Source organism: Mobula birostris, chromosome 8, assembly GCF_030028105.1.
Source record: "Mobula birostris isolate sMobBir1 chromosome 8, sMobBir1.hap1, whole genome shotgun sequence".
Lineage (NCBI taxonomy): Eukaryota > Metazoa > Chordata > Chondrichthyes > Myliobatiformes > Myliobatidae > Mobula > Mobula birostris.
In genome coordinates, this window is record NC_092377.1 from 141,519,704 (window position 1) to 141,663,882 (window position 144,179).

General features: G+C 41.7%; 1 protein-coding gene across 1 annotated transcript; it reads left to right on the forward strand.

The window, feature by feature from the left end:
* The first annotated feature begins 580 nt into the window (after window positions 1-580).
* On the forward strand, window positions 581-80,814 carry LOC140202073 (scavenger receptor cysteine-rich type 1 protein M130-like). Its single transcript, XM_072266933.1, has 16 exons — window positions 581-842; window positions 36,330-36,362; window positions 36,992-37,306; window positions 51,275-51,580; window positions 57,299-57,613; window positions 59,425-59,739; window positions 66,345-66,659; window positions 68,288-68,605; window positions 68,693-68,767; window positions 68,856-69,167; window positions 69,295-69,330; window positions 72,239-72,331; window positions 72,755-72,862; window positions 79,095-79,202; window positions 79,638-79,768; window positions 80,343-80,814. The coding sequence occupies exons 1-15, from the start codon at window positions 581-583 to the stop codon at window positions 79,730-79,732; spliced, it is 3,006 nt and encodes a 1,001-aa protein (XP_072123034.1). The 3' UTR covers window positions 79,733-79,768; window positions 80,343-80,814.
* Window positions 80,815-144,179: the final 63,365 nt, after the last annotated feature.

The following is a 144,179-nucleotide window of genomic DNA, read 5'->3' on the forward strand; positions in this document are numbered from 1 at the left end:
GAGTGAGGGGTTGTTTTTATGACATCGCTCAGAGTAATTTTTAATCTCTCTCCTGTACGCTGATTCATCACCACTCTTGATTGGGTCCACAACAGAGGGTCATCAGCAAACTTGAATATGGTATTGGGGCTGTACTTAGCCACACAATCACGGATATAAAGATAGTAGAGCGGAGGGCTCAGCACACAGCTCTTTGGTGCACCTGGGCTGATGAAGATCATGGAGGAGATGTTGTTACCAGTCAGAACTGACTGGGGTCGACAAGAGAGGAAATCCAGGACACAAATGCACAAGATGGGGTTGAGGCAGGTCTTGGAGCTTATTGATTAGTTTTGAGGGGATGATGGTACTAAATGCTGAGCTGTAATCGATAAAGAGCATCCTGATGTATGTATCCTTGCAGCTGTCAAGATGTTCCAGCTCTGAGTGAAGAACCAATGAGATGACATCAGTTGTGAACCTGTTGCTCCGGTAGGCAAAGTGGAGCAGAACCAAGTCACCTCTCAGGCAGAAGTTGATATGTTTTTTTCACCAGCCTCACAAAACACTTCATCACTTTGGATGTAATTGCTACAGGGCGATGGTCATTGAGGCAGGTCACCATGCCCTTCATGGTTATTATTGCAGCCATTTGAAGCAGGTGGGTCACACACTGCTGAAGGAAGATGTTAATGATCTCAGTGAACACAACAGCCAGTGGGTCAGCATGGGTACTGAGTACATGGCCAGTTCCCTGGTCGGTATGGATGGTTTCCATGGATTCACCAACCTGAAAGCAGCCCACACGTCAGCTTCAGATACTGAGATCAAGGGATCATTGAGAGATGTGGAGTTATGTTATGGTTCGTCCATGTTCTTATGCTCAAAGCATTGAGCTTATCAGGAAGTGAAGCCCTTCTCTCTCCCATGTTGTTTAATTTAACTACATAGGAGGTGATATCATTCAAGTCCTGCCACAGCTGCCGAACATCCCTCATTGACTCAAGTCTGTCTGGAATCTCGACTTCACCCGTGAGATGGCATTCTGGAGATCATACCTGCACTCTTGTCACTTCCTTGGTCTCCAGAATTGAATGCTTTTGATCTGCCCCTTAGCAAATTGTGGATCTCATGTTTCATCCAGGGCATCTGATTGGGGGCAACTCTGAGTGAGTTTGTGTGGACTCCGTTGGTAAGGGAGTCTAGGACAACAGGGCACGACTTCAGGATTGAAGGACATCCTATTTAGAACAGAGATGTGCAGAAATTTATTTATTCAGAATTTGGTAAATCTCTGGAATTCATTGCAATGAGCACCTAGGCCAAGTCATTGGATGCATTTCAGGCGGAAATAGATAGGCCAGGGCATCAAAGCATATGGGAAGAAGGCAGAGCAGTGGGGATGACTGGAAGAATTGTATCAGGCATGCTTGAATGGCAGAACAGACTCGATGGTCCAAATGGCCTACTTCTCCTATGTCTTATGGACCCACTCATTTACAGCTGTTTTTATAAAGTCAAATGCAACAATGCTATATTCATTCATATCTTTAGAAGAGTGCTTCAACGTGACCCAGTCCACTGACTCAAAACCTCCAACGACAATCTGTTCCTTATCCTGATCTCTGGAGCTTTGCATTTAGGCTCTGCCTCTATGCAGGTAAGAGGAGGACAGCCAGGTAAATTGATTTACCAAAATGCAATCTGTGCAAGGCATGGTAGGCATTCCTCATCTTATGTAGCAGTTGTCCAGTATTGGGACCTCTGGTGCTACAGGTGATATGCTCTTAATAATTAGGTGGGGTTTGCTTCAAACAAGTCTGGTTGAAGTCTCCAACTATAATTTGAAATGCGTCAGGAGTTTTCTTGTCGGGAGTCAGCATTATGCAGCGTCATGCGTACTTGCTTATAGTCGGCTGCTGGTGAACTCCTCAGGAAAACTGAATGGATGGCTTTTGACCATCTAGATTCTATCATCTTATCTTATATTTGGAATAATAAAAATCCTAGACTGAGTAAACATATATTACAGGAATTAAAAAAAAAGATGGTGGTATGGCTTTGCCAAATATGGAATGTATTATTGGGCAATTACTATTCAATATATTACTTTTTGGATTCGTTACCCAGAGAGACATGACTGTCCTTCATGGTTGGATGTGGAGGAAAACTCAGTGAAGGGGTTCTCTTTGGCCTCTTTACTGGGAGCTCCTCTTCCCTTTTTGTTTTCTAAGATTATTAGACTTTAATCCTATTATTAAACATACTTTAAGAATTTGGTTTCAGTTTTGCAGATTGTTTGAGTTAAATAATTTTGTTCTTTCTGGTAATATCCATTTTAATTATTTTTTAAACCATCAATTTTAGATATGACCTTTGTAATTTGGAAAACCAGGGGAATAACAACTTTTTCAGATTTGTTTTTACGGGACTGTTTAATGTGTTTTTCTCGGTTCGTGGATAAATATGGTTTACCTAATTCACATTTCTTTAGATATTTACAAATTAGGAATTTTTACATGGTTTGCTACCAAATTACCCTTCTGCTTATCCACCTAATATGACAGATGCGCTTTTTTAGCTTAAACCACTTCAAAAATGGTTGAGAGCTATAATTTATAAACAAATATTGAATTTAGGAATGATACCAAAGGATAAATTTAAACGTGCCTGGGAATTAGAAGTTCAAGAGTCATTTTCAGATAATCAGTGGAGTAAAATTCTTCATTTGGTTAATAACTCATTTATTTGAGCCCGTCATTCCTTGACACGGTTCAAGGTAGTGCATCGGGTCCATATGTCAAAGGATAAACTAGCACATATTTTTTCCAACGTCAATCCCTATTTGTGACAAATGTAATAGTGAGGTGGCACTTTAACTCATATGTTTTGGTCTTGTATAAAGCTAGACAATTTTTGGAGAGATGTCTTTAAAACATTATCAGAAGTATTGGATCTGGACCTACATCTGAATTTACTTAATGGCAATATTTGGGATTACCCCATTGAAACCAGAAAATATTCCTGTTTCTGCTCGATGTATGGTGTCCTTTTGAACTTCTTTAGCTAGAAGAGCCACTTTACTGAAGTGGAAGGATTCTAATCCACCTACTGTCTTTTATTGGCTTTCCTCCATTATGTCCTGTTTAAGTTTAGGGAAAATAAGAAGTTGGACATTTGATACATCCTTTGAATTTGAGTAAATCTGGCGACCTTTTATTCAATAATTTCGTTTGACTTGTTTTACTACTCCTCCAATTTTTTGTAAGTTTTAGGTTTGATCAGAAATTCTTTCTTTCTTTTTATTTTGGTCGTATCCTCAGAATGGTCTGCCCAGTCCTTCTTTATTTTTACTTTTTTTTTGGAAAGTGTAGTGTTTTTTTTTTCTTCATTTAAAATTCGGAGTTTTTTCTTTCCCCCTCATGAGCTGATCAGAGGAGAATTGCTGTTTTCTTTTTTATTATATATTACATACTAGCTTAACACTATGTATGAATTTGATAATGTATATTTCAATCTTTGTATTGTTATTGATATATATATTTGAGATCATCTCTTGTTTATATTTATGTTCATTTTAAATCAATAAAAAGATTAATAAAGAAAGAAAAACTTGCTGAAGGAAAGTAAGAAGGTCATTCGGAAGGAAATGATGAATTATGAGAGGAAGCTGCCGACTAATATGGAAGAAGATATGAAAAGATTTTTGAGGTATATAACGGGTAAAAGAGAGTCGAGGGTAAATATAGGACGAATACAAAATGATGCTGGAGATATTGTAATGAGAGATGCAGCGATGGCAGTGGAACTGGATGCGTATTTTGCATCATTCTTCACAGAGGAAGACGTCTGCAATATACCGGATATTCAAGTGTGTCAGAGAAGTGAATGTTTGTGCAGTGAAAATTACGACCGAGAAGGTGCTCAGGAAGCTTAATGGTCTGAGGGTGGATAAATCTCCTGGACCTGATGGAATGCACCCTCGGGTTCTGAAGGAAGAAGCTGGAGAGATTGCGGAGGCATTCATGATGATCTTTCAAGAATCATAGATTCTGGCATTGTACCAGATGATTGGAAAATTACACATGTTAGTCCGCTATTTATGAAGGGTGGGAGGCAGCAGAAAGGAAACTATAGACCTGTTAGGCTGACATCAGTGGTTGGGAAGTTGTTGGAATAAATTGTTCGGGATGAGATGACAGAGTACCTGGGGGCGTTTGAGAAAATAGGCCAAAGCCAGCATGGTTTCCTGAAAGGAAAATCCTGCCTGACTAACCTAATGAATTTTTTGAGGAAATTGCAAGTAGTGTAGGGAAACGAGATGCACTAGGTGTGGAGTACTTGGATTTTCAGAAGGCCTCTGTACTGGCAACAAACTGCCGCTGTAAGAATAGATGGAGAAGTGAGTCAGTTTACGAAAATCAAGAGAGGCATTAGACAAGGGTGTGTTTTCTCCCCTGATTTATTTAGTGTGTACAGTGAAAAAATATTACAAAAAATGAGAGACATCTTGGGAATCAAAGTTGCCGGTGAACACATCAATAATTTCAGATATGCAGATGACACTGTGTTAATTGCAAGGACGCAGCAAGAACTACAAAACTTAATTGATATAATTGTTGAAACAAATGCAAAAATTAGTCTCTCCATCAATTGCAAAAAGTCAGAATGTATGGTGATATCCCAAAAGAAGGAGAATCCTATCTGCAGCCTAAGAATAAATGGGGAAGACATAAAACAAGTACAGAACTTATGCTACTTAGGAAGCTGGGTGACATCAGGTGGCAGGTGTGACATGGACATCAAAAGAAGAATAGGGATTGCAAAAGACAACTTTACGAGAATGAAGAGCTTTCTGACCAATACTAAAGGACAGTAATAAGTAACATGAGGAAACGAATTGCAGCAGCAGAGATGTAGTTTTTGAGGATGAAGCAAAGAATATAATGGACAAAACAAATATCTAACGAGGATTTCATGAATAGAGCAAACACAAAAAGAAAAATAATGTATGGGATCAGGAAAAGGAAACATAACTTCATTAGACATGTGATTTGGAAAGAGGAGTGAGAATGCACGGTAATTATGGGAAAGATTGAAGGGAAAAAAAGCAAGAGGAAGACAGACAAATGATGATGGAGACAGCAGCCAGAGAACTGGAAATGAATACTAATGAATTGATCCACTTGACCCAAAACAGGAATGTGTGGGCCATGGCAGTCAAAGCTCAAACCGGGCATTGCACCTGATGATGATGATAATGATTTGACAAGGTGCCACACATGAGGCTGCTTAGCAAGATAAGAGCCCATGGAATTACAGGAAAGTTACTTGCTTGGTGGAGCATTGGCTGGTCGGCAGAAAGCAGAGAGTGGGAATAATGGGATCCTATTCTGGCTGGCTAATGGTTACCAGTGTATTTCCATATGGGTTGGAGTTGGGACTGCTGCTTTTCACGATGCATGTCAATGATATGGACTACCGTATTAACAATTTTATGGCTAAAATTGCCGATGATATAAAGACAGGTGGAGGAGTGGGTCGTGTTGAGGAAACACAGAGCCTGCAGAGAGGGTACGATAGTTTAGGGGAATGAGCAAAGAATTGGCAAATGAAATACAATGTGGGAAAATGTGTGGTCATGCACTTAGGTGGAAGAAGTAAACAGACAGACTATTATTTAGGTGGGGACAGAATTCAAAATGCAGAGATGCAAAGGCGCTTGGAGTCCTTGTGCAAGACACCCGAAATGTTTACCTCCAGCTTGAGTTGGTTGTGAAAAAGATGAATGCAATGTTGGCATTCATTTCAAGAGGTATAGAATATAAAAGCAGGGATGTTGTGTTGAGGCTCTATAAGGCACTCGTGAGACCACACTTGGAGTATTTTGTGCAGTGTTGGGCTCCTTGTGTTAGGAAGGATATACTGACACTGGAGAGGTTTCAGAGAAGATTCGTGAGAATGAATCCAGGAATAAACAGGTTACCATATGAGGAACGTCTGGCAGCTCTTGGGCTGTATTCCCTGGATTTCAGGAGAATGGGGTCGTGGGGGATATCATAGAAACATTCGGAATATTAAAGGCCTGAACAAATGTGATATGGCAAAGTTATTTCCCGTGTTAGAAGACCCTAAGACTAAAGGGCACGACTTCAGACTTGAAGGACATCCTTTGCGAACTGGATGTGGAGAAATTACTTTAGTCAGCGGGTAGTAAATCTGTGGAATTTATTGCTATGAGCAGCTGTAGAGGCCAAGTCATTGGGTGTATTTAAGGCAGAGTTAGATAGGTTCTTGATTAGCCAGGGCATCATAGGGCATGGGGTGAAAGCACGGACTGGATGAATTGGATCAGCCGATGATTGAATGGCGGGGCAGACTCGATAGGTAGAGTGGCCTACTTCTGCTCCTATATCTTACGGTCTTATGGTGTGATGTATGGCAGCCTTTCTCCTAGTTGGCTCAATCGCAAGCTGATCCGAAAAGCCCTCTTGGTGGCTTTTCCAGATCCCCTTGCAATCTCAACCCCATAACTTGGCCAATATATGTTTCCAGAATGTTTTTTTAATGCTTGCAATTTTGTATCTCCACCTACAATGATTCAACATTCTCTGACCCTTTGTCACCTCTTTATGAAAAATGTAATTCCATCTCTTACTGACAGAGCCACACCACTGCCTACGCCTTTGTGCCTTTCCTTTTGAAACAAAGTATATTCTTTGAAGTTAAAGCTCCAAACTATGTCCTTCTTTCAGCCCGCAACATCATACTGACCAATCCCTAATTGCACCACCAGTTTCTCGACCTTATTCTGAATGCTGTGTGTATTTAAATACAGCACCTTCAATCCTGCATTCTTCATCCTTTTGAACATTGTCTGTGTGGTACAATTTACCTGTTTGTTCTGTCTACATTTGTACCGAATCACTGGCTTGTCAACAATCATTTTGGTGTCATCTGCACACTTACGAACGATACCTTGCACATTCTCATCCAAATCTTTGACATTGATAACAAATAGCAATGAACTCAGCACCAAGCCCCAGTGAATAACAGTTTACATGGAGCTCCAGTCCAAAGTGCAAACTTCCACAGCAACCTTTGCTAATCCTTTAACCGATTAGTTAGCTCTTCCTGATTCCATGCAATCTAGCTTCCAATAGCAGTCTGCCATGTGGAATCATATCTACTGTCCTGCCTTCTGCCATTTTGTTCACTGCTACTTCAGAAAAAAACTCTGTCAAAATCATGAGACATGATCCTCCACAAAAACAAAGCCTTACTGCCTATCTGTAATCAACATCTCTCTTGTGAAATGCTTGCATATCTTTTACCTAAGAGTCGTTCTGGTAACCTATCTGCCAAGCATAATAGGCATTTTGGTGTATAATTCTCAGGTTTTTCTTTTCTACATGTGTGGTAGAAATTGTTAAAACTACTGTATGATGGGATGGTTGACCATTCTGGAACAGCTGGACTAAAGATTGCTGATGTGTGTCAAGAATAATCTTGGATGATAAGCGCAGTACCAGGAACTCCAATAAATAAGATACTTGACCGCAGGAGCCAGGAGGGTGGATGCGTCTGGGGGTAAATTATGGGTCCGGATAACAGGAAGCAGGAAGAACTGTTGGACTCGCGCTGAGAGATAATTGTTCTGTTTTTTAAACAATTGATCATCTACTGACCATGGGATGCCAAACAAAGTTATGTGAAGTTGTATAAATATGAGCTCGGTATAACCTAAAAATCAAATTCCGGTGGCGGTGGAGACTGCTGCATTCTCTCCATGATATCATGTTAATAAACGCTTGAAACAAGACTCAAAGTCACTCTCGGTGTTCTTAGTTAGTGTTTCCACAGCAACATGTTTTAAGTGAAGGCACAGCATTAGCCAACTTCAGTCTTCCAGAACTTCAGCCATTATAATAATGAGTTGTATACATGAGCCTGAACTCCTTCAATTTTTCTCCAGCTTCCCAAAATGTTTTTGAATTCAGCTGAGTTATCTATCTTTGTATATTTTAAGACATTTAATACCTCCCCTCCCTTAATGTGAACAATCTGCAAACCTTCCTGGTAACTTTCTCTGGATTGGATGTGTTCTTATCTTTCTTTTTGGTAAAATGAAAGGAGGAAGATGCACTGAGGATATTGCCCATCTCTGTGAGTCTGCACGAGTATATACACTTTGGTCTCTGCGTGGCATTACACTCTCCCTTATTGCTATTCTTAACATTGAAAGAGTTATAAGATCTCTCCTAATTATGCAAAATCTCCTCTGCCAAACCTATCTCATGCATTCTTTTTGCCCATTCAATTTTCTTCCTGAGTATACTCCTGCAAGCCCATTGTTCAGAGATTGATAGATTCTTGATTAGAAGGGGAGTCAAAGGTTATGGGGGAAGGCAGGAGAATGGGGATGACAGGGATAATAAATTAACCATGAAGGAATGGTGGAACAGAACTGAATTGCCAAATGACCGAATTCTGTTCTGATGTCTTATGGTCCGATATACTTCCCTGTTGTCCCTGAAAAGAGTCTCAATCCCTCTCATCATTTAATGTTTCGTACATTTACCATCCATCATTTCACTCTTTCAGGAAACCTTGATGCGGAACCCTTGATATATTATTTTTAAAATCTTCCAATTTGCCAGATGTCCTCCTGCCTGCAACCAGCATATCCCAACCAAGCTTTGTACTTTTCACTCTCATACTGTCTAAATTTGCTTTGCCACAGCTTAGAACTTCCGAATGTGGATCAGTTCTTTCAATATCCAGAACTAATTTAAAATTAAGAGAACAATGGTCACTGGTCCCAAATGGTTCCTCCATGGAAACTGTAGTCACTTGTCTTGTTATAAGTAACTGTGTAGTTGGCAATCTGGGAAAATGGGAAGTTGTATTTTAAATCATTGAGCATTCTGTTGATGCGCTTTGAAGATGACATGAGGGAGTTTGTATTACTTTGTGAATCTGTCATTTTAGGAGATACAATATATATAGAAAATATCTGTGACATTTGTGATGTAGATGTATTCAAGGGATAAGTAACGTGTACAAGGTAGTGTCATTAAATTTTGAAAAAAAAAAAATTATCAATTTGTGAAATACAACAGCTGTCATTTTATGTATATGTTATTATGGGTAGGCCTTTGACAGAATGCAGAGCAGATTCAACAGAATGCTACAGGAATAATTGAGAGACAAGACATGTTGTTCTGGTAAGAGTGCAGTAAGCAAGCAGGAGATTACATGTTATATTTCATGGGACAACTAAAAGCAATGATCACTGCAACAGAGTGAGTAACGAGAAGACAGTGACGAAAGATTAGTATCTGCAAATCTATAACAGACTGAAAAATATATTAGCCATGAGATTTCAGGCCAGTGGGCATGTTTTTTATGAACTATTAACCAATCAAATTATAAAGTAGTTTCAGCTCCACAATTCAAAACTACTGTAGTTCCTGAAAATGTTCTGATTCCTACTCAATGTAATCCTCATGAAGAAAATCAGGGGAAATGATTTACTCACATTCTACAACTCACAAAAATTTCTTGGCATGACAAATTAAGACATCTCAATGGATGTAAACAGTACTACTCATTACAATTTTTTTCACTTGTACAGGTATTTAGAAGTTCATTCAAATCACTATCCCAATTTGCTCACTTGGAAATTTGATAGTAATTTCTCGAAAATCATACCTTGCTGTTCCAATGCTGACAACTGGAGGGCAGATGTGAGCCGTGAGTACAGTGCTGATAACATGGTCTGAAGCAAAGATTGATTCTTCCAGAAGATGTTATGTTAAACTACAATATGTGCTGTGATGGCACAGCCTCCCCAGCCCCACATTGTACTAGTTCAATCTATGTGTTCCAGATGATACAGCTGTTCCTCAGGACTTATCGCATTAATCGCACGTTCCATGGTTGCAGGCTGTTAACAGAATTTGCGGAAGCTCCGGTTGCCATGGATAGAAGATCTCATCAATAAGACTCATATTAATGACAATTCCGTCATGTTCCCTCTGACACTGCTGTGCTGCAAGGAAGATAAGTACCACCTGTATACCCTCTGTTACAACAGAAATACTCCAACCCATGTAACATCATGGCGAGGCTCATCTTCATCCCCTCCAGTGCATTTATATGCTTCACACCGTGTGGTACCAGACTGTAAACAAACTTCCAGCTCTACTGCAAAATTCAGGACATTGGAAATTGAAAACAAGGTCCCTTTGTTCCTCCATACTTCCTGTTGCCTGACAATTAATGTGTTTCAATGTCATTGAACCTCACAAAATGTATCAGTCAGTCCGAACAATTCTTATGCCAATATTACCAGGTGACTCATACCTTTCTGTAAGCAAAGATTAGACTTTCAATTTCATCAGCACTAAGAATTTCAGAATATTCTCGAAACATTAACAATGTATCTTTCCGCTTAGACAAGCTGCATGTACATAATTCACTGTAGGGTGAGAGGAAATGGAGACAAGTGGGATTAACTTTCTGCTGTGTATCTATTAAATACTGCCATGGAATTTGTGACAGGGCTTGAATGCTGTCACTTCCACCACAGTGAAACCAAGTGACATACTGTAGGTGACAGAAAGGCTGCGCTCCTAGATGAACTTAATACCTTCTATGCTTGCTTTGTCCATCAGAAAATGGAGGAGGCACTTTCAAGAACTCACAGAGCCCTGAAGGACTCAGTGGATTGAGTCTCTGAGGCTGACATTAGAGCATCCCTCAGGAGGCTGAATCCACAGAAATCATCTGGCCTGGATGTTGTACTTGGCAGCCTGCTGAAGACCTGCGCTGATAAACTGGCGGGTGTTTTCATCGATATCTTTAACCTCTTGCTTTGGCCTGCTTTAAGCAGGCTTCAATTATACGGGTGCCTAAGAAGAATGAAGTAATCTGCCTCAATGAATATCGTCCAGTCTGTCTATTATCCACTGTGATGAAGAGGTTTCTGAGGCTGGAGATGAATCACACAGTATCACATCCTTCCTGAGAACTGACTTGAATCTACTCCAATTTGCCTGTCAACACCACAGATCAGCAGCAGATGCCATTTAATTGGCTTTTCACACAATCCTTGAACATCTGGGCAGCGAAGGTACATACATCATGATGCTCTTCATTTTCCGCAGCCACAACGTACTATGATCCTCTCAAACTGATCAATAATCTTCAAGTCCTCAGCATCTATGTCTGCTTCTGCAAATGGACTCTTGATTTCTTCATTTGCAGGCACCAGACAGTCAGAATGGCAACAATGTTTCCTCCACAATCTCCCTCAACACAGGTGAACCACAAGGCTATGTGCTTAGATCCTGTCCTGGTTGCTGTATGCTTTTGACAATGAAGCTAACTACAGCTCCGATGCCGTAGTTAAGTTTGCCTATGACTCTACTCTTATTGGCCGAATCAAAAGTGGAGACAAGTCGCTATATAGGAGGGAGATTGTAAATGTGACTGCGAGGCACCACGGCAACAACTTATTGTGAGCAAGATTGAGGTGGAGAGGGTCAGTAACTTTAAATTCCTCGGTGTTATCATTTCAGAGATCTGTTGTGGGTCTAGCACATAAGTGCAATTGCCAGGGAAGCAAGGCAGTGCCTCTACTTTCTTCGTAGATTATGAAAGTTTGGCATGTCAACTAAAACTTTGATGAACTTCCACAGATGTGTGCTGGAGAGTACACTGACTGGTAACATCATGGTTTGGTATGGAAACATCAATGCACGTATTAAAAAACCTATGAAATGTAGTCGGTATGGCCCTTTCCATCAAGCGTAAAGCCCTCATCACCATTCAACATATCTGTATGTATCACCATCGCAGGAAAGCAGCATCCATCATCAAGGACTGCCACCATCTAGGCCTTGCAGCCTTCACACTGATGCCAGCAGGAACAAGGTACAAGAGCCTCAGAACCTGAAAGACCAGGTTCAGGAATAGTTATTACCCCTCAACCATAAGGCTCTTGAGCCCGAGGGGATAACTTCATTCAAGTTCACTCACCAAATCACTGAATAGTTTTCAAAACCTGTGGAGTTACATTTGGTGTCTCTTCATCTCTTCAACTCATGTTCTCAATATGTATTGCTAAATTATTTATTTTAATATTTATTTTTATTTATTTTTCGTTTTCTTTACTTTCTGCTCAAGCTGGTAAAACCTGAGGTACGGGCAGAGTGAAAAGCACTAATTTCCTAATTGTGAGGAGCTTCTGGTCTATTGTAGTGGTGTTTAGTTTTGTGGCTTTCTAAAGGTTTATATAAATATTGCTGTATAGCCTTAATTGTTTAATGCTATTGTGCAGTGCCTTTGCAATGATGCCAGTTCTATATAATACTATCGGGACAATGTTTACCCTGTTCGTCTTCCAAAGTCCTTCAATTTTCTCTTATAATTCAGCCTATTTCTGGTGTTTTTCACCTGTTGGTTTTTATACGTTGTAAATTTCGAATGGCTATATCTATTAAGTAAGTTGCTTTTACTTGTTTATCTTGTGACAGTTTATCTGGATGGTTATTATTTAATCTGTAATAATGGATTGTTCGTAATATAGTTTGTAGGACTCTGCCTCTAAAACTGGGTCAGGTTTGTATTTATAGTAAGGTAGGTTGTCATTTCCTGAGTTTGTGTTTATAGTAAGGTAGGGTGCCTTTTCTGAGTTAGTATTTTAAAGCAAGATTCTGGTAAATGATTTTTACCTCTCGATTGTCCCCATGTAGCTGTTGCAGCATCCTGTAATGTCTTGGATTGTTCCTGTTTTCTCTTGGTATTTTCTGCATTTATCATCTTGAATTTGTTGTTCTTTTAGTATGTATTTTTGATATTTTTTGTGTTAACTACCTAGTCCTGTATTGCCACACTGAACTACTCTTGTTTCTGGGAGGAAGTATCCAACAGGTGTTGCGTGCTTCCCTGTTGATATCTGATATTACTAACAACTATTATTGTTGTATATTTTTCTCAGCTTAATCTGAGAAAAACCTGAATTGCAGAGATAACCAAGCACACTCATTTTTTAATTGCAGGTACATTTTGCAGTATTCTATCGATGTTTAGGATTGTAGTTTCTGAAGATTTACAGAGAATTCCCGTGTCACCCTAATTGCTTAATACTGTTGTATAGTGCTTTTGGGATGATAGCAGTTGTAGTATTACATTTTTGACAATGCATACCCTGCTCATGTTCCAAAGGCTTTTGAATTCATCTTTTACTTCAGCATATTTCTCGTGTTTTTCACTCACTGATTTCTACAAGTAATGTATGCTTGTAGTGGCTATATTAAATAAGTTGTTTTTGCTAGTTTATCCTGATTTATTATTTCCAGATGGTTTTCTTGATTTGTCCAATCTGTAATAATCAATCGGGCATAAGGCAATTTTCTACATTGGCCATCTTGAATTTGTTGGTCTTTATTCTGCATTTTTGAATTTTTTGTGCTAACTGGTCCTGTAGTACAACAAGGAACCTTCTGTCCCTGGGAAGAGGTCTCCAACTCTGAGCCAGGCATTCTATGCTTCCTTGTCAACATCTAGTCTGCTCAATTTGTGGGGATGTCTTCGTGGAGGGTCATGCTCTTCCATTGCTGAATGTTTCCTTCAATAGTGATAGTTTCTTAATTTTTCTGGGTAGTGTTCTCATTTAACTTTAGAACTGTACACTTATCAGAATTGCATTTGCTCACAGGGAGCGCTGAATCCAATTTCCGTTGATTAAAATAGCCTTAGAAGTTTAATATGACTGTTGTGTAGATTTTTAATTTCTACTATTCTTCTTCCTCTCCTAGGTAGTGTTAATCTATGAGCATTCGAGTGTACATAATGTTTCCTGAAATTCATCATTTCAGTTCTTATTTTTCTTTGCAAATGTTCCAAATCAGTTTCAGACCAAGATATTTTTCCCAAAGAATATGTTAATATAGAGTAGGTATAGGGAAAGTATTTATTGTCTTTGTATTATCGTTACTGTTGAGCTCTACTTATATTTAATTAAATCTTGAAATAAATTCTGTCAAAGTCTTTTCCTTTATCTCACTCTGATTTATTTTCACTGCTTCTTGATATCCTAGATATCATATGTTTCAAATTCATCTCTCGGTTGTACTGTATTCTGCTGCTCTGCATTGTGTTCTATTACCTCTATTGCTCCTAAATAAATGTTAATATTCTGCATTTATTCAGACCAAAGATCATGTTTAAGTCTTTTGAAAATAGTTCCACTATTTGAATTTATTACTTTAGCTTTACTGATGAAGTGGCTTCAATTGACTGTGGTGCTCTGAAATATTTAAGCATTTATATCTCCCATGACAAAAACAATATCTTGAGATTTGCATCCTTTCTTTGCTTGTTCAAGCTCTTCATAGAATTTATCTATATCCTTATTTGTTCCATCTGTTGTTGGTGCATATACCTGTATAATTGCTAAATCAAATAGTTGTCCTCTGAATCTAACAAGGAGCACTCTTTCTGATATTGCCCAATGTCCTAAAACACTTTTTGCCATGTTTCTATCCATAAGAATTCCTGCTCCATTAGTATAGGATGTTCCACAAGAATAAATTAGTGTTTTATTTCTATTCTGACATGTTCAAGCACCTAGCCAACGAATTTTGCTAATTCCCATGATGTTAATCTTTAGTCTTTCTACTTCATTTATCACATTGTCCAGTCTTCCTGCTTGATATAAGGTTCTTGCATTCCACGTGGCAATAATGTTCTTTTCTGTTAGTTGAATTTTATGAGCAGTAGCTTGATGATGGTCGGGGATCCCCTGCTGACCAGAATCAACCCGACTGAGCGAAGCATCTTCAGAATTGTCTTGAAGCATTTGATAAAGTGAAGCACAATAAGTTATTTGAAATATTACAGAAAACTCTAGATCTAGATTAGAAGGACCTCCGCCTAATCAGAAATCTGTACTGGGAACAAACTGCCGTTGTAAGAATAGATGGAGAAGTGAGTCAGTTTATGAACATCAGGCGAGGTGTTAGGTGTTAGACAAGGATGTGTTTTCTCCCCTGATTTATTTAATGTGTACAGTGAAACAATATTACAAAAAAATAAGAGACATCTTGGGAATTAAAGGTGGCTGTGAAAACATCAATAATTTCAGATATGCGGCTGACACTGTTAATTGCAAGTACGGAGGAAGAACTACAAAACTTAACTGATATAGTTGTTGAAGAAATTGCAAAAATGGGTCTATCTATCAATTGCAAAAAGACAGAATGCATGGTGATATCTGAAAGGAAGGAGAATCCTATCTGCAGGCTGAGAATAAACAGGGAATACAGAAAATAAGTACAGAAGTTTTGCTACTTAGGAAGCTAGGTAACATCAGATGGCAGGTGCAACATGGACATCAAAAGAAGAATAGGGATGGCAAAAAACACCTTTATGGGAATGAAGAGTATACTGACCAATTCTAAACTAGGCATGACAACTCGCCTCAGAGTACTGAAATGTTATGTTTATCCTGTTATGTCATATGGCTCAGAATGTTGGACAATATCTAGTATCAGGAGGAAATAAATTGAGGCAGCAGAGATGAGGAGGATGCAAAGAATATCATGGATGAAACGAATATCTAACGAGGAAGTCCTGAACAGGGCAAACACAAAAAGAGAAATATGTATGAGATCATGAAAAGGCAAGGTAACTTCATTGGACGTGTGATTAGGAAAGAGGAGTTAGAATGCACAGTAATTATGGGAAAGATTGAAGGGATGAAAGCAAGTGGAAGACAAAGACCAATGATGATGGAGACAGCAGCCAGAAAACTGGAAATGAATACCAATAATTTTGATCCAGTTGACCCAAAACAGGAGTGTGTGGGCCATGGCAGTCATAGCTCAAACTGGGCACGCCACCTAATGAAGATGATGATGATGATCTTAAATACAACACACAATCAACCATTAGATTAAAAAAAAACACATGGAAGACACCAAGATTTTCCTGGCTGTTATCCGTACAGCTAAACTGTTCTAGTGTTACCCAGAGAATGAATGCTGTGCTCTCTCATATCCTTGAGTTACAGGGCTCCGAACAGGCCACAAATCTCTGCATCTGTGACATAGCTAGCAGTGTACATCAACATAAATGGAGCAAATATCATCTTGCACTCCACTGAAATGTCACCAGGTGCAGACATGGCCCAAATGTGAGTGAGAGACTGAAGTGCATCAATATTTCACAGACTTGAATGCAAACAGTGTTAAAGGAAAAAGAAAACAATAAATTTTAAGACAAACAGGACCGCTACCTAAAACTCTCAAATGGTGAACGAAGCCTAAATTGTGCTGAAAAGAACAACTAAGAATAAAACCAATACTACTCGCCTTCAGAGTCAGTTGACCTGACTATCCAGTCTCTCAGGCAATGCGGAATGCAGGCATCAAAGTGTTCCTGTGTCCGTGTCCAAGTCTCAACAGAATACGACGAAATGAACCGAGTTAAGTGCTATCAGAATGAAATAATAATTCGTTGACACGTGCATATTCACGAGTGCAATAGCCGTATCTGCTGTGCTGCCAAATCCGTTGTTATGACAACAACCCCCTCCCAGCCCCTGAGAGGCCACAGATCTGTGTCCTCTGGAAGTCCCGAATGAGGGACTTGTCCAAGATGGCCTTCAGTGGTACATTGCCAATATTGGAGCCAAAGACTTCCATATACAGACAAGAGCATAGACAGAGGTAGCTCGACCAAGTGACACCATGAGACAGATCATTCTGAAAATGAGGATCCTCCGATTGGAGCTAATCCGGCATCTCCTTTGATAAGAAAACTGACACAGAATCTGAGTTTATCAAGGTAACCTTAAACTTACACAGAAAGCACCAGGAAACCACTTTACAAAGAGCGAGTCGCTCAAGAAAACTACAAGAAACTCTAAAACCATTAAAAACTATTAATCAAAAATTAACCATTTCAGGTGGTCTAAAAACCTCGGAGCCCAAAAGCTCGCTGATGCCCTGCACAGCCCTGAAGAAGTCACTGCTGGAGCATCCCTCTCTGACACTAGATGGCCCTGGAAGACCTGAAATCTCGAGATCCAGGGAAGACTTGAGACACATAGGGAACTTGAGAGGGAGGGAAGGGGAACTCGAGAGGGAGGGAGACCTGGGATCCAGAGAGGCTGAGACCTGTGAACCCCAACACTGATATCAAGGAACCTCAGACAGGGCCAAGAGGGAGGCTTGGGAGTCCGAGATGGGGAGGAATTGAAGAACCCTAAACAAATTGAATAAGCTTTGGAAACAGTCAGAAAAATAAATACTCTCGGACATATAGAAAAGTCCTTGGGAAACATTGAAACTTGAAACCTAGAGAAGGAACCATTTCAAATCTTATTCAGTGTTTTATCTTTCAGAATTTTTCCAGAGACAGTGGGGATATACTCTGTATTCCACAGATCAGGACAGCGTAGCCAGTTTTCTTTCATCACTAAGCTAGGTGGTTCTCTGCAGATCTGTTTAATTTGCAACATGAAAGTTCTATTTTTCCATTCTGTACCATGACTTTCATCAAGGGGTTAAAATACTCTTGATGTGTTACTTCACTTACGTATTTGGACTTGTCTACCCCAGCATGTGAAGACAGACTCTGGCGGATTGAGTGGACGAGACCAATGGAAGGTCCAATGGTCAAGAAGGCGGTCTCTGCAAGCGTCGTGGAACGTGTAGAGCAGGACAAGACACAGAAGACGTCCTGGTCATCCACTGCGCCTAGTCCCATCTCCAGCCGTCTAGACACTGTCTTGCCACTGGATCCAGATGGGAATTGGGAAGAGAGAGTGAGGCTGACGCTGCGCAACTCTCCCTCACTTAAATCCAAATCACGCGCTAGTCTCGACACCATCATAATGGCGAAACTCGGTATGCAGACTCGGGACTCCCGAAATGTAAGTCAGGACATGCACTGAGAATAGAAGGCACCCTCTCCTCAGGCCACCAATGTCAAAACGTCATTGTTCAAACCTTGCTGAGTCCATTCCATGGCAAGTTCCTTCAAGCTGGAGACAGAAAAAGAGTTCATACATAGAAATTCCAACGGAACTTTGTTGCCTCGATGAATCGCTCTGGCCAGTGAATCTCATTGCCAAGGTTAGCTACACTCTTTGTGCGTGGTCGAGGTTTTCTGTCACTAGGTTTGGATATGACCCAAGTGCTGAGTGGGAGACTGAAATGGGTGGATATTTCACAGACTTTAATGTGAACAGTTTTAAAGGGAAAAGAAAACAAGAAACTCTAGACCAAACAGGACCGTTAGCTAAAGCTTCTAAATGGTGAAGGAAGCTTACACTGCGGCTGAGAAGAACAGCTAAGAATAAAACGAATACCACTATTCTTCAGAGTCGGTTGACCTGACTGTCCAACTTCTCAGGCAAGGCGGAATGCAGGCTGCGAAGCATTGCTGTTCTGTGTCCAAGTCTCGACACAATACGACGGAATGAATATCACAGTGCTATCACAATGAGAGAATAATTAGCTGACACGTGCATATTCACGAGCACAATTGCCGTATCTGCTGCGTTGCCGAATCCATGGTTGTGACAGAACCAATTAATATATATTTGCATCTCAGTTTAGTTAATGCTGCCAGGCCTGCTGAGTTCATCCAGCATTTTGTGTGCATTGCCTAATGATTGATGTGGTTCTTTCCATTGCAGTTAAATTAATGTTAATTATGATCCTCTGTTGGGAAAAGTGTGATGATTAAACAATTTCCACTACTTTTCTGATGTGGCTGATCTACTAGGAATGATCAAATGCTGAGGTCAGCACTTATTGGACATTGTGAATGAATGTACTCCATATGTTTTTGCAATATGCATCATAACCTATTGGATGCAAACACAAAAATTTCTCCTTTTTCAAAGTAAGGTGTTTCCCTTCCTCCACCAACAAACTGTTCTCAACCAAATCTCTTCCATTTCACGCATGTTTGCTCCTACCCCATCCTCCCAACTTACCAGGTATAGGGATTTTCTTGGGCTCACTTACCAGCCCACCAGCCTCCGCACCCAGCAGATAATTCTCTGAAACTTCTGCCACCGTCAATGGGATCCCACCATCAAGCATGTCTTTTTAGCACCCCCATTTTCTGCTTTTTGCAGTGATCGCTCCCTACACGACAACGTTGTCCATCATCACTCCCACTGACCTACCTCCTGGCACTTATCATTGCAAGTGGAAGAAGTGCTACACCTGCCCCTACACATCCTCCTTCATCACCATCCAGAGCCCTAAAGAGCCGTCCAGGTGAGGTAACCCTTCATCTGTGATTCAGTTGGGGTCACTTACTGTGTTCGGTGCTCCCGGTGTGGTCTCCTCTTCATTGGTGAGGCGTGATGTAGATTTGGAGCCGGCTTTGCCAAGCATCGCACAACAAGTGAGATCTCCAGTGGCCACCCATTTTAATTTCACTTCCCATTCCTGTTCCGATATGTCCATTCATCTCCTTGTCTATTGTTGTGATGAGGTCACAGTTAGGTTGGAGGAACAATATGTTACATTTCGTTTGGGCGGCCTCCAACGTGATGGCATGAAAAATATTTCTCAAACTTCTGGTAATGCCCCCCACTACACCCCCACCCCAATACACCATTTTCTATCCCCTTTTCCCTCTCTCATCTCATCCCGTTGCCTGCCTTTTGTCTCCCTCTGGAGCTCCTTCTCTCTTTTTCTTTCTTCCATGGCCTTCTGTCTCTTTCACCAATCTGCTTTCCAGGTCTTTACTCCATCCTTCCTATCCAGGTTTCATCTATCACCTGGTGCTACTCCTACCCCTCTCCCACCTCTTAAATCCACTCTTCAGCTATTCTTCTCCGGTCCTGCTGAAGGGTTTCGGCCCCAAATGTTGACTGTACTTTTTTCACTGATGCTGACAGGTTTGCTGAATTCCTCCAGTATATTGCGCGTGTTGCTTGGATTTCCAATATCTGCAGATTTTCACTTTTTGGTGTTTCTAACTTGTTCGGAATTGTTTTCAAGTTAAGTAGCTGTATTGGTGTTTGTTGTCAGATATGTAAAGTTCTAAAATTCACAGAGAAAACAGTAGTTAGACCTCAAACAAAAGTAACTGTGCTGTCTTTCCTTCAAGTACATGAATGGCATTTTATGCTGACGAGTGGTAATATGTTTTAGAACATTCTATTCCTTGCTTCTCTGAGGGAGTTAGCCATCAAATTGCTGGCATTAAAAGCAATTCAACTTTGCATTTCTTTCCAGCAGCAGTAGTTACATTGATTGTAATAGTTATGCTCAATGGTTTATCTCTTGGACTTAAAAGTGGCAATACAAGTGGATTTTGTGACAATGTGTGAGTAAGTTGGTGAACAAGGAAAACGACATGCCTTCCTACAACAGACGGAACAATGAGTATAACAATTGGGAATTCATATTGTGGCTGTATATGTCAGTATGCCACCTGTGGAGTACTCTGTGTGTTTATGCTTGATGGATTACAAGATGTATATGGAGACACTGAACGGGGTGTCAGAAGAGGTACACCAGGATATTGCCTGTACTGTGCAGTATATCTTCTGGTGAAAAGTAGGGGAAAAATAAATTGTTTTCATTGCAGCCTGTGAGGATGAGGGGTGACCTGGTGGAACATCATGAGGGACTTGAACAGAGTAGATGGTCACAGGTTGAAACACTGGAAAGTTCAAAGTTCATAGTTCAAAGTAAAAATTATTATCAGTATGCATACATACCACCACATATAAACTTTCTTTTGCACAAGATGCTTGAAAACACCCAATATGATTTTATTATGTTGATGAAGTTTCAACTTTAGTCTGGACAGCTGAGTAACTATTCTTTTCTAATATGACATCATATGGGGGTGGGGAGAGGGGTTACATCATTATTAAAGAATGCAGAGCTGGGATGGGGAGATCTCTCAGTTTAGCATTTGAAGCTTCTCACAATTTACACTCCACCATTTTTTTCATACCAAACCTAACATTCCAACATTGGCTTTTTTGGATTTTGTGTCTGGATTAGAAATTAGACCCATAAATTTCTTAGTCAGAACACAGCCAGCTGCGAAGTATAGAGTTAGCATATCAATACAGCAGAGGAAATGATAAAATGGATGATATTTTTCAGCATACGCCATGATAGCAGGTGTTTCCTGCCAGCTCAACAGATAAACAATTTTTGCAGAGACCTTCTTGTATCAATGCAGAATGTGGCAAGAGATTTTCATATACAAGGAATAAAATATTAAAAGCATTTAATGGTCACTGTCTCAAAATCTCCTTTCTAATTGTTTGTAAGATAAACAAGATGCAGCTCACTTACGTTGAGTGTGAGTTTATGTTCTCTGAATTCTGTGGCAAGTCGCCATGAATACTCAAAAAGAACATGATTAGTTTGTTGCTCTGTAACCGTTCAAGGTGTTGACAACTGGGCAAAATCAATTGCAATGGCAAATTGTATAATTCATACAATGTTGGCAAACAGCCAGAGCAGACTGCACTCAAAGGTTTAAAGGTCCCAAGGTCAAATTTAATGTTAGAGAAATGTAAACTATATACATCCTGAAATGCTGTTTTTTTTTTTTTCGCAAACACTCACGAAAACAGAGAAGTGCCCCAAAGAATGAGTGACAGTTAAACGTGAGGACCCCAAATTACCCCCTGCTCCACCTCCCGTGCATAGTCGGGTATAAAATCAGACCATAAACAAAGAGCTCCCTCCAAATGAATAATTGCAGCTCAACTGTCTAAATTGTTATATTTTATTAACAGAAAAAAACTTGTTTCATCTTGAAGTATCATTAATACCATGAAAGCTTGTAGCATTATTTGAATTTTGAGCAACACACACAAAATGTTCGAGGTAATAAGTGGACAGTTGATGTTTTGTGCTGATACTCTTGTCATCTGTTGCTGTATGAAATATATCCAGAGGTTTCATTTATGTACAAATTAACAAGTGTATCATGTAGAAAAGAAAAGCAATGATATCCAGAAATTGTAAATATAATTAATACCAGGTGTTTCAGAAATGGAATGGTGTGGTAATTTTCATTGTGAACAGTGGTGATGTGGAAAGTGTGTATTAGAGGCATGCTGAAATCTGGGACAGGAGATGGGGAAGTCTCCAAAAAAAAGAAACGTTTCTTTTGTGAAATGGGTAGAAGTTGTCTAGACCTTTGACAGATACTGTGTGCGTATAATTCTCTATTGATTTTTATAATATGGTCCGATCAAAGACACTTGCATGTCAGTAGGCTTAATTTGCATCGATATGATTCTGTTGATGAATGCAGAATTATGGCAGAATCATTTTGAAGAACCCTGGTGTAGAAAAATCTTAGGATGTTGCAATAAATTCGCCTTCCATTCTGGCCACATTACCCCCTCATTTTCTCGATTTACAGCATTTTATTTTTCCCAAAAGGATAATACTGCACTTCAGAGCATATAATTTCCAAACACTTTTCCATCACCTATCCATGCTCCTTTCATTGAAAATATCTCTGGAAACCTCAGGATCAGCGCCTGATCTATTCGTTCAGCTCATTTTAGTTTAATATGTAAATCAGAATCAAATTTACAAATGTCAGTTTGCAAATGCAGCTCAACTTTTCAGATAAAAGATGGTTATTAATTCTATAGGTTCTGATCTGTCTCTGTTTGCACATTCCTGAACTTATATTTACTCTTCATTTTCCATTTTCTCTGAGTTGGCACTTATTTAGAACCTTTTCATATTGATCACTTTTTTATGGTGTAAACAGAAAGTCATCGGACAAATGCAACATTAGTTCTGAGACAACAACTGCTATATGGCCTATTGAGTGTTTCTTGTACTTGTCACATGATGTGGTTTCCTTTTACATTGGAATGACTTTCAGTTAGATTCCACACATTTCTCTTTTCAATTTTTGGACTTGACTATGCTGCTAGCAATGTGACTCTATATTACCCAATTCTAATTTCCAGATAAATGGTAATGTCTATAATATTGTTTTATACCCCATCCCTGCAGAGGAATTAACAAGATGAAGAGTCCTTCAAGTGAGATATTTGGTTGTGAGAACACCAGAAACAGAATGTTTTGTTCAAGAACATGGTGGAGCGAGTCCTGAGACACGTATACCTGCTACCTGATGGCAGCAGTGAGAAAAGAGCCTGGCCTGGTTGGTAAGAATCTTTGATGATCCCAGTTCCTGAGAAGAATAATGTGGGCAACCTTAATGATTGTTGCCTGGTGGCACTCACATCGACAGTGATGAAATGCTTTGAGACGTTGGTCATGACGAGACTGAACTCCTGCGTCAGTAAGGACCTGGACCCATTGCAACTTGCCTATCGCCACAATAGGTCAATGGCAGATACAATCTCAATGACTCTCCACGTGGCTTTACACCACCTGGACAACACAAACACTTACGTCAGGATGCTGTTCATCGATTATAGCTCAGCATTTAATACCATCATTCGCACAATCTTGATTGAGAAGTTGCAGAACATGGCCCTCTGTACCTCCCTCTGCTATTGGATTCTCAACTTCCTAACAGGAAGACGACAATCTGTGCAGATTGGTGATAGTATGTTCTCCTCGCTGACGATCAACACTGTCGCACCTCAGGGGTGTATGCTTAGCCCACTGCTCTACTCTCTTTATACACATGACTGTGTGGCTAGGCATAGCTCAAATACCATCTGTAAATTTGCTACAATACAACCATTGTTGGGAGAATCTCAGGTGGTGACTCTAGGGTTTACAGGAGTGAGATATGCCAACTATTGAAGGGAAAGACGAAAGAACACATCCCAATCCTCACAGAGAGATCAGAAGTGGAGAGAGTGAGCAGTTTCAAGTTCCTTGGTGTCTAGATCTCTGAGGATCTAACCTCTCCCAGCATATCGATGTAGTTATAAAGAAGGCAAGACAGCGGTTCTACTTTATTAGGTGTTTGAAGGGATTTGTCATGTCAACAAATACACTCAAAAACTTCTACAGTTGTACCGTGGCGAGCATTCTGATCGGTTGCATCACTGTTTGATATGGAGGGGCTACTGCACAGGACCGAAAGAAGCTGCAGAAGGTTGTAAATCTAGTCAGCTCCATTTTGGATACTTGCATAAATAGTACCCAGGACATCTTCAGGGAGTGGTGTCTCAGAAAAGCAGCATCTATTATCAAGGATCTCCAGCACCCAAGGCATGACATTTTCTCACTTTTCTCATTTCCTCATCAGATAGCAGGTACAGAAGCCTGAAGGCACACATCAGCGATTCAGGAACAGCTTCATCCCCTCTGCCATCCGAATTCCTAAATGGATATTGAATCTGTGGACTCTGCCTCACTTTTTAACATATACAGTATTTCTGTTTTCGCACATTTTTTAAAAATCTATTCAATATACGTATACTGTAATTGATATACTTATTAATTTTTTTATTTTATTTCTCTCTCTGCTGGTTTATGTATTGCATTGACCTGCTGCTGCTAAGTTAACAAATTCCACGTCACATGCTGGTGATAATAAACCTGATTCTGATTTTCATGTCAATGTGCTCAATGGTTGGAAGGTATTTGCCCGTGATGTACTTGCTGAATCTATTACCTTTTTGTAGGATTTTTTACGCAAACGCATTGGTATTCTCATACAGGCCATATTGAAGCCAGTTAGTACACTGCCCACCACAATCTACATAAGTTTTCCAGAGATTTGATGACATGTCGAATCTCCGCAGGCTCCTGAGAAGGAGTTACTGCCATGCTTTCTTACAATTATATTTACATGATTTGTCCAGGAGAGGTCCTCTGAAGTAGTGGTCTTATTGACATTGAGCAAGAACTTGTTGCTATTAAACCACTCAGCCAAATTTTCACGCTCCACCCTGTATGCCGATTCATCACCATTTTTATACAGCCCACTACAGTGGTGTCTTCAGCAAACTTGTATATAGTGTTAGAGCTGTACATAGTCACAGAGTCATAGGTTTAAAGTGAATAGAGCAGGGGCCTAAACACACGTCCCTGTGAAGCTTCTGTGTTGATGGAGATTGGGCAGTACGTGTTTTTGCCAATCTGAAGTGAGTGGGACCTGCAAGTGGGGAAGTCTAAGATCCAATTGCATCAGTGGGCATTGAGGCCCAGGTATTGGAATTTACTGATTAATTTTCAGTGGATGATGGTATTACATGCTGAGCTTTAATTGATGAAGATATGTGTGCATCTTTGCTGTCCAGATGTTTCTAGGCTGTGCAAACAGCCACATGGCAGCTGTGGTTGCTTTGGTCCGCAAATTGGAGTGGATCCAAGTCGCCACTCAGACAGGAACTGAGATGCTTCAACAGCAGCATCTCAAACAACTTCATCGCTGTGGATGTCTGTGTAGAATGTGTGACCAATGTGTCATACAGCATATAGTGTTGCACCTCATTTAAAAAAAAATATCTCTACAAATAAAGGTAGATAATGCTTATCTTTATGGCTAAATGAGTAAACACATCACCCGAGAGGACTGAGATATTTTCACAGGAAGCGTCTCATCTTGGCTTGGAACCAGCGAGACGGTTATGAGCCCATGTGTTCATAACACCACAGGACGATAAGATACAGGAGCAGAATTAGGCCATTGGGCCCATCGAGTGTGCTCCGCCATTTCCTGGCATAAGCACTGCTACTATCTCTGTCAGCGCATCCCAGGCACCTAACACTCTATGTGTCAACAACCTGCCCAGTAAATTGCCTTTATACATTCCCTCACCTCATCTTCAACTACAATTTCTAGTATTTGACATTTATAACATAGAATAAATATTCTGGGTGCTGACCTCATCTATGCCTCGTACACTTGTATATATTCTGATCAGGTCTCCCTACAGCCTCTGACACACCAACCAAAATAATTCTCATGTATCTAACCTCCCTTTTGGGCTAATGCGATCTAACACAGACAGTAAACTGGTAAAACTATTCTGCACCCTGTTTAAAATACCCACACGTTCATAATGGAACCTAGTGCTCCAGATACCAAGCAAATGTTTTGTACAACTGCCTCATTAATTCCTGAATCATGAAAGGCATGGGTGTGAAGCGCTATCCTTTGATGTCCTTCTCCACTCTTCATGCTTCCTCAGTATCTGTGACATGAACAAACTGACAAGAAAACCCATTTGTGATATCACATATAACTAAGCTCTCAGCACCAATCACTGTGGAACACCACAAAATACTATCTTCCTGCGGGACTATTATCGTTCAATCACAACCCTCTGTCATTTAAGGGCAAGTCAATTCTGAATCCAATCCCGACCAACCCACCAGAGGGACACTTGTAAACAGATTCCTGAAGTCCGTGTGGACAACATCCACTGTTCTACTGTCATCAACAGCTTTGGTCACATTCTGAAAAGCTATGTGTCGTTGGTGAAAGATAACTTGTCCTGCAGAAAACCATGTAGTCTGTTCCCCTAACCATATTATTTGGATTTTTAATTCCATCATATTAATCCTATCCCTTCAAAAGTGAAAAAAAAAATCTCTACCACAACAGCCTCAGGTTTCTTGGATTAACCTATTTGCTTGTTTGTTGGTAGACAGGATCTTCATCAAAGTCCCAACAATCTTCACCTTTGCATCTCTCCCTAAAGTGGGATAAATCACATCAATCTCTGGAGATGCATTCATACGAATGATCTTCAAAATACTCAACATTATCTACTTCTTGAACTAAAAATGTCCTTGTGTATTGGAGTTGCTCATACTTATCCTATGTTCCTCTATGAATTCCTCATTTGTGACTAGAGATGCAAAATACCAGTTCTGTCCTCAGTCACCCTCTGGATCTGATTTGATGATTCTGACCCAGATGAGGATCCTCCCTTACTGATTGCCTGTAAATATTGGTACATTAAAGGCATCCACTATAGCAATATTGGATCATATAGATCTTCCCATCTTCTGCCTTCATATTTGTTCAGAGGTCCCGCTGATTATTGGGATGCCAATTATACAATCCTCCAGAGTGACTGCAGATTTTGTCATTCTTCAATCTACCCATATTACCTCAGTGGATAAGCCCTCCAGTATGGCCCCTTGTGATGTCAGCTATGGCATTCTCCTTCATTAGTAATGCAAGTCCTCCACCTTTTTTACTCCTTTTTCTATCACTTTTGCAATATTGAAATCCCAGAAAGTTGAGCTGTTAGTCCAGTCCCTCTCACAGCCATATTTCTATCATGGAGACAACATCATAGATAATGAATTGATCCAGGCTCTAACTTCACCAGCTTTACATCTAATATGCCTTTTTTTGGAATGGACATACTTCAGTCTGTCTGTAACAGAATATTCCTTAACCTCTCTCTTTGTGTCATTTCTTTCAGATGTAAATTTTATATATTCTACTTTCCCTTCAATCTCTACAACTTCTGATATCAAATTTGGATCCATACGATCACTATGATCTCTAGAGATTCTCTGTGCCTATCCTAATGTTACGTGACCACCCAGAGACTTTGTTGACCTTGACATCATGGAACAAGCTTATCATCCCAGACTTAATTTTGAGCCACAGAATTACCTCTCTGTATCTCTGATTTTAGAATCCCATATCATTTTCACTCAACTGAAATATATATACTCTGCCAGCAGTTGTTACAGTGTTCTGGCAAGCTCTGCCATTTATCCCCTGGAGAGGAACCCACATCTCAACAACACAAAGTTATATTTTTGACAGGTGCATAGGCACTGGAGTTTGGTGCGACCTGACACTACTATTTAAAGCCATCTCAGCCTTCTGTCTGCACGTCAGCGTGTGCAACTGCTGCTTCAACTGAATCACGATGTCTGAGACAAGATGAAACAGGAAAAACCTCACCAAACATAGTCTGCAGGGACTCCTGACCCCTGATCTCCTACATCTGATGGCAGGTGCATATCACTCCATTACTGCCATTACTACCCGTTCAATGAAACAAATGGAGTAGAGCTAAGGAAAAGCAACCTTAGCTTGTGCTTACATTGCTGTTGGTTGCTTTTTACTGAAGCCTTATAAACAAAAAGGAACCAGCAGTACACGGCAACTTTCACCATAATATCAATACCTTTTGTTCTCTCTAAACAAGTTCTTACCTGCAAACTTTCAAATGTCTCCGGCTCCTCCTCTCAGCTGCAAATTGTTCTGTCACTCATTGTTCTGCATCGCTTTGGTGTAGCTGACTCCTTGCAGCTGGATTTCTATCCATGAACATTAAGATATTTTCAAAGAAAACTTGAATGTAGTAGAAATTTGTCACTCAGGTAAAAACAATAAGAAGGAAGGTCTTCGAGAAGTGGGGCATATCAGAATCTTTAACGCAAGGTGTGCGAGAGTGTGAGGGAGAAATGGTATTGGTGAAAGAAATACATTACGCAGTATAGGAGATGATGATCCTAGCAAAATATATGGACGGATGCTGAAAGCTCGAAATAATAGACTTAAAGTACATTTGAAGGCACATTAAAATGATCATGGGTGCGGGAGAATATTATTCCCTTCTAGGGAATTGAGAAATTTCTGTAAACTGACTTTTATGCCCGGGAAAATGGCATCATTTTTTCTTTAGTCATTTCGTGTGGAAACAACATAGAATATTTGGTGTGACATTGAGAGACGGAGGTGAATAAAGCTGTGTGATAAGTTATAATATTTTTGTTCTTTGGTTCCATGAATGTTGGTCACACAGGAAAAGTAATTAAAGGGCATTCAGCACGGAGAGGCGTTTTCAAGCGCTTGCTGATAGCGTGCATCGGGACGGGATCTCGGAATCAGTTGTTAAAGTGGTAAACTGTGCCGTGGGTAGGTGACAAATGAGAAACATGATCACAGACAATGACCACTTTTCTAAAACACAGTCTTTGTAATGGGCTCAATAATCCTCTCGGCGCCGGTAAATCTATATGACCAAATGCATTTAGAGTGGAAATATCGGGTCAATGACTTTACTCAGTTCATTGTTTCTTAGGAGGAAGTGAAAATGAATCCGAGAAATCCATGAAAGGACATGTCCTTTCTCATTGGCGCATTTCAGTAAACTGTCGTGCATGCCTACATGTTGTGAAAATCTATGGCTTGATTTTTTTTTACCATAAAAAGTGGGTGTCAAAGAGTGAGCTTTCAGATCAATCGGAATGTTAGAACGTTTTAGAAGGTTTAAACTCAAGAACCACCGCTATCACTGACTACTACGGAATGCTGTGGTCGTTGTCGGCACTGCTTATGTTGCAGATCTGGAAATGTGAGTTTATTGAGATTATTCTGTTACTGGTGTGTTGTTTTCTATTAATGTCTACAGTACTTCCGTGTAATGTTATCGCTCTGTTACCAGTAGATGTGGAGTGTGGAATACAAAAACAAATGTGATTCTCTCTCAAGTTTGACATTGTGATGAAGAAAATGTGGATATGTTTAAACAGTGGAAAATGCCTTTCTCCTGTCAATTGCTCAACTATCGAAATCAAATCTTAATGTGATTTAATTTTCAGAGACAAATGGCAAAAGAGACCAGAAAATGGTCTGATTTATTTCTGATTTGACATGATAGAAATGGAGCCCTGAAATGTTGTATTAACGTTGTAGTTAAATTGAATACGTATTTTGGAAGTTTTTTGCCCTCTCTTTCTCTTTTGTTAGTATGGTTTTTGGCCTGTTGTAAGTGTTTCCATGAAATCATGAACTTCAGATTTTGAGCTTATCATTGAGATTTCTGTCAGACAGTAAACAGTGACATAGCACCTAAACAATGTCTTTGTGTATCTTAATGTTACAAACACTTACTAAAACCCATCAGACTTACTGAGGCATAGGCCGCCGACATGCTCGAGTAGCTTGCTAGACCACTGAGCCAGAAATGAGGTTTTTAGAGCTTCTGTTATTTTTTCTGTCGCACTAGATTTCTTTGGGATTGGGTTGCTAGCCCCGTGGCCAACTCTCCTCTTTTCGCTGCCTGGCTTGGGACCGTCCATGGGGATGTTTCTCATAAACACCACATCCGCAGCATCTGTGAATTATCATGCTAAATTGGTTATTAATTTGAGTTTATCAGACATGGTGAGCAAGAACTGTTGGGACACAGTGCACCAGAATTTGGTGTATATAACTCATTGAGCTTGAACAGACGCTGAAACTGTAGCCGTTAGAGCCTCAACGCTCGCACACATTCTTATCACTGGAAATTATGAATTACACCGCTATCTGGTAACATGTGAACCCGTGAAGTGAGCATTTTTTTTAAAATGCAGTTATTTCAGATTTTGAAATGGCTTTTCACATTTATCCTGGTATACAGTGAACACTGTTAAAGTTAACACTGCTGGTATTATTCTTAAATACAACACTTGAAAGCTGGGAGCAGTGGAACTTCCAAAGAGTGCTGCAGATTAATTATTCTTCAAATTTCCTATCTTCAAATATACAATATTATTTAATTCTGCATTTTAATTCAGCACTTTTGTACGCCCCAGAGAAAACAAACACATGCTTTTCTTAGTGTATTTTCCCGAGTTCTAATCTAGAGATGTGAAGTATCGCAGATGTTATGATTTTGAACTTTCTTCCACTTTCGTGGTCCCTCTGTCCGGGTTAAAGTTACCGTGCAAAACTTTGTGAAAATGGCGACTGTATTCTTTATCTCCTTTCAGTATAGTATTTGTTCGTCTCATAAAATCCCCATCCATAAACTAACGAGTAATCTGAATCGATATTACAACCGGAATACTCATCGGAGTTTTTCAGAACTGAAGAGTAGTCACTGTTGCGAAACAACACACCGGAGTGTAGTGTGCTTAATTCAGTGAATTTGAGCAGCAGCCACCGCTGGAGCTGTTCCTAGTTGAACGCTCGCATCCATTCCTATCACTGGTAATTATCAGTTATCGCTCTTTCTACCACCACACGGCACTGTGAAGCAAAGGAGCTTGAGCAATGTATTTTAGGTCAAATTTTGGTCACGTTTTTCATTAATAAAATCATTCTATTATGTTGAGAACACTTAATATTGAAAACAAGAGAAAACCTGGAATTGCTGGAAATTAAAGCAGTATACAGAAAAATGACCCGATGAAGGGACTCGGCCCGAAACGTCGACTGTTTACGTTTTTCCACAGATGCTGCCAGTTCTGCATGTTCCTGCAGCATTTTGTGAGGACGCAGAATATTATTTTTATTTTTCTTAAATTCTTCGAAGGATGCTAACACTGAAACTTTTATACAGATGATAATGTGTTGGAAATCAATGAGTTATCAAATATCTTGATTTATGTGTGATTATATATCAAACTGGTTTTAAAAGATAAATGTTGACGTTTATGCGTCCTGAGAAAAGCAACCAATCTTTTTGACAATGCACTTTCCCATGTTCCATTATATGCACGCGTGGAATCGCATTTCCTGAGCAGTTGAACTTTATTCCACATTCCGTTTTCCTCTGTCCAAGTTAAACAATGGGAAGATTTTAGTAAAATAAACACGCGACTATATTCTTTATTTCCTTCTGAATATTTTATTCAATATGTTTATTGCTTGACTGTCAAATAGTGGGAACCTTGTAGAAGACAGCACCATCAAATAAATGAGAAATTGAGTTAACATCAAGTTGTTGCTTAACATTTATGGTAAGAAAAAGGAATAAAATAATTCCCTTTTATTCGACTGATACAAACTAATTTGTCGAGTGCTACTATCTATATTGTTTACTTTTAGCTTGTTTGTTGCATTTTTCTGTGGTTGGCTGCTCTTGTTAAAATAGAATGTGGCATCTGTAAACTTTTAATCACAGATGTGTTTCGGAAACGTTTCACTCCAAGGAATAGGGGTACACAAATTATAAAGTTTTTTGACTATGAATGCTTCTTCCTCGGGATTGTGATATCCGAGGGGATACTAGTTCTCTGTATTTAAGGATAGCTTAAGCTGGTCTGAATACAAAAAGATGGCTATTTCATCCATAAGACATTCGTAGGAATTGGACCGTGACAGGCACTATTTCACGCTGCAATTATTCTTCAGAACTTCTCATTAAGGGAACATCTAAGCAACCTCAAAGTTAATTTGTAATATACGTCAGCATACGTACGCCTGCGGAACTTTAAATAGCAGAATTTTGTTTCGTTATATTTCCCGTTGCAAATAAAGATAACTTAAATTCACCGTCCGAAAACAGAGTTATATCGTCATGCAAACAAGCAGCATGCAAAGATCCGCGTCCACTCACCGAGTCTGCGCTGATCAGCAACAACCCCTTTATAAGTTACTCCTTTTTCAATTTCTTTCTCAATCTACTGGCGTGATTGTACCATTCACCCACATAAAAGAGATAATTTACAGTGGTGATTCAACTTATCGTGAAGCCCGTCCGTGCGTATATTTAAGGCGGAAGGTGATCGTTTATTTATTGGTCAGGGTATCAAAAGATATGGCGAGAAGACAGGTGTATGGAGTTCAGTGTGAAACAGGAGAAAATCTGCAGATGGTGTAAACCAAGCAAATTGCAGAGAATGCTGGAGGAAGACAGCAGGCAAGGCAGCATCTATGGACAAGTGTACTGCAGACGTCCTGCCGAAGGGTAGCTGCCCGAAACCTCGAGTGTTCCCTTTCCATAGATGCTGACCGGCCTGCTGAGATCCTCCAGCATTTCGTGTGTGTTTATGGGGTTGAGTAGGATCCGTGAACAGTAACGATGCAAAGGCGGAGCAGACTTCTTGGGCTGAATGGCCTTATCCTGCTCCTATGTCTTATGGTCCAAAACTGCACACAATTTTCCAATTTGAGCCTCAGTAATGTTTTATGGAATTTCAAGATAACAGCCCAGCTCCTGTACTCGATATATTGTTATGTGAAGATTTTCTTTACGACCCTATCTACCTGTGACGCCACTTGAAACCCCCTTACACACGGAACGATGGATCTTTATTACTAGAGTCCTCTTGTCTGCAGCACTACTTTGTGCGCTATCGCTCACCTAACCAATCGCTACGGCATGCCAGAAGTCACAGGTCTCCAGTGTGAGAGGCAATCATATAGATCCTTACTCTGGATCCTTCTGTAAAACCAATGTCTAATCCAATTTACTACTACTTCTTGAATGCCAAGCGACTGAACGATCTTGACCAATTTTTCATGCGGGACCTTGTCAAAGATCTTGCAACCTCAGTGTGGACAACATCCACTGCTTTGCCTTCATCGCCTTTCCACGGAACATAATCGAAAAGTTGTGTAAGATTGGTTAGATACGACGTTCCACGGGCAAGCTCATGTTGACTATCCCTAATCGATCGCTTTCTAGCCAAATGCCTATGTACGCGGTCTCCTAGTATATTTTGCAATAGCCTTCCACTTCTGATGTCAGCCTCACAAGTCTACGATTTTCTGGCGTGTCCCTACAGCTTCTATTGAACAACAGAACAACAACACCTATCCTCATATCCTGCGGTATCTCATGCGTGGATAAAAATCTTTTGAACAGCTCTACCAAGGCCCCTGCAGTCTCTGCATTAGCCTTGTTCAGGTTTCGAGAGAATCCGGACCCGGGAGTTTATCCAATCTAATTTGCCCCAAGAGAACAAACGCTGCCTGCTCTGTACATTGTATGGGGTCCAAGAACTCGCTGCTGCATTGGTTCAAATCTATAAAATCTTTAACTGCCCCGAGTAAATACAGATGCAAAAAAAATCATTTAAGATCACTGCCAATCTCTAATTGCTCCTCGCATAGATTAGTACAATGATTTACCGAGGACAAATTTTGTCCATTGCTATCCATTTGCTCTTAACGTATCTTTAGAAGCTCTTAAGATTCTCCCTCACCTTTTCTGCAACAAAATAAAACTCAAGTCTTGTTCTACCGTTCCTGATTTCCTTGTCCTGCATTCCTTGTACTGCTCAAGTACCTCATTTGTTGCAGTCTGCCTATACCTGCTGTATAGGCAGACTGGAACAAATGCTCCTTGTTTTCCTTAACCAGGGGCTCAATACCTCTCAAAAACTAAAGTATATTGAACCTGTTAATCTTGCCTTTTACTCAGGCAGAAACGTACAATTTGTATTTTCAAATTTTCACTTTTGTGGTCGTCATGGACACAGGAGGTCTCTCCGCATTTCCACATCCGGCAAGGGGAATATTTCAGTATCAAATCCGGTACCGCACTGCTCCAGATATGCAATAAGAGAAATAATACATTAAAACACAATATTTCCTCGTGGAAGCCTCAATGAGCCAAGCCTCAACTCTTCACTCCAACACTGGCCCAGTCACAGAAGCGCGACTTAAACTTAACTTATATTTGTTGGTCCTTGCTAAGTGCAATCATTGTCTTCTCTGAAACTGTCCAGAGCAAAATGTGCCGACTTTTACTTCTACTTCTTTTAAACTCTTCCACCGCCCATCACCTTAACCCAATCCGATAGCTCCTCAGGACTGTCCACAGACCACAGTAAGAGGAATTGTTTACCATTGGATGAAACTCAATACTGTTGATAGTCTTCCGAGAAGTGTTACCCTGCAAAGGTCACACCAAGAGCACAACGTGTAATACTGATGGAGGTGAAAAACAACCTAAAGGTAACAGCAAAATACCTGCAACAATTTCTGTGCATATATCCACCACAGAGGAAACCGCTGCTTTCCGAAAAAAAAAACTTTGCTGCAATTCTCAACTTTGCAAAAGACCACCTCGATGTTATGCAATACTCCTGGGACAGCGTTCTGTGCACAGATGAGAAAAAAGTTAAACGTTTTTGGCAGAAATGCACATTGCTATGTCTGGAGGAAAAGGGGCACTGCAGACCAACACCAAAACCTCATCTAAACTGTGAAGCATGATGGAAGGAACGTCATGGTTTGGGGCTGATCTGCTGCCTCAGGGCCTGGGCAGTTTGCAATCATGGAGGGAATATGAATTAGAAATTGTATCAAGACATTTTACAGGAGAATGTCAGGGTGACAGTCCGAAACCTGAAGCTTGAGAGAAGTTGAATAATGCAACAAGGCAACAAGCCGAAAGACAAGAGTAAATCAACACCAAAATGGTTCAAAAAGATGTTATTTCGAGTTTGGAATGGACGAGTCAAAGTCCCGCACTTAATCCTATAGAAATATTGTGGAAGCACATGAAGCCAGCAGTTCATTCGGGGAAGCTCACCAACATCCCAGTTATTGCTGTACAACGTGGTCATACCAGTTACTGAAAACAAAGGTTCACATATTTGTTTTTCCAACAAATACATATAATAATTAGATTTTTTTCTTTATAAAGAAATGAACAAGTATCGTGTTTTTGTGTTACTTTTTTAATTGGGTTCTCTTTATCTAGTTTTAGCACATGCAAAGGTCTGATCACATTTTCTACAGGGTTCACAAACTTTATCGCACCACTGCTAAGGATGTTGCCAGGACTGGCAGATTTGAGTTACAGAGGAAGTTTGAACAGATTTGCAGTTTATTCCATGGATCGTATTTGGGGAACAGCTTACAGAGACATACACAATTATGTCACGTACAGATAGAGTGAATATATGCAAGACTTTTCCCTCAACTTTAGTGATGGGTTCGGGTAAAAGATGAAATATTTACTGGGAATCAGAGGGAGACTTCTACACTCAGACGTTGGCGCGAACGTAAAGAATCGTGAATTCTATTGGTGGATGTGGTGTCAATTGCAGCACTTAAAGACGTTTGAATAGTTACATAGGTCAGAGGGCTACGAAGGGCTATGCTTTGGGTGCTGGTAGATGGGACTGGGAAAAATACTCGGTACGCACGGAATAATGGGCTGAATGGTCTGTTTCTGTGCTGTAGTGCTCTATGGCTGTTTTATTTCGCTAAAGCCAGTTAATTTGGGCAAACTTGAGATGTCACGAGTCGGGTAGGGTAATTACCGCGGTCCTAAAAAACTACTTTCCTGTGTCTCACTTGCCTTACACTCGTAGAGGCGGACCAGTCGTCGGCCATCCACAGGTGTTGTAGAGGAGAACTAAACAGATGTGATCTCTAACCTCACAATGTGAGGATGTGTCCAGATGTCAGCACACCGAAAGTAATTTCCAATGCAAAAACACGATGTGAAGTAACAGCTGTCGACTTGTGATAATGGTATCATTAAAACAAATATATGAGAAAGTGAAACCACTCTTCTATAACCGTTCGGTATACACCGCCTCACATCATTAAGACATTTCTGGCTGATGGATTTATAAGTTTGATAACCCGCCTCCCATGAACACCTCCGCTTCTACGTCCCAACGCGACAGCTCCACCACTAAATCTAATTATGTTTTTTTTTCCCCTTGTTTTAGGGCGTCCGGGGGATTGTCAGCCTGACCGATCAGGTAATGTTTCTTAATTATCATTTCGCGTAGGGCTGGGTCTGCTTGTCACTGAAAATCAAGCTGAGAGGTGACTGCTGAAATCCCGTGCAGTGATTCGGCAGAGAAATGACTCCGCTGGCATTGTCCAAAAGCTTAAAGGAGTTCACACAGTTTATTTTTGAGATTTGAGGCTGAAATCACGTTAAGGCTCATTTTAACCCTTTCTCCTTTGGGCCCCAGTTAGAGGAATGTCTCCTTCCGTCCAAACAAGTTTCGGTTCTATCACTGAATTGATGAGGGCTGAGTGCAGCGGGACAATGACCCGAGCAGTCTAACAGCTGTTCTCCGAAAAGAGAAAACGATCCCTCAGCTCAGCCTTTTTTTTTCCGCTGGGAAACGCTTTGCTCTCCGGAACAACCGGATGACTCCCGGTTCACCCAATGATCACGAGTTTACTCTCTGTTTTTGTCACGTTTAGCAGTTCGTGCGTTGTCTGCCACAGCCTGACAGTTCGTTTGATCATAACATGGCACCTGCGGAGTTTAAATGCTTGGGATGGGTGGGCAGAAGGAGCGGTTTACTGAGCATTGAGTAGACGCAATCTTAAACTAACGTTAAAGATTGATCTCCCATTAACTGATATTTTTCAGAAAGCATGAAGTTGAGGTTGATGAACGGAGGCAGTCGATGCGCCGGGAGACTGGAGGTTCACTACCGGGGAATCTGGGGGACTGTGCATGATTATAATTGGGACCTACAAGACGCGACTGTGGTGTGCCGGGAGCTGGGTTGCGGCAAAGCGGTGGATGCCCCGGGCGAGGCTCACTTTGGAGCAGGTTCCGGACCCGTTGTGGTCCAAAATATTCAGTGCAACGGAAACGAAGCAACCCTGCGGGAGTGTAAATCTTACACATGGGGTCATTATGGGTGGTCTCACTCCAATGATGCTGGTGTCATCTGCTCAGGTAAAAATCAGAATTTTGTCCCTTCTATCCCGCTGGATTGATGACCCCATGATGTCCCAGCTGTAAAATAGCGCGGGCTAATAGCCCGCCGCCAGTGAAGTGAAACTCAATTGGGTTATGTCGAAATTATTCCCGTCATGTGATCGCAATTTGTGTTACCGAACGTTTGCACCGATATTAATTAGGCAGGTACATTTAGTACGCAGTACTGGACTCGACACAGCGTTTGAAAGAGCTCAGCAGTCGAGCGAGATAAAATGCTGTCACGGCTGACACTGATCGCAAGCTGAAGCAGCGAGAAAATTTATACCAAATATAATGCATATTTCGCTGCGTTCCTCCATAGTATGTTTTTAGTTGTTCCATTTTCCAGCATTTGCATCGATAGAGTCATGGAGTTGTCAGCTTTTGGGGGGAAGCTTTGTGTATTCCCCTCATGATATACACATCTCAATGAAGATTGAAGTCCTCGTCTCTCCACAATTACAGTGCAGCCAGACAGATAGCATCTGTGAATATAGAATAACAACTTCCCAAAAGTCAGGTGCTGGAAATGTGAAATAACCTCAATGATGTTGCAATCAATGCAATCTCGTATAACAACTGTGGTGCCGAAATTAGAGTTAACACACTTTGTATCACCGTCTTTGCAAAATATTTTCCTTCCGTGTGTCCATGTAGTTCCTGCTGCAAAATAAGGTCTCGGTTAAAAGAAACAACATAGTAACTGCTACTCCCTCCATACAAATGCTGCCTGACCTGATATATAAGACAAACAAAGGAGCAGAAGTCGGCCATTCGGCCCATCGAGTCTGCTCTGCCATTTTATCATGAGCTGATCCATTCTCCCATTTAGTCCCACTCCCCCACCTTCTCACCATAACCTTTGATGCCCTGGCCACTCAGATACCTATCAATCTCTGCCTTAAGTACACCCAATGACTTGGCCTCCACTGCTGCCCGTGGCAACAGCTTCCATAGATTCACCACCCTCTGACTGAAAAAATTTCTTCGCATTTCCGTTCCGAATGGGCGCCCTTCAATCCTTAAGTCATGCCCCTCTCGTGCTAGACTCCCCCATCATGGGAAACAACTTTGCCACATCCACTCTGTCCATGCCTTTCAACATTCAAAATGTTTCTATGAGGTCTTCCCTCATTCTTCTAAACTCGAAGGAATACAGTCCAAGAGCGGACAAACGTTCCTCATATGTTAACCCTCTCATTCCCGGAATCATTTAGTGAATCTTCTCTGTACCCTCTCCAACGTCAGCACATCCTTTTTTAAATGAGGAGACCAAAACTGCCCACAGTACTCCAAGTGAGGTCTCACCAGTGCCTGATGTTGCCTCAACATCACATCCCTGCTTCTATACTCTATTCCTCTAGAAGTGAATGCCAACATTATCTGAATGGTGGCCGATTAGGACAAGGGGAGGTGCAATGAGACCTGGGTGTCGTTATACGCCAGTCATTGAAAGTGGGCATGCAGGTACAGCAGGCGGTGAAAAAGGCGAATGGTATGCTGGCATTTATAGCAAGAGGATTCGAGTACAGAAGCAGGGAGGTACTACTGCAGTTGTACAAGGCCTTGGTGAGACCACACCTGGAGTATTGTGTGCAGTTTTGGTCCCCAAATCTGAGGAAAGACATCCTTGCCATAGAGGGAGTACAAAGAAGGTTCACCAGATTGATTCCTGGGATGGCAGGACTTTCATATGATGGAAGGCTGGATGAACTAGGCTTATACTCGTTGGAATTTAGAAGATTGAGGGGGGATCTGATTGAAACGTATAAGATCCTAAAGGGATTGGACAGGCTAGATGCAGGAAGATTGTTCCCGATGCTGGGGAAGTCCAGAACGAGGGGTCACAGTTTGAGGATAAAGGGGAAGCCTTTTAGGGCCGAGATTAGAAAAAAAACTTCTTTACACAGAGTGGTGAATCTGTGGAATTCTCTGCCACAGGAAACAGTTGAGGCCAGTTCATTGGCTATATTTAAAAGGGAGTTAAATATGGCCCTTGTGGCTAAAGGGATCGGGGGTATAGAGGGAAGGCTGGTGCAGCGTTCTGAGTTGGATGATCAGCCATGATCATACTGAATGGCGGTGCAGGCTCAAAGGGCCGAATGGCCTACTCCTGCACCTATTTTCTATGTTTCTATGTTAGCATTGCATTCGCCTTCTTCACTACCGACTCAACCTGGAGGTTAACTTTAAGGGTATCCTGTACGAGGACTCCCAAGTGCCGTTGCATCTCAGAACTTTGAATTCTTTCTCCATTTAAATAATAGTCTGCCCGTTTATTTCTTCTTACAAAGTGCATAACCAAACACTTTCCAACATTGTATTTGATTTGCCACTTCTTTGCCCATTCTTCCAATCTATCCAAGTCTCTCTGCCAACTCTCCGTTTCCTCAGCACTGCCGGCCCCTCCACCTATCTTCGTATCGTCAGCAACCTTAATCACAGTGCCATCTATTCCATAATCCAAATCGTAGATGTACAACATAAAAAGAAGCGGCCCCAACACGGACCCCTGTGGAACACCACTGGTAACCGGCAGCCAACCAGAATAGGATCCCTTTATTCCCACTCTCTGTTTCCTGCCAATCAGCCAACATTCTATCCAGATTTGTCACTTTCCCGTAATTCCATGGGCTCTGATCTTGTTAAGTAGCTTCATGTGTGGCACCTTGTCAAAGGCCTTCTGAAAATCCAAATATTCAACATCCACTGCATCTCCCTTGTCTAGCCTACTGGTAATTTCCTCAAAAAAATTGTAATAGGTTTGTCAGGCAGGATTTTACTTTGAGGAATCCATGCTGAGTTCTGCCTATCTTGTCATACGCCTCTAGGTATTCTGTAACCTCATCCTTGACAATCGAAGCCAGCAACTTCCCAACCACCGATGTCAAGTTAACAGGTCTATCATTTCCTTTTTGCTTCCTTGCCCCCTTCTTAAATAGCGGAGTGACATTTGCAATCTTCCAGTCCTCAGGACCGATGCCAGAATCTATCGACTTTTGAAGGATCATCGCTAATGCCTCCGCAATCTCCACAGCTACTTCCTTCAGAACACGAGGGTGCATTCCATCTGGTCCGAGAGATTTATCTACCTTTAGACTATTCAGCTTCCTGAGTACTTTCTCTGTCGTAATTGTGACTGTACACACTTCTCTTCCCTGCCACCCTTGAGTGTCCGGTATACCGCTGTTGTCTTCCTCAGTGAAGACTGATGGAAAATACTCGTTCAGTTCCTCCGCCATCTCCTTATCTCCAATTACAATTTCTCCAGCATCATTTTCTATTGGTCCTATACCCACTCTCACCTGTCTTTTACTCTTTATATACTTGAAAAAGCTTTTAATATCCTCTTTGATATTCTTTGCTAGCTTCCTTTCATAGTTAATCTTTTCCCTCTTAGTTTCCTTTTGTAAGGTTTTAAAAACTTCCCAATCCTCTGTCTTCCCACTAATTTTTGCTTCCTTGTATGCCCTCTCCTGTGCTTTAACTATGGTTTTGACTTCTCTTGTCAACCACGGTTTCATCCTTTTTCCATTCGAAAATTTCTTCTTTTTTGAAATGTACCTGTCTTGCACCTTCCTCACTTCTCACAAAAACTCCAGCCACTGCTGCTCTGCCGTCTTTCCCGCCAATGTCCCTTTCTAGTCAACTTTCGCCAGTTCCTCTCTCATGCCACGGCAATTTCCTTTACTCCACTGAAATACCGACACATCAGATTTCGGCTTCTCTTTTTCAAATTTCACAGTGAACTCAGTGATGTTATGATCACTGCCTCCTAAGGGTTCCTTCACCTCAATCTCTGTAATCACCTCTGGTTCATTACACAATACCCAATCCAGTACAGCTGACCCCTAGTGGGCTCAACAACAAGCTGTTCTAAAAAGCCATCTCACAGACATTGTACAAATTCTCTCTCTGGAGAACCAGTGCCGACCTGATTTTCCCAGTCCACTCGCATGTTAAAATCCCCCACAATTATCATAACACTGCCCTTCTGACAAGCCTTTTCTATTTCCTGTTGTAATTTGTAGTCCACATCACTACAGCTGTTTAAGGCCTATAAATAACTGCCATCAGGGTCCTTTTACCCCTGTGATTTCTTAGCTCAACCCATAAAGATTCTGCACCTTTCCATCATATATCACCTCTTTCTAATGACTTAATATCATTTCTTACCAATAAAGCCACGCCTCTCCCTCCGCCTACCCTCCTATCCTTCCGATACACCGTGTCTCCTTGGACGTTCAGCTCCCAGAGACCTGCATCCTTTAGCCACGTCTCAGTGATGGCCGCAATATCATACCTGCCAATCTGTAGCTGCACGACAAGGTCAGCCACCTTATTCCAGAGTTTTTGGTTTAAGATCAGATTTATTACATTTGCGTTTATTTTATGTTGACACGACACCGGTCATGACATTGAATACTAACATGACATTGCGTGAGTGGCAGGGTAGTATGAGACTCAATGGCAGATCTGCGCGTCCTGTGAGCCAGTTCCTTCGTGGTACTTTTATTTGTGATGTTACCTTCAGTAACATGGAAATTAAGTGCAATGCACTTGGTTGAGACTGAATACCGTTGTGTGCCAGTAATGGAGAAAATGAGTGCCCATCGTGGTAGAAAGGAGGGTTAAGACGTTGAAAATGGACTCAGATGAGTTACTTTGTTCTGAATGATCTCAAATATCTTGAGCATTATGGGAGTCGATCCATGTTAGCATTGCCAGACATTCCTGAATTTTGACTCATCAATAATAACATGATATTGGGGACAATCAAAAGAGACATTTGCAGCCTGATATTTAAAGATTGCATAAGTGTTGTCGCTGTAGCCTTAGTGCGTCCCACCTCGTTTAGGTTCTGTTAATGTTTGACTGATAAGTTACAGATGATGTGATGTACAATCTCAGAATGTCGAGGAGAGTTGTTGTGAGCTTCACTTGTATTCCTGACGCTTGGTCTGTATGAACGCAGTACATCACGTATAAGCTATTATTTGATTAATATTTAGGCTTTGCGCTACCTGATCTGGAAATGAGGGCAAATGTTAAAAAGCATCAGAGAAATTCATCTGCTTGCAAGATATACAGAAAATGCTACATAGGCTGGTGCCCACAATGAAGCTGACTCAGTCCAAAACTTTCTGCAGCTTCTTTAAATCTTGCACGGTAGCCCTCCCACTCCCATCCCCACACACCCCATACCAGAATGCGATGCTGCCAGTTATAATGCTCTGCACGGTACAACTGTAAAACATTGCAAGTGTTTTTGCTGTCATACTAAACCTCTTCAAGCTCCAATAAAATACATTCGCCATCTTGCCTTATTTGTAACTTCATCAATATATTGGACCCAAGATATTGTCCAGGAAATGTTGTCACCCAGGAATTTGAAAGTGCTAACTCATTCCACTTCTGATTCCCCTATGTGGACAGGTATCTGTACCTTCTTCTTAACCTTTCTGAAGTTCACAATCAATTATTTGGTTCAGTGAAGGTTGTTGCTGCAATACCACACAATTGCTTTATATATCCCGTTCTGTACGACTCTCATTACTATCTAAAATTCTGCCAACAATTATTGTGTCACCAGCGAATTTGCAGATGGGATTTGAACTGTGCCTAAACACACAGTCATAGGTGTAGAGAGCGTGAAGCAGTAGGCGAAGCACACATCCTTGAGGTGTTCCAGTGTTGATAATCAGCGAGGTGGAGATGCTTTTTCCGATCATCGCAGACATTGCTTTTCCGCTTGGGAAATTAAGGATCCAGTTGCACAGGATGGTACAAAAGACCCAGGTCTGGAACATTCGATCAGAATGGTTGGAATGTTTGTTTTAAGCACTGAACTCTGGTCAATAAACAGCATCAATAAATTATGGTAGTTTCCAAGTGCTCCAAGGTAGCATGAAGAGCCAATAAGTGTGATAGCCATCCGTAAATCCAACCTGGTATTTTTTTCTTTTAAATGCTACTAATCTAGCTATCAGTTGTCTACAAACCTTCTGGCTTTTGATTCGGGTATGTACAGTATGTTCTCATTGGCCCATAGTCGTCCACAAGAAGTAGAAGATATGAAACATCGGGTAGGCAGAACAATATTATCTAGAGCTGCGGCCGCATAGAGATCAAATTGAACAATGCTTGGAATATTGGTACATTTATCTCGATAAATATGAGGGAATGCGGCTTAGCTAGCAAACGAGGACTTAAGATACAGTAAGGAGGAGCGGAAGACGGAATGTTGAAGAAGTTTGATAAATAGATCCTGCGGTTCATAGCTTCATAGATCGAATAAAGTGGCAACAGAGGACGGAGGGCATCGGAGATCTTATAACATCTTTTCTCTCAGAGGTCAAAATAAAGCATAAAAGAGTTGAGTCATCGTAATAAAACCTTGTAAAACACTATTTAAGTTTCACTTGGAAAACTAACTGCAGCTCAGCAGCCATTTTATAAGAAACTTTGGGAATGATTTTACTTGATGAATTGTAGAAGAGATGAACAAGGATTTTTCTTGAAAGAGGATTTTATTTATGGAGAAAAGACTGGGAAGACTGAATTCATTTTCTACAAAAGAACAAGGCCGACATGTAACCTGATAGATTCGTGTAGAAATGTGAGGAAAAGATGGTTAGATTTTCAGAAATCAATCAAGAACATAAAAACAAGCAATTAGGTTAAAATGGATATAGGTTTAAAGTTGTAATTGTGACCTACAAGACGCGACTGTGTTGTGCCTGGAGCTGGGTTGCAGCAAAGTGGTGGATGCCCCGGGGTGGGCTCACATTGGAGCAGGTTCTGGACCCGTTGTGGTCCAAAATATTCAGTGCAACGGAAACGAAACAACTCTGCGGCAATGTACATCTTACTCTTGGGATCATTATGCGCCGTCTCACTCCAGTGATGCTGGGGTTATCTGCTCAGGTAAAAATCAGAATTTATTCTATTCCATCCCGCCGGATTGATGACTCTATGATGTCCCGTCTGCAAAATAATGTGGGCTAACAACCCGCCGCCAGTGATGTGAAACTAAATCTGGGCTGTGTCGAAATTATTCCCATCATGTTGTGATCGCAATTTGTGTTACTGAAAATTTACACCGATATTATTTAAATACGTACATTTAGTACACAGTACTGGACACGATACAGCATTTGAAAGGGCTCAGCAGTCAAGTAGCATCTATGGAGCAAGATAAAATACTGTCAGGGCTGACACTGATCTGGAAATAAATAACAGAGAAATGTTATACCAGCAATAATGCGCATTTCGCTGAGTTCCTCCATATTATGTTTTTAGTTGTTCCATTTTCCAGCACTGCATGGACAGAGTCATGGCGTTGTCTGCCCTTGGGGGAAAGTTTTGTGTATTCCCCTCAAAATTTACACACCTCAATGAAGATTTAATCCTCGTTTCTCTACAATTATAGTGCACCCAGACAGATAGCATCTGTGAATATAGAATAACAATTTCCCAAAAGCCAGGCGCTGGAAATGTGAAATAACGTCAGGAGATGTTGCAATTACTACAATCTCGTATAACAACTGTGCAGCAGAAAGCAGAGTTAACACCTTCTTTGTATCACCATCTTTGCAAAGTATTTTCCTTCCGTATGTCCATGTAGATCCTGCTGCAAAATAAAGTTATAAATAAACAACATAATAACTCCTACTCCCTCTATACAAATGCTGCCTGACCTGAGATATATTTCCAGAGTTTTTCATTTAAGATCAGATTTTTTGCATTTGCGTTTATTTTATGTTGACAGGACACTGAATACTAACATGACGCTGCGTGAGTGTTAGGGTACTATGAGACTCAATGGCAGATCTACGTGTCCCGTGAACCAAATCCCTTGTGGTACTTTCATTTGGAATGTTACCTTCAATAACATGGAAATTAAGTGCAATGCACTTGGTCGAGTCTGAATACGGTTGTGTGCCGGTAATGGAGGAAATGAGTGCCCATCATGGTAGAAAGGATGGTTAAGATGTTGGAAATGGACTCAGGTGAGTTACTTTGTTCTGAATGAGCATTATGGGAGCTGATCCATGTTAGCATTCCCTGACATTCTCGAATTTTGACTCATCAACAATAATATCATATTGGGGAAAATCAGAAGAGACACTTGCTCCCTGACAATTAAAGATTGCATATGTATTGTCACTGTAGCATTTGTGCATTCCGTCTAGTTCAAGTTCTGTTCACGTTTGACTGCTAAGTGACAGATGATGTGATGTACAATCTCAGAATGTCGAGGAGAGATGATGTGAACTTCACTTGTATTCCTGACACTTGGTCAGTATGAACGCATTACATCACGTATGAGCTCATACTTGATTAATATTTAGGCTTTGCACGTCCTGCTCTGCAAATGAGGGCAAATGGTAAAAAAGCATCAGAGAAATCCATCTGCTTGCAAGATATAGAGAAAATGCTATGTAGGCTGGTGCTCAAGATGAAGCAGACTCAATCCACAATGTTCTGTAGCTTCTTTAAATCCTGCGCGGTAGCCCTCCCACTGCCATCCCCACACACCCCATACCAGAATGCGATGCTGCCAGTTATAATGCTCTCCACAGTACAAATGTAAAAAAATTGCGATTGTCTTTGGTGTCATATGAAATCTTTTCAAACTCGAATAAAATACATTCGCCGTCGTGCCTTATTTGTAACTTCATCAATATATTTGAGCCAAGATATAGTTTAGGAAATGTCGTCACCCAGGAATTTGAAATTGCTAACTCATTCCACTTCTGATCCCCATATGTGGACTGGTGCATGTGCCCTCTTCTGAACCTTTCTCCAGTTCACAATCGGTTCTTTGGTTCAGAGAAGGTTGTTGCTGCGATACCACACAAATGCTTTATATATGTACATGTATATGGATTTCAGCAAGGCATTTGATAAAAGTTATAGTCATACTTTATTGATCCCGGGTGTGTATGACTAATTAATATTAATCAAGCATGAGCTCATAGGTGATGTAATGCGTTCATACAGACCAAGTGTCAGGAATACGTGAAGTTCACATCATCTCTCCTCGACATAAAGTACCCCATGCGAGGCTTATTGAGGAAGTAAGGAGGCATGGGATCCAGGGGTCATTGCCTTGTGGATCCAGAACTGGCTTGTCCACAGAAGGCAAAGGGTGGTTGTAGACAGGTTATATTCTGCATGAAGGTCGGTCACCAGTGGAGTGCATCAGGGATCTGTTCTGGGACCCTTACTCTTCGTCATTTTCATAAATGACCTGAATGAGGAGTGGAGGGATGGGTTAGTAAGTTTGCTGATGACACAAAGGTTGGAGCTGTTGTGGATAATGCGTTGGGCTGTCAGAGGTTACAGCGGGACATTAATAGGATACAAAACTGGGCTGAGAAGTGGCAGATAAGTGTGAAGTGGTTCATTTTGGTAGGTCAAATATGATGGCAGTATTAGTGGTAAAACTCTTGGCAGTGTGGAGGATCAGAGGGATCTTGGGGTGCAAGTTAAGAAGGCGTACGCTGCATTGGCCGCCATCAGTCGTGGAACTGAATTTAGGAGCCGAGAGGTAATATTGCAGCTATAAAGGCATCTGGTTAGACCCTACTTGGAGTACTGTGCTCAATTCTGGTCGCCTTACTACAGGAATGATGTGGAAGCCATAGAAAGGGTGCAGAGGAGATTTACAAGGATGTTGCTTGGATTGGGGAGCATGCCATATGAGAAATAGGTTCAGTGAACTCGGCCTTTACTCCTTGGAGTGACAGAGGATGAGAGGTTACCTGATAGAGGTGTATGAGATGATGAGAAGTATTGATCGTGTGGATAGTCAGAGGCTTTTTCCCAGGGCTGAAATGGTTGCCACAAGAGGACACAGGTTTAAGGTGCTGGGAGTAGGTACAGAGGAGATGTCATGGGTAAGTTGTGTTTTTTTACTCAGAGAGTGCTGAGTGCGTGGAATGAGCTACCAGCAACGGTGGTGTAGGCGGATACGATATGGTCTTTTAAGAGACTTTTGGATAGGTACATGGTGCTTAGAAAAAAATAGAGGGCTATAGGTAAGCCTAGCAATTTCTAAGGTAGGGACATGTTCAGCACAACTTTGTGGGCTGAAGGGCCTGTCTTGTGCTGTAGGTTTTGTATGTTTCCTTGTCTCTATGCTTCTATATCTCGTTCTGTGCGCCTTTTCATTCCCATCTAAAATTTTGCCAACAATAATTATGTCGTCAGCGAATTTACAGATGGGATTTGAACTGTGCCTAAACGCACAGGCATGGGTTTAGAAAGGGTAAAGCAGTGGGCGAAGCACACATCCTTGAGGTGAACCAGTGTTGATAATCAGCGCGGTGGAGATGCCTTTTTCAGATCAGCGCAGGCTGTGCTTTTCCGGTGAGGAAATCAAGGATCCAGTTGCAGAGGATGGTACAAAAAGCCCAGGTATGGAACGTTCGATCAGAACAGTTGGAACGTTTGTTTTAAGCACTGAACCATGGTCAATTAACAGCATTCTGATATAACTGTTGGTATTTTCCAAGTGCACCGAGGTAACGTGAAGAGCCAATAAGTGAGATAGCCCATTGTAAATCAAACCTGGTCTTTTTTTGTCTTTTAAATGCCATTAATCTAGCTATCAGTTGCCTACAAACCTCCTAGCATTTGATTCGGGTATGTACTGTACGTTCTCGTTGGCACACGGTTGTCCACACAGGTTTTAAAGAAGTAGAAGATACGAAACATAGGGATAGACACAAGGATATTATCTTAAGCTGCGGCCATACATAGATCAAATTGAATAATGCGTGGAATATTGGCAGATTTATCTCGATGAGTTTGAGGGAATGCAGCTTACTATAGCAAGCGAGGACATGGGATACAGTAAGGAGGAAGGGAAGAAAGAATGTTGAAGAGTTTTGATAAATAGAAAGATCTTATGGTTCATAGCTTCATTGATCAAAAAAAAATGTGGCTACAGAGGATATCGGAGATCATATACTTTATAAGCATCCATTAGTCTCGTGATACCATGGATTTGTGCCTTGGAAGGTTTCCAGGGCGCAGGCCTGGGCAAGGTTTTATGGAAGACCAGCAGATTCCCATCCTGCAACTCTCCACTCTCCATATCTCCGACGTTGTCCAAGGGAAGAGCAATAGGACCCAAACAACTTGGTATCGGTATTGTCGCGGAACAATCTGTGGTTAAGTGCCTTGCTCAAGGACACAATAGGCTGCGTCAGCCAAGGCTCGAACTAGCGACATTCGGATCACTAGACGAATGCCTTATCCACTTGGCCAAGCGCCAACAGAGATCATATAACATCTTTGCTATCAGAGGTCAAAATAAAGCATAAAGGAGTTGGGTCATCGTGAAAAACTTTGTAAAACACTACTTAAGATTCACTTGGAACACTAACTGCAGCTCTGCAGCCATTTTATAAGAAACATTGGAAATGATTTTGCGTGAGGAGTCGCCAAAGAGATGAACAGGGAGTTTTCTTGAAACAGAGGATTTTATTTATGGAGAAAAGACTGGATAGACTGAATTCGTTTTTGACAAAATGAACAAGGTTGACATGCGACCTGATAGATTTGTGCAGAATTGTGAGGAAAAGATGGTTAGATTTTCCAAAATCAGTCAAGAACTTTAAAAACAAGTAATTTAGTGAAAATGGATATGGGGATAAAGTTGCCCTGACAGGGAGTGAAGGACATCTGCAATGTTTCAATGTTCATATCTCCTTCAGGTGAGCTCTCTTCTTAAAGGTTGGAATCCAACGGCATTTCTGCTTTAATGCATTAATAGCCCGCATCGCTGCCAAGGAAGATGATTTTCCACCACCCCGATCTAGCGCATTGTTAAAAAAAAAACATGTTTTCTAAGTTTTTGAATGCTATCCTTGCCCATTGTGGGTAACGTGAAGAAACTACAAATATTTGTGTAAATTTGTCGGTCGTATGTGAGGCAGCAGAAGATTGCAGGCTGGCGAATAATGTCTGGTTATTACGAAGGATGCAGGAATAAGCCAAGGGTATAGTGCTGATGATTCTTTCTCCAGTAAAATGTACGTTTCCAATAAAGTATTCTGAGACGATAACGCTCTGCATTTGGAATAACCAGACTGGCTTTGTCTAGGGGGAAACTGTGTACCATGAATTTGCTCGAGCTTTTTTTTTCTTCTTGGAAAGCTAATCAAGCCGATTGACGAGTGCAAGGCAGAAAATACTTTCCCCATAGATATAACTTAAGTCTTTGACGAGGACCCGCATGGCAGGTTGGACCAAGAGGTTAAAGAGTGAAATAGTATTTGTATATAAACTCTTATTGGTGAGAGGACAGAGAGGGTGGTGATGGAGGGTTGTTCATTCAGTTTTGAGAACGGAGAACAGTATTTTATTATTACAATATATTAAATACTTGTATAACAATCCAGCTGGAACGACATAGAAGTTTGTGGATGGCATCAAAATTGCTGACACGGTGCATTGTTAAGAAATTTGTCCTTCGGTACATCACGATCTGGATCAGATGGAAAGATGTGCACGGGACTGGTAGTTCAAGCTTAACTCAGATAGGCACAAAGTGATATATTTTTTAGAATCTAAACCTGCGTAAGACATGCATAGTGAATTAGTAGATCTTGAGAGGTGTTAATGAATAGAGAGAACAAGCAATTGATTCTGTGAAAGTGACAACACAAATGGGGTTGTGAGGAAGCCATCTGGCATACTTTCTCTTACCGGCCGGGGATGTGAGCACTTTGTGGGTTGTCAGATCACTGATGTGTGCGATGTCCGTCCGAATGCACGTTTATTGCTGTGTGCGGTTCTGATCTCTACGCTACTGAAAAGACGGTCTTATGCTGCAGAGGGTGCAGAGAAAAATCAGAGGGATTTTGATAGGACTAGACAGTTCGAGCTATAAGAAATATGGACAAGATGGGACTACTTTTAGCGAAGATTATGGAGATGTTATGTTATAGTGGTTAAAAAAAATAGCTGCAGAAATAAAATATTAACAAGTTCAGCAAGACGGAACATTTTCCTCATATTACAGAGCAGGGTTAATCGTGGGAAATGGCTTCATTGAACGTTAATGAAGTACATTCATATTCATTCTTGCAGGGACTCCAGTCATGGGATAGCAGAGGAACCGATGTAAAGCAGGGGAACTGGTTTATTTAAGGATCATTATCTGTCCCCAATTAATTTGGAAAAAAAAAGAATTGAGGCTGCTGACGGTATGCTGATATCCTGATGTAAAAGTCGGTAAAGTTGACAAGTGGGCAAACCGGCTGAATGCACTTTTGACAGAAAGATTGTTCAACTCAGAAACTAGAATAATTCCTCTCATGACTGTGGCGATTGATTTGTGAGACACAGCATCAGCTTGTGAAATATCAGTAAAATCCGATCGGTGTGGTGCCGAAATTAATCTACCAGTACCAAGTAATTGCGGTGCAGAAGGGAGGAAGGAAAGCATGTCATCTGTATGAGATGAAACTTGAATCCCTATGAATTCGGAATCTGAAATAATCTGAACTCAATTGGAATTGACTACACGGTGATATAATTGTCATTATTATGACTGTCCTATGATGCTTTCCGAGAAGTACTGATATCCTGATGTGAAAATCAGTGAAGTTGTTGATAGGACAAACCGACAGCATGCACTTGTGATACAGAGATCGTTTAAATCGTATTGCAGAATGTTCTCGATCCGGACTGCAGAGAGTGCGTTGAGCACATGCAGCATTAACTTGCAATGTGTGAGGGAAAACTGTTTGGTCTGGTGCCACAATGAATCCACCAGCACTCAGTAAGTAGGGTGCACGAGGGAGGAGGGAAAACATGCTAACTGTCTGTGACCAAATTTGAATCCCGACGATTTTGGAACGTAAAATTATCTGATATCAAATAGTCATTATGACAACTGCGCTTTACATCTTATTTTTTTTCCAGATCACAGAGCTCCAAGATTGGTGTCCGGATCTGACAAATGTTCGGGAAGACTGGAAGTGCAGTTTGTTAAGACCTGGGAAAGGGCTTGTGTCCCGCACTGGGATATGGAAGATGCCAATGTTGTGTGCAGTCAGCTTCAATGCGGAGTTGCTGTTTCTGTGTTGAGTGGAACCCGTATTGAAGAGGGAAATGAACATTCACAGAGCGTTGAATGTCAGGGCAATGAATCGACCCTTTCGGACTGTCCAGTATCTTCAACTAGGCATAATTGCAACCACATGAATGATCTCATTCTGATCTGTTCCGGTGAGTACCAGGATTCAGAGTAAATCAATGGTAAACTTTGGTGGCATTTGGAAATGAATAGTCAGTTCTCAACAGTTCTTCCTGTTGAGGGCTTAAAAGTGCAGCAATATTAACCGACATTTTGGGGGTGCGGAGCCTTAAGAATTTTGTATTGGTCAGCATTAATGATTGATTTTAATGTGGGGGACTAAAGGAGGAATTGAAAAATGCCTCTATTTGGAAACTTCGATGGGCTAAAACAAGAATCATTCATCGAAACCTGACGAATATGCTCTTAAATTTGACAGACAGTAAATATATAGATAGATACTTTACTGATCCCAAAGGAAATTACTGTATCACTGTAGCATAACAGGTGCACAGATGTACAAGTATTATAAGAGAAGTAAGAAAGAAATAACATTAAGCTCCTCAAACAGTTGAACAGGAGGGTCAATAAGAGTTGGTACATTAACAAATTTGTTCGGCCTTGAAAGACAGATTTTCCTGAATCATATAACCATATAACCATATCACAATTACAACACGGAAACAGGCGATCTCGGCCCTTCTAGTCCGTGCCGAACTCTTACTGTCACCTAGTCCCACCGACCTGCACTCAGCCCATATCCCTCCATTTCTTTCCTGTCCATGTATCTATCCAATTTAAATTTGAATGACAACATCGAACTTGCCTCAACCACTTCTGCTGGAAGCTTGTTCCACACAGCTACCACTCTCTGAGTAAATAAGTTCCCCCTAATGTTACCCCCAGACTTTTGCCCTTTAACTCACAACTCATGTCCTCTTGTTTGAACCTCCCCCACTGACAATGGAAAAAACCTATCCACGTCAACTCTATCTATCCCACTCATAATTTTAAACACCGCTATCAAGTTCCCCCTCAACCTTCTACGCTCCAAAGAATAAAGGCCCAACTTGTTCAACCTTTCTCTACAACTTAGGAGATGAAACCCAGGCAACATTCTCGTAAATCTCCTCTGTACTCTCTCAACTTTATTGACATCTTTCCTATAATTCGGTGACCAGAACCGTACACAATACTCCAAATTTGGCCTTACCAATGCCTTGTACAATTTCAACATTACATCCCAACTCCTGTACTCAATGCTATGATTTATAAAGGCCAGCATACCAAAAGTTTTGGTCACCGCCCTATCCACATGCGATTCCACCTTCAGGGAACTATGCACCATTATTCCTAGATCCTTCTGTTCTACAGCATTCTTCAATGCCCTACCATTTACCATGAATCATAGGAGATTGGGCTGCTAAAAAAGGAAGCATGGTTGGACGACTGAAGAGATAAGGCCAACCAATTCAAATCAGCTACTATTATCTTCAGGCTAGATGGTGTACGATATTACTGTACGGAAATGTACAGAAATGGATACAAGTAAAATACATGATGTTAAATGCGCAAAAGTCTGCTGTGATTCGATTGATTTGTGGGAAAAGAATGTTAATCCTGCCGCACTAATATAAATGACAGAAAGAAAACCACAACTGGAACACAAAATCAGAAAATTAGAAATATGTTGAAACATTGCTTTGCTTTGGAAATTGTAGCAGGAAACGGAAACCAAATATCTTCAAAGAACATTATAGAAATGAAGTCAAGTAATAATGACAAAATGAAATAACAAAATAATAGTTGGAAGAAAACTGCTGACCCAAAAGTCTGATAAATCGCCATCAACAGACAGAAACCAGAAGACTTTGTGACAATTTTGAGTGAAAGCGATTTAATAGGAAAACCCGTTGCCTTTTATCAGTGCTGCTGCAGGGAATGCAGTTAAATTTATTTCAGATTCTAATTCGTTCTAAGATTGATAATCATTGTCATGCGGAGTACTGCAGTAGTCAATTCCTGAGAACCACCTTCACTGTCACCGATCACAATCATGGTTACAGAGATGGAAGTTAAGAGGACTATTAAAGGCTTGGAGATTACATGAACCTGAACGTTCAGAGTTCAAAGCTCTCATTCATTTTATTACCAAAGTACATATATGACACCATTACAACCCAGTGATACAGACAGTACGATACGACACATTCCAATTAACACTACTCAGGATAGAAGGAGGAAGACGAACATTAGACATAAAAATACACAACAGTCAGATAAAGTTTCTAAAGATGTATTTTCATCAATGTAAACAAGATTCAGCACTCTATGCGAGCATATGCAATTGCGATAAGAAGCACTCGTAACTAAACTGAAATGCAAGTACATCCCAGAAAAATGAAATAAAATTGTCACTGTAGAAGCTACAGTTATCGAATAGAAGAACATTACCCTCCATGGAATACACCCCCGGGATACTGTCAGCATGGTAGCGTAAAGGGTAGCATAATCATTTACAGTACAGGTGACTATTGTTCAATTCCCGCCGCAACCGGAAAGGAGTATGTAAGGGCTCTCCCTGACCGCATGGGTTTCCTCCGGGTGTTCTCGTTTCCTCCCACAGCCCAAACATACACCAGTTTGTCGGTTCATTGATCATCGTGAATTGGTCAAGATTAGGCCAGGAACAGATTGTGAATAAGAGAAAATCTACAGAGGCCAGAAATCCATGGTAACAAACACATTGGTCGGTGCACATCGAGGGGCAGAAAAGGCCCAGTCCGCGCAGTATCACAATATCTCTGAGGAGGCTAACATCGACAAAGAAATGTTGAACCCTGATTCCAGTTGAGACGAGCTCTCCGAGTTGGAGACCTCTTCCTAGAAACAGATGGTTTCACTGTGGCAACAGAGAACCAGGTGGTTAACACACACACACATACACACACAGACACACACACACACACACACACACACACACACACACACACACACACACACACACACATCAGAAATGCATAATAAAAGACCAACAAATTCAAGGCGGTCAATGCAGAATGTGGCAAGAGAAAATAGAAACAATCCAACCCATAACAGGATCCTGCTGCAGCTTAACAATCTGATTATTTACTCAGGCATAATCAAGTGGCAAACATCATTCACCAAAGTCATCAAATCATAACTTAATATGCAAACTCATAAATAGACCGTAACTTACTATAATTACAAACCTGATCCTGTGTTACAGCAAATTATATTACAACAGGACCATCATTATAGAGAGGATAATCAATAATGACCATCCGACTATAAAAATTCAGGATCAGAAAGCAAGACAATACTCAGTTAATCGATGTTGTCATTGCAACCACACACAGCATATAAAACTCAGTGAAGGAAAATCACCAGAAATATGCTGAATTAGAAGAGGAAATGGAAAGACTATGGAACATGACCAAGGTATACATTGTCCCAGTAATAATATCTACGACTGTTATTATCCCAATGTCACTACACAATAACATTAAACAATTCGACCTACACAACAATATCTAAGCAAACCTTCAGAAGGTTAAATTGTGAAACAACACCAGAATAATCCAAAAGATCCCAGCCATGCCCACAACTCAAGTTTTACCATGTTAGCTGAGAAAAAGAAAGTGATAATATACATACTTCTACATGGACGATTTGAAATTATATGCTAAATAGGCTATACGCTCTTTCATGAGTAAAGCTAAAACAATTCATTCAAAAGTAGGTCTATTTTCTGAAGAGATTAACATGAACTTTGGGTGATATAGGTACAGAACATTGAACGCAAAGTAAGGTGTGATAGAGCTAGTAAAACAGATCACAGTTCCATAAAGGTGAGAACGATCAATATAATTTAGTTCAAAGCTTAAGAAAATCTTCAAAACAGAGCTCAACAGTAAATATATATCAAAGGCAATAAACACTTTTGCTACACCTATATATTTGTGTTCTTTTAGCATAGTATCTTGGTACGAAACTGTTCTGGAAAATTTACAGTGAAAAATAAGGACGAAGATGTTGAATATTGGAAAAACAAACCTATGCACACTCGAGAGCATGGAGATTAACACAACCTGGAATAAAAGGTGGAAGAGGAATAACAGACATTAAAAAATACACAGTATTCAGATAAGACTTCTGCGGATACATTTTCATCAACGAAAACAGGATTTAAGTGTCCACTCGAGCACATGAAATTCTGAGACGCTGCATACAGCACTAAACTTAAGTAAAAACACAACCGGAAATATGAATAAATTATCACTATTGAAGAGAAAGCTAACCACTGGAAGAATATAACCCTCCATTGGATATATCCACACGATTTGAGCAGACTATATGTTTACAAGGAAGTGTCGAAATCCTCACTTGGAGTTGGAGATCTCTTTCCGCAAAAAGGGCCGTTCCTTGTGGAGATACAAGACAGAAAACACAACAACAAATCAAAATACTTAATAAAAGAACAATAAATTCAAGATGATAAATGCAGAACATTTCCAGAGAAACCAGAAATAATCCAGATATTGCAGGATGCAGCAGCAGTTTAAATCAGCCCGATTACTTACACAGGCACAATCAAATGGCAAATATCATTTACAGAAAATCTTGCTGTAAACTACATACTTTATCATAAATAAAAGTTTTATCCAGTTTTAGAGGCACAGATTGAAAATATTATATTGCGAACTATACTGTATTGCAGATATTACATTCCATAATCGCCCGGATATATTACACGGGAAACATGCAAGAACAAATTACTGAATAGATACAGCCATTCCAAACACATCACATCCAGAAGCCATTAAGCGGAACACAGCAGAAATATGCTTAATTAAAAGAGGAAATCGAAATACGATGGAACATGGACAAGATATACATTGTCCCAACAGTAATAACAAAAATTGTTATCATCCCAAGTTCATTACACAATAGCATTAAGCAAATAGACCTACAAAGCAATATTTATGTAAATCTCCAGAAAGACACAAGTTAAGCATGACTGGAATAGTCCTAAAGTTCCGAGCAATTGTAAAATGAGTGTGCTTGTCTCAGGTTTCAGCAGAATGAGCTGAGAAAAATAATAATAAATAGGCAAAAAATATCGAGAACATGAGAGGAAGAGTCATTGAAAGTGAATCCATATGCTGTGGGAACAGTTCGGTAATTGGGTGAGTGAAGTTAAGTGACGTGATCCCCTTTGTTTCAAAAGCCCTATGATTCAGAGGTAAAAACTGTACCTGAACCTGTAGGTCTTGAATCCGTGTCTCCTCTGCATCTCCTTGCTGATGGCTGCTGCTTTTCTGCGGCAGTGTCCATGTTGATGTGCTCAATGGCGGGGAGTGCTTTAACCATGTTGGCCTGGGATGTATCCACTACCTTTTGTAGTGTGGGAATGTGAACGGAATGGGTATGCAAAGATCATGAAATTAGGGACCAATACTTAGTTGAAGTGTATGTATAAAAATATAAATAAAGAGCTGTTTTTCTCACATGTATGGCCTAATGTTTGTCACGTGTGTGGCCTCATGCTTGAAGCAATGGTCGTCTTCAAAAACTTCAAGTGTACCAGAGTCCAGGTGGGTTTAAAGTAAACTTTGGGAACAATAAGAATCATGAATTGGAAACAGATGATCGCGATGCAAACAGTTAAAGAGCAAGTCTGCAGTGTACTATAGACTGTATTACTTTTCGTGAACTCATGCTTCACAGACAGAATTGGAAAGCACGTAAATCACGTAAAAGGTGAAACAAACCATTTCGCAGCTTTATTAGCTTCTTCTGTTTTGTTATTCAGAATATTTATTTGTTATCAATTATAACTAACACAGGGAAACATGGACCACGACTGGTTGATGGGGAGAACAGATGCTCTGGTCGCGTGGAAGTCCTGCACGGAGACAAGTGGGGGACGATTTGTGATGAATACTTCAGCCTGGAAGATGCGGCCGTGGTCTGCGAGCAGCTACAGTGCGGTGCAGTCAATACATCTAGCAAAAGTTCTTACTTTGGCGAAGGAAATGTGTTGATGTGGAAGGATAATTACGATTGTCTGGGGAACGAGTCTAAAATAGGTGATTGTCCAGTCTCAGCCTGGGCTCAGATTAGCTGTTCACGTGGCATTGAAGCCGGTCTCATCTGCACTGGTGAGTCACAAAAGATGTACGGTTGAAACAAGCCGCTCTTTGGTCGTAGTATAATCATAACTGTGACGTTTTAACCAATTGATCGAATCAGCAGTTTAGTGGCGCCCATGCGCTACTGTGATTTCGAAGAAGGTAGTGTCGTTCCTCCCTTTCCCAACGATAGGCCATGATACAATTTCCGTGACATTAATGATAGATTGAACTTGAGCATGGAGTAGATAACTCGGAATTTTGGAGAATAATGCTATGCAAGGACAGAGGATGATGTCAATTGATGTAGCTGGATAGTAGCTTTTGGCACGATGTAATGGAGATATAATATTTACGCAGAGAGTACTAGCATTATAGGGTTTATTGACAGGTTGCTGAGAATCAATATGAAGTGAATTCGATTAAGTGCAATTCAGTATTGTTACATAGAATTTAAACATTTGAAGGCAGTACACTCCCTTCGGTCCACGATGTTTAGATCACAGGAGCCTAAGACATCGGAGCAGAATTAAGCTTTTCAGACCATTGAGTCTGCTCCGCCATTCCGTCATGGCTGATGCCGGATCCCATTAAACCCCATACGCCTGCCTTCTCAATAAAACCAACAACCAACGACCAAGCTTTGTGACGACATTCTAACCTATTCTAAGATGAATCAAATTTTTTTCCTACTACGTAATCCTACATCTTTTTCTATCATCCATGTGCCTTTTTAAAAGTTTCTTAAATGGCCCTATTGTATCGACCTCTATCAGATCTAGCATCAGGTCGTCCCACGCTCACTTCACTCTCTGTGTAAAGCCCTAAATTTGATACGCGCGCCCCCCACACTTTCCTTCTAACAGCTGAATATTATGCCTGTTCTTTTAGACCCTTGGGAAAAGTCTTTATCTGTCCAATGTATATAACAGTCTTATCACCTTATATACCTCTATCAAATCACAACTTATTCTGCTTCTCTCCAAAGAGAAATCCCGAGGAGTTTTTTTTCCCTTTCTATGTGTGTATTTTTCCATCCCCACGTACGTGGGGAGGAGTTGCAAAGCATTTTTCCGATGCTTATTAAGGTAGAAAGTAAAGACATTTCAGGGAAAGATTTGGGAAAGGGATAAAAAAATGAAAAAATTAAGTAAATAAGTACATAGGGATTGGATAATTATGTCTGCGGGCAGGAGCAAGCATGAACAAATTAGGATATAAACACCTACAATGGTTGTTACATAGGCTTATATACAACATTTTGGACCAGTGGAAATGGTCCAGAAGGGTTATATGGAAACTATTATTACCATTTTTCTTAACAACTGATACCATTACTTAGCCTAATAGGTTAGATTTACCACAGTACATAACTATCTATTTAAGTGTTTATTTTGCTTTTATATCATCTCAATGTGTACTTAAGAATGTATAAATAATTGTAGTTTTTTACATATAAAAAAATGGAAAAGGTTATATGTGTGAAAAAGGTACATGATATTTGTGAATTCCTTATCCAAATAAAAATAAAAGTTAAAAAAAAAATAAAGATATTTCTGGAAGACCCGTTATTCAGGTATCAAAATACGCCATCCCTTCTGTAGTTATCAGTACATTCAAAGGGTAACCTCTCTGACTTACGTTTCCAGTCCAATTTTCTGAGATGAAGTACACAAACAGTTTTTATTGCTCTTAAGTGGACCGATGAAGTTTACTGATATTTTTCCCTTCCTGTGTAACACGTGGAAAATTAGTGTGTAAAGAAAATTTCGCATTTATTAGCTGAAAATGTATGGAATACTTTGGCTTGGTATGTGTTTTACCCTTTTTTGATATTGCAGATGAACTGTGGTCTTTGAGACTGAACGACGGGGGAAGCCGCTGCGATGGCCGAGTGGAGTTGTACGATAATGGTACCTGGCGTAGAATGCAGGATAACTATTGGAGCATCAATGAAGCTAACGTTGTTTGTAAACAACTGCGTTGCGGCTCTGCGACATCCGCCTACAACTCTTCACGGTACCCAGAGAATGAACGGCCCGTGTGGGTGACCGAAGTTCAATGTGAAGGAAGTGAGTCGCATCTCGGCAGTTGCAGAACAACCATGTTGAATCCGTCTTCCTCTGACATTACCGGTGTCGGTGTCCTTTGTTCAGGTGAATATTATGACATTTCTGGCAATGGGAGTTTATAAACAGCTGTGACCATTAATAATACATTGAGAAATTCAGAGCAATTGACACATGCAGAGAGGTATCTGGCCACCTGACAATGTCGGCGCAGACAGTCAACTCCCCTGTTGAAGGAAGTGCATATTATACTGCACCCCCTCCCCCAACAGACACACAGAACTCTGTCCGCGGCCCCGCCCGATAGAGTCTACAACTTCTCTGGAGAATACAGGGAATTTACCAAGGGCAGTTAACCTACCAGCCTGCACAACTAGGGCAGTTGAATGAAAATCGTAATACAGAGGAAAGCCACGTCTTTCCGGCCAGATAATGCAAATTTTAAGCAGTCAGTATGTACTTAACCTGCTTCACTGGAGACATCAGATTTAGACGGTGCGTATACGATTTTACGCATTCATTCACATTGGGTTGTGTGCCAAATGAGGGTGACTGCAGTGCGACGAAATGTGGGATTTTTTTTTATGCGTTCTCTTGACCCTAATCAGGCTTTGCAGTAGAATTTCTACTAATTTCACACGACTAAAATCACTGCATATATACTTCTAAGAAGTTTTGCCTGTCGCATAGCTTTCATGCAGCCTCTTCTTATGTGAAGCCAAGAATGATAGGAAAGGCACATTAAAATTGGAGGAGGAAGTTGAGCATTTGAGCAAGCGAGACATCCTGTGAGGGAGAGATTGCAAGGAGTTGATTGGAGCAATAAAATATTGTCAACTTTGGAGTACTACTGATGATTTATCTTTAGCTGCAAATTAACACTGCTGAGCTATCCGTGTCAGGGCAATCTACGTTGAAGTCCATTGGAACATGTCAATACGTGGCTAACATTTAAAATACTGAAACACCGCAAATCTCTGATAGCTTAGCTGTACTAAGAAGTGTTCCCTATTCCAGACTGAGGAAAGGGAGATGTTTAATGTAAAAGTTGCATGATATGAGGCAAAGGAAAAAGTTTTCAGATACTGAAATCAGGCTAAATATAAGAAGGGCGTTTCGAATCCGATGACCCGAACAAAGAGCAAACATATGCGGTGGTACTGTGAGGCAGAATTTAGTTGTGATTTGAAATACTGGGAATTAGATTATCAAAGAAAGAGTCAAACGCGACGCCAAACATGATCACTGTTTATTGAATAGTTGTCAATGGATCAGCCTGCTTATTACTCAGGTGAGGGTTGATTATTTGTGTCTGTGTGCGCAAAAGAAAATGGCATGCACTATTTTATTTTTGCGTCAGTGTGTATCAGTGGTAGTGTTGTGGCGCATTCATATTCTCGTATTCATCCTGAAACAAAATGATTTAAGCAATTAATTTTGAAGGTGTCTCTGAAAGTCCAGTTTTGATGTAGTCCACGGAATGTGATTGGAGGCTTGATTATAGATGAATGCAGTGTTATTATTTCAATGAAAATGAAGTTAACTGGGATACCATAAGACATATAGACCATAAGATATAGCAGCAGATTTAGGCCACTTGGCCCTTCGAGTCTGCTCCGCAATTTCATCACGGCTGATCCAATTTTCCTCTCAGCCCCAATCTCCTGCCTTCTCCCCGTATCCCTTCATGACTTGACCCATCAAGAATCTATCAACTTGCACCTTAAATATACATAAATAAAGAGCTCAATTCTGCTCACAATGCTCCAAGTGCGGTCTCACCAGTGCTTTAGAAAGATTGTAAATTACCTCTTTTCTTTGATATTCTTGTTCTCTTCAAATGAATGCTAACACTGAATTTGCTTTCTCATCACAAACTCAACCTTCAGATTAACCTTCAGAGAATCCTTCATGTACTCCCAAGTCCCTTTACACCTCAGTTCTTTGTACATTCTCTCCACTTGGAAAATCATCAACCCTATCATTTCTTCGATCAAAAAGCATAAACCATACAGTTCCCGACATAAATGTGCTGAATCTAAAAATGTATTTTCAGAAATGTGATCTATGAACGAATGTTAATTTGGCAGGAAAAATCAGCTGCCAAATGCAGTCTTTTTTCTTGAACAACTACCAAAAGTTGTACAGCGCATCCTCGCAAGAGCAGTTTTATTTTCGTGCATTAGACTGCACGTGGGAGGTGATGAAGGAACAACCCGAAATATATATTGAAAAAACATTAACATCGTTATAATTCGTTAGTTGGTGTTTAACTGGCTTTTTATGTTAGTGCAGACTTATTGATGAATGCAACTTTGTTATTGATACTTGTCTTGCTTAGAGATACAGTATTTTACCAATTAATGACGTAGAAAGGAAACTAATTTTTAGATTATTAGAACACTCAGTGCTCTTTTATTCGCATTTAGAAATGCATACATGCATTAAGAAATGATACAATGTTTCTCCGGGGTAATATCACAGAAAACACATCAAACCGAAGACTGACACTGACAGAACCACATAATTATAACATATAGTTACAGCAGTGCAAAGAAATACCAGAATTTGATGCAGAACAAACCATGGGCACGGTAAATAAAGTCTCAAAAGTCCCCGAGTAGATCGACTCCCGAGTCCCCGATAGCGGCGGCAAAAGGGAGAAACTCCCTGCCATAAACCTCCAGGCACCGTCAACTTGCCGATGCTTTGGAAGCAGCCGAACACAGCCGACACCGAGTCCGTCCGTCCGAAAACTTCGAGCTTCCGACCAGCCTCTCCGATACAGCCTCCTGAGCGACATCCTCTGCCGAGCGCCTTCGACCTCACCCCGGTCGCGGGAACATGCAAAGCCGAGGATTTCGGGGCCTTCAGCTCCGGAGATTCCGGTTACCACACAGTAGCAGCGGCAGCGAAGCGGGCATTTCAGAAGTTTTCCAGATGTTCGTCTGTACTCTCACGTCTGTCTCCATCAAATCAGGATTGTGCACGGTCCCCTACTTGGCAGATAACAGACATCACCAGCGAAGTGGCCGCGCACGCCAAATGAACAATAGCATTGAAAATGCTAACTATACGCAACTGGACTGAAGGCATGACGATAGTCAATAATATCCAGTGTTGATCCGTTGTTTAAGGGAGGCTATGAGAATAAATCGGCAAATTATACGATGTTGAGGCTGACTTAAGTCGTGTGTACATTACTAGAAGGCTTTACAAGGAACCCGATATATAATTATTTGAATAAGCAGGGTCAGATGAGAGAGAGGCAACATCGCTTCGTGCAAATCACATTGGTCTTTCCTCATCTCCTGTCTGACAGGATCCGTCACTGCCCATGAGACAGGATGCATATCGAGATCATGCCCGGCCTCACCGACCTGTTGCTGGTTCACGGCATGGGAGTGACGGGTCATATGCCCGCTGACCTTATCCAGTTGGCCATTCAGTAATGCATCCACCTGAAGGAGAAGGAGAAGCAGGGCAAGGATGTATGCCAGACGATGCCAATGCAATTCCACGCAGAACAAGTCCAAGAGCAATAACGACAACACCGAAACCGGGGCTGAGTCGGACTTTGAAGAAACAGTTGTTAAGATATTAAGGAAAAGAGTTTCAGTTTGTGTAGCAGCTTATAGTATTTACACGGAGTTAGCAGGAATGTTGATGAAGGAAAGACAGAGAACCTTGTCTACATGGACTTTAGCAAGGCTTTTAGCAAAATCCTCGTGAGAGTTCGTCAAGATAGTTGATGGCTTCACATTTACAATGAGGTCGCAAACTGGATTTGACGGTGGTTTCTCGAGAGAAGCTGAAGTGTGACAGTAGGCTGTTGCCTCTCCATCTGAAGGCCTGTGATTAGTGCAGTGCCGCAGGGATCAGTGCTGGATTCGATGTTGTTTGTCTTCTATATGAAAGACCTGGATGATAATCTAGCAGCTCAGTCTGCAAAATTACACATTGTAAATTAGTGGAAGCGAGAGAAGCTATCAGAACTTGCTGCGAATCTTGAGTAACTGGAAAAAATGGATTGAAATGGCGGTTGGAATTTATTGCAGACTCCTGTGAGGTGTTGCAATTTTGGAGGACAAACCATGATAGGACTTACATAGTGACCGGCAGGGCAATGAGGAGTGCAGGAAAGCAGAGTGATTTGGGAATACGGATCTGTAATTTTGGGAAAGTTGAGTTGGAGGTAACTAGGGTCTTCAAGAGAGATTTGGATCCATCGGGTTTCCTAAATCGAAGTAGTGAGCACAGGAGTTGTGATGTAATTTTGAAGTTCGATAAATATTTCTGAAGATTGAAAGTGCATTTATTGTCAAATTGTGCATAGAGAAAACAAATCAGAGATTCGTCTTCCCGCCGGAATCATGGTATCTGAAAACAGACTAATATAATTGCAGGCCTTGTAATATAGATCATTCATCACTGACTTTACATAAACCATCCTGGGATTCATATCATTCTTATACTCGACGTCGTTATTAAATGCTTCTGTACAAACTGGAATGCTTCTGCTTAGTATCTGAAAAAGTAATTATTCAAAGTCCGACTGATTCTGAGGTCCAGTTTCGCCATTATTGCCGTTGGACTTGATCTTCAGTGAATCTCATTGACAACGGCGTGCGGCTCCTCCTTCTCCTTCAGTCGGAGGAAGTAATGGATGGCGAACTGGAACATACCTGCGGGCCTCTATAAATAGATATTTTTTTTCATGAATTGAATACACCAAACAAATGCTTTCTAAATGGTTGCCTATGACATTATCATTGATAGGTCGAATTAATGCTATTAAAATATAGTTTTACCGAAACCATAGAAACCATAGAAGCTACAGCACAGAAACAGGCCTTTTGGCCCTTCTTGGCTGTGCCGAACCATTTTCTGCCTAGTCCCACTGACCTGCACACGGACCATATCCCTCCCTACACCTCCCATCCATGTATCCGTCCAATTTATTCTTAAATGTTAAAAAAGAACCGGCATTTACCACCTCGTCTGGCAGCTTATTCCATACTCCCACCACTCTGTGTGTGAAGAAGCCCCCCCTAATGTTCCCTTTAAACTTTTCCCCCCTCACCCTTAACCCATGTCCTCTGTTTTTTTCTCCCCTTGCCTCAGTGGAAAAACCCTGCTTGCATTCACTCTATCTATACCCATCATAATTTTATATACCTCTATCAAATCTCCCCTCATTCTTCTACGCTCCAGGGAATAAAGTCCTAACCTATCCAACCTTTCTCTGTAACTGAGTTTCTCAAGTCCCGGCATCATCCTCATGGTGACATAATCCGTACGAACACAGACGTTATTATTATTTGGGTACATCATAACAAAAATAACAAAAGCAACAACAAGATCATTAAATGTTTTGTTAACTTTTGACATTGCCCAGTCGAAATATGAACTGAACTGACGACAAAACAGATGGAGAGTAAGCTTTACGCTTAAAACAGATATTCACAACACTTTCCATAAAGATTAATTCTGCACAGTGTTTCCAACACCAGCTTGGTGAAGTTTCAATGTAACTGCCTGGAACGTTTGAGATTTTCATTGAAGGTGAACACAATTGTGTGCACTAGTAGTTGGGAAAGAAAATTATGGTTAAGCGTAGTTCCCATTGCAAATAAATAATGAATCAGAGGAAGTGACAGACAAAGTAGTTGTGTTGTATCTATTCATCAAAGAGCGGCATTCACTTCCCAGTCCTTTTCTCCAGAAGTGTATGCCACAGGTTGGCTTCTGGCAATCTTACATGCATCTTGGAATATCTAGTATCCACATGTTGCTGTTGCTCTGCTGTTTGATGTGAATTCTGTTTATTGACAAGTCACCAAATTGTTTTCGTATATTAGTAGATTTTAAACCAAAATATTATCTGTACGATCAACGAAAGGCTCAATTATCTTCGTCGGTATAAAAATACAGAAGAGAATGGCACATCAGAATCTACAAAAGAATATCGTTCCATTTTAAAGCTGCTTTAGACAAAACTTGTTATCACTGTGAATTTCAAATATATAGTGAGGTGCAAGTGCATGTAGATCAGTTTCTTAGTAATTGCTGGCAAAAAAGCCAAGTGGATCACAAGTTGGCCTGCAAGTTATTGTAATGCGACAGCTGGAGGCTTTCATCTCGAGAGACAGTGGTTAGATACTCACTTCTCTACGATCTGGTCCACTTATCTTCCCACTGCCGTAGGAGGTGATCACATCCTGCAAACTGCAGGGAATCACTTCCAGGAGACGACTAGGCTACAAACAGTGAACATATCCAGGTAAAGTTGTGCAATTCCCGCAGACCAGCGCGGTCAACGCTTGACACCGTGATTGATATATGGTCTTGAATACAATGTCTTGGCCAAAGAAAACCATACCTAGCAAATTCCATGCCCGTCTTTTTCTCAAATGTGGTGTGCGAGAACCTGTGTCCAGCATAAACAAATGACGGAGCTTCCACCTTTGCATAAAACTCAAAAACGCGCTGTATGAGATACCGAAGTTTTCGGGCTTTTTATGTGTTCTTCTTAGATTTTATACGTGAGCATCTTCAGCTTCATTCTTTTGGTGATATCATTGCACAATTATTTTCAAAATTGTATTTCAGAAGAACTTGCAGAAATGCGAACGAGTTGATTTGTTCAATTTTTAATGGAATGAATAATCTCATATATTTCTGTTCAACAGGGCACTTGCAGTTAAGGCTGTCCGGAAGTGAAGATGCATGTGCTGGAAGACTGGAATTTTATTACAACGGATCCTGGGGAACAGTCTGTGATGACTCCTGGGATCTAGTTGATGCTAATGTTGTCTGTAGGCAACTGGGCTGTGGATATGCTTTGGAAGAAAAATATGTTGATTACTGTGGACAAAGCACTGGAGAGGTTTGGTTGGATGAAGTGAGATGTTCAGGTAATGAATCACATCTCTGGAAATGTCCTTCAGCTCCGTGGGGCCAGCATGACTGCAGCCATAAAGAAGATGTGACAGTAAGGTGTTCCGGTAAGGGTACTTCTATTGTGCTGATCCTCCGCAGTACAGCATATGAATCTTCCGTTCTGAGATGTCCGAATCGTTTTATGGTACCCAGCAGAATTATTGGCAATGGATTGTTTGTGTAATATTTTCACTCTGCATTTTGGATCTAAAATAATGAGCATTTTGGATGTGAGTACCTTCGTCACGACTGCAAAAGATGAAAGACAATCAAAAACCAAATGCAACAGAAGCTTGAGGAACAATTCTTTAATCTTCTTCTAAATCTCATTTATTCTTCAAGTTTTGAGAGATAAGAAGATAGAGGGGTGAATGTGTAGTACAATGAAAACCTTACTGACAGCGTGAAAACGTATTAATCAATGTGATAGTTAGAGCGGCCAGATCGACTTATGACATGTTCTATTACCTGATGTATTCCTTATAGTAAGAATTTGGGCTATTTACTTTCGGCCAGTGTATTTTATGATGTAGAGTGCTGTATTATACTTTTGAGGTCCAACAAAGTAAGTGACCACTTAGCCTCCAAAGTACGCCCTGGAATGTGGAAGGAGACTGGTGCTGCCTGTGGAAACCAAGTGTTCACGAGGAGAACTTAAGAACTCCTTACTGGTAGCGACAGTATTGATCCCGGATGTCTGTCCATAAAATAGCGTCACGCTAACGGCTGCGCTACTGAAAGAAAAACGAAGAAAAAATGACAAACAGAAAAATCTTGTTCTTTTGCAGATAAATAGCTAAGACATCATATGATATCGATTCTTGAAGTATAAATGAGATTTAGAAGAAGACAAAGCATTATTTCTCAAGCTTCTGTTGCATTTGACTTTTTCAATGAGAGGACGGGACGGGAAGGAAGAAACGAATAGGAACTGATCAGGAATATTACTTAATAAGGAACCAAAAGCTCATCTGAGTAACAGTTTTGCGAATTGAACGCAGATGCTGATTAGAGCAATCGAGCCGCTAATGGGACTAAATTATAAACACGGACAATAATATTTGCAAGAAAGATAGAATCGAAGAAGTGCAGGAGAATTTTGCTAAGACTTTGAAGACTGAGTTCTGTACACAGGGAAGAATATAGACCCATCTAAAGCAGTTGCATCAAAAAGTGACTTGGAATTTGACTGGTGGGCTCTGAATAATGGACAGTTGATACACGGAGGGACATATTCCTTCGAAAAGCTGAAAGATTGGTCATTACTTATAAAATTTTGAAGAGAATTTTATCCCTTATTTCCGTCAATTTACTTCCTTCAGCTCTCCACACTGTCCTCATCATACTCAGACAAAAATAAAACAAAATGTTGTTTTTCATCTTCCACCAAAACAATGCCCAGATTCAGTGCATGATCCTTCGCAATTCCCGTGAAATCCAATACAATTCAGCCAAAAGGACGACATTTCCCCTGCTCTACATTCCTCAAATCGATAGAATACCTCTTTATTTTATTTCTAATGTGATTATCCTTCCACACGTTACCCTCCCTGATGTATTTCGAGTGATTTATATTTTTATGTATTGCAGATATCTATCACTTGCGTTTTTTTTCTGTTTTACAAAAACAACTTAAGTCTGTTGCTGTATGAAAACATTGTGACGACCTTTGCATTAACTGCTTTGTTTTCAGAACACAAAGAAATGTGCCTGATGAGCGGAGGTGGGCGATGTGAAGGCTGGGTGGAAGTGCGGTACAATGGGACGCGGGGAACAGTTTGTTCCAGGACACTGGATGAAAAGGCTGGGAACGTGATTTGTAAACAAATGAAATGCGGACCCATGATATCTGTTAAATATAACTACCAGACAGAAAGAAAGGGATTAGGTCCAATATTGCTGGATGAGATAAAATGTTCTTCGTACGAGTCGACCCTTTGGCAGTGTCATGCTGACCCGTGGGGGAAACACAGCTGTGACGATTGGGAGTATGCAGGGATTGAATGTAAAGGTAACAGAAGATATCCATTACGTGACGATTTGTATTTTAAGCATAGATGTTAAAAATAAATAGGCATTATTTTTCTCTTCTGACCAGAAGCCAAATTACCGGAGGGTTACTGCGGAATGGTCTGTGATTCACGGAATATACCTGATACTCCCCGGTTAGCAGGTGAACTGTGCTACAAATTACAATATCAGTTTAAATGAGTTCTGAAGTTGTGATTAACACAATGTAAATGTTTTCCGATTCCTTTCAGAATTACGTTTGCGACTTTTTGGCGGCAACAACAATTGCTCAGGAAGGTTGGAGATTCGGTTCAATAATACCTGGGGCACTGTATGTGATGATTCCTGGAACATGGCAGATGCCGATGTAGTCTGCAGGCAATTGGGCTGTGGCTCTGCTCTTTGGACTACGGTGGTGGAAGAAAATAATCAGGGCGTCGGTGATATCTGGATGGATGAAGTTAAATGCAAAGGAACTGAATCTTTTCTGTCCAGTTGTTCTTCCTCTCCACCAGGTCAACATGACTGCGATCACAAGGAAGATGTCTTTGTCTTTTGTTCCGGTAGGTGTCTTTGTGCAAATGTTTATGTTATGTTCGACTGATTTGTTGAATTAGGAGCTAGGAACAACTGGAAAAAAATCCAACAAACACGAAGTTGCTAAAACTTGTCCAATAAATGTCTTTACAGAAATGTCCAGTGGCCCAGCTGGTTCCACCCATTCAGGTAATTGATATTAAAGCATTATTGATTATTCGAGTTCTAAACAAGGTTTATAACACTGATATCCCTTTGTTACTGGTTATTAATTACAATGGTCGCCCCTGAGTGTTTAAAATAATTACTGTAATCCTTATTGCTTAATCAAGAATTTGAACCCGAATGTGGCAAAATTCTTATAAATAATATATCCAACTCCAGTCAAATGTTTTGATGAGATGACAGGATTTCGTCACTGGGGTCATCTTCTCATTATTAACCATCCACAAAGGGCCTTGCAAAGGTGTTCTTATTGAAACCTTGGAGAATTTTCATACACTTTTGATGAAGGAATGCTGATCCTTGGCTGAGTATTAATAATTTATTCTTAACATGCGCTGCAACCAATATTATCTCTGACTTGGAGAAAAAAGTGCAAGTTTTTAGTTCATTGATATGTCAATGCGGAAGCAATTGCTGTTTTAGTAGTATTGAAGTCATATGGATCTGTTACATATCATGTATTTTGTTCATCATTATGGTAAGTCCAAGCAAGCCCACTACCATATTTCAGACCCTATGGGACAATCCCTCCCTCTGCTACTAGATCCGTGACTTCCCAATCAACAGACTGTAATCTAACCACCGATGTTCCACAACGTTATGCCCTCTGACACCATCCTCCTCCCTGAACATTCAAGGTCTGCCTGACTAGATTCTGCTCTAAATCCATCCACACGTCTGTAGATGATATCATCTTAGCAGGCCATACCAGAGTAACGAGAAGTTAGACTACAGGATGGATAAAGCAAGCTACGTAACATGGTGTATTTTAAAATATCCTTTCCATCAGTGAGCATCTTCCTCTTCACATTAACATTATTGAGAATGTGGAGTGAGAGCTTCAGGTTCCTAGGAGTGAGCATCGCCAGTCGTGTATCTTGGTCCTACTATGTGGACGCCATGGCCAAGAAAGATCAGCAAGGCCTCTATTTCCTCAGGAACCTAATTATATTTGCATGCCCGTTGAGCCTTACCAATTTTCACCGAAGCACTACAGGAAGTACCCCATCTCGATGCATGTTCTTGGTCTGACAGGTGCTCTACCATGGACTGCAAGAAACTGTAGACGTGTGGTCACAGCTCATCAAATAAGCAAAACCAGCCTCACCTATGTGGATTCAGTCATACCTTCTCACTACTATATATAGTAGGCAGCATAATCAAAGACCTTTCCAACCCAGGCATTCTCTCATCTGTCCGCTCCATCAGACTGAAGATACCAAAGACTGAAAACACGGACAACCAGGCTGTATCTACCTTGCATAAGACAATTAATAAAATCCCCGGTACAACGCTGTGGACGTTTGACGCTACATTGTACTTCGTTATGATCTTGTTCTCTACAGTTTATTGTACTGCATTTTATCTGTAGCTGTTACATTTTATTCTGCATTCCATTATTGTATTATTGTGTTCTCCCACACCGTCCAATGATTTGCACTGTATGGAAAATATGTAAGGCACACATTTCAATGTACAGTTTCTTGGTAAATGTGGCAATAATGAACCAATTCCAATATGAATTCCAAAATTTTCATTCTTTGCCAGTGTGTGCTGGCGCTGGAAGAATTGAACATTTGACAGATGCCCTTCCACTTCCTATGAGTTACTCTAATTTCATGTTCATGGCAAGTATGGTATGTGTCTGTCCGTGGTGTACTCATATTACCCACATGCGCAGTTTTGTGCTGCTTCTGGTCAGGTGTCATTTGTGGTGAATCTAGAGCTTACAGGTGTCTTCTGTTTTCACCCGATTCCACACAGCACGGTGAAAAATGTCGTCTTCTTCACAAAGTACCTTATCCTACATAACTGCAGTGCAGCAGTTATGAGTTATCGGGACACAGAGAAAAAGCACGAGTTAGAAATTAAACATGAGTGCTATTCCGGGTATCTTTTTCCTCCTGATAACATCAGCCCTCTTATATATTTGTGCTTCAAACCTAGCGTCGCTTTCACGAGCGGGTTGCTGGTGATCATTAAAGTCACCAAGTCTGTTTGCAAAGCTTGCTGGCCTCGGGATGTTTTGAAGTACTTGTGAAGAAAGAAGAGTTATAAATCCAGGGTTGTGCAAGAAAGATTTTTTGAGTTTTCTTGAAGCATGTTTTTCCTGATAGACCATGGTTTCATTTGGCCTGGAGAGAATGCAAACACCTTTGAAAGATAAATATGAAATTGGATGACCGATTTTACTCTTTACTGTAATTGGGAGACAAAAAATATGCGGCGTGTTAACGCAGGTAGGGAAAGCTAGTACCACCTTAAATCAACGTTCAACACAGTTTAGCAGCTCAACCTGCCATAACCTCATGATTGCAAACAGCATATTATCAATCCCATGAGCTGAAAAACACGATTAAGTGAGCAAAAAGTGGAAACTCTTCTGGTTCCAATGGCATGCTTTACATTGTAGTTTAATATTGCAATTCCATTACGTTGATGTCTACATTTTGAGTATATCTCTAGCTGCCACACCGTGTGTGGAGGCGGATTGGAATAGGTATGCATAGTAGAAAATCACAAGCAAACTTGGATCAGTGGTCATTTGTTTTCAGGATAAATACCTCTTTTGCAAAAATAATGTGTGTTCCCTCAAGATATTCCCAGGACGTTTTGTGTGCGTATTATTTCTTATTACAGTCAATATTTGCAGCCACTTGTGTTTTTCTCCAATGTCATAATAACCCATATTATTTACCTCTGCTTCTTTCAACTAAGTAGTCGTTATCTTTCTGCAAATCTTATTTTGCGAGTAATTAGGGATTATGCAGATTTACCTCAGTACTTACATTTAAATACTATTCTTTGTAAATGTCTGAAACTTAAAATTGTAGTGCCTGTTTTAAATTTATCTAACAAATCTGCGTTTAAGTATTCGTTGTTGTCTGTGTTACTCTTGGAATCGTCCTCGTGGCCGAGCTATTCACTTTGCAGACGCTAATAAGAAGGCAGGCAGCAAGAATAGGTAAGATTCAAAAATTGCACTTTATTATTTTTCAGAATAATATTTTATTTATTGGTAAGAGCAACAAATCTTTTCCCCAGAAGTCCGTGTTCTTTTTATCGGTTACCATAGAGATGGTGTCCACATCTATGCAGTCATAAGAACCTCGTTGTTATTTGCAACGTAATGTATCAATGCAGTACATCAAAAATGAACAATTATTTTTATATAATCTGGATATGTTTTATATTGAATCTTTCCGATTAAACTGTAATTTGCCCATATTTCGAGATCAAAATAGTGCTGAAGGAATCTTACAAGTTCATTTTTTACCAACAGTAGTATATATATTTATCTCCTGTTGTTAATTTTAGTAGAGAAGAGTTAATTCTTCTATTAGGAACTTGTAAGTAAACATGATATTCCCAACTCTGACTTCAACAGGCGCCTTGTTACGAGGGGGATACTCACCTGATATATTTTACCAAGCAATTTATGAAGAGATTGAGGATACTCCCCGCATCAAGAAGTTGGATTATACAGGAGATTCAGGTGAGTTTTGTAAATTGTCGTTTACTTTTCAGGCGATAAACACTTCTTCCATTCATAAGGTATCAGAGATCAACAAATACCAGAAAAAGATAACAAAACATACTTCAAGGTTGAAATTAAAATCCTGAGATCGCTAGTTATTGGAAGTCCTATGATAACATGTGTGAGTGGGCCAACGTTATAGGAAGAAATTCAACTTTACCTCATACACTTTTCAGCGAAGAGAGACGGAGTGTGTACGCAGATCTTTTTCGATTAAAATTTCTTTCTGTCTTTCTTATTGCACAGTTAGAGCAGTGGGGAGGCCAGGTAAAGATAGTGCAAGGCTCATTTTGCAGGGTGTAGCAAGGTGGAGAGACAACCAGTATCCCCGATGACTCCACCTGCAAGAGGTACAGTTTCCTTCAGACAGTGTTTGCAGTCCGAGCTGGAAATGGGTGATTATTCGGAAGGCTAACTGGTTGATCGACAGTACTTATAAAGAGGTTTTTACACCCAAGGTGCAGGAAACAATTGTCAGTCTGACTGTCAGGAGTGGACAGTGCAGAGTACCACTATCGCTATTCTCATTAACGACACCTGTACCACTTCGGAGACGGCTGGGGGGATATCCATGCAGAGGACAGGCACAATGGTAAGGCCTGTTTCACTGACTTCGGCTCTGTGACCCGGAAAGGCCAGGAAGAGAAGTTGAGAGCTGTAATGATAGGAGCTGTAATCATAGTGTGTCGATGAGAACGGAATTCCCCAATAGCACATTGGATCCCGGGTACCAAGAGTCCAAAGCATTTTTAAGTGGGAGGCTGAGCAGCCAGGCGTCATGGTTCTCGTCAGTACCAATGATATTGGCAGGAAGGGTGATGAGGTCCAGCGAAGTGAGTTTCAGGTGTTACATGCTAAGTTGAAGAATATGGCCCCATTGATCGTGATCGCAGGACTGCTGCCCGTGGCATGTTCTATTGAGATCAGAAACAAGAAGATTATACAGGTTGACACGTGGTTCAGGAGACAGTGCAGGAGAGAGGACTTCAGATTTTTGGATCATTGGACTCTCGCCCAGATAAGTTGGGACTTCCACAGAGGAGAAGGATTGCAAATGAACTAATATGTGAATAATACCTTTGTTGGAAGGTTGACTGGTGATGCACGCTGTGGAGGGGCAGCCGGTGGTGTCTGTGATTTTAAACTAATGTCGCAGGGAAATGGGAACAAGGGTTAAAAGCAGATCGTGGAGCGTTTGTGGCATCAGTGTTGTTATGCCAACATAAAAAGTCAGGAATGGAAAGTCGGAGCAGGGTGTGACTATTATTCTGAGTTGTATATACTTAATTGCAAGAATCATTGTAGGAAAGGCGTATGAGCTTCGGTCATCGATGAGCACGTGGGATGATTACATTATATCCATCAGTGAGACGTGGTTACAACAGTCAGTGATAGAAAAATACAGCATAGAATATGTCCATTCGGCCCATTGATGTCATGCCGAACTATTTAAACTGTCTAGTCCTATCGACCTGCACCGGATTATAGCTCTCCATACCCATACATTCCATGTTCAAAAGCAAACTTCTATTAAACATTGAACTCGAACGCACATGCACCACTTGCCCTGACAGCTCATTCCATGCTCTCACGATCCTCTGATTGAAGACGTTTCCCCTCATATTCCCCTTACATATTTCACATTTCACCCTTAAGCCATGACCACTAGTTGTCGTCCCACCCAACCAACGTGGAAAACTGCCTACATTTACCCTCTCTATGCCCCTCATAATATTCTATTGGTCTGTCTAATGTCCCCTCAATATTTAACGTCCTAATCTATTCAATCTTTCCTGATAACTCAGGCTTCCGGCCTCGGCAATACCCTTCTAAATATTCTTTGCATCCTTTCAATCTTGATTCCTTCTTTCCTATTGATAGGTGACCACAACTGCACACAATACTCCAATTTATGCCTCAGCAAAGTCTTATGCAACTTCAACATATCAATCCACTTACTGTACTCAATACTTGGGTTTATGACGGTCAATGTGCCAAATGATATCTTTACGAACGTGCCTACCCGTGACGCCACTTTCAGTGAATTATGACCTTGTATTCTCTGATCTCTTTATTCTAACAAAGTTCAACACCTCGCACGTCTGCAGTAAATTCCACCTGCCATTCTTCAGTCCATTTGTCAATTTGGTCCAGATCTCGCTGCAATTTGTGATAGGATTTCTTGCCGTTCAGTACACCTGTAAATTTGGTGTTAGCTGCAATTTTGCTGATCCATTTTCATCGGGGTCATTGATATAGATGACAATCAAGACTAGGCCCACCACCGATCTCATCCGCCCATAAGACCATAAGACCTGGGAGCAGAAATAGGTCATTTAGCCCTTCCAGTCTGCTCCGTCATTTAATCATGGCTGATATATTTTTCTGTCCTGCTCAACTCCACTGCCTGACCTTCTTCCTGTAATCTTTGATGCTGTGGCCAGTCAATAACCTATCAGTCTCCGCCTTTAATACGCTCAACAATCTGGCCTCCACAGCTGACTGTGGTAACAAAATTCACAAATTTATTGTTCTCTGGCTAAAGAAATTTATCTGTATCTCTGATTTAATTGGGTGCCCCTCTATCCTGAGCCTGTACCCTCTTGTCCTATAATGTCACATCATTGGAAACGTCCGTTCTACATCAATTCTGTCCGGGCCTTTCAACATCCCAAAGGATTCAATGCGAACAATCCTCATCCTTCTGAATTCAAGCGACTACAGGCCCAGAGCCATCAAACGTTCCTCATGCGATAACGCTGACATTGCCGGAATCGTCACCGTGAATCTCCTCTGAACCCTCTACTTGTCACAGGCGTTCAGTTAGACAGACAACCATCTACATCCACTCTCTGTTTTTTCCTGGAACCAAATGTTTAATCCAATTTTATACCTTATCTTGAATACCTTGCGACTGAACAAACCTTAACCTCCAATGCAGGACCTTGCCAAAGGCCTTTCCAAAGTCCATGCAGACGAGATACACTGCCTTGCATTCATTGATTTTACTGGTAACTTCTTCGAAAATCTCTATCGGTAGATTAGACTTGTCTTACCACGCACGAAGCCATGCTGACTATCCCTTATCTGTCTGTACAAGTATTGATATATCCTGTTGCTTAGAATACCTTCCAATTTTTCCCCACGACTGATGTCATGCTCACTGGCCTTCAGTTTCCCAGTTTTCTCCCCCAGAGCCTTTCTTCAACAGCGGAACAACATTAGCTATCCTCCAATCCGGTACATCACCTGTCGACTTATATATTAGTGCTAGTGTTCCTGCCATATCTGTACTTGCCCCCACCCTAATTTGGCTCAAGGCAGCAAACAAACCCTCCCCTCTAATGTGTATATAGTTCCTGAAGTCGATGAAGCTTTTCCTCACATCTATAGACTCTGTGTCAGTCTCCCATGCAAACCCAGATTGAAAAAAGAAGCTTAATGTACAATCACCCACATCACTTTTGGCTCTACGCATGGATTACCAATCTTATATTCCAAAGGATAATTTTGTCCGTTGCAATACTTTTGTTCTCAACAAAACTGTTCAAACGCTTAGGATGCTGTTTCACTTTGTCGGTTTGGGCAAACTCATGCCTTCTTTTAGCCATTCTGCTTTCTTTCTGAAGTGCTTTCTTGCATTTTATATACGCCATAGGTACTTAGTTTGTTCGTATCTGCGTACACCTGCGATACACCATTTTTTTTTTCCTTAACCTGGGCCTCAATATCTCTGGAAAACGTAGTTTCCCTCATTCTTTTATTCTGATATGCACACACACGCTTTCTAATCTCAAAATTTCACTTTTGAAAGTCTTCCACTTCCAAAATACACGTTTGCCAGATAACAGCGTTTCACAATCCATACTTGCTAGGTCCTTTTTGATACACGAGCCTGTTTCAACTGCCCTGTTTGTTCCTCTATTAACATATCGAGGGTCGCACATTCTATCGCTGGGATTGAAAAAATAAACTTTTCTGAACACAATTGGCAAATTCTATCTCCTCTTGTTCTTTTACAGTATGGGAATCCTAGTCAATCAGTGGAGAGTTAAAATCACCTACTCTAGCTAAACTTAGATTTCTTGCAGCACTCTGCGATGTCTCTACCAACTTGTTCCTCTTCGTCCTGTAGACTTTCGAGTAGTCTGGAATATAATCACATTAACGTGGTCATGACTTTATTATTTCCCAGTTCCACCAATAATGCCTCACTAGACCAGTTGTCCAATCTGTCATGACTCAGTACTACCGTGGCATTTTCCCTGACAAGTAGCTCCACCCCACACCCCCGTTCTGACACGTCTGAAATAATGGAACCACAGCCCTGCTCCATGCAACCAAGTCTCACCATTGGCTACAATAGCATAATACCATGTGTTGATCCATGCCGTGAGCTCATCTGCCTCTCATACGATACTTTTTGCATTGAAGTACATGCAACTGAGGGCATTAGCCACCCCATGCTCAACCTTCTTTCCTGTCTTTGTCGACTATCATAACAATATCTGTCTCCAGAAGCTCTGTGTTTTGGTACTCTGGTTCCCATCCACGTGCAACACTGGCTTAACTCCCATTCCCATCCCCCCACCCCAACGTGCATCAAAAGCAAACCTTCCCACTAGGTTACTAGTCCCTCTCCAGTTAAGCGGCAAGCAGACTTGTCCGGACATTCACACCGTTCCTAGACAACAGTCCAATAATCCAAAATTCTGACCACCTCACTCCTACGTCAACTCCTTAGCCACGTGTTAATCTGTGTGATACTCCTATTTCTACTAGCATGTGGCACGAGTAGCAATCCAATGATTACAAACCTGGATGTCCCGGCCTTTAAAGTAACACCTACTACCCTGAGCTCACCTTGGCGAACCTCGACCCTCTACCAATCTACGTCTTTGTTACTTACACAGATCACGACCTCTGTCTGTTCACCCTCTCACTTAAAAATACCGAGGACTCACTCTGAAATCCGAGAGGCAAGATTACATCTGGCAATCTCGTTCTCATCCTCAGACTCTCCTGCTCTTATCACAACAGCTCGCCTTTTCTCCATCATTCCCTTCTGAGTGACAGAGCAAGACTCAATGCCAGAGACCTGGCCACTGTCAGTTTCCTCTTCTAGACCATCTCCCGTAACAGCAACCCACATGGCAAACCTGCTGTTGAGGGGGATGTCCACAGAGGTGGTCTGCACTGGCTGTTTAACCACTTTCCACTTCCGGACTGACACCATTTCCTGTGCCCTGCACCTTGGGTGTAACTATCCCTCTATATATCCCATTTATCAGATCATCATTGTACCGAATAATACAAAGTTCATACAGATCCAGCTCGAAAGACTGAACGCGGTGCGTTAGAAGATGCAGCTGGATGCATTTCTCACTGGTGTAGTTGTGAGGGATACTGGACTATCCATCGTTTTCTAACTGAGCAAAAATAAAGTTGGAAAAAGAATACACAGGCTGTAGGGACAAGAAAATCTACTTACAGCTTGTCTCTTTCTCTCACTCAATCCTCTCCTTGCTGATGCCTTAAAAAACTGAAGCATCAAAATCCACACTGTATCACTGCTCTCTACAACGATGGCCGCTCCGCTTACCCCTGGTGTACTGGACAGTGAGGTTCTTTGTCAAAGCTTGTAGCAGTTCCTGAGCAGATGAAAAAATTGGCGGTAAATGGAGTACGGAATTTTTTTACAGACATGTGTGAGGCGTTGCACATGGTAGGACTTACACCATGAGCAGTGGATTACCGAACAGTGCTGTAGAGCAAAGGAATCTCGGAAACCAGATACATTATTCCCTGATAGATGCGTCAATAGTAGATAGGATCATAAAGAAACCTTCTGGCACGTTGGGATTCATAAGTCAATGCACTAAGTACAGGAGTTGGAATGTTGTGTTGAAGCTGTGGAAGACGTTGTTGAGGACTAACTTGAGTATTATGTGCAACTTTCGTCACTTACCATCGAGAAAGATACCCAAAAGGTTGAGGGAGTGCAGAAAGCTTATCCGGATTTTGCAGAACTTGGGGTACAGGGAAAGGCTGCACCTCCACAGCACTCTATGACATGATATCAGCGTAGCATATGTGACAATGCTGTCACTGAGATGATGAAGGGTTTATGAATTTTGTTCCAAAGGTAAAATTAAACTTTCTATCAACTATCCTTTTCATTGACTTCCAGACTCTGGTTCCATTAATTCCATGAATCAAATCGACTATTACACCAGTGACCCGTTTACCGGCACCGTTCATGGGCCAGAATGTACTGAAGGAAACCCCTGTGTCTGTGGTTGGTGCATGTTTTGTGTTGTGATTCTGTTTTTATTTTCGACTTATAACTCATGCTGGCCGCGAATATACACTAAATAAGGAAGGTGTACACGCATGTACGACGTACACTGATCGGAGATTTCAGACTTATGTGACTGATTTGCGTTAATTCATTCATGCGATAATATATTGTATACAAGTGAGGTGCGTAATTGAACGAAATGCCATTTCTTTTTTCATTGCGTTTTGCTCATTTCGTCGTGGGGGCTTTGAAAGATAATTAGTGCGCGGTGTTCGTGCAGAATAAGCTGTTCATAATCAGGGCACAGATAAACATCGGTCTTCCATTGAAATGCCTATCACACAAAGAACAAGTAGTATATCTCTCATTCAGCAGAGTGCACTGTACAACGTATGCTTACAGGATAACGATTTGATTTATACTTTCTCCTAGATGTGGCTTCAAGCGAATATGGCGGTGCTGGAAGTGAGCTCATTGATTCACTTAATGCTCCAGTCCTGATAACCGGCAGTGTCGACAATCTGTGATGTTCACAGTTGCTCACGATGACCACAAAAGTGAAGGTGAATGCAGACTCCCTCATATGCGTAGTAACCGACACTGGGGCTAGCAATTCATTAAGCGGGTTATGATTTCGTAGAACACAATCTTTAATTTGTATTTCTTAAAGATAGGTGTCCTGGGAAAGTAGTTTACAAGGAGTTCTGTTATCAGAGAGACAAAGTTGTCATCCCGGAATCCTGTCCGAATCACGTGACTCTAAGATATTGCATATTCCACGTCTGTTTCTCTTTATATATTGCATTTCGATCAATTAAAATTATTTCCAACCATCTCTCCCCAGCAACCCAACCTTCGATACAGATGAGATGCATGAAATCCGCACTGCTGATTAAATTATTGCCGTTGATATTCAATAGTTAATCCTCGCCATACGGTTCTCTCACTCGCGTATTGAATTTGGTATTTTTCGTTTCAAATGCCACATAATCGTGCTGGGTTGAGGAGACTAATACTTTCAGTGAGAATAAACAATGGCTTATAATTTCGTCAATGAAATAAAAAGGCAGTGTAATATTTCAAATGTTACTTAATTTCAGTCCACACTTAACCGACATAATGTGTCTTACTTTGTAGATTATCAGAAAGTCCATGGTCCCATCTTCCAATGCGAGCCTTGAAGAGAATGGAAGAAATGTTCTGACTCACATGGAGGAGCTCTTCATTCATTGGTCAAGAAGGATGAGCATACATTTCTTCAAATTGTGTCTTCTCGCGAAAATACCAATAGTAGAAACATTGACTTATTTTGAGCATATGTTCTTTGACTCTTGTACGATAATTTTCAAGAAAACATTTTTATCCAGTTGAATGTAAACAATTCTAGTAAATGAGGAAATATCAGAATATCACTGAAGAATCACGGCCATTTCTAATGCTAAATTATTGCTTATAGGAATTTGGTTTTATTGGACTTTCCAGAATTCCGTACAGTTGTTAACAATATCCTTGGGGGTTCTGATGAAGGACTTACGGCTTTATCGCGTTTTGTTTTTGTTATGATCGCTGGCAGTCGCTGATTCATTGTAACGTTCTTCGAGCAACTTAAATAAACATATAATTTCATTAATTAGTTCATATTTTGTCCGAAGCACGGACACTGTCACTTGGGGGGGGCGCTGGGTACGGACCCAAATACGAGACGCAGACAATGAAGTACAAGGAACAGGACTTGAGTAGAGTAGGGATATGACAGGATACAGACAAGGAGCAGGGAAAAGAACGCAGACTTGGGCTTGGACCCCGAGCCCGAGACTGGACAAGGACCCAGAACCTGGGTCTTGCCTCGGACTCGGACCCCAGAACCAGGCATGGATATGACATAACTGCAGGACTGGAGGCAAGGGTCTAGAGGCTTGAAGGCAGGCTTGGAGGCAGGCTTGGGGTCTTCGGTCCTGGGTCTCGAGGCTGCAGGCTGGGGTCTTGGGTCTCGAGGCTGCAGGCTGGGGTCTTGGGTCTCGAGGCTGCAGGCTGGGGTCTTGGGTCTCGAGGCTGCAGGCTGGGGTCTTGGGTCTCGAGGCTGCAGGCTGGGGTCTTGGGTCTCGAGGCTGCAGGCTGGGGTCTTGGGTCTCGAGGCTGCAGGCTGGGGTCTTGGGTCTCGAGGCTGCAGGCTGGGGTCTTGGGTCTCGAGGCTGCAGGCTGGGGTCTTGGGTCTCGAGGCTGCAGGCTGGGGTCTTGGGTCTCGAGGCTGCAGGCTGGGGTCTTGGGTCTCGAGGCTGCAGGCTGGGGTCTTGGGTCTCGAGGCTGCAGGCTGGGGTCTTGGGTCTCGAGGCTGCAGGCTGGGGTCTTGGGTCTCGAGGCTGCAGGCTGGGGTCTTGGGTCTCGAGGCTGCAGGCTGGGGTCTTGGGTCTCGAGGCTGCAGGCTGGGGTCTTGGGTCTCGAGGCTGCAGGCTGGGGTCTTGGGTCTCGAGGCTGCAGGCTGGGGTCTTGGGTCTCGAGGCTGCAGGCTGGGGTCTTGGGTCTCGAGGCTGCAGGCTGGGGTCTTGGGTCTCGAGGCTGCAGGCTGGGGTCTTGGGTCTCGAGGCTGCAGGCTGGGGTCTTGGGTCTCGAGGCTGCAGGCTGGGGTCTTGGGTCTCGAGGCTGCGGAGGCTAATAACTCAGAGGATGGAGCTGAGAGATAAATTGGGAGCTGTACATCAACATCGAGCCGGGACTTATCCTTCGAAAAGCCGGCACTCATTTTTAACACAACACCAACATGAGACAGGGCAGTACATAGACAAAGAGCTGGGACTCATCCATAGACAAGCCGGCACACAACTTTATCTCCATACCAAGGTGGGACAGATCCACCTGTTGGGTAACGGCTGAAATGCCTGACTTACCCAACACAGGCAAAGACAAGACAAGACAAGACAAGACAGGAGCCCCCGAAGGGCAACGGCAAACGGCCTGACTTACCTCACGGAGGTCAGGACAAGAAGAGACAAACACCAAAGATCGACAGACCGTTCCACCTCTGCTTCAGGGTTGCTTCGAGTCGCAGTTACAGCCAGCAACCTCAGCTGGCTACAGAAACAGCCGGATCCCTATCTAGCTCGGAGTGCCTGACAGCTACTCAGCTGGCCCAGGAAACAGCTTAAACCATACCGCAACGACAGCTCTGACTACTGACAGCAAGGCTCCATGAAGTGATGGTTCTCCAACACGGCCTAAAGATGGCAAGTGGCCACACTAGCCTTCAATCAGCAGGCTGCTCACAGGGGATCTTGACAAGACAAACCAGCCACCCACACTCAATCCCAAGGCTACTTATATTCCAAGCCACAAAATGGGAATCAGGTGCCTATGATTAACTCAATCAAAACAAGGGACAGCTGGAAGACTCGGAGTCCTGAGTCCATAGACCGGACCGTGAACCGGAATGCAGACTTCACAGACTGGATCATGACAGACACTGAAGGAGGGACAGAAGGTGGAGGAGGATGGAGAGAGAAAGGGAGAGGTGGAATGAAATGAAAATAAATGATTGAATTGAGAAATTGGTAATAAATGTATGTCTTGCCAATGATGCCGAGACCTGTTGAAGTCATGAATGAAAGAAGAAAGGAAGAAAATAAAGCAACACACATAAAAGTTGCTGGTGAACGTAACAGGCCAGGCAGCATCTCTAGGAAGAGGTGCAGTCGACCTTTCAGGCCGAGACCCTTCGTCAGGACTAACTGAAGGAAGAGTGAGTAAGGGATCCTTCAGTTAGTCCTGACGAAAGGTCTCGGCCTGAAACGTCGACTGCACCTCTTCCTAGAGATACTGCCTGGCCTGCTGCGTTCACCAGCAACTTTTATGTGTGTTGCTTGAATTTCCAGCATCTGCAGAATTCCTGTTGTTTGAGGAAGAAAATAAATGTAAGTTTCACTCGCATTAATCCTCATCTACATTCTAAATGGACGTCCCTATTTTTTGAGGTTGCGTTATCCGTTCCTCGACTCCCCAAGGAAATGAAACATCTTCGAAAGATAGACTCTGTCGAGGGTTTTCAACATTCAATGTATTTTCAATGAGATTCCACCCCTCCCCCGCCATTCTTCTGAATCCCAGTGAGCACAGGCCCAAAGCCATCAGACGAGTCTCGTACGATAAGCCTTGGAATCCTGAAATCAAGCGTGTTAACCTTCTATGAAACGTCTCCAATGTCAACACATCCTTTCTGTGATAGGGTGCCCAAAATTGCTCAACGGTATTCTAAGTGAGAACGTGCCAACGCGTTCTGAAGCGTTAACATTGTAGCCTTGTTATTATATCCTAGTCCTCTGTAAATGTATGCTAACATTGCATTTGCCTTTATCATTATAGACACCTTGCATATTAACCTTTCGGGAATCCTGCACGAGGACTCCGAAGTCCATTTGCACCGCAGAACTTCGACTTTTCTTTACATTTAGAAACTCTTCTAAACTTTTATTCTCCAGCCTCTCGACATCCGCAACTCTACCTTCACTTCTACCCATTGTCGTCTCGTCCGAAATGTTGGCAAAAAAACAATTAGTTCCATTATGCAAATGTCCCTTTAGTCCAACACTTTACCTCCTGCCATTCAGCCAATGCTCTGTCAATGCTAGCATCCTTCCTGAATAACCATGAGCACTTAACATTGAGAGGATACCTCACGTGTGACACATTGTTTAAGGTGTTCTTAAAGTCTCAGTACATAACGTTCATATATTCTCCATTGTCTATCTTGCTTGTTGTTTCTTCAAGAATTCCAAGAGATTTATGAGGCATGGTTTCCCCTTAAGGAAACCAAGCTAACTTTGGCCTATTTTACCTCTAAGTACCCGAAACGACATTGTTAACAATGGATTGCAACATCTTCCCAAACTCTGAGGTCTGACTAACTGGCCTAGATTTTCGTTTCTTCGGCCTCTCTTCCTTCCTGAGGAGTGGAGTGACATTTGCAACTTTCCAGCCCTCAGTAGCCATACCAAAATCCATTGATTCTTGAAAGATCATTGCTAATGCGTCCGCTACCTCTTGAGCCACCATTTTTAACACCCTGGTGTTTAGACCATCTGGTATAGGTGACCTAAAGCTTCAGACCTTTCAGCTTCGCGATCACCTTCTCCCGCTTAAATGCAACTTCACGCACATCTGCTCCCTCAAACTTTCGAACTTCTGGCTTACTGCTAAAGCCCTCCACAGTAAGGACTAATGAAAAACACGTACTCAGTTCGTCCGCAATATTCCTATTGCCCATTCCTACCTCTCCAACATTATTTTTCAACTGTCATGTATCTAATCTTGCCTCTCTGCTGCACTTTATATATGTGAACAAACACTTGCTATCGTCTTTAACATTATGGGCTGGTCTACCTTCGTATTGCGCCGTTTCCCGCCATGAATTGTTAATTGCATTCTGTTGGTTTATCAAAGCTGTCCACCATACAACTTACAACTAATTTTGTTCCATTATATGATCTCTCTTTAGACCCGTTTTTTGGGTTTCACTCTCTTTTCAGCCCTCTTTTCAGTAACCTGCCTTTAGAATATCTCTCCTTCTTTGGGATGTATCTGTACTTCAACTTCCGAATGCTCCCAGAAGGTCCAGCAATTGCTGCTCCGCCGTCATTTATGCTATTGCCTCCTTGCAATAAATACTGGCCAGCTCCTAACTCCTGATACGGATTCAACTGAATTTAACATCTCGTTCTCCAACTTTAGTGTGAAATCTGCCACATATGATTACACCCTCCTTATGGTTCTTTTACCTTAAGCTCTGTAATCTTCTCCATTTCGTTGCAGAGCACCTTAACCATAAAAGTGACCCCTCGTGGGCTCATACACGGGCGGCTTCACATTTCCGCCCTCGGGATCCAGTACCAACCTGGTTTTCTCATACTATCTGTATATTTTAATCCCCCTTGACTGTTGGGGCATTGCCTTTTCGATGCACTTTCTATCTTACCTCATCATTTCTATACCACAGATTTGCTAAGGTGGATAACACGCATCATTTTCTTTTTAAACTTGCAGTTTCTTGGATCGACCCACAATGGCTCTACACCTTATGCCAACTGTTTCTAATGATTATTTTTTTTTTTTTTTAGCTACTGAGCCACCTGACCTCATCTATCTACTTACCTTTCCTACGATACCTCATATTCGTGGAAGTTTAGCTCTCAGCGATATTCTTCTTTCTGCCACAATTCAATGAATCAACTTCGTACATGCCAACCTATAACTGTGCGACAAGTTTATTTACTTTATTCTGTTACTTGCCTGCATTCAAATATTGCTACTTCTGTTCTGTATTCTTCGTCCTTTTCGATTTTTTCTGTACCTTTGGCATTACAACTCCTCCAGCTGACTGCCGTTTACTATCCACTACACACGGCGTCGGTTTGGAAAACAGCAACACCATTCTTAGCCCTATCACTTTGGCCCAAATTTCCCTGAAAGTTTATTTCAAATCCTTCCGAAAAGCTCCAGTAACCCTGCCCACAAGGTTACTGGAACACTCCGGTTCAAATGTTACGTGTTCTTTTGCACAGGCCATACCAGGAGATATCAGAATTATCCAGAAATCTGAACTTCTGCCCCCTTCGTCCCCTCGCCAGTACTAGTTCCTCAGTCACGGATTCATCTGCCAAGTAATAATATTCTCATCCTGACTGGCGCGTATGCATCACTCCTGTTTGTTCGGCCCCCTCCCTCAAAGGTATCCAAATTGAAATACTGATTATAGAGGAGAACGGGCAGAGCGATACTCTACTTAATGCGCTTTTCCGTTCCTTCTCCTGCAGTCACCCAGTTACCTACCTCCTGTAACCTAAAGGTGACTACCTTCCCTGTAGCTTTGTTCTGGCAGTTCCTCACGACCTGTATGAACCAAACGTCATCGAGCTGTAGTTCCTTTTACTCAACACGTTCTTTTAGGAGCTTCCGATCAGTGCGTTTAGCGTACCTGTATTTCCCAGAAGACTAGAGCTCTCCCAGAATTTCCAAAACTCCCACACAAAACAAAACACTGTCCCTGAAGTGATACTTATTGGACTAGTGGTGCCTCAACAAATGAGGAATGCCGAATAAAGAAAAGGAAAATACTTACCAGATACTTACCTCGCCAATTCGAGAACTCAGCAGAACCAGATGAGCCAAACTGATTCCGACACTGCCCAAATCACACAATGACCGCTCCAACAATTGCTGCTTCGCTTACCCATACATTGCTTTTGTTCGTATCTTCTAATGTATCCCATTAATTGATTGGCTGAAGCCTAACTCCGAAAAGCTACTGCAAAGTTCTGCCATATTAAATCTACAACCGTGATCCAAAGTGAAATCGTTGACGTTTTCTATTCTCACGCTCATTAACTTGGCGCAGGCCATATCCTTATATACGTGTCCTCTGCTTACTGCCGTCCTACTGGAGACAGATCCTCCTTATCCATGCAAATATTCCTGATATTTTCAACATTTTCTCGCAGAGGGTTCGCATTCAGTAAGCCCTCCAATAAGATAAGTTTTCAGTTCAGTGTTTCGGATGTTTTGAACGCTGATATCAATAGCCAGCAAAACCGTGGGGATTCCGCCAATTCAGAAAAGCATACCTGAACATACAGCGATTCGCTGCATGTCTGCAGCTTTCTCTATGACTGATGCCGTATCTCCATAACAGATTGGACTATTTCAATTACTTCCTAGGGAGTGGGTATTTGAACAAAGTGGATGGTTTACAACTGAACTGGAGTGGGACCAATAACTTTACTGTAAGATTGGCTAGCGATGCCCTGGAGGTTTCAAACTACAGCTGCAGTGTGCTGAGAGAGACAGCTTCAGAACAGCCGGTGCAGTTCTTGTAGGGAAAGTAGATGTTAGGACTGGAAACAAAAACAGCAAATGTTGGACGTGATCTACGTTGATTTTACTTCTATGAAAGGGGTATTTTATATAAGGCAGCTGCCCTTAGAGTAGACACCAGAAGGCGAAATTATGATATTGTAGCCGTAGCTGAAACTGGGATGCATGAAAGACAGGCCTGGCAGCTCAATAGTCTGAGGTTCTGTGGTGTTAGGTATGACAGAAGGAGAGGTATTAAAGTGGGAGGTTTAGCTTCATTCGTCCGGGAAAATATCATGGTAGCGCCCAGATAGCAGTGCTGAGAGAGTCGTCAACTGAGCCGATACTTGAGGAACTGAGAAATAAAACAGAGGTGACTACATTAGTTCTATTATTGTTTAGACTGTCCAGTAGTCAGAGGGATTTAGACGGTCTAATTTATAGAGAGGTAGAGGCCAGCTGCGAGAAGAACAGTTGAATGGTAGATTATTTTAGCTTCCTCACGTCAACTGAGAATCGCATACTGAAAAATGCCAGGCTGGGATAAAACAGTCAACTGTTAAGAGAAACTTCCGAACAACGTATGAAAGCTTCAATGAGAGAATGTGCCCGAGATCTCCGGTTAGGGAACGAGTCACGACGAGTGTCGTAAGTACTTTTGTATATAAAGGAGAGAGAATTGGGCCTAGCGATCGCAATTCGTCTAATTTCGAACTAATGATGCAGAAAAATAGAAATGGTCTTCTCTTCGAGATTATAAATTTCAGGAGTACGTTTTTTTTTTTTTTGGCGTTAGAAATGACCGTGGAAATGTGGATTGGCAATGGTGATTTAGTGGCAAAGTGATGCTTGGTAGCAAATTGAATGGATCTCCAGATGTATTCAAAACATTTGGCCGGTGTAAATTATTGGAAGGCATTCAAAGAGACAGAATATTCAAGAATTCTGATAGACAGGGTCTGAACAGGGATAGTCAGTATGACTTTGTGCGTGGTAAGTCGTGTCTAAACAGTCCTATAGTGGTTTTCAAGATGATTACCAGGAAAGGTGATGAAGGAAAGACGGTGGACCTTGCCCACAGTTAGCTTTACAAGGCCTTTGACAGAATCCAGCATGGGAGGCTGACGCAGAAGCATCTGTCGTTTGGAATTCACGTTGAAGGAGTTAATGTGATTCAACCCTAGCTTCGCAGAATTAGCCAACTAATGGTCGTAGAAATGTGCTCTCTGATTGGCTGCCTGTCTTTAGGGGTGTACCGCAATGTCCGCTACTGGGTCCGTTGTTGAATGTCATCTACATTAGGATTTGGGTGAAATTGTGCGAACGTTAATCAGCAGGTTTGAGCATGGGTCAGTGTTCAGCGAGGAATGTGATCAAAGCTTCCAGCGTTGTCCTGGACTGCAGTAAAAAGGGACTAAAATATGTCAGATGGATTTGAATCTGGACGTCGGTAGTGAGTTGCACCTTGGGGTGACAAACTACACTTACATTGTGAACGGCAGGACGTTGGAAAGTGCGGTAGAGCAGAGGGCTCTGGAATATGGTGTCGAAGGCAGACAAGTTGGTAAAAGGAGTTTTTTTTGGCACATTGACCTTTATTTATCCGAGTATTATATATAGGAGCTGGGATGTTATGCGAAAGTTGCAGAAGACGTAGATGAGTCCAACTTTGGAGTACTGTACTGTAGGCATTACTCTTTATCTACCTGCATTGCAGCGGTCGATATGATTAGAGGAGAATAGGGACAATTAGCCAGGATATTTTCGGAAAATGAATACAGGAGTTATAGGGTCAGATTAAGTAGGCTATGACTTTATCCCTTGGAGTGTCGGAGAATGTCTGGGGATCTAATACAGGTAGAAAATTAGGAGAAATAGAAATAGAGATTCCAGGACGAAGGGTTTCGGCCCGAAACGTCGACTATACCTCTTCCTAGAGATGCTGCCTGGCCTGCTGCGTTCACCAGCAACTTTGATGTGTGTTGCTTGAATTTCCAGTATCTGCAGAATTCCTCGTGTGGCAACAGATGTAGTGAAGAAACTGAGAAAAGGGTATATGATTTTTACTGTATATATGGTAGGAAAAGGTATAGTCAGGATAACCATGGGAATCAGTAGCTTTATAAAAGATATCCTGTCATTTTTTTTTTTGTGTCCAGAGATGAGGATAGTGGAGTGCAAAAAGGAGAAACAGTGGGTAGGAGATGCACCAAATCAATTTACGAGCAGGATTGAAGTTAGAGGCAAAGTTGATGCAATTGACCAGCGCAGCATTGATGCATGAAGCAGTGACAATTCAGTCGTCAATGCAGCGGAGGAAGTGTTGGGGAATATAAACAGGGAAGGTTGTAAAGATGGACTATTCTACATAGCCAGCAAAGAGGCAGGCATAGATGGGGTCCGTGCGAATGCTTGTGGCTAGCCCACAACTTTAGGGGATTTTTAAGGATTGAAGTAATTTTTTTTATTAACCAGTACATATATGTCACCTAATTCGACGCTGGGATTAATTTTCCTGCGGCATACTCATCAAATCCATAGAACAGTAACTGTAACAGAATTAATGAAAGATCAACTGGAGTGTAGCAGAAAACAGGCTGTACAAATAAAGGTACACATAGCTTGTAATAAATAAGATGGACATGATAAAATGAAACAAAGAGCCTTATAGTGCTATCATTGGTTGTAGAAACACTTCAGTGATGGGGCATGTGAATGTAGTTATCTGTTTAGTTTAACAGCTTGATGGCTGAGAGGTAGAAACTGTTCTTGAACCTGGTAGTGCAAGTCCTGAGGCGTTTATACCTTCTATATTATTGCAGCAGTGAGAACAGACCATGATATTATGGTTGGGGATCTCTGATTACAAATAACACGTTCCTACGACAGCATTTTGTGTACATGTGCAAATAGATGGATGTGTTTTACTCATGATGTTCTGGGCGGAATCCAATGCCTTTTGGAGGATTTTCCGTTCAAAGGCATAGGTGTTTCCATGCCAGTCGAAGGTGCAGCCAGACAACACTCTCTCCACTACACATCTATAGATGTTTATTGAAGTTTTAGATGTCATGCCGAATCTCTGCACAATCCCAAGATAGTAGAATTGCTTCCCGACTTCCTTCTCAATTCCACTAACATGCTGTGTCTAGGAGAGATCCTCTGAAATAGCAACACACAAGAGCTTAAAGATGCTAACCCTCTCCACGTCTGATCCTCTGATGAGGTCAGGCTTATGGGCATCTGGTTTCTCAGTCTGAAGCCTGCTATTTGTTCCTCAGTCTTCCTGACACTGAGTGAGAGGTTATTGTTATAACATCACTCTGAATAATTCTTAAATAACCTCCTGTATGCTGATTCATCACCACTCGTGATTCGGCCCATAATAATGTTCTCATCAGCAAAAGAGCATTTGGTATTGGGCCTGTGTTTAGTCATGTAGTCACAGGTATAAAGAAAGTAGAACAGAGGATTCAGCACACAGGCCTTTGGTGCACCTGTGCTGATGGACATCATGGAGGAGATGTTGTTGCCAATCAGAACTGACTGGGGTCTGCAAAAGAGGAAATCCAGGATGCAATTGCACAAGTTGGAATTAAGGCCAGTTCATGGAGCTTATACATTAGCTTTGGGGTTTAATTGCACGAAATGCTGAGGTGTAATCGATAAAAGTTCCAGGACTGAATGAAGAACCAGTGAGATGGCATCTGTTGTGTACGTACTGCTCTGGTAGGCAAAGTAGAGCAGAACCAAATCACCTCTCGATCAGGAGCTTATATATTTAATCACCAGCCTCGCAAAACACTTCATCACTGTGGATGTAATTGCCGCTGGGGGATAGTCATTGACACAGAACACCATGCCCTTCTTAAGCATGATTATAATTGAAGCTGCTTGAAGCAAGTGGGTATCACACAGTGCCGAAGCGAGAGGTTAAAGATTTCAGTGAATACAGCAACTAGTGGGTCAGCACGGGGATTTAGTAGATAGCCAGGTGCCCCGTCCGGTGTTGATGGTTTCCATGGATTTACCCCCCAGAAAGCAGTACACACATCAGGTGATCAAGGGATCATCGGGAAATGTGGAGTTATGTGATGATTCCTCCATGTTCTGATGGTCAAAGCGAGCATAGAAGCAATTGAGCTCATCTGACAGTGAAAGACTGCTGTCTCCATGTCGTTTGACTTAATTTGTAGGAGGTGCTATCATTCAAGGCCAACCACAGCTGCCGAACATCCCTCACTGACAGTTTGGTCCGGAGTCTCCACTTGGCTTGCGAGATGGCTTTCTGGGGGTCATACCTTCAAATTTTGCTGCTTCCTTGGTCCCTAGAATTGAATGCCTCTGATCTGGCCCTGAGCAAATATCGGATCTCACGTTTCATCCAGGGTGTCCGAATCGGAACACTCTAAATGCGTAAGCGGGGACTCTTCCATTTACAGCTGTTTTAATGAAGTCTATTGCAACAATGGTATATTCAATCATATCTCTAGAAGAGTGGTTGATCATGACCCAGCCCACTGACGCAAAGCCTTCTACGACCGCCCGTTAGTCATCCTGCTCCCTGGAGCTTTGCTTTTTATGCTCTGCCTCTATGCACGTCAAAGGAGGAGAGCCACGCGATCTGATTTACCAAAATATGATCTGGGAAAGGAACTGCCGGCATTCCTTACCTTAGTGTAGCAGATGTCTATTATGTTGGAACCTCTGGTAATACTGGTTTTATTCCGTTGATAATCAGGCGGGTTTGCTTCAAACGAGCCTCTTTGAAGTCTCCGACTATAATTTGAAATGCGTCTGGATGGAGTTTTTCTTGTCGGGAGACAGCATCATGCAGCGTCATGAGTACTTGCTGTTAGTCAGCCGCTGGTGAACTCCTGAGTCAAACAGTCTTTTGACTGTTAGGTGTTCCAAGTCGAGGAACTCAAGTTCGACCTACCTGTCACATAGGAGCACTAACGAGAGGTAACCAGAAAACATACGCCTTTTCCCTTCGCCTTACCTGAATCCGCAGTTTGCACCATTCTGTAAATCGTAAATCCCTCTGGTCTGACTAAAGACTAGATAGCATTTACCGACAACTCCAAAAGCTGGTGATGACGGATTCTCTTGGACAACTGAAAAGCCACAGAGCTTTTGGTACGTCATGACTACACTGAACTATAAACACCCATATATGCATATCATACCTCACAACCACTTTGAGACACAGGGAAATTGAAATAGAGCACCCAGAGGAACTCTATGCAGTCACTGGGAGAGTGTATAAACTTTGCACAGACAGCATCAGACATCGGTATTGAAATCAGATCTCAGGTGCTATGAGCCATTCGTTCTGTTAGCTATGTCAAAGTTGCATGTGGTCTTCTGGTGACGGTGCTCTCAACACTGTTGCAAATAGGGGAAACATCAGAATTTTGCTAAGCAACATTGAAGACTCAGATAACTAATAGAAGAGTTGGAAAAATAGGACAAAATGTCCAATCTAACTCAGTCCAATGACAGCTTTTAATATGATCATGTCTGATCTGCCCCATGCCCGATTTCCTCTTTGTGTCACTTCCAAACAACTCTGAATTCCCTGATTGTTCAACAAGTTACCAGCTTCCTCTTTCAGTGCTCTGAAAGACCGAGCCCCTACAGTTCGCACGCAGAGCTTCAGCGATCCATCGCTCTGTGCAATGATATATCAATAATGAGTACAACTTGGACAATTACTTAAATCTAGTATTGCCAGTCTTGACCTGAAATGCCAACTGTAATTTTCACTTCCCAGATGCTGTCTGAACCTTGTTTTTTCTTTGTTGCAAATGCTAGTTTCTTTGAAAGTTAGTCTTTATGAAGTCGCCTGGAGTTAATTCAGTAGTCATGATGTACAGTAATTGCTGTAATATGGGAGTCAGCTTGCTTTCGGTAAGTCCACAATGAGGGTAGCCAATGAATAATCAAGCTTTCTTTTCTAGTGGAGTTATTAGTTTAAATTATAATAAAATTGTCTGCCTTCATGAACTACTATTAGATAGATTGACACCAGGAAACTTTCCTATCATTTTCTACTCGATCAGCGCCTTGAGACCATTAACCTGAAAATATCCTCGCTGTATCCGTCCCACCAAGCACCGAGTAGGTATTTTCAGTGTTTCAATGAAAAAAAAAACATTTTATTCTTCTACAACAAAATGTTCACAGGAATCAATCTCGTGAATCATTACATTCCATCAATCACGAGTGTATCCTTCCCTACATAGGGAGACCAGATCTCTGCACAATAATCTGCCTGTGTTCTCAGCAGACCCTTATAATTGGAGCAAAACATCCTAATTCTGGTACGCAACTGGTCCGGCAATGATGGTCTAAATGTTTGCTGTACCCGCATGTTAACCTGTCGTGATTTCTGTCCAGAGATAACCAAATCTTCACAAACGTCATCAACATTTATCTGCCATCGATAAAATAGAGACTTCACTTCTCAATCTACCTTGTCTCAATCTTGCACATTTTTATCCACCTGCATTGCACTTTCTCTGCAGCTGTTGAACTTTATTCTGCATTCTATTATTGTTTTAACACGCAGTACCTCAATACACTATGATAAATTGACCTGGATGAAGAGTATACAAGACAAGATGTACGTTAATACATTGTTATCAATATCACCGGCATGTGTCATGAAATTTGTTCTTATGTGGCAGCAGTATTTGCAATACATCATAATAAAAGCAGTGAATTACAGTAAGAAATATGTATATGCATACATTTTACTGCAATTGTATATATTGTACATGTCAAATTTAATGCGTACTGCAAAACAAAGTAGTGAAGTACAGTTTATGGGTTCACTGTCCATTCAGAAATCTGATTTGAGAGGGGAAACTGTTCCTAAATCACTGAGTAAGTGCCTTCTCGCTCATGTAACTCCTCCCTGGATGTTGGGGAGACTCTTGCCCAAGATGGAGCTGACTGAGGTTACAAATCTCTGCAGCTTATTTGGCTCCTGTGTGTACCCGCTGTCCCTCGCCCACCAGCTGGTGATGCAGAATGCTGTCCATAGTACCATCTGTAGAAATTTGGGAGTGTGTTGGGTGACATTCCAAATTTCCACAAACTTCAAATGGAATGTAGCTGCTGTCGTGTGTTATTTGTAACTGCATTGATTTGTTGGGGCCAGATTAGTTCCTCAGAGATGTTGACACAGGAAATTGAAATCCATTTGTGGTCCCTCTATACAACGCACACAAAGTGCTGGAGAAACTCAGCAGACCAGGCAGCATCTATGTAAAAGTGTGCAGTCAACGTTTTGGGCCGACAACATTAGGCAGGACTCAAGTCTGCTGACTTTGGCAGACCCTGAGGACTACTGAAAGGTCTTATCTCGAAACATCGACTGTACTCTTTTCCATAGATGCTGCCTGGCCTACTGAATTCCTCCAGCATTTTATACATGTCGCTTCCAGCAGAATTTCTCCTGTTTGTGATCCCTCCATCGGTGTTCTCTCGACTTACCCTTTTCGAAGTTCACAATCACTTCTTTGGTCTTACTGCCTGTGAGTTGAATGTTGTTGTGGCGAAACTACTCAACTACCCGATATATCTCACTCATCTATAACTTCTTGTCACCATGTGATATGTTGCCAACAATAGTTGTGCCGTTATAATATTTATGTTGGCTCGTGACCAAGTGGTTAAGGCATTTGTCTGTGGGATCTGAAGGTCGCTAGTTCCAGCCTTGGCCATGATAGCGTGTTGTGTCACTTAACGACACATTGCTCTGCGACGACACTGGCGCCAAGCTGTATAGGTCCTAATGTCCTTCCCATGGACAACGTCGATGGCGTGGAGAGGGGAGACTTGCAGCATGGACAACTGCTGCTCTTCCATACAACCTTGCCCAGGTCTGCGCCCTGGAAACATTCCAGACGCAAATCCATGGTCTCACGAGACTAACGGATGCCTACTATCATATTTATGAATGGCATATGAGCTGTGACTTGACACACAGTCATTGGTTTAGAAAATATAGAGCAGTGGGCTAAGCACACATTCTTGAGGTACGCCAGTGTTGATTATCAGTAAGCTGGAGATTTTATTTCCGATCCATACAGAGTGTGGTCTTCCCGTAAGAAGGCAAATAGAAGTAATAACAATCATAATTTTAAATACTTCACCTATGAGATTTTCCACAAAGTAAAGCTACATATCAAATCACAGCTGACATGATCTATATGAAGTATAGGAATTCTCTCTTGGTGACCTGGCTAGCATTCAACCACTGAAACTGATCATGCATCATATTGCGTACAGAGATTTGTCATGTGCAAATACTCTGCTGGCCGTTTGCTCACATTGAGTGCACTTAAAAAACACATTTAAAAACATTGTGAGAAAAATATTTCAGAGCTATCTGCATATGACAGAAAAAATATTATTGCTCTCATACTAAAGGAGCGCACTGCTAGATATAAAATGTCTCTCCTGTCCCGGATTCACTTCTTACCCACAATTTCATGTTCCTCCGCCTCCCCACATTCATTTCTTCTGGCTGTAGCTCTCTTTCTTCCAGTCCCAATGTAGGTCTTCACCTGAAACGACTGCTTTTCATTTCACTCCATATTGATGCTGCCTGACCTGTGAGTTTTTCCAGCTGTATTTTTCTTGTGTATTTATCCATAAAATTCCATGCAAATATCACTAGATATACGACCATGATATTTTCTGTATTAGTTTAACTTGTGGAACATAGTATTAGAAATTGTACGAGGTGGCAATGTGGTGGATTGTCTGAGAGTGCAAATGACTCTGAAACATTGTTGTGTGCTGGTCTATTTATACAAATGATATAATTTCCTTGATCTTCTTACATCTGCAATCTCCAGTCTGCTTCCTCTAATGGGATTCATTTCAACAGAGGACTTCAAAAAATAACTAGTATTTGCAACATTACTCCACAAGTGAAGGCTTGTTTCAGTGCCACTTATCTGGTGCTGGTCACTTCCACGTCCACACTTCTGACTACAACCTCAAGAGAATGATTGATTAATTTGGCTCAGTAATGAAAGATAGAGGTTCTGTTTCTGAAGTATCAGCAAGAATTCTCAACAGCTGCTGGTGAGACACTGAAATTCCATCATGGAAACAGTGGAATTTGAACATAAAGATAAACCTCTTATCTCAGTAAGAATAATAATGACTTTTGAGTTACAGTAAAATGCAGTCGGTTCTACAATGCAATCTGGGTCAAATATATTGTTGTATTTGCCCTATCTGTGGCTGCAGATCCAATAACAAACTTCATTCTCAGCTGCTTCTTCATTTCAGATGCAAATAGGGATAGGTAAGAAATACAAGCAGTACCATTGATATCTAGATACTGTCATGAGATAAATTTAGAAAAATCAATAGAAGAAAAAAATTTAAGAAGGAAAAATAAATAACAGTTTGCCAGACATTAGCTGAATAGAAATGGCATGATAAATGCAGATGAAATACACGTTTAATATTTGCTTTTGTATCAGTACATTTTGGAATCATTGGTATCATTCAATTCCCCTTTAAGATTCATTGTTAAATCCCCATCCACAGTCCCTTCAGCTCGTAATTTCCCGAATAGAATATTCATATTGTGTGAAAATAAAAACGCTCATCTCTCCTTTGCTCGTTTTGGCAATAACCTTAAATCTGTGTCCTCTGTTCATAAGTCTCTCACTGAGAGCAATTCATCCTGGTCTTTAAAAACACCAGATTCTTCAACACCGTATTTAGGGAGTGGTTCAATATGAGGAAATACCTTCATCACACAGGTCACTGAAGGACCTCGTGCGCCATCTATTGGCTGTGCCTTATGGAGAGTATTTTCAAACTGTTGGTCCATTTTCAGTTTTTGCGTATGCAGGTGTCATGGCAAGTTATTTTAGATACAGGACAGTATTACTTCTGACAAATACAGATAACAATGCAATAGAATATGTCCTTTTTTGAAATTCTTTCTATAAGTTTTCATTCAAAAGAACAGAGAAGAATTTAACACAAATCCTGGAAGAACTCAACAGGTCAGTTTTGTCATTAGTCTCCAAGTACTTGTAAACCTGCTCTTAACAATATATTCCAACACTTTTCCAGCCACTGAGGTTAGGCTATCTGGCCTTAAAGAGTGGAGAGACATTTGCAATCTTACAGGCCTCTGAGATCTTGCCATAATCAAATGATTCCTGAAAGATTATGACTAATGCATCCATCATCTCTTCAGCAACCTTAATCAGGACTCTGGGATCTGGTTCATCTGGTCCAGATGACTTGTCCACTTTAAGACCTTTGGGTTTGCCGAGCACTTTTTTCTTTCTACTGGCAATGGCACTCGCTCCTGCTCCGTCGCACACACGGGCCACTGGTGGACTGTCTGTGTCTTCCACAGTTAAGACTCATGCAAAATACCCGTTAAACCCACCTGCCAAATCTTTACACCCCCATTACTACCTCACCAGCATCATTTTCCAGTGTTCCAATAACAACATGTAATTTTCTGTTTTACAAAAGCAATTTAAGTTTGTTGCTGTATGGAAACAATGTGATGAACTTTGCATTAATTGTCCTGTTCTCAGAACACAAAGAAATATGCCTGATGAATGGAGAGCCGCGATGTGAAGGCAGAGTGGAAGTGCAGTACAATGGGACGTGGGGAACAGTTTGTTCGAGACACTGGATACAAATACTGCGAATTTGATCTGTAAAAAAATGAAATGCGGACCCCTGATATCTATTAAACATGACTCCAGTACATATGGAAAGGGATCTGGTCTAATATGGCTGGATGAGTTAAAATATTCTTCATACGAGTCCTCCTTTTGGCAGTGTCGTGCTGATCCATGGGGGAAACACAACTGTGACCACAGGGAGGATGCAGGAGTTGTATGTGAGGTAACAGAAGAAATCCATTACCTGATAATTTGCATTTTAAACGCAGATGTTAAAAATAAACAGGCATTATTTTCTATCTCGCATCAGAAGCAAGAATACCAGAGAGTTGCAGTGTAAAGTCCTGCGATTCAAGAAATGTACCTGGTTCTCAAGCTTAGCAGCTGTTCCATGCTACAAGTTACATTATCAGAGTAAAGTTAGTCTCAAAGTTGTGATTGATACATTATAATTCTTCTCTTATTTCACTCAGAATTGCAGTTGCGTCTTCTTGGCAGCAATGCCAATTGTTCAGGAAGGTTGGAGATATTTTTCAATAATACCTGGGGCACTGTATGTGATGATTCCTGGGATCTGGCCGATGCCAGTGTTGTCTGCAGGAATTTGGGCTGTGGTTCTGCCCTTTGGAGGCAAGCGCCGGATGAAATTATTCAGAGCATCGGTGATATCTGGCTGGATGAAGTGAAATGCAAAGGGGGTCAATGTCTTTTCTCCAGTTGTCTTTCCTCTCCACTCAGTCAACATGACTGTGATCACAAGGAAGATGTCTTTGTTGTTTGTTCTGGTAGGTATTATTGTGCAAATTTTATCTTCTAGTCAACTGATTTGTTGAATTCGGAATTAGAAACCACTGAAAAATAAAATCCTAAAATATTGTCTAATAATTGTCTTCACAGCAATGCCCAGACGTCCCGCTACTTCCACTGATTCAGGTATTTGATATTAAAGCATTTTTTTTTATTATTCCAGTTCTAATTTAGTATGATAGCAGTGATATTCCTATGTTACAATTTGTCAAATACAAAGTTCGCCCTGAGTGTTTACTATATTGGCTGCAATTCTTATTGCTTCATCAATTATTTGAAGAAGAATGCTGCAAAATGCTTAAAAATAATATATTCAATTCTAGTCAAATGTTTTCATGAGATTAACGGATGTGGACATTGGGGTCATTGTCCCATTATTAATCATTCAGAAAGGACTGTGAAAAGGTGTTAGTATTGAAACTTTGAAGAATCACCATTACACATTTCATGGAGGGTTGCTGATTAATGACCGAGTAGTAATAATTAATTCATATGATGTGCTGCAAACTAATATTATCTCTGATTTGAAGAAAAAATGCAAGCTGTCAGTTAATTGATATGTCAATGCAGAAATACTTTCAGCTTTGGAAGTTAATATCGATGTCATATAGAGGAGTCACATCTAGTTTATTTTGTGTATCAGTATTGTAATTCCATGCAAACCCATCACCATATTCTGGAGACAATTGGATAATCCCTCCGTCTGCGGCTTGATCTGTGACCTGCCGATCAACAGACTGCAATCTAACCACTGATACTCCACAAGATTGGGTCCTCTGCCCCTATACTTTTATTCAAAAAATTCAAGGTCTGTGTGACCAGATTCTGCACAAGGCTGTGGATGATATCATCTTAGCAGGCCATATCATGATAACAGTGAGCCAATATACAGGAAGGAGAAATGGACATTAGGTGGCATCGTGTACATGCAGCAAACTTTTCCACCATTGCGCACATTCCTGTTTACATCATCAATACTGAGTATGAGCCGGTGAAAGCTTTGAGTTCCAAGGAGCAAACATCAACAGCAGTGTACTATGGTCCAATCATGTGGACACCACATCTCAGAAAGGGTAAAAATGCCTCTATTTCGTCATGAAATTGTAGAACACTATTTGAAAAAGATCCCCAAAACAACACGATGTACTCTTGACCCTACATTTTACTTCGTTATGACTTTGCCCTGTATTGTTTATTACTCGCATTTTCTCTGTAGCTGTTACAGTTTATTCTGCATTCTATTATTTTATTTGTTTGTTGCCTTCGCCATCTAATGACGTGAGCTGTATGCGCAATGTGCAAAGCACAATTTTCAATGTACTGCATGTCGGTACATGTGACAACAATAAAACAATCAGAATTCGAGTTCCATAATGTTCACTTTTTCGTCAGCCTGCGCCCGTGCAGGAGGAACTGAATATTTGTTTTATATCTTTCCATCTTCTAATACTTACTCTGATTTAATTTTTGTGGCAAATATAGTGTGCTGTCTGACTGTGTTGCAAGCATATTACCCAAAATTGCTGTTTTTTCTGCTTTTTGTCGGTTGACATTGGTGGTGAATCTAGATCTTACAGGTATCTTCTGCTTTCTCCCCATTCCATACAACATGGTGAAGAATGTCATTGTTTTCACAATGTACCTTTGCCCACAAAACTGCAGTGCACTACTTATGGGGAAACAGCAAACATAAGAACATACGAAATAGGGGCAGGAATAAGTCATCTGGCCCATGGACCCTGCTCCGCCGTTTAATAAGATCATGGCTGACTTGGCCACGGACTCATCTCCACCTACCTGCATTTTCACCAAACCCTTAATTCCCCTGCTATGCTAAATGCTATGAAACCTTGTTTTAAATATATTTACTGTGGTAGCCTCCACTGCTTCATTCGGCAGATAATTCCACAGATTCACCACTCTCTGGTTGCAGCATAACCTCTATATTCTTAAATTGAATCCCACTAGCGATGAAGCCTCACATTCCATTTGCCCTTTTGACAGTCTCTCACACCTGCACACAAACTTATAGTGATCCATGCACAAGCACTGCCAAGTCCCTCTGCACAGTAGCATTCTGCATTTATTCAACTTATAATAATCTGCTCTTTCATTTTTTTCTTTCCAACGTGGATGGCCTTGCAACTTACCAACATTGTATTCCATCTGCCAGAACCTTGCCCACTCGCTTAACCTATCTATATCTCTCTGCAGACTCACCGCATCATCTGCACAATTTGCTTGTTAACTCAATTTAGTCTCAACAGCCAATATAGATACACTACACTCAGTCCCCTCTTCCAGTTCGTAATGTATATCGTGAAAATTCGTGGGCCAATCACCGATCCCTGCAACACGCCTTTCATTACTGTTTGCCATTCACAGTAACACACGTCTCCTAATTGTCTGCATTCTATTTGTTAACTAATCCTCTATCCATACAAGACAATCACCCCCAACTCTAGGCACCTTATCGAACGCCTTCTGGAAATCCAACTAAATAGCATCCATGTATTCCCGTCCATCCACAGCTGCCATTATATCCTCAGAGAACTACAGTAAGTTTGCCAAACAGGACGTGCCTCTGATGAAACCATTCTGTTTCTGCCTGATGGATCCATTTCTTTCCAGATGCCTTGTTGTTTCTTCTGTAATGATTGCTTCAAGCATTTTCCAAACTACAGCTGTTCAACTAACTGGCCTATAATTACCTGCCTTTAGCCTACATCCCTTATTGAACAGTGGCGTTACGTTTGCCGTCTTACAATCCGCCAGGACCTGCTGGGAATCCAGATAATTTTGGTAAATTATCACCAAAACTTCAACTGTAACTTCTGCCATTTCCAGGATGCATTCCATCAGGACAAGCGGTCTTATCTATCTTCGGGATCACAAGTCTTCTCAGCACTACCTCCTTAGTGATAGCTATTATATCGAGGACCTCACCTCCAAACACATCCGTAACTTCTCTCTTTGGCATGTGAGATATGTCCTCCATCGTGAAGACCGACAAAAATTAGTCATTCTCAGCGTCAGCCATTTCCTCATTACCCAATATCAATTTCCCCTTCTCGTCCTCCAAGGGACCTGCGTTGAGTTTAGCCACGTTTTTCCGCTTTTTATAATTATAAATTATTTTACTATCCGTTTTTATATTTTGTGGTGGTTTATTTTCATAACCTCGCTTCCCTTTCTTCATTGCGAGATCAGTGGATCCCAATCTTCCAGTTTCCAGTTTCCCACTTGGCTACATTATATGTACAAGCTTTCAATTTGATGCCTTCTTTTTTTTTTTCATTATCTAAGGCAGGCTCTCCCTACCCTACCTCTCCTTGCTTTTAAATGGAATATACTTTGTTAAGCACCGTGATAAACCCAGCAACATAATTTAAGTATGAATGTTATTCCGAGCAATATGCCATTTGTATATTTTTCTCTTGAATAACTGGAAATCTTTCACATACTGTATGTGTACTTCAGACACAGTGGCGCATTGGCGAGAGGTTGCTGTTGATCCTTGAAGTCATCGAGACTTTTTGCAATACTTGCTTGTCTCAGAGATATTTTGAAGAGTTGAAATCCAGGATTACACAGCAATGCATCGTGGAATTCACCTTGAGTTTGCTTCCAGCATGTTTACCCTGATGGGCTGTGATTTACATTTGCCAGGATAGAATGCACATGGCTTTAGGAGATAATTATGAAATTAGGCGACTGATCAAGGACATCTTTTTGCCACTTACTCTAATTAGGAGACAAATAAGATGCGCCCTTATAACACAGATGGGGATAGCTGGAACGACTTTAGACCAGCTTTCAACATAGTTTGGAAGCTCAAGTTGCCATAACCACATGCTTGCAAACAGCACACCAACCGTCCCATAACTTGCAGGAGGAGCACACGACAGTCGATCAGATGAGGGAAAAGTGGAAATTCTTCTGGCCCATATGGTGTGTTATCCGTTGAAGCTTACTTTTGCAAGTCCATTATGTTGTTTTCGGTACTTTCAGTACATGTCCAGTTGCAACAAAGGATTGTGGGTGGAGGGAGATTGAGATAGTTATGAAAAATAGAAAGTCATGGGCAAACTTGGATCGGTGCGTATTCTTTCAGGAATAACTTCCTCTTTTACAAAAATAAAGTATTTTTCTCTCAAAACAGCCTTGGACGTTTTGTGTGCGTTTATTTCTTATTACAATAGAAATGTCACAACCACGGAGTCAGAATTGCACAGATTCGGCAACTGCGCTCGTGAATATGCACGTGCCAGCTAATTATTTCATTATGATAGTATTTATATCCATTGTTCCGTCGTAGTTTTTGTCAAGCCTAGAACCTAGAACATAGCTGTGCTTCATTATCTACATTCCCCCAGCCTGAGAAATTGGACTGTCGAGTCAGATGTCTCCGAAGACTCGCGGTGTTCATTTTATTCTTAGTTGTTCTTTTCAGCCGCAGTGTAGGCCTCATTTTCCATTTGAGTGTTTAGTTGTCGGCCCTGTTTGGCCTGGCATTTATTGTTTTATTTTCCCTTCAAACATTGTTTGCATTAAAATTTGGGAATGATCGACCTGCTTCAGCGTCTCTCATGCCACACTTGCGGCATATCCGCACCGGATGACAGGAAAATGCAGCCACTTGTGTTTTCTCCAACGTCATAACAACCCATATTATTATTCACCTCTGGAGCTTTCTACAAAACATTTATCATCTGTCTGCACTTCATAGTCTACAGTTTATTTGGCATTATCTCAGAGCTTAAATTTAACTATTACACTTTGTAAATGTCAGTACCTAAAAAAATGTAGGTCCAGTTTTAAACTTATCTACTAAATTTGCATTTAAGTGTTCGTTACTGTCTGTATTACCCTTGGGATCATCCTGGTGGCTGAGGTTTTTGCCCTGAAGCTGATAATAAAGATACAGTCAGCAAGAAGAGGTGAGAATCAATCCTTGTTCTTTATTATGTTTCAAAATAAAGTTTCATATCTTGGTATGAGCAGTGACTGCTCTTTTTCCCAAGTCCGCGTTATTATTGGTTACCATACAGATGATATCCACAGCTATCTCGGAATGATAAACCAGTCATCCGTTCAATTGTAATAATAACTGCAGTGGAATGACAATCAGGAATTATTTCTATATATGCAGATGTACCCTGTATTCAATCTTTCTGATTTTACTATAATCTGCCCATGTTTGCAGATATGAACAATATCAAGGGATCGCCTAAGCTCTCGTTCACTAATAGTAGTATATAATTTATTTCCCATTTTTAATTTAAATGGCAAAGTGTTTATTCTTCAATTAGAAACTTGTAAGCGAACTTGATATTCTGAACGTGCAATTCAACAGGTGCAGTGTTAAAAGGCGGAGACTCACCCGATATCTTTTACCAAGCAATTTATGAAGAGATTGAGACTATTTCACACATCAAAAAGTTGGATAATACAGGAGATTCAGGTGTGTTTTACAAATTGTCATTGACTTCTCAAGCGATATACTGTACACTTCCTCCATCCATCCATCGCAAGTTCATGGAACGTTTGCTTTTCCTGCACGGAGGGACGGGAACAGCTGTTGGTGGTTGCGGTTTAAACCACAGTGACAGGGGAATAGGAACAAGGGCACACATGTAGATCGTGGAGTGGTTGCAGGTAGAAGTTGTGAAGCCAACGTGCAAAGTCAGCAAATCGGAAATTTGAGCATGGTGCGACTGATATTCTCAGACGCATACACTTAAATGCAAGAATCATTGCAGGGAAGGCGTAAGAGCTTTGATCATGGGTGAGCATCTGGGATGGCGACATTGTAGCCGTCAGTGAGATGTGGATGCAGCAGTCATTGTCATAGAAATGCACAGCAGAGAATCAGCCCCTCAGCCCATCTAGTTCATGCCGAACCGTTTAATCTGTATTTTCCCACCTATCTGCACTGAGACGTAACCCTCCATAACCTTACCATCCACATACATATTCAGTCTTATCTTAAACGCTGAAATCCTGCATGTGTTCATCACTTGCCCTGACAGATCATTTCACACATTCAGGATCCTCTGAGTGAAGACAGTTCCTTCATATTCCCCTTAAAAATTTTACCTTTCAAACTTAACCCAGGCCCTCTGGTTGAAGTCCCAAACTATGTGGAACGGCCTGTTTACATTTACCCTCTCTATGCCCTCACCATACTGTATACGTCTATTAAAAGTCCACTGAATATTTCACATTCCAAGCCAGAACGTCCTAACCTATCCAAGTTTGCCTTACAACGCAGGGCCTCGGGTCCCGCCAATATCCTTGAAAATTTCTCTGTACCCATTCAATCTTATTTACATATTTCCTGTAGTAGGTGACCACAACTGCACACCATACTTCAGTTTAGGTCTCATCAAAGTCTTATGCACCTTCTACATATCTGTCCATGTACTGTACACAATACTTCGATTTATGATGGCCAATGTGCCAAAAGCTATCTGTCCAACCGTGTCCACCTGTGACGCCACTTTCAATGAATTTTGTACCTGTATTCCCAGATGCCTTTGTTCTACAGCACTCCTTTATGCTCTACCGTTCACTGTGTAAGATATGCTCTGGTTCTTCCTACCGAAGTTCAACACCTCGCACATCTGCATTTGAATTCAATCTGCCATTTGGCATCCCATTTTTCCAGCTGGGCCAGATCCTGCTGAAGTTTCTGATAGCCTTCCTCGCTGCTGCTGCACCCCAATCTTGTCAACTGCAAATTTCCTGATGCAGTTAATCACATTTTTATACAGATCACTGAGAGAGATTACAAATAAGAACAGGTCCAGCACTGATCCCTGAGGCACTTTACCCATAACAGACCTCCAGTCTGTCAGCGAACCACCTTCAGCCACTCTGGCTTCTCCCACAAAGCTAATTTACCACCTTCTCTTGAATGTCGTGCTACTGAACCATCTTGACCAAACTCCTCTGTGGGGCCTTTCCAAGTGACTTCCTAATTCATTCACTTCATTGAGTTTCCTGTTAACTTCTTCGAAAATCTCTTTAAGGTAGGTTAGACTGGTCTTACCATTCACAAAGCCATGAAGACTATCCCTAATCTGCCCATGCCTATGCTCATATATCAGGTCCCTTAGAATACCTTCCAATAACTTTCACTACTGACGTGAAGCTCGCTGGCCGATAATTTCTGGTTTATCTTTCGAGCTTTTCTTAGCAGAGGATCAACAGTAGCTATCTTCTAACCCGGTACCTCACCTGTCTATTTAAATATCTCTGCTGGGCTCTTGCAATTTCTTAAGACCATAAGACCATAAGACAAAGGAGCAGAAGTCGGCCATTCGGCCCATCGAGTCTGCTCCACCATTTTTTCATGAGCTGATCCATTCTCAATTTAGTCCCACTCCCCTGCCTTCTCACCATAACCTTTGATGCCCTGGCTACTCAGATACCTATCAATCTCTGCCTTAAATACACTCAATGACTTGGCCTCCACTGCTGCCCGTGGCAACAAATTCCATAGATTCACCACCCTCTAAAAAAATTTCTTCGCATTTCTGTTCTGAATAGGCGCCCTTCAATGCTTAAGTCATGCCCTCTCGGTACTAGACTCCCCCATCGTGGGAATCAGCTTTGCCGCATCCACTCTCTCTATGCCTTTCAACATTCAAAATGTTTCTGTGAGACCTCCCCTCATTCTTCTAAACTCCGAGGAATACAGTCCAAGAGCAGACAAACTTTCCTCATATGTTAACCCTCTCATTCCCGGAATCATTCTGGTGAATCTTCTCTGGACCCTCTCCAACGTCAGCACATCCTTTCTTAAATAAGGAGACCAAAACTGCCCACAGTACTCCAAGTGAGGTCTCACCAGCACCTTATAGAGCCTCAGCATCACATCCCTGCTCCTATACTCTATTCCTCCAGAAATGAATGCCATCATTGCATTCGCCTTCTTCACCACCGACTCAACCTGGAGGTTAACCTTAATGGTATCCTGTACGAGGACTCGCAAGTCCCGCTGCATCTCAGAACTTTGATTTTTTTCCCCATTTAAATAATTGTCTGCCCGTTTATTTCTTCTGCCAAAGTGCATAAACATACACTTTCCAACACTGTATTTCATTTGCCACTTCTTTGCCCATTCTTCCAATCTATCCAAGTCTCTCTGCAGACTCTTTGTTTCCTCAGCACTACTGGCCCCTCCACCTATCTTCGTATCGTCAGCAAACTTAGCCACAAAGCCGTCTATTCTATAATCCAAATCGGTGATGTACAATGTAAAAAGAAGCGGCCCCAACAAGGACCCCTGTGGAACACCAATTGTAACCAGCAGCCAACCAGAATAGGATCCCTTTATTCCCAATCTCTGTATCCTGCCAATCAATCAACGCTCTATCCACGTATGTAACTTTCCCGTAATTCCATGGGCTCTTATCTTGTTAAGTAGCCTCATGTGTGGTACCTTGTCAAAGGCTTTCTGAAAATCCAAATATACAACATCCACTGTATCTCCCTTGTCTAGCCTGCTTGTAATTTCCTCAAAAAGTTGTAATAGGTTTGTCAGGCAGGATTTTCCTTTAAGGAATCCATGCTGAGTTCTGCCTATCTTGTCTTATGCCTTCAGGTACTCTGTCACCTCATCCTTGACAATTGACTCCAACAGCTTCCCAGCCACCAATGTCAAGCTAACAGGTCTATAATTTCCTTCTTGCTTCCTTGCCCCCTTCTTAAAAAGCGGAGTGACATTTGCAATCTTCCGGTCCTCCGGAATCATGCCAGAATCTATCGACTTTTGAAAGATCATCGCAAATGCCTTCGCAATCTCCACAGCTGCTTCCTTCGGAACACGAGGGTGCATTCTGACTGGTCCGGGAGATTATCTACCTTTAGACTATTTAGCTTCTTGAGTACTTTCTCTGTCGTAGTTGTGACTGCGCACACTTCTCTTCCCTGCCACCCTTGAGTGTCCGGTATACTGCTGATGTCTTCCTTGGTGAAGACTGATGCAAAATACTCGTTCAGTTCCTCCGCCATCTCCTTATCTCCCATTACAATTTCTCCTGCATCATTTTCTATCGGTCCTATATCTACTCTCACCTGTCTTTTACTCTTTATGTACTTGAAAAAGCTTTTAGTATCCTTTTTGATGTTATTTGCTCGCTTCCTTTCATAGTTAATCGTTTCCCTCTTAATGACCTTCTTAGTTTCTTTTGTAAACTTTTAAAGACATCCCAGTCCTCTGTCTTACCACTAATTTTTGCTTCCTTGTATGCCCTCTCCTTTGACTTAACTTTAGCTTTGACTTCTCCTGTCAACCACGGTTGCATCCTTTTTCCATTCAAAAATTTCCTGTTTTTTGGAATATTGCACCTTCCTCACTTGCACCTTCCTCACTTCTCACATAAACTCCAGCTACTGCTACTCTGCCGTCTTTCCCACCAGTGTCCCTTTCCAGTCAACTCTGGCCAGTTTCTCTTTGATACCACTGTAATTTCCTTTACTCCACTGAAATACCGACACATCAGATTTCGGGTTCTCTTTTTCAAATTTCACAGTGAACTCAATCATGTTATGATCACTGCCTCCTAAGGGTTCCTTCACCTCAATTTGCCTCCCATAAGGTCTGAGGGAACATCTTGTTAGGCTCAAGGGTGAATTCATGCTAATTTGTCTCAAGGTATCAAATAACCCAACGTAAGCTAGCTAGGAATATAAAGGAGCATGTGAAGAAAAGGAAGCTAGTTAAGAACAATATTGGGCCCTTGAAGAATGAATTGGGAGCAATTGTTATGGGAAACAGAGAAATGGCAGACGAGTTTAATAAGTACTTTGGATCTGTCTTCACTACGGAAGACACAAGCAATCTCCCAGATGTATGGATGGGCCAAGGACATTGGGTAACATAGGAACTGAAACAGATTGACATTGGAAGGAAACGGTGATGAGTAGACTGATGGGACTGAAGGCTAACAAATCCCCAGGTCCAGATGGTCTGCATCCTAGCGTACTAAAGGAGGTGGCTCTGGAAATTGCGGATGCATTGGTGATCATTTTCCAATGTTCCTTAGATTCAGGATCAGTTTCTGAGGATTGGCGAATGGTTAATATTATCCCACTTTTTAAGAAAGGAGGGAGGGAGAAAACAGAGAACTATCGCTCTGTTAGCCTAACATCAGTAGTGGGGAAGATGCTAGAGTCCATTATCAAAGATGAAATAGTGGCATATCTTGATAGCAGTGACAAGATTGGCCCAAGCCAGCATGGATTTACCAAGGGCAAATCATACTTGACTAATCTATTGGAGTTTTTCAAGGATGTAACCAGGAAGACAGACGTGGGAGATCCAGTGGATGTGGTGTACCCTGAATTTCAGAAGGCATTTGATAAGGTACCACATAGGAGATTGGTGGGTAAAATCAGAGCTCATGGCATTGAGGGGAGGATATTGACATGGATAGAAAACTGTTTGGCAGATAGAAAGCAAAGGGTAGCAGTGAATAGGTGTTTCTCGGAATGGCAGGTGGTGACTGGTGGGGTGCCACAGGGCTCAGTATTGGGACCACAGCTGTTTACAATTTACATCAATGATTTAGAGGAAGGCATTGTGAATAGCATCAGCAAGATACTAAGCTGGGTGGCAGTGTGACATGTGATGAGGATGTTAGGAGAATTCAAGGTGACTTGGATAGGCTGGGTGAGTGGGCAGAAACTTGGCAGATGGTATTTAATGTGAATAAGTGTGAAGTTATTCACTTTGGGAGCAAGAACAGGAAGGCAGATTATTATCTGAACGGTGTGGAGTTAGGTAAGGGAGAAATACAAAGAGATCTAGGAGTACTTGTTCATCAGTCTCTGAAGGTGAATGAGCAAGTGCAGCAGGCAGCGAAGAAGGCTAATGGAATGTTGGCCTCTATTACAAAGGGAATTGAGTACAAGAGCAAGGAAATCCTTTTGCATTTGTACAGAGCCCTGGTGAGACCACACTTGGAGTACTGTGTGCAGTTTTGGTCTCCAGGGTTAAGGAAGGACATCCTGGCTGTGGAGGAGGTGCAGCGCAGGTTCACTAGGTTAATTCCTGGGAGTCCGGATTGTCTTACACAGTTAGGTTAGAGAATGGGCTTGTACACGATGGAATTAAGGAGATTGAGGGGGTTTTAGATTGAGACATATAAGATTATTAAGGGATTGGACAAGGTAGAAGCAGGAAATATGTTCCAGATGCTGGGAGAGTCCAGTACCAGAGGGCATGGTTTAAGAATAAGCGGTAAGTCATTTAGGACTGAGTTGAGGAGGAACTTCTTCTCCAGAGAGTTGTGGAGGTGTGGAACGCGCTGCTTCAGAAGGCAGTGGAGGCTAATTCTCTGGATGCTTTCAAGAAGGAGCTAGATAGGTATCTTTTGGATAGGGGAATCAAGGGTTATGGGGACAAGGTAGGAACCAGGTATTGATAGTAGATGATCAGCCATGATCTCAGAATGGTGGTGCAGGCTTGAAGGGCCGAATGGTCTACTTCTGCACCTATTGTCTATTGTCTATTGTCTATAACCCCTCCTTTGTAATCTGTATATCTTCCACAAAATCGATGCTGCTTTCCTCACTTCTATAGACTCTGTGTTACGCATGGTTTAACAATCTTATCTTCCAGAGGGCCAGTTTTGTCACTTGCAATCTTTTTTTTTCTTAATATATCTGTTAAATTCCTGAGGATGATCTTTTACCTTGTCTGCTTGGGCAACTTCATGCCTTCTTTCAGCATGTCTTTAGTTTTCATTATTCAGTGTTCTATTGCATTTCTTACACACCATAAATACTTAATTTGTTGTTATCTCCAATTTCCTGTGAAGCACCTCTTTTTTTCTTAATATCCCTTAATAATGGCCTAAATATCCCTTGAAAGGGTCGGTTCCCTAGTTCCTTTATTCTGCCATGCACAGACAAACTTTGTACTCGCAAAATTTCATGTTTGACATCTTTCTAGTGACCAAGTACATCTTTGGCAGAAAACATCTTTTTGCAGTCCAGACTGTCCAGGTCCTTTCTGATACACAAACTTACGTGAGCTGCCATGTTCCTTTCTTTAACAAAAGATAATGTATCACACACTCTATCACTGGGACTTCGAAGTACTGATGAAGGAAATTTTCCTGAACGTAATTGACAATCTCTATCTCTTTTAGTCATTTTAAAGTATGGGAATCCTGGTTAATCTGTGGAGAGTTAGAATCACCTACTTTAACGACCTGATGTTTCATACATAGAAACATACATAGAAAATAGGTGCAGGAGTAGGCCATTCGGCCCTTCGAGCCTGCACCGCCATTTATTATGATCATGGCTGATCATCCAACTCAGAACACCGCCTCAGCCTTCCCTCCATACCCCCTGACCCCCGTAGCCACAAGGGCCATATCTAACTCCCTCTTAAATATAGCCAATGAACTGGCCTCAACTGTTTCCTGTGGCACAGAATTCCACAGATTCACCACTCTCTGTGTGAAGAAGTTTTTCCTAATCTCGGTCCTAAAAGGGTCCCCTCTATCCTCAAACTGTGGCCCCTCGTTCTGGACTTCCCCAACATCGGGAACAATCTTCCTGCATCTAGCCTGTCCAATCCCTTTAGGATCTTATACGTTTCAATCAGATCCCCCCTCAATCTTCTAAATTCCAACGAGTACAAGCCCAGTTCATCCAGTCTTTCTTCATATGAAAGTCCTGCCATCCCAGGAATCAATCTGGTGAACCTTCTTTGTACTCCCTCTATGGCAAGGATGTCTTTCCTCAGATTAGGGGAGCAAAACTGCACACAATACTCCAGGTGTGGTCTCACCAAGGCCTTGTACAACTGCAGTAGTACCTCCCTGCTCCCGTACTCGAATCCTCTTGCTATAAATGCCAGCATTTCCTGCGGCATTTTCCAATATCTGTACAATTTTGATCCTTTAAGTCCAGTCAGGTAGTCTATAACATAGTCATACATTTTCAACTTCTCAGTTCCATCAATAACACCTCACGAGACGGGTTCTCCAATCTGTCATGACAGCACGACCGTAATATTTTCTCTGACTAGTAAAGCCAGCTCTCCTCTTGTAATTGTTCCCGCTCCAACCCGTTTGACGCTATGGAACCACAGTCCTGCCCCCTTCAACTAAGTCTAACGAATGGCTACAATACCATCATAGCACGTTCCAATCCATTGCGTGAGCTAATCTGCCTTTCCTACGATACTTCTTGCATTGTAATATGCACAAGTCAGAGAAATAGTCAGACTATGCTCAGCCTTTTGTTTTCTGACATTGTCGAAGGCTAAAGCATATCTGCCTTATTTTAATTATGTGGGCCGATCAATCCCAACCGCTTTTCGAAAGATAGAACTGCAGGACTCGACGCCTGAGGCCAACCTGAGTGAACTTTGTCTTCTCACGCATCCGATCTGCAATTTGTCATTGTTCTTTTAAAAAAAATGTAGGGACAGGACTGCCAGCTCAAGTTCCAGGTTTCCGTTGTCTTGAACGTAATTGAGCGTGAGCCATTACTCACAAGGACAATGTCGGACTGCAGAGGACATCTGCTGAGGTGTTATGTGTGGAACTGTGCAATAAGAAAGGAATGACGACTTGAAGTACAATTTTACAGACTACCCAATTGCAGGATTTAGAGGGGCACATTTCTAAATAAATCACAGGCTGTTGCATGCAACATAAGGAATGATGACAGGTGATTTATTCTTTCCACATATTGACTGAGATTGCCATACTGTGTGTTTATGAGAGCTTCCATATTCAGTACATTGAAGTCCAGGCCGGAAAGAGCACGATACTAAATCTCCTGTTACAGATTCAGAGGGGTAAGCGGCAGAATTGTGTGCCAGGGAAAACCTTGGGATTTTCAATCTAGTGCTCATTATGACACTAGTTTCAAGATAATTGTGGAGAAGGATAGAACTGGTCCTCCAGTTCAGATTCTAAATTGGAGAAGGACCAAATTTGATGGTATCAGAAAGAATCGGACAAGTGTGGACTAGGACAAGCTGTTTCCTGGCAGAGGTGCATTTGGTAAGTGGAAAGCCTTCAAAAGTGAAATGCCGAGGAGTATAGCGTTTGTACGTTGCTGCCAGAATAAAAGGCGGAAATAAAAACTTTAGGAAACTTTGTTTTCAGAGGAATTGAGGCCCTGGTTAAGAAGAAAGACATGCATGACAGTAATAATCAGGATGGAGCAAGTGAGGTACTCGAGATATATAAGACATATGACAGAGCACACACGAAGGAAATCAGGAGGGCTAACAGAAGGCACGAGGTTGCTCACGTAGAAAAATTGGAAGCGAATCCAAAGACTTCTACAGGTGTGCTAAGATCAAGAGTATAGTGAGGGACAAAATTTATCAGAGTGTTCACATGGAACCAAGGGAGATGGTGGATGTCCTTAGTGTTTTTTGTTTTTTTTGTTTGCATCTTGCAGATATTAAACTAAGCAGAATTTAGGTCTTGCATTACATAGCAGCACGCGTTTGCTGCCTTCAGTCAACCCAGAGTCAATAAATTCCGTAGCTCTGACAGGCCCTTCCCTGAGACATCTTGACATTCAAGATGAGTCGTTTTTTTTTTTTTTGAATAACCATTGACTTCATGGGAAAAGCCATGAGCTGGTCAGAGATGATTACTTCTCTGACCCGTGGTGTGCCACATAGGTCGTTGTTGGGTGTGTTGCTGTTTGTCATCGATATTGACGATCTCGATGATAGTTTGGTCAAATGGATCAGCAAATCTTTGGATTACTGCAAGATTGGTGTGTAGTGAACTGCGAGGAACTCTTTCAAAGCTTATAGCAGTTCCTGGAGCAGATGGAAAAATGGGCTGTAAATGGTATATTGAATGATACAGACAAATGGAAGGAGATGGTCTTTGGTAGGACTTACACCGTGAGTGGTGGATCATCGAGCAGTGCATTATGGCAGCGGGATCCGGGAAAACAGATGCATTATTCTTTGAAATAGGCGTCACCAGTAGATTAGGTCGAAAAGAAAGTGTGTGCACACTGGACTTCATAAACCAAAGTACTAAGTACAGGAGATGGGATGATGTGTTGAATTTATGTATGCAGTTATTGAGTCCTAACTCGGCGTATCATGTGCAGGTTTCTTCACCAACCTCACGAAAGATGTGAAAGAGTGCAGAAATGAAATACAAAAATGTTTTTGGACTTGAGGTATAGGATAAGGTTAAACAAGTTAGCTCTTCATTTTCTGGAGTGTTTAAGAGTGAGGGAGATTTGACAGAGATATGAAAGGATGGAGATATGTCTCCAACAAAGAACGTGTAAGGCATTCCGTCCCTCTGATTGCATAGAAGTCTCCCTTGGGAAAAGTGTAGCACCTACCTATCGGATTCCACCCTATCCCGCACCCCACACCCCGATGTGGGTAACGAGAAGCCATGGGAGCAGGTGGTGGATGGTCGTATAAACAGCAGCTGCATATCACAAGCTCTGGTTATATTCTGCCACTGATGCCAGGCAGAAAATCCCTGAAGAGTATTGATAATGGCTCGGGTGAACCTTCTTATGAAGAGACAGTGCAGAAAAAGGCAAAGGAAAAAAGCATCAGAAAAAGAAAAATTGCCAAGAACAGTTGTGGGAATGAATAAGACCATCATCGCCCACGTCATTCGACACGGTAGAAAATGACGATAGTGATGATGAGGAAGTTGATGATACTAAATTAAGACCAGTGTATAGGGTAAATGAGATCAGGCTGTTTCCATTGAGGTTGTTTGAGACGAGAACTAAAGTTAATGTGTTAAGAGTAAAAGATGAACTACTTAAGGAGAAAACGAAGATTTTTTTTTTTCACTCAGAATTTGCTGTGGGTGTGGTTTAAGCTGACAAGGAAAGTGTGCATTCGATTTCATCATCTAGCGGACATTTCCTGTTTCTATATTGAGGGTTATGATCCGGGCAAAGAAATGAGAGTGATGGACAGAAAACTGATGCTGGTTTTGCTACAATGGAGAACTGAAGTTGCTGGTAGCAGCGACCGCATCTGCTTTTAAACGTCCACCATACTCTATGGTACGGTCAGTGAGAAGAGGAACAGTTTATGAATTCTGTTCCAAACGTAAAATACATCTTTCCATCAGCTATCCTTTTCATTGACGTCCAGGTTCTGGTTCAATTGATTCTATCAATCAAATCAACTATTACACCAGCGACCCGTTTAACAGCACCGTTCATGGACTAGAATGTAGTGAAGGAAACCCCTGTGTTCCCAGTTGGTACATGTTTAGTTTCTGTTTTTATATTCTACCTCTACCTCATGCTGTTGGCGAATATAAACTTACCAAGGAAGTTATACAGGCATTCAGGGCGTTAATTGATCTGAGATCTGGTACTTCTGTGAGAGATTTGTGTTAATTGATGTGTGTAACAAAAAAAAAACACTCTTCTGTAGCCAGGTGTGTAATTGAACGAAATGTTATTTCATTGCTCCTTGCGTTTTGCTAATTTCCATGTGAAGGTTTTGAGGAATAATAAGAGCGTGGTGTTCGTGCGCAATACGTTGTTCATAGCCAGAGCACAGATAAGCATCCATTCTTCATTGAAATGCCCATCATACACAGAACAAAAAGAATATCTCTCATTTAGCAGGGTGCACTGTTCAGCATGTGGTTTCAGAGATATAGATTTCATTTATTTTTCCTTCTAGATCTGGTTCCCGGCGCTGAAAGTAATACGATTGATTCTCCTAATGCTCTGGTCCGGATGGCCGGCGATACCGACAATCTGATGATGCTCACAATTTCCCAAGATGTCCACGAAAATGAAGGTAAATTCAGTCTCCTTCATATCCACAGTAACCAAAACTTTAGGTCAACAAATTATTCACCGGCTTATGATTTTGACAAACACAATCTTTATTTGTATTTCTTAAAAATACACATCCTGGGAAAGTGGTTCACGAGCAATTTTGTTCTCACGCAGACAAATTTGCCATCCCGGAGTCTTATCGGAAACACGTGACTCTACGATTTTGTATCGTCCACGCCTGTTTCTCTGCATACAATGTATTTCCAGGGATTGAAACTGTTTCCGTTCATCTCTCCCCAGCAACTGTCCTCCTATACAGATGAGATGCATTAAATCAGTGCTGCTGTTTAAATCACTGCCGTTGATCCTCAGTAGTTTGTCCTCGCCATGCGAATTTCTCACTTGCGCATTTCATTTGGTGGTTTTCATTTTAAATATTACGTGTGTTTAGTTTGTGAAGACTAATCCTTTCACAGAGAGTAGGCAATACTTTACATTTTCGTCAATGGAATAGAAAAGGCCAAGTAATAAGGAGGTCCTGGAGAGTGAGTATAGAGAGCTTGGTAGGAAGTTGAAAAGCAGGACCTCAAGGGTGGTAATCTCAGGATTGCTACCTGTGCTACGTGCCAGTGAGGGTAAGAATAGGATGCTCTGGAGGATGAACAAGTGGCTGAGGAACTGTTGTAGGGGGCAGGGTTTCAGATTTCAGGATCATTGGGTCCTCTTCTGGGGCAGGTGTGACCTGTACAGGAGAGATGGGTTACACTTGAACTACAGGGGGACCAATATCCTTTCAGGGAGGTTTGTTAGTGCTATTGGGGAGGCTTTAAACTACATTTGCAGGGGGATGGGAACCAGAGTGCTAGAGCTGACAGTGTGGCTGGGGTGAAAATAAATGATGTTAAAAGTTCAAGCAAAACCGCTAGTAGAAAGCTTGTGAGTGGTGGTAAAAATCTTCCGAGGTGTATATATTTCAATGCTAGGTGTATTGCGGGGAAGGCGGATGAGTTGAGGGCGTGGATTGACACGTGGAATTATGACGTTATGGCAATTAGTGAAACTTGGCTACAGGCGGGGCAGGATTGGCAGCTTAATATTCCAGGGTTCCGATGTTTCAGATGTGAACGAGGCAGAGGAATGAAAAGTGGGGGAGTAGCATTGCTTGTAGGGAAATATTACAGCAGTGCTCAGGCAGGACAGATTAGAGGGCTTGTCAACTGAGTCCTTATGGATGGAACTGAGAAATAGGAAAGGTATGGCCATATTAGTGGGATTGTATTACAGACCACCCAACAGTCAACGAGAATTGGAAGAGCAAATCTGCAGAGAGATAGCAGGCAACTGCAGGAAACATGAAGTTATGGTGGTAGGAGATTTTAATTTTCCATATATTGATTGGGACTCCCATTCTATTAGGGGTCTAGATGGTTTAGAGTTTATAAAATGTGTTCAGGGAAGTTTTCTAAATCAATATATAAAGGTACCAACTAGAGGGGATGCAGTATTGGATCTCCTGTTCGGAAACAATTTAGGACAAGTGAAGGAAGTGTGTGTAGGGGAGCACTTTGGTTCCAGTGATCATAGCACCATGAGTTTCAACTTGATCATGGACAAGGATAGATCTGGTCCTAGGGTTGAGGTTCTGAACTAGAACAAGGCCAAATTTGAAGAAATAAGAAAGGATCCAAAAAGCGTGGATTGGGACTGGTTGTTCTCTGGCAAAGATGTGATCCGTAGGTGGGAAGCCTTCAAAGGAGAAATTTTGAGAGTGCAGAGTTTGTATGTTCCTGTCAGGATTAAAGGCAAAGTGAATAGGAATACGGAACCTGGGTTCTCAAGGGATATTGCAACTCTGATAAAGAAGAAGATGGAGTTGTATGACATGTATAGGAAACAGGGAGTAAATAAGTTGCTTGAGGAGTATAAGAAGTGCAAGAAAATACTTAAGAAAGAAATCAGGAGGGCTAAAAGAAGACATGAGGTTGCCTTTGCAGTCAAAGTGAAGGATAATCCAAAGAGCTTTTACAGGTATATTAAGAGCAAAACGATTGTAAGGGATAAAATTGGTCCTCTTGAAGTTCAGAGTGGTCGGCTATGTGCGGAACCAAAGGAAATGGGGGAGATCTTAAAAAGTTTTTTTTTTTTTTTGCGTCTGTATTTACTGAGGAAACTGGCATGAAGTCTATGGAATTAAAGGAAACAAGTAGTGAGACCATGGAAACTGTACAGATTGAAAAGGAGGAGGTGCTTGCTGTCTTGAGGAAAATTAAAGTGGATAAATCCCCGGGACCTGACAGAGTGTTCCCTCGGACCTTGAAGGAGACGAGGGTTGAAATTGCAGGGGCCCTGGCAGAAATATTTAAAATGTCGCTGTCTACAGGTGAGGTGCCGGAGGATTAGAGAGTGGCTCAAGTTTTTCCGTTGTTTAAAAAAGGATCGAAAAGTAATCCGGGAAATTATAGGCCGGCAAGTTTAACGTCGGTAGTAGGTAAGTTATTGGAGGAAGTACGAAGAGACGGAATCTACAAGCATTTGGATAGACAGGGACTTATTAGGGAGAGTCAACATGGCTTTGTGCGTGGTAGGTCATGTTTGACAAATCTATTGGAGTTTTTCGAGGAGGTTACCAGGAAAGCAGATGAAGGGAAGGCAGTGGATATTGTCTACATGGACTTCAGTGAGGCCTTGACAAGGTCCCGCATGGGAGGTTAGTTAGGAAAATTCAGTCGCGAGGTATACATGGAGAGGTGGTAAACTGGATTAGACATTGGCTCAATGGAAGAAGCCAAAGAGTGGTAGTAGAGAATTGCTTCTCCGAGTGGAGGCCTGTGAGTAGTGGTATGCCACAGGGATCAGTGTTGGGTCCATTTTTATTTGTCATCTATATCAATGATCTGGATGATAATGTGGTAAATTGGATCAGCAAATTTGCTGATGATACAAAGTTTGGAGGTGTAGTAGACGGTGAGGAAGGTTTTCAGAGCCTACAGAAGGACTTGGACCAGCTGGAAAAATGGCAGATGGAGTTTAATGCAGACAAGTGTGAGGTATTGCACGTTGGAAGGACAAACCAAGGTAGAACATACAGGGTTAATGGTACGGCACTGAAGAGTGCAGTAGAACAGAGGGATCTGGGAATACAGATACAAAATTCCCTAAAAGTGTCGTCACAGGTAGATAGTGTCGTAAAGAGAGCTTTTGGTACATTGGGTTTTATTAATCAAAGTATTGAGTATAAGAGCTGGAATGTCATGATGAGGTTGTATAATGCATTGGTGAAGCCGAATCTGGAGTAATGTGTTCAGTTTTGGTCACCAAATTACAGGACGGATATAAATAAGGTTGAAAGAGTTCAGAGAAGGTTTACAAGGATGTTGTCGGGATTTGAGAAACTTAGTGACAGAGAAAGGTTGCATAAGTTAGGACTTTATTCCCTGGAGCGCAGAAGAATGAGGGGAGATTTGATAGAGGTATATAAAATTATGATGGGTATAGATAGAGTAAATGCAAGCAGGCTTTTTCCACTGACGCAAGGGGACAAAAAAAAAAAAAAAACAGAGGACATGGGTTAAGGGTGAGGGGGGGAAGTTTAAAGGGAACGTTAGCGGGGGCTTCTTCACACAGAGAGTGGTGGGAGTATGAAATGAGCTGCCAGACGAGGTGGTAAATGTGGGTTCTTTTTTAACATTTAAGAATAAATTGGACAGATACATGGCTGGGAGGTGTATGGAGGGATATGATCCGTGTGCAGGTCAGTGGGACTAGGCAGAAAATGGTTCGGCACAGCCAAGAAGGGCCAAAAGGCCTGTTTCTGTGCTGTCGTTTTTCTACGGTTTCTTTCTTCTATATTTCAAATGTTATTTATTTCCAGTCGACTCTCAGCATGCATAATATGTCACCTTTGTTTTCATTCGCAGGTAGATTAGCATAAACTCCACGATGCCATATGCTAATACGAGTCTTGAAGAGAATGGAAGTATTCTGACTTGTATCGATTAGCTATCCTTTCACCTGTCAAGGAAGATGAACATGCAGATATTCATCTTGTTGTCTTCTCTTGCAAAATTACCGATTGAAGAAATATTGACTTATTTTGAGTATAATTGGCTTGACTCTTGTTCTATTACTTGGAAGAAAACATCTTTGTTTAATTGAATGCATATACATCTGAAGAAATGGGGAAAAATGTCAGAATATCCCTCGAGAAGAAAGATCATGGCCATTTTTATCAATTATTATTAAAAGCAATTTCCCTGTGTTAGCCTTTCCAGTATCCCTAACGGTTGTTAAAGATTTCTCAGGTGTTCAGATGAATGGATTTATGGCTTTATCGAGCTTTATTTTGTTATGGTTCTTGGCAGTCGGTGTTTTATTTTTGCATTATTCCGTGAAGTTTCAAACAAATTAAATACATATATCATCTTATTAATGTGTTCACTTTTTGTCCGAAATGCAAGCCAAATCAGGGACATTGAAAGAACACCACACTGTTTCCTCTAGAATTCCAATATGAACAAGAGATACATACTACTATCATAGACCACCTTATGTTTCGCCAAAAGTTCCGGCAAGTTGCCATCTGGCACAGTAGAGTGAAAGTGAAAAATAAAGTTGCTATCAGCAGGTTAAGGGAAAAATAAGTGAAATCAACAAGTCTGAGAACACTCGTCATTGGCATGTAAGAGAGAGAGGGGGTTAAGAAGAGAAGGGAGGGGTCAGAGAGAGAGGGGAGAGAGTGAGGACGGGGGGAAGAGAGAGTGAGAGAGAAGGAGAGGGAGGAAGGAGAGAGAGACAGGAGAGGCCAATGAGCACAGGCCGTCAAACACGCCCCATAAGATGAGTCTTTCCATCCCAGAATGAATTTTGTAAATCACCTTTGAAACCCCTCTAATGTCAATACGTCCTTTGTCAGAAAGAGTGCCCAAGCATGTGAACGATATTCTAAGTGAGGCCTTACCAGTGCCTTCTAAAGCCTGAATATCAGGTCCCTGTTTTTATATTCCAGCCCTTTGTCAATGAATGATAACATTGTATTTGTCTTTATCATCACCGACACGCCCTGTGAATTGACCTTTCAGGAATCCTGCGTGAGGACTCAGAATTTACTGTGTACCTCAGATTTTTGTTTTCTTTCCATTTAGCAAATATTCTTTGCGCTTTTTTCCCTCGATCAAAGTGTATGACCATACTTTTTCTGACACTGTATTCCATCAGCCATTAATTTGCCCATTCTCCTGGTCTGTTTAAATCCTTCTGTAGCGTCTCTGTATCCTCAACTCTACCTCCGCTTCACCCATCTTCATATCGTACGAAATGTTGGCAGCAGAACCATCAATATCTTCTTGCAATTGACGTATAATGTAAAAAAAGCAGTGGTCCCATATAGATTCCTGTGGAACACCTGTAGTCATTGGCAGCCAACCAGAAAAGGTGCTCTTTAGACTTCTACTTTACATTCTGTCAATTAGCCAATTCTCTGTCCATGCTAGTATCTTTCTTGAAATACCATGGGCATATAACTTTTCAAACTGTATAGGAATTCTATCATATGTGGTCAAAGTATCCTTCGGGTTTTTGTACCTAATCCTCTCTAATCATCTCCAGTTTGGTGTTAAACACCCAATCCAAAATAACTGACCACCCCGCCCCCCCGCAATGGACTCATCCACGGACGGTCCTCAAAGGCCACCTAAAAGGCATTCTGCATGTTTTTCCCTCTTGGGATTTTGCCAAACTACCTGCATTTTGTAATACCTCATTGCAGTCATAACATTGCTCTTTTGAAATGCTTTGCATCTCCCATTGTAATTCTATGCTACACCTTTCCTAGTTTTCGGAGGTCTGCATGCATCTCCCATCAGCGTCTTTTTGCACGTGCAGTTTCTTAGCTCAATCCATAATGACTCTACAACTTGTGATACTATGCCACCTCTTTCAAATGATTTAGTTTCATGTTTTTTTACCAACGGACTCACCCGACCTCATCAGTCTACTTGCCTGTCCTTTAATACATTGTGTACCCTTGGAAGTTAATCTCCCAGCATTATTCTTCTTTCAGCCACGATTCAGTGATCTCCCTAGCATCATACATCCCATTCCGTAACTGTACTATTAGCTGACTACCTTATTCTGTATATTACGTCCATTCAAGTACTGCACATTTGCCCTGTTCGATTTTGTCCCCTATCCACATTGCCACTCTCCAGTTGACTGCCGTTTGGTTCGATCATCAGCCTTGCGTCGCTCATGGTTTTACTAGACTCGGAATCGGTTTCGAAAACAATGACTCAATCCTTACCCCTATCACTCAGGTCCCCATTCCCCCAATAAGTTATTTTCATCTCCCCAAACAGTTCGATAAATCCTGTCCGCAAGGTTATTAAATTGAGATTTTACTCGTTATGTCGTTCAAGTCTTCCCTTCCCCTGAAGTGATCCCAATTATCCAGAAATCTAAACTTCTGCCTCCCCCACCTTCCCCCGTGCCAGTTCCTCATCCAGAGATTCGTTTCCAAAGTCATCATATTTTCAACCTCACTAGCACATTTTCCCCCGAACTGTTTGTTCGCCCTTTCCCTCAAAGTTATCCAAACTGGTGTTGAGTGGAACGGCTGCAGAGGTACTCTGCATTTTATGCCCATTTCCCTTCTTTCTCCTGAAGTCACGCAGCTATCTACATCCTGCCAACTCGGGATGACTACCCTCCTGTAGCTTTGATCTCTCCGTTGGTCAGTCTCCTGTATGAGCCGAGCTGCAGTTCCAGTTCCTTAAAATGTTCTCATTGCAGCTGTTGCCCAGTGCACCTGGTACAAATGTATGTTGTGGGAGATAAGCACATCTCAAATGTCATGCACAGAACAAAGACCTTCTCCTGGAAAGATTCTTGCTGAACTAAGTATAACCTATCAGATAAATAATGATGAAATAATAAGAAGAAGACATTTAGCAGATACTTACTTTGCCAAACCTGGATCGCATCAAAACCAGATGAGCTAAATCCACTGCAACATTGGTCCACTCAGACAATGGCCGCTCCAACAATTGCTGCTCCACTTACACCTGCCTTGTTTTTATTTCCACATTCTATTGATTAGGTGCACCCAATTGAGAAATACAGCTGCAAAGTATTTAAATCTTCAGACGTAGCCCTAAATGAAATCGTAGGCTCTCATCATTCTTCCGCTCATTGACGCAGTCGAACTCATTATATACGAATCACATGTTTACTGCCTTCCAACTAGGGCTAGATTCATCTTATCTCTGCACACATCTGTTATGAACTGTAACGTTTTAGAAAAAAAAAAAGCAGCAGCAATAGAGTTCACACTGGCGTCTGGTTTTGATGTTAAACCCACTTTCTTTATTACTATCTACTTATAATATTGCTACTTAAGCAAGATAAACTAAAGTTAACAGTGTTATGTGTATGTGTGTGTAAATATAAAACCCAAACTATTGTGGTCGGGGGAACAAGGCTTAAAGTCTTGACATGGTAAAGTATAAAAGTTCAGTTCAACCACGGAATAAATGGTAAGAGAGGGAGATATTTGTAATCCAGTGTGGAGAGAAAGCAATTATGTCGAATTTCACAGGTTCCGCGATAGTGATTAATAAATGTCAGTTGTCGAAGATCCTCTGTCGAGCCGGTCCAAATCCACATACGAATTACCACCAGAGTGATCTGTCACAGGGATATCGTCTTCAAGGGGTTACCACATGGCATAACCAAGCAAGAGTTAACCTCGAGAGGTCCCACAGGACATCCCTTAATCCACTCCTATGGATTATTTGATGTGCACTGGGTCGATAATCAACCCACCCATTTGGGTCCAGCAGAGTTCCAAATCCCCAGCTCCGACAATCTGGAGTTGCTACCCTTTTTCAGATTCGCTCCTCTCTCTCTCTCTCCTTCTTGTCTTCTGACTTCTGACTGGGTCTGTCTGTGTCCTTGTTTTAAAGGTAAACAAGATGAGAGTCAGTCAGTGAACAACATCATAGTCCTGCCTCACTGAAGCGTTCTTTTAAAGTGACAGTCCACAGTAAACGAAACCTGCGGGTCTGCAACACATCACTGAGATTTTCAACGGTTTCCGCAGATGTTTCACATCCAATAATTCCTTCAATAACATATGCTACGTGTACAATGTCTCCAATGTTTTTGAGATGACTAGCCGGGTGTCATTTCAGAAAAAAAGTACATATTCCAGAACCTAACAAATCGACTGTCAGTCTGGAAATTTCTGTGTGACTGACATCTGTATCTCCCTCAGCCAGTCAAGCCCATTTCACTTTCTTCTAGGGGTGGTGGGATTTATGGAAACGGTACGGTTTGCAACTAAACTGGTGCGGGACCAATAATATTACAGAATTTTTTTGCTTGTGATGTCCCGGGAGATTCAAATTAGAATTGCAGTATGTTGGGCGAGACAGCGCTGGGACAGTTGGTGCTGTTGTTGTGGGAAAAGTAGATGTTAGGTATTCTGTTGTTCCGTTGTTTTAAATATGACGAAAGGAGAGGTTCGGCATCATTCGACTGGGAAAATACCATGGTAGCGCTCAGACAGCAGTGCTGGGAGGGCTCGTCAACGAAGGGTATATGTGTACAACTCAGAAATAATTTAAAAAAGGTATGACTGGGTTAGTGTGATTATTTTCTGGATTTTCCAGATGTCACTGAGATTTAGAGCGGCGTATTTGTGGAGAAATAGCAGACAGTTGCAAGAAAAGCAAGGTGGTGATAGTAGGTAATTTTATCTTCCTCCTCTCGTCTAAGACTTGCAGACTGTAAAATGCCTAGATGGGATAAATCTGTCACAGGAGGAGCTCTGGAGACCAAATGGCCAAAGTTCCCCCAGCAGTTTTTTTGGAATGATCGATTGATTACTGAACGGAATTCGGTCAACAGCACTCTGACGCCAGAGGCACTGTTCTCCAGGTGGAACAGGAGTTAGTCGAGGTCAGAGGCTGTTGTATCATTGCTGTCCTGAGTCGGGCGATATGTAAACTCGTAGATGTCCAATACAGTGAGAAGACAGGATTTCATACAGCTCGTGACCAGCTGCTTATAGCACTTCATTATTATTTAGTTCAGTGCAACTGGATGATAGTCGGTAAAACAGCTTACTGGCGGCATCTGGGATTATAGTTGGGACTTTAAGTGTGCAGGTATAGTGGACTGTTTCAGAGAGATGTGAAAGCTGTAGTCAGGACATCTGCCAGCTGGACCGCACAGTCCTTCAGCATCCGATAAGGGACGTTGACAGGCCCGTCAGCTTTACCTGTGTTGACAATGACTAAGGTCTTTCTAACATCAGCTGTGGCCAAACAGAGTGACTGTTTCGCGGTGGGGGTGGGGTGGGGGAGTGCGGCCTTCCTCGCTGGCACACCGTTCAACGCAGCAGACTGTATCAAGAAGACAGACGACGCTGTCAAGTGTTGCTGAATCCGTTCTGGACGTAGCAACATAAGCCTATGCCCCATTTTCAGATGCAGGTTAATCCAATAATTCTCAGTGATTATCCAAACGTTTCTTGCAGTAAATGATGATGCATGAGGATGACAATTCGATTCATAAAATTACTGTGCAATCAGCTTCCATCAGGCTGACAGACGACGTAATGAACTCCAGAACATATTAAGAACATATTTTTAGTTGTGCATGAATTAACAGTTACATAACCTTGTCATATCAGGCGGACTGATAAACTTGAAAAGATATTTGTGATGAAAGATCGAGGCAAGGATGGTTAGGGCCTAAGTGTTGCAGTATCCGAGAAAGAATCGAGACGCGACACGAGACTGAAATGAAGACAAACCTATAAACTAGATGCTACAAGAGAATGCAAAGATGAGCTGACGATTGAGCACCAACCCTCACTTCAGATGATCTGCAATCATTAAAATTCTGTCACCATATCATGGCCGCCAATTAGCAGTGTGGCGCTGAATCTTTAGAGGGGATGCGCCAGCGATCCATATTCAAGGAGTTAGAGCGTCTAAACCCCGGAGGCCAGCGCGGTCGACTGAGTGTCAACCGAGGATCCCCGTTCTTCCGCCCGACTCCTGACGGCTCTGGTTACACTGAGAGACGATGATGATAGTCATGGATGAGAGCCGGATTCAAGATGTCTCTTTCAGCAGCGTTACTTCGATTCCAATCCTTCCGAATGCACGAAGGACCACCGAACACCCCGAACAGTTGGTGAGAACAGAACTCTTTTAAAGGTGAACAGCTGTTCCCTATGAACAAAGCTTGGTGGCGACAAGACAGACGGTAGTGGGAGTAAAAGACTGGTGTTTTCAGGTTTTAATTCAGAAATTTGGAAGGTGGCGTTGATCTTGTGTGTCCTGGAGAGCTGTGAGGCGGTTCAATGGAATTGGCCGCCAACTTTCTAGATTCCGACCGGAGAGACAAAGTCCTGATTAAACAACCAACCTGGTGCGGAGGCTGCAATGCCGGTCCCTGCCTTCTCTTGCGACTAGGCTTTATTTAAGCCTTCCGGGTAGAGGCCAACAAAAACTCCCTGCCTTTAGTTCATTTCTATTTGTAACGTTGAGCTAAACTTCCGGCCCCAACTTCTACCTCCTGCGCAGGGAAGTTTGGTGGAGAATGCCCAAATTGGCATTCGAAAGGGACGTCCGTGCGTACAATGGCACAGAGCGATTCGGGTGACTTCTGCGCTTAGGGCTTGAGAATAATTATCTATCTTACCGAACGAAAGCCGCGATCACCATAACTTTGAGCAAAATGGTGGTAAGCTGCCTCCTTACTGAGGTTCGTCGAACTGAAGAGACAAGGCATTTGTTTTTTGATTCTTCAACCCTGGACGATAGGGCTGGAAAAATTGAAATGGTTCAAGAAAGCATAACACCTGAACTGTCCGGAATTTTAGCCTCCTGGATATAAGCTGAGTTCCTGTGCCCGGAACGTACCATAAAAGGGGTCTTGGCCGTCTTAAACCAGTGATGCCATTCCTCCAAAGTGAACTTCACCGAAAGCAGCTCACTATTTTCGATGAGGTAGTTCACCTTGACGGGTATAGTCGCCTGAAAGATAATACACAGGGGTGTAGTTTGTGTTCGAACGTGTCCGCTGAGACATCACTGCACACAGTCCGATGTCCGAGGCATCCACTTCCACAATGAAGGGAGGACTGGTTTAGGTGAAACAAAAATGGGAGCTGTAGTGAACCGCTCTTCGAGCTCTGCAAAAGCAGTCTCTGCTTCAGTAATCCAAACAAAATGGCCCGTGGATCTCTTCGTTAATAATGTCAGTGGAGCCGTCCATGAGTTAAAGTTCCCAATAAGTTTCTTGGAAAAGTCGGCATATCCCAAGAATTGTCGGACTTGTTTTATGTTAGATGGTCGTACCCAATCTCTTATTGCCTTTTTCTTAATAGGGTCCAGCGAGAGATTGTCATAAGAAAAGAAAATCAAAAAAATGAAATGTTGGTTGCGTAACAATTGGATATTTCAGGCATGACGTTAAGTCCATTGTCTGCAAGCCTCTGATATAACCCGAAGTGAGCGCCGTGCTGCTCCGTGGACCGAGAAATATATAGGATATCGTTTGGAAAACTGCTAGAGCATTCGCAAGGCTGACGAGCATGACCAGATCCTCTATGAACCCTGTCAGTGTGTTGAATACGGTTTTCCACACGTCACGCTCCTTCATGTGAACCACATTTTACGCAAGCCTAGCTCTAGGAATACTCCTGCCCTTGAAGTAACTCGAAGGCGGTGTTAATGCGTGGAACGAATACTAGCCCTTATGCAAATTAGCCTTCTACAATCAATGCACGGCTTCAGGCTCCCACCCTTTATCTGTACGAGATTGCACCGGTTGTTAAGGTAGAGGACCGAATGAATCGCATGGTAAGAGTTTCCTTGATACACTCCCCCACAGAACTTCTCTATGGGCCCGGGCGCACGTTGTTTGACCCTGCGGAGGAGAAGTCCTAGTATAGCATAGTCACAGTGTCGGTGTGGAATAAGAATTGAGACATTTACCTTGATAAAGCCATCTTCCAAATCTTCGTGGATGGAAAGAATTTCGACCGGCTTGGGCGTTGCAACTGGACCCGACCTTCCGCTGAGGATGACTCCTTGGGCTCCTTCCGTCATGGGGGTGTTTCGGCCCACCTAGGAGTCTCCCCTATTGGTTCAGACGAGTCTTTAATTGAAACAAGAGGGCAAATCGACTCTAAATCTTCAGCCGTCACATCAAATATCGGATTCGGCTTGTCTTCCCTTGGAGGCAGCTTTCATTTTTCGAAGGCTTTGAGTTACACACAAACTAACAAGCTGTCTCCCCGTTGGCTGCTGGTCTCGGGAAAGTCTGGGGTTGGAGCATCAAGTTGCAAACATCGCGTCTTGCAAAGAGGTGAACTTGCAATGATCCTCCCTTCCTTCTAGTTCACAGAGAGGTAGTGCTGGGTCAGCCAAGTGTGCTCTAGGATCAGAGGCATGTGAGGAGATTTGATGATTTTGAAACAAAGGTCCTCCGCAGATTCTCAATCTTAATTCACAAAACTGATGTCTGCTGCAGAATCTGCCCGACCATACAGAGCTGTTGCGGCAAGGGCTGGCTCAATTCTGCTGAGGTATGTTGAGTCGCTAGGTAGTTCCCATGTCCAGAAAATTCCCTACTGCCTCAAAGTACAGATGAGCATTCACCTCTCGTCATTTCTAACTCTATGAAATCTTCGCCTTCAGCGTGACACCAGAGTTCACAGTGTTGGGAGTAGTGGCAGCCCTGGCCACCGTCCTCTCGACTCTGGACTGTCTTTGTGGTTTCCCGACGACTGCAGTTTCGGATAATAGACATCTCCACACTAAATGCTGAAGTAAACTACTCATTATTGCCCACACTCACATTCACCACATCAAATGCAACTATCCCGTCTTCATCGAACTGCCCTACCCCTCTGCAGTTATGCTCCTGCTCTCATGGACAGAAAACCTTGGGATTCACCGTAAACCAACTTGCCAAAGACTTATCGAGGCACTCAGGCAAGTTAAAATCCCAGATACTAACAACTCTATTATATTTACACATTTCCTGAAACTGGTTAACCACAGTGCCTATAAAAGTATTCACTCCCCCTCCGCCACAACCACCACCACCAAACCCTTGGAAGTTTTCATGTTTTTTTTGTTTTACAACATTGAATCACAGTAGAATTAATGTGTCTTTTCTAACACTGTTCAAAAATAAATCCCTTTTGTATCAGAGTGAAACCAATCTCTACAAAGTGAATCCAAATTAATTAGAAATATAATACACAAAATAATTGATTGCAAAAGTATTCATCATCACCCCCCTCCGCCCCAAACTTTAAACTGACACACCGATTAGTGAAGCAGTCAATTGCTTTAAGAAGTCAAATAATTAGTTAAAGGGAGATCTGCTTTTGGAGAGATGTGTGCGGTTAACGTGTTTCAATTGAGTGTCGTAAAAATGCACCTGTATCTGGAAAGCCCAGATGCTGGTGAATCAGTATCCTGGCAAAAATTACACCATGGAAACAAAAGATCATTCCAAGGAACTCAGTGAAAAGGTATTGAAAAGCGCAATCACGAGATGGATACAAGTACATTTCTAAGGCACTGAAACTGCCTTGGAGAACAATTAAGTCAATCCTCAAGTAATGGAAAGAATATGGCACAGCTGTAAAACAGCATAGAGCAGGCCATCCTGAACACCTGAGTGACCGTGCAAGAAGCAGTCTAGAGAGGGAGGCCACCAAGAGACCTACGACAACTCAGGATGAATTACAAGCTTCAGTGGCTGCGCATCCAACAAATATTGCACGTGTTCTTAACTAGTGGGGAGATTTTATGGGAAGACTGTTAAAGAGAAAGCCAGTGTTTAAAAAAGGCTGGTGTCTGCTAGAAGTTTGAAAGAACGTGCTGTAGTCTGTGTCAAAAGAACTGTGACTCCGGAGAGGCTTTTTTTCCAGCAAGATAATGACCCGAAGCATAAAGCCAAAGCTACACAGCAATGGAACAACAAAGTTAATGTCGTACAGTGGCCAAGACAAAGTCCAGACCTCAATCCAATTGAGCATTTGCCGCTGGACTTGAAAAGGGCTAGTCACTCACGGTCTCCATACAATCTGACAGCTTGAGCAGTTTTGGAAAGAAGAAAAGGGAAAATGCAATATCCAGATATGCAAAGCTGATCGAGACCCATCCACACAGATTCAAGGCTATAATTGTTGTCAAAAGTGTTTCTACTAAATACTGACTTGACAGGAGTGAATACTTCTTCAAGCAATTATTTTGTGTTTTCTATTTGTAACTATTATAGATCATTGTGTAGAGATATGTTTTCGGACTGACACGAAAGAGACTTTTGTTATTGATCCGCGTCAAAAAAAAAGCCAAATTAAGTTCATTATGATTCAATGTTGTAAAACTACAAGACCTGAAAACGTTCAAAGGGGGGTGAATACTTTTTACTGACACTGTATACCCTACTTTATAGGGACACTGCCCCTTCGCTCTTCAGTCCCGATGAAGAGTCTCAGTCCGAAACGTTGACTGTTCGTATCCACGGATGCTGCCCGACCTGCTGAGTTCCTCTTGCGTGTTGTGCGTGTTTCAATTGTCCAAACTCCGAGTAGTGCCACGATGGAGGACGTGGATACCGGCTTGCCGGTACGTTCAGGTCGCGCAGCCGGGAGACGTTCTGCATCCCACCAGATCGGCTCTGCGCTTGGAGCGATCCAACCACCCGCCCGGGTTCAGTGTCCGGGTATCGAAACTCTCCTGGATCGACTCCTATCTAAATCACTCACTCCATCACCGCATCTTTCAACGTGTACACATAATCTCACACCCTTATTGCTTTTCTACTAATTATTTTAGTCTCCATCCGACACTAAATGATCCTCTGCAGTGGGAATAACGTCCCACTTTCATTCCACAAATGATCTTGGAAGGTTAGCTATACCCTGGATTATGGTACTCAAAACAGAACAGTTCCCATTCTGACATATCCATCCAGGGGGTCCTCTACTGTTGCAATGAGGTCACACTCAGGTTGGAGGTGCAACATCTTATATTCTGTCTGGATAACCTCCAAACTGATAACATGAACACTGGTTTCTCGAACTTCCGCTCGTGCCCTTCTTTCACAATTTCCCATATGCCTTTCCTCTCTCACCCGATCTCCTTGCCTGCCCATCGCCTCCTCTGGTGCTCCTTCCCCTTTTCTTTCTTCCTTCTTTCCTCTCATATTAGAATCCCCCTTCTCCAGCCATTGGCTCTTTCACCAAACAAATTCCCAACTCATTACTTCACGATTATACCCCGCTCCCGAATTAACAAATCATCTCGTGTTTCTTCCTCCCCTCTACCCACCTTCTAACCCTGACTCCTCATCTTTTGCCCTTAGTCCTGCTGAACTGCCAGAGCCCAAAGCGTCGACTGTACTCTTTTCATAGATTCTGCCTGGCCTGCTGAGTTCCTCCAGCATTTTGTGTATGTTGCTTGGATTTCCAGCATCTGCGGGTTTTCTCTTGTTTATGTCATTCTGATGAATCTTCTCTGCAGTATTTACCATGTCTTCATATTGAAGCAGAAGGGTTTCAATGACACTTTATCTCATGTTCTCAGTATTTTTCCATTGTTACTTTACTATTATTGCAATTTATTTTTGTTCTCAGGCCAAGCTTGTGAAACCTGAAGTAAGTGCATCGCCAGACACACTGATTTCCCAGCTTCTGGAAATCTTCAGACTATTGTAGTGGTGATTATTATTGCAGTTTTCTAAAACAAGTTCATAGACATTGACCTCTTGGTCCTGTATTGCCACAAGGAACCCTTCCGTCTTTGGGAAGAAGTCTTCAACTCCGACCCAGGTGAACGACACTTCCACGTCAATATCTAGTCTGCTCAGATTGTGGGGATATCTTTCATGGAGGGCATACTCGTTTCTTTTGGTTAACTTTATTTTTTCTCTCTCCGCTTAAGCTGATAAAACCTGAGATACATGCATAACCAAGCAGACACGTTTGTATATTGCAGGAATATTCGGATTATTCCAGTCGTGTTTAGTATTGTTACTTTATGTAGAGTTACAAAGATATTAGTTTATAGCCCAGATTATTTAATGCAATTGTGTGTGCCGTTGGGATGACAACAGCTGCAGTTATTACTACATAGACAATATATACATTGTTCATGTTACAAAGTGCATCATTTTCCTCTTTTAATTCAGCATATTCCTGCAGTATTCTCATTTATTGATTTCTGTAACTTGTGTGTGTTTGGAATGGTAAAATATATTAAATAAATTGTCTATGCTTGGTTATTATTTGTATTTCGAGTAAGGTGTGGTTCCATTTATGAATTTGTATTTTAAAGCAAGATTTTGTTGACTGATGTTTGCCAGTTGATGGTGTCTGTATAAGTACAGGTAATCACATTGTGTTAAACTGCTACAGGTTTCTGCAATGCGTTGGATTGCTTCTGGTTTCTCTCTTGTTTTTTTCTCAGTTCAGGCTGGTAAAACCTGAGTGACGGGTTTTGCCAATCACGCTCATTTGTCAATTGCTAGGAACTTTTGACTATTCAATTCGTGTTTAGTATTGTAGCTTTCAGAACATTAACACGGATATCACTGTGTTGCCCTAATTATTTAATGCAGTTGTGGAGAACCTTTGGTGTGACACCAATCGCAGATATTACTATCAGGCCAACGTATATCTTTTCATGTTCCAAAGTATATCAATTTCCCCTTTTAATTCAGCACATTTTTCGTGCTTTTCATTGATTTATATCTCGGTTATGAGCGTTTGGAATGGTTATATCTATTAACTAAGATGCTCTCGCTTGTTTATCCGGTGTCATTATATTCGGTCGGTCATTAAGGATTGTCCTACCCGTAATAAGCGAACAGTGATAATATAATATGTGATATTCTGACTCTAAAACTGTATCTGGCTTGTATTTGTAGTAAGCTGTGATTTCATTCATAAATTTGTATTTTAAAGCAAGATTTGATAAATAATATTTGACACTTGATTGCGCCCGTGTAAATATTCTGAAATGAGTTGGTTTGTTTCTGTGTTTTTTCGGCAATTTCTTCCTCTTCCTTCTGACATGATGGCGGTGCAACTCGTCGCAGCGGCTTCTACGGGGTCAGAAGTCGTCCTGCTGTTGTACTTAAAAAAAAAATACATGTAACGATCGCAAGACCCTGCTGTACATGAGGAACACAGAGGCCTGCAGGTCTCCACCATCAGCGAGTTGTTCGCTGCTGGAGATAACGGAGGGGCTGCGCAACGTGCTGCCGCCTCAGTCGATGGAGGCTTACAGTCAAACAGCGAGTGGCCGACTCGTTCACTTCTCTTGTGATCGCAAGAACCATTTGAACATTGTTCATCTGGTCCGCCGCAAGTTCGATTCGCTGATTTATTGGATGCGAGCCGGGGCGGATGGAGGGGCCTTGTCCTCGGTCGAGGTGAGGATTAGACCTGAAACCACGGTGTCGCCTGTTTACAGCCACCGGGACTGAGGGGTGAAGCCGTTGCGGTCCTCGGGTTTCGTTTGGCAGAAGGCAATCTCTGTTGTGGCCAACTGCAGGTAATTTAGAGACATTCAATCGACAGGGGCCTCACGCTGCGATGTCGCTTGCTTTCAGCTACCGAAGGTGAGGCGTCAGGGAGGGGTGGGACGCGGTTGAAGCGACTGAAGGTTTAAAATGGACTGAAGGGACTGGACTGTTGTCTGGTTGCGCTTTTTACTAAAATTCTATATGTGCTAATGTATGCGAGGACTGGGCCTCAAAGCCATGCATTTATCTGGCGGGCGTCGGGGCGTGGACTGGGCCTCAAAGCCACGATGTCGCCTAAAGATCGTAAACACAAAATATTCTGCGGATGCTGGGGTCAAAGCAACACGCTGGAGGAACTCAGCAAGTCGGACAGCATCCGTGGAAACGATGAGTCGATGTTTCGGGCCGGAACCTTTCGTCAGGACTGAAGAGGGAAGGGGCAGAGGCTCTATAAAGAAGGGTGGGAAGGAGAAGGCTGGTAGGTTCCAGGTGAAAAACCAGTGAGGGGAAAGATAAAGGGGTGGGGGAGGGGATAGGCAGGAAAGGTGAAGAAGGAATAGGGGAAACACAATGGGTAGTAGAAGGAGGCGGAACCATGAGGGAGGTGATAGGAAGATGGGGGGGGCAGAGTGAAATAGGGATGGAGGAAGTGGGGGGGGGGAGGGAATTACCGGAAGTTGAATTCTATATTCATACCAATGGGCTGGAGACAACCTAGATGGTGTATGAGGTGTTACTCCTCCAACCTGAGGTTAGCCTCATCATGGCAGTAGAGGAGGCCATGTATGGACATGTCTGAATGGGAATAGGAAGCAGAGTTGAAGTGGATGGCAACTGGAAGATCCTGTCTGTTGTGGCGGACGGAGCAGAGGTGTTCGACGAAGCAGTCCCCCAATCTGCGTCGAGTTTCATCGATGTAGGGGAGGCCACAACGGGAGCACCAGATGCAGTCGATGACCCCAATAGACTCGCAAGTGAAGTGTTGCCTCACCTGGAGCAATTGTTTGGGGCCCTGAATGGAAGCAAGAGAGCAGGTGTAGGGACAGGTGTAGCACTTACACTTACAGGGATAACTGTGGAGTGGGAGATCCGTGGGGAGGAACGTGTGGATCAGGGAGTCGCGGAGGGACCGTTCCCTGCGGAAAGTGGAGAGGGCTGGAGGGGGAAAGATGTGCTTAATGGTGGGATCCTGTTGAAGGTGGTGGAAGTTGTGGAGGATAATGTGCTGGATCCGGAAGCTGGTGGGGTGGTAGGTGAGGACAAAGGGAATTCTGTCTCTGTTGTGGTGGCGTGGGGATGGGGTGAGGGCCAAAGAGCGGGAAATGGAGGAGATGCGGGAGATGGCATCATTGATGACGGCAGAAGGGAAACCACGGTCCTTAAAGAAAGAGAACATTTGAGACGTCCTGGAATGGAAAACCTCATCCTGGAAGCAGATGCTGCGGAGACTTCGGAACTGGGAATAGGAAAAGGCATTTTTGCATGTAGCAGGGTGGGAAGAGGTATAGTCGAGGTAGTTATGAGAGTCAGTGGGCTTGTAGAAAATGTCAGTGGACAGTCTGTCTCCAGAGATGGAGACCGAGTGATTGAGAAAGGGGAGAGAAGAGTCTGAGATAGGCCAAGTGAATTTGAGGGCTGGGTGGACGTTTGAAGTAAAGTCGATGAAATTGACAAGCTCAGCATGGGTGCAGAGGGCAGCACCAATGTAGTTGTCAATGTACGAAAGGAAAAGTTGGTGAGCAGTACGAGAATAGGTTTGCAGCACAGATTGTTCCACATAACCAACGAAGAGGCAGGCATAGCTGGGGCCCATGCGAGTTGCCATAGCTACACCCTTAGTCTGAAGAAAGTGGGAATAGGCAAAAGAGAAGTTATTAAGTGTGAGAACCAGTTCCGCCAACTGGTTATCGTTGTCCTGGCTATCCCTCGAGGTCGAGGATGATGGTTTTCATTCTGAAGAAGTGGCCCACAGAGGGAAGGCGCCTGTGCATGTATTTGTTTAACGTGTACTTGATTTTGCACTAGAAGAAGCACACGATACTTCACAAATCAACCAACTGATTCCGGTAGCATGGAAACCATGATGATTGGAGCTGATGGATTTGTTGCAGCCTTCATCTGCCTTCACAGCCATTGAGTTCGAAGTAACTTCGTCCGCCTCTTCCACAGTTAAGGTCTTGGTTGGATTGTTCTCTGTCAGGGACCTCACCCTCGACCTTACCGCCACGGGTGACCCTCCCGGAGCACAGCTGCCGCCTGCATTGCTCTCGGGATCGTAGGACCACAAAAGCTTCTCCACCACAACAAGGTGACAATCCACAGAGATGATACATTAATATATTGACAATGAAAGTGTTTATTGCCTTTGCTGTAATTTTATTGTTGAGCTCTGCTTGGCAGATTTTCTTACTTTGAAGTGAATTCTGTCAGAAGATTTTCCTTTATCGCACTATTCTATGATCTATTTTCTTCTTGATATCCCAGATACTTACGTTTCATGTTCATCCAACAGTTCCATTGTATCGTGCTGTTCGGTTTTACTTTAATTCTATTAGATTTATTGCATCTTTCTTTATTTTGAATGTTCTGCATTTATCCTGTCCAAAGTTCATCTTTCTCTTTCAAAAGTAATTCTAGTATTTGAATTAATTGCATTAACTTAACTGATGGAGCATATGAATTCAAATCATCCAAATTGGATCAGCAAATTTGCTGATGATACAAAGATTGTAGGTGTAGTGGACAGTGAGGAATGTTTTCAAAACTTGCAGAGGGATTTGGACCAGTTGGGAAAATGGGCTAAAAATGGCAGATGGAATTCCATCCAGACAACTGTGAGGTATTGCACTTTGGAAGGACAAGCCAATGTAGAACATAGAAGGTCAGTGGTAGGGCACTGAGGAGTGCAGTAGAACAGAGGGATCTGGGAATACAGATACAAAATTCCCTAAAAGTGGCATCACAGGTAGATAGGGTTGTAAAGAGTGCTTTTGGTACATTGGCCTTCAGAAATCGAAGTATTGAGTATAAGAGTTGGACTGATATGATGAAGTTGTATAAGACATTGGTGAGGCCGAATTTGGGGTATTGTGTGTGGTTTTAGTCAACAAATTACAAAAAGGATATTAATAAGGTTTAAAGAGCACAGAGAAGGTTCACAATGATGTTGCCGGGACTTGAGAAACTGAGTTACAGAGAAAGGTTGAATAGGTTAGGAGTTAATTGGCTGGAGCTTAGGAGAGTGAGGGGAGATTTGATAGAGGTATATAAAATTATGATGGGTATAGATAGAGTGAATGCAAGCAGGCTTTTTCCACTGAGGCTGGGGGAGAAAAAAAGACAGAGGACATGGGTTAAGGGTGAAGGGGGGAAAGTTTAAGGGAACATTAGGTGGGGGCTTCTTCACACAGAGAGTGGTGGGAGTGTGGAATGAGCTGCCAGAAGAAGTGGTGAATGCGGGCTCACTTTTAACATTTAAGAAAAATTTAGACAGGTGCACCAATTGAATTTAAGGACAGGATTGAAGTTGGAGGCAAAGTTGTTCAAATTGACAAGCTCAGCATGGGTGCATGAGGCTGTGTGAATGCAGTCGTCAATGTAGCGGAGGGAAAAAGAACATGATATAATGAGATAAATAGCCTTAAAGTGAGATCTTTGGTTGTAGGGACATTGCAGTGATGGGGCAAGTGAGTGTAGTACTCCCCTTTAGTTCAAGAGCCTGATGGTTGAGGTGTGGAAATGGTTGTTGAAACTGAGGTAGGTACCCCTTCTACCTGATAGCAGCAGTGACAACAGACCATGATATGAGTTCTGGGGATCTCGGATGATAGATGCTGCATTCTTCTGACAACATTTTGTGTACATGTGCAAATGGATGGATGATTTTTACCCATGATGTACTGGGCTGAATCCATTACCTTTTGTGGTGCTTTGCATTCAAAGGCAATGGTGTTTCCATACCAGGCAAAGGTACCATCAGACAATAATCTCTCCACTACACTACACTACACTACTTGAAAAAGGGTTCTAAGAGTAAACCTAGGAATTATCGGCCTGTGAGTTTGATGTCAGTGGTGGGTAAATTGATGGAAAGTATTCTTAGAGGTGGTATATATAATTATCTGGATAGACAGGGTGTGATTAGGAACAGTCAACATGAATTTGTACTTGGAAGGTCATGTTTGACAAATGTTATTGAATTTTTTGATGAGGTTAATGGGAAAGTTGACGAGGGTGAAGTGGTGGATGTTGTCTTTATGGACTTCAGTAAGGCCTTTGACAAGGTTCCACAGGGAAGGTTAATTTGGAAGGTTCAATCATTAGGTTTTAATATCGAAGTAGTAAAATGGATTCAGCAGTGGCTGGATGGGAGATACCAGAGAGTAGCAGTGGATAACTGTGTGTCAGATTAGAGGACAGTGTCTAGTGGTGTGCCTCAGGGATCTGTACTGGGTCCAATGTTGTTTGTCATATATATTAATGATCTCGATGACAGGCTGGTAAATTTGATTAGGAAGTATGCAGATAATACTAAGATAGGTGGAGTTGTGGATAATGAAGTAGGTTTTCAAAGCTTGCAGAGAGATTTAGACCACTGAGAAGAGTGGGCTGAAAGATAGCAGAGGAAGTTTAATGCTGATAAATGTGAGGTGCTACATTTTGTTCGGACTAATCAAAATAGGACATACATGGTAAATCGTAGGGCATTGAAGAATGCAGTGGAACAGAGGGATCTAGGAATAATGGTGAACAGTTCCCTGCAGGTGGAATCTCATGTGGATAGGGTGGTGAAGAAAGCGTTTGGTATGCTGGCCTTTATTCATCAGAGCAATTCTGAGTACTTGGATTTTCAGAAGGCCTCTGTACTGGGAACAATCTGCCGCTGTAAGAATAGATGGAGAAGTGAGTCAGTTTATGAAGATCAAGAGAGGCATTAGACAAGGGTGTGTTTTCTCCCCTGATTTATTTAGTGTGTACAGTGCAAAAATATTACAAAAAATAAGAGAAATCTTGGGAATCAAATTTGGCGGTGAAAACATCAATAATTTCAGATATGCAGATGACACTGTGTTAATTGCAAGTACGCAACAAGAACTACAAAACGTAATTGATATAATTGTTGAAGAAAATGCAAAAATTAGTCTATCTATCAATTGCAAAAAGTCAGAATGTATGGTGATGTCCAAAAAGAAGGAGAATCCTATCTACAGGCTGAGAGTAAACGGGGAAGACACAAAACAAGTACAGAACTTTTGCTACTTAAGAAGCTGGGTGACATCAGATGGCAGGTGCGACATTGACATCAAAAGAAGAATAGGGAAAGCAAGAGACAACTTTACGAGAATGAAGAGTTTTCTGACCAATACTAAACTAGGCATGATAACCTGCCTCAGTACTGAAATGTTATGTTTATCCAGTTATTTATATGGCTTAGAATGTTGGACAATAATAAGTAACATGAGGAAACAAATTGCAGCAGCAGAGATGTAGTTTTTGAGGATGAAGCAAAGAATATCATGGACAAAACAAATATCTAACGAGGATGTCATGAACAGAGCAAACACAGAAAGAGAAACAATGTATGCGATCAGGAAAAGGCAAAGTAACTTCATTAGACATGTGATTTGGAAAGAGGAGTTAGAATGCACGTTAATTATGGGAAAGATTAAAGGGAAAAAAAAGCAAGAGGAAGACAGACAAATGATGATGGAGACAGCAGCCAGAGAACTGGAAATGAATACTAATGAATTGATCCACTTGACCCAAAACAGGAATGTGTGGGCCATGGCAGTCAAAGCTCAAACTGGGCATGGCACCTGATGATGATTTGACAAGCTGCCACACATGAGGCTGCTCAGATAAATAAGAGCCCATGGAATTACAGGGAAGTTACTTGCTTGGGTGGAGCATTGGCTGTTGGCAGAAAGCAGATAGTGGGAATAATGGGATCCTATTCTGACTGACTGATGGTTACCAGTGTATTTTATATGGGTTGGAGTTGGGACTGCTGCTTTTCACGATGTATGTCAATGATTTGGACTACAGTATTATTGGTTTTATGGCTAAAATTGCCGACGATATAAAGATAGGTGGAGGAGTGGGTAGTGTTGAGGAAACGCAGGGCTTGCAGAGAAAGTAAGATAGTTTAGGGGAATGAGCAAAGAATTGGCAAATGAAATACAATGTGGGAAAATGTGTGGTCATGCACTTAGGTGGAAGAAATAAACAGACAGACTATTATTTAGATGGGGAGAAAATTCCAAATGCAGAGATGCAAAGGCGCTTGGGAGTCCTTGTGCAAGACACCCAAAATGTTAACCTCCAGCTTGAGTTGGTTGTGAAGAAGGTGAATGCAATGTTGGCATTCATTTCGAAAGGTACAGAATATAAGAGCAGGGATGTGATTTTGAGGCTGTAAAGGCACTCGTGAGACCACCCTTGGAGTATTTTTTGCAATTTTAGGCTCCTTATGTAAGGAAGGATATACTGACACTGGAGAGGTTTCAGAGAAGTTTCATGAGAATGATTCCAGGAATGAAAAGCTTACCATATGAGGAACGTCTGGCAGCTCTTGGAGTTCATTCCCTGGATTTCAGGAGAATGGGGGTGGGGTGGGGATATCGTAGAAACATTCGGAATGTTAAAGGCCTGAACAAATGTGATATGGCAAAGTTATTTCCCATGTTAGGAGGCCCTAAGACAAAAGGGCACGACTTCAGGCTTGAAAGACATCCTTTTCAGACTGGATGTGGAGAAAGTACTTTAGTCAGAGGGTAGTAAATCTGTGGAATTTGTTGCTAAGAGCAGCTGTGGAGGCCAAGTCATTGGATGTATTTAAGGCAGAGTTAGATAGGTTCTTGATTAGCCAGGGCATGATAGGGTATGGAGTGAAAGCACGGGAGTGAGGATGACTGGAAGAACTGGAACAGACTCGATAGGCCGAATGGCCTACTTCTGCTCCTATATCTTACGGTCTTAGGGACTAATGTATGGCAGCCTTTCTCCTAGTAGGCTCAATCACAAGCTGATCTGAAAAGCCGTCTTGAAGGCATTCAATGAATTCCCTCTCTTGTGATCCAACAGCAACCTGATTTTTCCAATACCCTACGATATTGAAGTCAGAATTATAATTGTGACATTCCCCTTAATAAATGCCTTTTCCAGATTCCTTTGCAATCTCAACCGCACATCTTGGCCAATATATGTTTCCAGAATGTTTTTTTAACCACTTACAATTTCCCAACTCCACCCACAATGATTCAACATTCTCTGACCCTTTGTCATCTCTTTATGCAAAATGTAATTAGGTTAGATTATGAAGACAGGCAGTCCTCTTTTATTGTCATTAGTAATGCATGCATTAAGAAATGATACAATATTTCCTCTGGTGTGATATCACAAAACACAGGACAGACCAAGACTGAAAAAAACTGTCACAACCACATAATTATAACATATAGTTACAACAGTGCAACAATACCATAACTTGATGAAGAAGTCCATGAGCACAGTAAAAAGTTCAAAGTCTCTCAAATGTCCCACATCTCACGCAGACGGGAGAAGGAAGAAAAGCTCTCCCTGCCATGCCCGACCACAATCCGTCTCTGAGTCATCCGAATACTTTGAGCCTCTGAATCAGTTTTCCGACACTGAGTACTGAGCGCCATCTCCTTCCAAACGATTGGACCTCAATCTTGTTCGCCAACAGCAGGCAAAGCTGGGGATTTTGAGACCTTCCCTCCGGAAGATTCCCGACCGCGCAGTAACGACATCAGCGAACGAGTGTTTCAGAAATTTCCCCAGATGCTCCTCTGTGCTTTCACGTCCGTCTCCATCAAATCAGAATTGTCCACGGCCCCTATTTAATGGATACAATATCATTTTTCACCGGAGGGCTGCATACGCGCGTCGCGCTGCTCTCTCTCCTCCCACCTTTCATCTCTTACTGACAGAGCCACGCCACCATCTACGCCTTTCTGCCTTTCCTTTTGAAACAAAGTATATCCTTTGAAGTTAAAGCTCCAAACTATGTCCTTCTTTCAGCCCACAATATCATACTGGCCAATCCCTAATTGCACCACCAGTTTCTCCACCTTATTCTGAATGCTCTGTGCATTTAAATACAGCACCTTCAATCCTGCATTCTTCGTCCTTTTGAACATTGTCTCTGTGGTACAATTTACCTCTTTGCTCTGTCTACATTGGTACCAAATCACTGGCTTGTCATTAACCATTTTAGTGTCATCTGCAGATTTACGAAAGATGCCTTGCACATTCTCATCCAAATATTTGATATTGATGACAAATAGCAATAAACTCAGCACCAAGCCCCAGTGAATAACAGTTTACATGGAGCTCCAGTCCAAAGTGCAAACTTCCACAAGCAACCTTTGCTTCCTACCATCAAGCTAATTCTCTATCCGATTAGTTAGCTCTTCCTGACTCTCTGCAGTCTGGATTTCAATAGCAGTCTACCATGTGGAATCCTATCTACTGTCCTGCCTTGTGCCATTTTGTTCACTGCTACTTCAAGAAAAAACTCAGTCAAAATCATGAGACATGATCCTCCACAAAAACAAAGCCTTGCTGCCTATCTGTAATCAACTTCTCTGTTGTGAAATGCTTGCATATCTTTTACCTAAGAGTCATTCTAGTAACTTATCTGCCAAGCATAATAGGCATCTTGATGTATAATTCTCAGGGTTTTCTTTTCTAAGTGTGTGGTAGAAATGGTTAAAACAAGTGTATGATGGGGTAGTTGACCATTCTGGAACAGCTGGGCTTATGACAGCAGATGTGTGTCAAGAATAACCTTGACTGATAAGGGCAGTACCAGGAACTCCAATAAATAAGATACTTGGCCGCAGGAACCTGGAGGGTGGATGCGTCTGGGGGTAAATTATGAATTCTGATAGCAGGAAGCAGGAAGAAGTGTTAGACTGGCGCTGAGAGATAATTGTTCTGTCTTTTAAACAGTTGATCATCTACTGACCATGGGATGCCAAACAAAGTTATGTGGAGTTGTATAAATATGAGTTCGGTATAACCTAAAAATCAAATTCTGATGGCGGTGGAGACTGCTGCATTCTGTCCATGACATCATGTTAATAAACTCTTAAAACGAAACTCGAAGCCACTCTCAGTGTTCTTGGTTAGTGTTTCCACGACAACATGTTTTAAATGAAGGCACAGCATTAGCCAGACTGCAGTCTTCCAGAATTTCAGCCATCATAATGATGAGTTATATCCATGAGCCTGAACTCCTTCAATTTTTCTCCAGCTTCCCCAAATGTTTTTGAATTCAGCTGAGTTATCGACCTTTGTATACTTTAAGACATTTAATACCTCCTCTCCCTTAATGTTGACAATCTGCAAAACTGCCCCGGTAACTTTCTCTGGATTGGATGTGTTCTTATCTTTCTTTTTGGTAGAATCAAAGGAGGAAGATGGACTGAGGATGTAGCCCATCTCTGTGAGTCTGCACAAGTATATACACTTTGGTCTCTGAGTGACATTACACTCTCCCTTATTGCTATTTTTAACATTGAAATAGTTCTAAAATCTCTCCTAATTATGCAAAATCTTCTCTGCCAAAGCTACCTCATACAATCTTTTTGTCTATCCAATTTTCTTCCTGAGTATACTCCTGCAAGCCCATTATTCAGAGGTTGATAGATTCTTGATTAGAAGAGGAGTCAAAGGTTATGGGAAAAGGCAGGAGAATGGGGATGACGGGGATAATTAATTAACCATGAAGGAATGATGGAACAGAACTGAATTGCCAAATGGCCTAATTCTGTTCTGATGTCTTATGATCCGATATATTTCCTAGACACATTTTGCCCGCTTCTCCTTGTTGTCCCTGAAAAGAGTCTCAATCCCTCTCATCATTCAATGTTTCGTACATTCACTATCCTTTATTTCACTCTTGCAGGACACCTTGATGCGGAACCCTTGATATATTATTCTTAAAATCTTCCAATTTGCCAGATGTCCTGCTGCCTGCAAACAGCATATCCCAACCAGGCTTTCTACTTTTCATTCTCGTACTGCCTAAATTTGCTTTGCCACAGCATAGAACTTCCAAGTGTGGACCAGTTCTATCAATATCCAGAACTAATTTAGAATTAAGAGAACAGTGGTCACTGGTCCCAAAGGGTTCCTCCATGGAAACAGTGGTCTCTTGTCCTCTTATAAGTAACGGCATAGTTGGCAATCTGGGTATAATGGAAAGTTGTATTTTAGATCATTGAGCATTCTGTTGATGCGCTTTGAAGACGGCATGATGGAGTTTGTATTACATTGCGAATCTGTCATTTTAGGAGATACAACATGTGTAGAAAATATCTGTGACATTTGTGATGTAGTTGAATTCAAGGGATAATAAACGTGTACAAGGTAGTGTCATTAAATTTTTAAAAAACAGTTATCAATTTATGAAATACAACAGCTGTCATTTTATGTATTTGTTGTTATGGGTAGACCTTTGACAGAATGCAGAGCAGATTTAACAAAATACTACAGGAATAATTGAGAGACAAGACATGTTGTTCTGGTAAGAGTGCGGGAAGCAAGGAGGAGATTACATGTTATATTTCATGGGATAACCAGAAGCAATGATCTCCACTGCAACAGATTGAGTAAGCAGAAGACAGCGACTAAAGATTAGTATCTGCAAATCTGTAACAGATTCAAAAATATATCTCCCTTGAGATTTCATGTAACTGGGCATGTCTTTTATGAACTATTAACCAATCAAATTATAAAGTAGTTTCAGCTCCACAATTCAATACTACTGTAGTTCCTGAAAATGTTCTGATTCATCCTCAATGCAATCCTCATGAAGAAAATCAGAGGAAATGATTTACTCACATTCTACAACTCACAAAAATTTCTTGGCATGACAAATTGAGACATCTCAATGGATGTAAACAGTACTACTCATTTTACTTTTTTTTTCACTTGTACAGGCATTTAGAAATTCATTCAAATCACTATCCCAATTTGCTCATTTGGAAAATTGATAGTAATTTCTCGAAAATCATACCTTTGGGAATCCAAATGCTATTTCAATGCTGACAACTGGAGGGCAGATGTGAGCCATGAATACAGTGCTGATAACATGGTCTGAAGCAAAGATTGATTCTTCCAGAAGATGTTATATTAAACTAAATTATGTGCTGTGATAGCATAGCCTCCCCAGCCCCACATTGTACTAGTTCAATACATGCGTTCCAATGATACAAATGTTCCTCAGGACTTATCACATTGATCGTACGTTCCATGGTTGCAG

Excerpts from the sequence above, each read along its gene's own strand:
- LOC140202073 (XM_072266933.1), top strand. The coding sequence starts at position 581 with ATGGTCATTGAGGCAGGTCACCATGCCCTTCATGGTTATTATTGCAGC. Across the intron at positions 57,614-59,424 it reads AGCCGGTCTCATCTGCACTG|ATGAACTGTGGTCTTTGAGA; the intron begins GTGAGTCACAAA and ends TTGATATTGCAG. Across the intron at positions 72,863-79,094 it reads GGATTATACAGGAGATTCAG|ACTCTGGTTCCATTAATTCC; the intron begins GTGAGTTTTGTA and ends ATTGACTTCCAG.